The sequence below is a fragment of the Carcharodon carcharias genome, chromosome 30 (genome assembly GCF_017639515.1).
Source record: "Carcharodon carcharias isolate sCarCar2 chromosome 30, sCarCar2.pri, whole genome shotgun sequence".
Taxonomy (NCBI): Eukaryota; Metazoa; Chordata; class Chondrichthyes; order Lamniformes; family Lamnidae; genus Carcharodon; species Carcharodon carcharias.
Window position 1 is genome coordinate 12136550 of NC_054496.1, and position 144179 is coordinate 12280728.

Here is a 144179-nt window from a genome sequence, read left to right on the forward strand (position 1 = left end):
ACTTCTTGAAATCAACCATAAAGCTGCCATTTGCAGCTTTAATGTAACTTTATGATGGCATCATCAATAAGTAACAAGATGATGCAAAAAACTTTCATGCTTTTGGGCATTGGGACCTAATATTAACTGTTTACAGAGACCTACATGTTACCTGATGGGCTGGTAGGAAGCAACTAGGACAGCAGGAGCCTGTGTATCATTTGGGCACGATTTCATCTATAATACTGTATAAATAGAGCATGCTCCCCATCATGTGAATGGCGCAACTGTGAAGTGCATCTTTGGAAATGGGTACTTTCAAGAAAGGATCGCAGCAAAGAGCTGTATTTCTATCCTCCTCCCTGCGGGTAACCAAGTATGCTCCAGATAAAGTGACAGCAGCCCTTTGTAAGCTGCTGGGTCAAGAAATCCTCTCCCTGCAAATTCAATGCTCCCTCCAGTGCATCAAGTATGAAATATTTAATTATTCTAACAAACCATATTATTGTACAAGGCTAGTTCACCTGCACACATTTGCATGTAGCCCAATAGTGTTCCAGATTTAGCTTTGCTTCACCATTTCTTTCTTATAGGAGATCCCTCGGAGATATTTGCTTTCAATACTGCAGGCAGGGCCCATGTTTTGACGAAGGTTTCCACTGAACCAGTAAAAGAAAGAAAGAGACTTTCATTTCTATGGCGCCTTTCACAATCGCTGGACATCTCAAAGTGATTTCCAGTAAATGAGGTACTTCTGAAGTGTAATCACCATTGCCATGTAGGGAAAGTGGCAGCCAATTACCCTGTCTTTCCCTATCAGATGCTGATCAATCTGCTAGATGTGTATTTCAGTTTTGATTTGAAAATCTACAAATGCCTGTCTGTTGAAATGAGCTTAAATCAATTAAATAGAATTAGAATAAGAAATGGGCAAAAGGAAATGACACAGTGAAAGGTGACAAGAAATCTAATTATTACTCATACATTAAGACATGCAAGGAAATGGAGGATGAAATTTCAGCTTTAAACTCATCCCATTTTGGAATATAAACCTATTCTACACTGTCACTCCACTGAAGGATTACACAGGTTCCAAACAGAATAATAAAGCGTCTGGTTACCGCTGTGGACAAAAGTAAAATCCAATTGGGGGCCTGACCCTTTAACAATTCATTTCTATAGCCTTTATGTTACTGCCTCTTTACGTGCTCTGTTTTGTGCTTTTTTTTTTGCTCAGTTTCTGTCCTTGTGTGTTCTATTTTTCGCTTCTTCTGCTTGTTTTTTCTCAGTTGTTCAGTGCCTGTTATCTCATTTTAAAACATTATCATGCTCTCATCTCTGCTGTGCCATGCTGCTCACACACTAACCCTTCTGGCTTACCTCATTCTTACATAGCTTACATGACCAACACACTGTCTGGTTGGCAAGAACTAACCTGTCACTCCCACAGCCAAAGTAACAAGCTGCCAGTGCAGATCCTACAGCCAACAATCAATCAATTTTGGCTGCTTTGACCAGTGATTGGTTTGAGGAATTTGCATATGAGTTTTTAGTGATCATCCTACTCAAAGCTGAACATTTCCCAACAAGTACGAACGGCTGAATTTTGTTGACTTTAGGGCACTCACACTGGATTGGTATGGGGGCAGGAAGAGAAAGAGCCATGGTCTAAGGAACAGAGACGATAACACAAGGTGCTTTTATTCTCCTATTCAGCACATAATAAACAAAGTCTTCTCCAAATGTATCCATTAGAATCCTGCTCCATAATGTGAAGAGCCATATAAACTTCTGAGAAATCTTAGTTGGTAAGGCATGTTTTCTTCCATTTGCATATGTTGGTGACAAAATCTGTCTGGTGATAAAGCAGATTTTCCCACTCTCGATTCATGCCAACCTTCTCGTCAAAGATTCCTCAGTGAGATCTGATTGATTATGAATAATAATTCACGATACCAGCACGTTTTGCTTTAACTCGAGTGTTACGAACCAATGGTTGGCCGCTGTTCATTCCTGTCCATTGCCACAGATCCTGATCAAAATGTTGTTCCCCCTTCTCCTCACCCATTCTCTTCTCTAGAAGGTGCTGCCATTGCTACACCCATCACAATTGACTTAAATTGCTTTCTATTTATACATGTGAAGAATGATCAAGAACCAAAGGATAATCTGGAGTATCTCACGTTTCCTGGACTGAGTGATGTACTGAATGTACTGAGACTAAGGGTTCGAGGAGGAGGAAGTGTCAGATTGGTTGAAAATGTTTACTAGAAACTAGTAATGCCCCTGTTGTGTATTTATCTTTTTTAAAATAATGAACAAACCTGACTATTTAATATTAAAGTTATTCAGCACTATTACTGAGTGATGGACAGGTAGGTGACAGGAGTAACTCAGTGATGAATGACTATTGCCACAAAATCTTGCAGTTCCCAGTTAATGATAATTTTCCTCAAATCCATTCTTCAGAATGCACAGAACTGGAGATCAACTGAATAGGTGGACACGACACTTAAGCATATATTAAACAATAACTTACTATTTTCATTTCTTAAAAAAAAAAGTATCTTTTGCAAACCTACAGGATCACAGTTAAACAGTGCAGATATGTTGCACTAACACATCCAGGAATGTCATTTCAGAAAACATTTAGTTTTCAATCCATATTTATCATCACCTTTTAAAATAACACACAAGAGGGAGGGGGAGAGTGGAGAAAAAGAAAATCACACCAGAAGCATCATGTGAGAATGTCCAGCTTTGCATAGAAGCGTGACAAAGTACACAATACAGGTGAGCCTTTCAGGCAACATAGAGACTGGGCTGTAAGCATAGGCAGCAACGGCACAGGCTGCTGTGGATGACACCACAAGGGCTCAAGGAGGAAACTCTCAGTGTCAAATTGGATGAACGTATTTAATAGGAACTGATAATACCTTTATCATAATTAATGTGCAAACCTTTGCCCCCAATCTTTAGTAAAATGGCAAAAAACTGGTGCAGATTCAAAGTTGAGGTGTGGCACAAGTACTTATGAGAAAGATTGTTTACTCGTTTCTGTTTAAGTTAAATAATTCAAAAAATAATGGAAATACTCAGTAAATCAGACAGCATAAGCAAAGCCGGAGCTGACTGGACTGCAAATGAGTGCAGCGTGTGCCATGCATGCTTTACTTACCTCAAAGTAAAGCCAAGGGGAGTCAGAGAGCTCTTCCCAGATCCACAGTAAAATCATAGACTGCAACAGTTCAAGAAGACATCTCACCACCACCTTCTCAAGGGCAACTGGGGATGGGGAATAAATCCTGACCTTACAAGTGATGTCCCTATGTCAAGAATGAATAAAAATTCTTTGAAGAAAGATTGCTCTGTAGACAGAAATTTCAATGAGTTCTGCACGGATTGATGCGACACAGGACCTTGGGAGATTTTGGGTAGAATTTTCTTTATGCGCTTCTGAATCCCACCATCAGGCTCAAATGAGAGTCAGAAACCTGCACTGTGTTGGAAACAGTCACTCAATGTGATTTTCCTTGGAGTGGCCAATTAATGGCCAAAGGACAGTCTTGCCATCCAATTAAAGGACAGCAGGCAAGCTCTCAAAGCTGAAGGGCCTATAGGTCCTTCCAACCTGAAAGCAGCAGGAGGCAGGTAAGTGAGGGAGAGGCCACTTCAAAATGGAGGCACTCTCCTTTCCAATTTTTTCAAACCTAAATTAAAAATTTAGGCCTTTGCAACCAAGCCACCCTTGTGAGGAGGGAACCCCTCTACAGAGTGACTTGTGGCTGCTGCTGTATCAAGGCTGGCAGGGAGGGCCTTCACGCCTGCTGGTAGTGCAGTTAAAACTGTCCCCTGCAGCTTGTGGAGATTTGGAGGTCAAATGGAAAAATCCAGTTGAACGCCATTAACAGGCCTTAATAGGACTTTAATTGGATCACCCACCCCCTTGCCTGCCATCCGGCCTCTGGAAAAATGGACTGGGAGCAGAATGGGGAGCTGGGAAACCAGCACACAGGCCAGGGGCATGAAATTCCATGCCCACCCATCTCCACTGCACTCCAGGCCCCAGTGGGGCTAAGAATCCATCTCTTTGGTGTTCCAGGGTAGCTGCTGACAGGAGGCAAGGCACTTCTGCACAGAGAGAGAGTTGGCAGATCAGATGGGGTGTCAAACTCGGCCACTGCCTCACCCAAACTAGTAACTGATAACAACTCGTTAATGAATTGGCCAAAGGAGGCCTTATGAGCAGGACAACACTGGTCTGGAGCTGTGTGCAGTATGGAGAGAGAGAGGGAGAGAGAGCCAGGAAAGAGGAAGGGGAAAGATACTTTAAAAAAGAGGAAATATTCCCTTCAAACAAATGGAAGTGCATGACGATGGCAACATTCCGTCAGAAAAAGCAAATGTCTTCTCCAAGATTTGCTGCAAACTTGCAATATTCTCCAACTCCAAAACTGAATACAAATCCTTTATATTGCTGCTCAGCACATTGTGTGTCCAGTGCAGATCAACTGGGTGAAATCATGGGCCGACAGTGAAGGTTGGCAAAATGCTTCCACAGGCCCAGTCATTTGAAATTACACTGAACAATACAGGATGGCTGGGTTTTCCCCCAATTACCAGCGTTCATTATTTGCAGCATGTAATTAAACCTTGTCAAGAAAGCATGCCTTGTTTGTCAGTCTTCCAGTTTGCCACTTGCAGTCGATTAGAAGGCTGCTCTCCCCCAGCTTCACACTGATTCAAAGTTCTCCTGGTAGAGTTCAGGGACATTCCAGTACCCAGGCTTCCATTAGATGGACTTCTATCATTTCATCCGACTTATGGTCATAAACAGCACCGTCATTTTGGACAAAGTCAGTCACTAAGCAAACTAGAATCCTACAGCATAGAAGGTGGCCGTTTGGCCCATTGTGTCTGTGTTGGCTCTCTGACAGAGCCATCTAATTAATCCCAGTCCTCTTCTTCTCTACAGCCCTGCTGTTTTCTCCCCTCCAAGTACTTATCCAATTCTCTTTTGAAAGTTACTATTGAATAAAAAATTGTAACAATTAAGTTGCACTCATCAAAAGGCACAGTAGAATTCTCCTGCAACAATTCAACTTTTTGCTACTTGTATTGTCTGCTGCTACAGTGCAACTCAGTGCACAACCGTTCTATCATTACATCTCCATACTAGCATTTATATACAAAGTTAATGTAAGCTCAATGCTTAGTCCAGCGATGGGAATACATTGCAAAGAGCAATTTATCAGTGAGATGCAACAAAGAAGATGTTTAGAAAGACAGTAGGTTGGTGTCCCACCCAGGCTTTCTGGTCCTTTCCACTACATCCCACTCTGCCAGTTTCAAGTGATCTGTTTGAAAGGCTGTTCTCCTGACACATTTCAAAGTGACGTTATAAAAGGTAGATTTCACTGTACCAACAGACAATGATGGTCATGCAGCACACCACTGGCATATGGCATCATGAGAAACCCATTGCACCAAACAAACAAAATGATGGCTAAGTGGCAATTAAATCTTTCAAGAACCAATGTGGTAACTGCACCTGACCTGCCTCCATCTTTTCACTGATATCAAGAGCTGGCACCATGCAGATTATTGGCAAATAACAAAGATTTTCATTATGGCGGCCAATTATAACCAGTCTGAGCGGGCTAAAATCCAATCAGAGAATATGATACTTGCAGAGCAACAGAGGGGTTGGTCCATAAGACGTAGGAGCAGAAGTAGGCCATTCGGCCCATTGAGTCCGCCCTGTCATTCAATGAGATCATGGCCGATCTGATAATCCTCAACTCCACTTTCCTGCCTTTTCCCCATACCCCTTAATTCCCTTACTGATTAAAAATGTGTCTATCTCAGCCTTGAATATACTTGACAACCCAGCCTCTACAGCCCTCTGCGATAAAGAATTCCACAAACAGGCAGCTAGGGATTGGCTTGGGAATTTCTCTCTTACAATGCAATAGTTTCAATAGGGATCAAAAGGTCTGATAGCTCTGGGAGTTGCCAGGAGTTACTATCTCTTTGTACCTGAAATGCAGTGTGTGTGATTTTGCGAGGGCCCAGAAAACACTGATCACATGGTTTTCATAAAAGGGCACCTGTTTGCTACATACTGTGGAGCCCTCGTCATCTGAAGCCGATAGGAATAATCATCTGAATCACTGGGCAGAATTTTATCCCAGCAGGAGCTGAGGGTCCCGCCGACTTTTGAATGGCTTGCCACATTTTACAGCCCCACCCCCGCCGCAAAATTCCGCCCAATGTCTCCAGTTTTGAACAGTCAACAAGTCAGGCAACGAAAATAGCCTCAAAAGCAGGCCAGGAGAATGCCATAATACAACTATAGTGTATGAACACAAACACTCCGTGTTGGAATGGAGGGCAAGAACTGCTTTAAGCACATTAACTTTCCTACGCTACAGCCAGTAACAGATGCATGGGTCCCTGTAAGAACACGTGCAGTGCCGATTCTGAAATAATTCAGAATACTTTCTAAGATTGCAAAGTGTTGATAAGGGTTAATGCTAATCTGCAGCCAACTTACATAACTTCAATAATTTACTAACCTTTTTACAAGAGCACTTCAGAATATTTAGCTATATGACATGACCACATGTAGAAGCAGTTTAAGCGTGTAATGCACTTAGCCAGTATATTTTATACACAAACATGCAGTCACATGATGCCAAAACACTATCATTTTTAAACCTTTCACATTCTTTTGAAATATTTAAATCTCTGTAATTTTTGTTTGCAACTTAACGAGCACCTTGGCAATCAGAATCTGAGATTTTTAAGTTTATTTTTCTCAGTTGCATGGTTTGATTCTTGCGTCATGAACAGTCTAATTTTTAAATGGTTCCTCACTGCTTCACTCGTCTTGTTATTTGCAGGTCTCTTTACACACAACCCTTGCTAAAGCGTCTGATGATTTATTTCTTTCTTTTCGAGAAGAGCCACACTGGCTGTGTCTTGTGAAGTTGCCATGGATACTGGCTTAGTGACCGGTCCCAACAGGGATGTGGAGTTCCCTTGTTGCTCAGCAAGCGTCTTTGCGATGTCCCCTGCCTTCCGTCTTTCCACTGTGACAGGTACCACAGGGATGGCCATTTTCACTGGCCCCAATACACTCTTTGCCACTGTGGCTAAGTGGTTGACAAAGCCCGGCTTGTCTGTGCATGATGACACTACTGCTGGAGATCCTTGCCCAGATCCGTACGCTGTAGAGGTGGGTGGCTTCTTTATTTTAATTTCCAGGACTCCTTTACCCTCTAAAGATGTCTCAAAAGCTCCTTTGTAACAATTAACTGGGGCACTTTTATCTACAGCGTCAGGTCTTTTGGCTGGATACAGGAGGCAATCCTGAGGCAAAACCTCATGAGTGCTGATATTCTTCTTCTCACTTTTGCATGGCTCTTCAACATTATCTTCAATATTATCTTTGGTCTCACACGCCATGCTCTTCTTGTGGCTATCTTTTCCATCACCGCTTCCTGCAGGCTTTGTTGGTTCGAGCTTGGCGGGCATTTCTATTGCTTTCCCCTTCTCCTTAGGGCCTGGCTGGGAGCTAGCCACTGGAGATGCAACTCTTGGTCCTGACCTCTGATCTGGCAACTTCACGGTGCCGTTGTGTGGCGTTAGATTGCAGGTACCTTCCTGGCTCTGGGAGTCAGATCCTAATGGCTCAGTTTGCACTCCTTGGTGTCTCCTGTTTGCAGGATCAATGGAGCTTGTCTTCTTGGGTTCCATAAGGTGATTTTTCTCTAGAGGTTCTAAAATGCAGCTTATTTGGACTGATTGTGTAACATTGACATTAAGGCTGGTTGCTATGGGTCCTGGAGACATTTTCAATTTGGAAGGCGTTGGTAAAGTATCAGGTCTTGAGATTTGTGATAATCCAGAACACTTGTCCATGCGTGTTGTTGAAACAGAGGAAGAAGGTGCACCAGTCTTTCCTCTTATGGTGCCAAAAGGTGCATCCTTATCTATGCTTTGATCCGAGGACATAGATTTTTTGGCTGCTCCTGTTTCTGAAGATGGATCAGAGATCTGGGGCTTTGATGCAACAGTCTTTCCACTTGACTGCTTCAATGATGAAGAAAGAGAACCATTTCTTCCTTGGTCTTCAGCCAGATTTTTGGTAACATCATTAGCCCCACCAGAGCTACAGTGAGAGGTAAATGTAGAACAGGTTCTTGTTGCTTCTTCTTGATCTACATTGACCCCTTCCATTGGCTTTTCCTCATGATCACTGATCTTAACTTCTAATTCCTGAACTGGGTCGAGTCCTTCTCCCCTTTCTTGCCTGATTGTTGAGAATATATCTCTATCAATTAGCGGAGATTCCTGTCTACCCAGTTTCCTTACGGCCATCTGTCGGAAAGTCCCCACTTCACTGCCATCAGCCTTTGATCCCAGGACTTCTCCCTCCAATTCCATCAGGCTCTGAAGACTAGTATCAGTATGAAGGCCCTCTTTCCGGAAGTCTGAATGGGATGCCTCAAGACTGTGCTTGCGAATTGCCAGCTTCTTCTCAGAAGAGAGTGGGACAGATAGTTTCTCCGCAGACTGCACCCTCTTGAGTAAAGGAGACCTGGGTGGCTCTGCACTCTTGGGTCGTGGTCTCACCACCGGGGGCGATGAGTGTAACTTGATGTGGAAGGTCTGGGTTGTGTTGGAGCTGCCCACAGTGTGGGCAGGCAGAGGGAAGGAAGGATGCTGAGGAGAAGGGTGAGTTGGTGATGGAGTATGAGCTAGAGGGGACAATGGGATGTTTCCTGCCGACTTGCACCGTGCTGATCTGTACTGGCGTTGGAGCTTTGGGGACAGACCGTGAAGGCTGCTGGGCCGGATGTGATGTGGGGTGGCCGGGGAATTTGGTACACTTGAGCCAGGAGAGCTACTTTGAGATGAGTTTCCCCCTCCTCCTGTGTGGAAGCAGACAAATATATTAAACTCAAAATATGGACATACACATTTGAAATCAATTCATTCTTACCAAAACTTGAGGGGAAATTACATAAGTGAATGAGGGAGAAAGGAATAGAGGGAAATGTTGACAGGGTGAGATGAAGAGGTGTGTGAGGAGGCTTGTGTGGAGCATAAGCACTGCATGGACGATTTGGGCTGAATGGTTTCTCCTGTGCTATAATTCTACACTCCATCTAATTGCTCTCACAATGTATTTCGGCTGTAGGGGATACAGGGGGAGTGTACTGGAAAGGCAGCAGATTTTTGGCCCCTAACAGCCCTGCTCCGGACATCAAACTGCTGACAATGAACTCATCAGGAAATCAGTTATTATCCTCTTCAATAGATAGACAAAGAAGCAAATGAAAATTATTTTGTAGATCCCTTTTCATCTTAAAAAAAAAGTTTAAAACACTGTCAGCCCCCATTGTGCAGAATTGGTTACATCGAGCAGTAATACCTAAATAGCCAGAGTCTGGCGTTGGTCTGTAGCTCTGCGTGGGTGAACGAGCGGAGAGACTGTGTGTGGGCGAGCCAGGTAAACTGTCGCTGGATGAGAGTGAGCGGTTCAAGGACGAGAGACTGCGGCTCGTGTGCAGCAGGTTGGACTGTTTGGTTATCTTTCGAAACAAAGAGCTTCGCTTCTTACCACTGGAGAGGAAGGGGAGAAAGAGAAAAAAAAAGAGTTTGAATCATCCAGAGTTAGTTAGTGAACCATTAATCCACAAATACCCTTCCCACTGATTACAGTTCAGAGCAGTCAACAGCATCAACAGCAAAGGAGGATTATAGGATTATGAAGGGAAGGCAGTATATCTTTCCAACATGGTCCTTGTACTTTGACCCTTTGAGAGCACATCATGTCAGAATTAAACTAAATAGTTTAAGGATATGCAATTTACTACTTATGTAACAAAAGTCGCTGCATATCAGGTTAATTCATGATTTGTCAAGCACTTGATATTTCTAATGTGGTGTGGTACTACAGTAATGGGAACTTTGCCATGTTTGAATTTCAGGTTCTGATCTGATCAGCAGTAATGCAATAACACTCCAACACTATAGAGAAATTAATAGATGGACAAAGTAGCAAGGGTTTTAAAAGCTTCCAAAATGAAAACCGCTTTGTAGATTCTTTGTCGTCTTAAAAAAACAACTGAATTGCTCATTTTATTTCACCCTGTTAAGTGCATCGATTGAGGTACACTGTTAAGAATGTCCCATTGTGCGTGATGGACAGGAATAGTACATCCCAGTACCAATCTATCCCCTTACCTCTCCTGTCCTTCCTTTCCTGTGCTTTTCTTATTCCTCCTCGCCATTTTGGCTTTGTAGCTGGATCTCCTGGCTGGCCCGATCTTGATGGAAGTGTTCTCAAATGGTGTCGTGGTTACAGTCACTTTGTTTCCGCTCTGTAGAGAGAACAGGACAAGGTCAAGGCAAGAACTAACTTCAATACTAAATCTCTTTGTCAACTCTTCAGGCTTACTCTGAACCATTGGATAAAGACAAAACCTGAAGAAGCGGAAATCCCACCCCTCCCCAGTTCCGAAGTTTCTCCATACCATGAAATGATCCTGCTCCCAGGCCCCACCCAGCGTAACTATCCTCAGGGAGGTTCTCCAGGGCAGCTCTGGGAGTCAACCTGTGTGTGTGTAATTTTCACATAGCGGAGATTGGAAAACTCACCATGTGGGGATTGGAGGGCGAGAACCCGCATCCTACCAATTTGCCTCTGAAGCCATGTGTACTACTTAGAGAGATTGGGATGGATTCAGGGCCCCAGGCAGCTTGGACTAGCAATATAATAAACTGTGTAAAAAAATTCCTATTTTCTGTGCAAAATCTCCCATTTTTTAAAATTACTTGAAGCATATATATTGCGTCTTCAACATAGTAACATGTTCCATGACATTTCATGGGAGCATTGCCAAATAAAATTTGACACCAAACCACTTAACAGATAAATAAGGACAGTTAAAGACCCCAAAATCTTGGTGAAAATTTAAGGAGATTCTTAAAGGAGGAAAGAGAGCTGGAGTGGTGAAAAGGTTTAGAGAGGGAATTCCAGAGTTTAGGGCCCCAGCATCTGAAGACATGACCACCAATGGTGAACCACTTAAAAGTGGGGTGCACAAGAGGCTGGAATTGGAGAAGTGCAAAGATCTGAGGTTTGTAGGGCTGGAGGATAGGGAGAGTGAAGTCATGGATGGATTTGAAAACGATGAGAATTTTAAAATTGAGATGTTACTCCATTTAAATCTTCCCTTTACTCGAATATAACCATGCTGAATGGGGCTGAGTGAGTGAGGTCGCCAATTAGTGCCAACCCTACAAGGCTGAATGCATTTGGATGACACATTATGACTGGGGGTTCATCTCACGTAAGGATCCTAGCAACGAGGAGAGAGCGGGTTTTTCTCCATCAGATTGGAATGCATTGAAATCCAGGAGGAACCTGCTACATAGCCTAACCATCATGAATTAAATGCAGCACATAGTAATGAGAACTAGGTGTAAAATATATATGAGAATTACAGAATGTAGAGCAGAGAAACAGGCCTATTGGCCCAACTAGTCTATGCTGGTGTTTATGATCCACAGAGCGCCTACCCTACTTCATCTAACCCATCAATCTGTCCTTTTATTCCTTTCTCCTTCCTTATCTATCTTTCCCTTAAATGCACCTGTTACTATTCCTTGTTTAGCGAGTTCCACATTGTCACCACCGTCTGGGCAAAGAAGTTTCCCTGAATTTCCTGTTGGATTTATTGGTGACCATCTTATATTGTTGAGATGAAGTGTAAAACCAAGGGCTCATATACCCTCTAGGTGGATTCAAAAGATTCCGTGGCAGTATTATGAAGAAGAGCAGGGGAGTTACTCCTGGTGTCCAAGGCAATATTTATCTCTCAATAAACTTCACAAAAGAAAATTATCTGGCCAATATTATTTGGCTGTTTGTGGGGGCTCACTGTGTACAATTGGTTGCTATGTTTCCTACAATACAACGTGAGTACATTTCAAAAAGTACAACTATTTACAACTATTTTTTTCTCTTTCCTCCTATTTTTAAATTTATTTTGATCTATTGTTTCATCCCCACCTTTTACCCCATTTCGATCCCTTCCCCCCTCCACCCCACCCATACTAGGGCCATCTGCCACTAGCTTGCTTCCCTTAATGTCCCCATTAGCACATCCTTTAGATAATATCACCACCGTCAACACCCCTTTCTCCTTTTGTCTATGACATCTTTGGCAATCTCTTCTTGGCTTCCACCTATCACTGGCCCCCCTATCGAGCTCTCCTGTCCCACCCCCTTCTACCAGCTTATATTTCATCTCATTTCTATATGTCTTAGTTCTGATGAAGGGTCATAAGGACTCGAAATGTCAACTGTATCCCTCTCCGCCAATGCTGTCAGACCTGCTGAGTTCTTCCAGGTATTTTTGTTTTTGTTCAAAAAGTACTTCATTGACTTGTAAAGTACTTTGGGATTGACTGAAGTCGCTATATAATGCAAGTTTTTCCTTTTCTTTCTTTATTTATAACTACTAGTTTTGTTCTCACTCACAAGTGGAAAAATCTTCCCTAGGAGCAGAATTTTACTGTCCCGTTTCAGTGGGGCTAGGGCCATAAAATGTGGCAAGCAGTTCAAAAGCCCATTGACTTCGGTGAGACCATAAAATCCCGCTGGCGTAAACCCCATATTAACCCTGTTGAATCTGAGTGGGCAAGAGGAGGACACTGAGACAGGCAGTCAGCTACACCTAGAGGATTGGGTGAGGAAAGGACCCCAAGAAAGGCAGCCAGGAGGCCCTAGAAAAGCAGGCAAGAAGGAGGACCCCGAGACAGGCTGTCAGCAGAACCCAGAAAAAAGGGTGAGGAGGAGGACCCCAAGACAGACAGTTAGCAGCACCTAGAGGAGCACATGAGCAGAGGACCTTGAAACAGGCAGTCAGCAGAATCTAGAAAAGGGGGTGAGAAGGAGGACCCCCAGACTGGCAGTGAGCAGCACCTAGGGGACCAGGTGAGTAAAGACATTACTTAAATTACTTAGGAAAAGAATTATTAAATGTTATAAAGATGGCAGGGCAGGTGATGTGTGGGGGCTGCAGAACATGAGCGCTTATGGACACCAGTGTGATCTTGGGCAACCACATCTGCAAATGTCTGAGGCTGGAGGAAATTTGGTTCAGTCATTGAGCTGGAGGCTGAGCTACAGATGATGCATCAGAGAGGGAGAAAAGTACCCAGCCACTTTATTCTAGGAGGCAGTCATTCCCCTCAGGATGGGGGGTCTTCTGATTTGGTCGATGGTCAGGGACAGGAGGGTGTGACTGTGAGTGAGGCAGGTAAAGGGATTGAGAAGGTAGGAGTGGAGGAGCCTCAGCCTTTGCAATTGTCCAACAGAATTGAGGTCCTTGCAGCCTGTACAGATGAAAGTGGGGGCTGCAGGATTGATGAACGTTTTGACCATGGCACCATGGTATTGGAGGCCATTCAAGCAGGGGGCATAAACAGGAATGTAGCGACAGTCAGGGACAGTATAGTAAGGGGGATAGGTGCAGTTCTCTACAGCTGAGAGCAAGAGTTCAAGGGGCTGTGTTGCCTACTTGGTGCCAGGGTTCGGGACACCTGCTCTGAGCTGGAGAGGGACTTAGAGTGGGGGGGGTGGGTGGAGGATTCAGTTGTCGTGGTCCACGTGGTAGCAATGACATAGATAGGACTAGGGAAGAGGTTCTGCTTGGAGAGTAGCAGCACCTACAGTCTAAATTAGAAAGCGAAACCTCAAAGGTAATAATCTGTGGATTATTACCTGAGCCACAAGCAGGTTGGCATAGTGTAAATAGGATTAGAGAGATAAATGCGTGGCTCAAAGGTTGTTGTCAGAGAAATGGATTTCTTTTCATGGGGCACTGGAACCAGTACTCGGGTAATTGGGATCTGTACCGTTGGGACGGACTTCACCTGAACCAGTTTGATCTTCCGATCTAAGATCCTCTCTCACTAACAATCTGATCTCATGCTTTCTTTTCGGTTTTGCCTATCTTTCCTAAATATTGAATACCATTGAATATTCAGTTCCCACCCTTGGTCACCCAGCATCCACATCTCTGTAATGGCAATTAGATCATATCTGTTTACTTCTATTTGTGCTGTCAATTCATCCACCTTGTTGCAAATGCTGCATGCATTCAGATAGAGTGCCTTTAATTCTCTATTTTTATTATTTTCGCAACATCTAGCCTTATCTGCTAGCACAATCTTAGAGTTGTATGCTCTGTCCCTTGCTGCCAGCCTCTGATTATCATTTCCCTTAAATGGGAACCAGTATTCTGACAAGTCATATAACTAAGGCAGTAGAGATTTAGATACTCAATAGTGAGGGTGAGGGATCATGAGACGGAAGATGTGATAAATTAAAGAGAGAAAAGAGGGCAAGAGAACAAGCCAGTTTTAAGGGAAATAATAGGGAAAATAGGGAAGTTATGTTTCAGTTATACAGGGAATTGGTGAGACCACATCTGGAGTACTGTGTACAGTACTGGTCTCCTTATTTAAGGAAGGATGTAAATGTAAATACATTGGAAGCAGTTCAGAGAAGGTTTACTAAACTAATACCTGAATTGGATAAGCTGTCTTATGAGGAAAGGTTGGAGAGACTAGGCTTGTATCTGCTGGAGTTTAGAAGAGTAAGAGGTGACTTGATTGAAATATATAAAATCCTGAGGGATTTTGACAGGACGGATGTGGAAAGGATGTTTCCTCTTGTGGCAGAATCTAGAACTAGGGGTCACTGTTTAAAAATTAGGGGTCGCCCATTTAGGACAGAGATGAGGAGAAACTTATTCTCTCAGAGGGTGGTGAGTTTTTGGAACTTTCTTCCTCAAAAAGCAGTGGAAGCAGAGTCTTAGAATATTTTTAAAGCAGAGGTAGATAGATTCTTGATAAGCAAGGGGGTGAAAGGCTATCAGGGGGTAGACAGGAATGTGGAGTTGAAGTTAATCAGATCAGCCATGATCTTACTGAATGGCAGAGCAGGCTTGAGGGGTCAAATGGCCTACTCCTGCTCCTAATTCGTATGTTTGTAGGATACAAAAAACCTCATTGAAATATTAGAGACCAAGGGACTAGTGAGATTGTAGACCTGAAAGAAATTAGATTGAGTAAAAAAGTAATACTGGAAAAATTAATGGGACTGGAAATTGATAAATCCCCTGGGCCTGATGATCTGCATCCCAGAGATTTGAAAGAGGTGGCTGTAGTGATAGTGGATGAATTGGTGGTCATCTTCCAAAATTCTATAGATTCTTGAACGTTTCCTGCAGGTTGGAAGGTAACAAATGTAACCCCACTATTTAAGAAAGGAGGAAGAGAGAAAACATGGAACTATGGATCTGTTAGCCTGACATCAGTAGTGGAGCAAATGCTAAAATCTGTTATAAAGGATGTGATAACTAGACACTTAAAAAAAATTGTAGGATTGGGCTGAGTCAACATGGATTTATGAAACAGAAATCATGTTTGACAAACCTGTTGGAGTTTTTTGAAGAGATAATTAGCACAATAGGGGGAACCAGTGGATCAGAAGGCTTTCGATAAGGTTCTACACAAGAGGTTAGTAAGCAAAATTAGAGCACATGGGACTGGGGGTAATAAACTGACATGGATTGAGGATTAGTTAACAGACAGATAACAGAGACTAAAAATAAACAGATCATTCTCAGGCTGGCAGACTGTGACTAATGGGGTACCGCAAGGATCAGTGCTTGGGCCTCAGCTATTGCAATCTATATCAATGATTTGGATGTGGGGATCAATTGTAATATTTCCAAGTTTGCTGATGACATTAAACTAGTTGGGAATGTGAGTTGTGAGGAGGATGCTAAGAGGCTTCAAGCAGACTTAGACAAGCTGAATAAGTGGGCAAGAACATGGCAGATGGAATATAATGTGGAAAAATATGAAGTTATCCACTTTGGTAGGAAAAACTGAAATACAAAGTATTTCTTGAATGTTGAGAGATTGGGAAGTGTTGATGTCCAAAGGGACCTGGGTGTCCTTATTCACAAGTCACTGAAAACTAACATGCGGATGCAACAAGCAGCTAGAAAGGCAAAATGTATGTTGGCCTTTGTTACAAGAGGATTTGAGTACAGCAGTAAAGAAGACTTGCTGCAATTGTATAGAACCTTGTTGAGACTGCACCTGGACTATTGTGTACAATTTTGTTCTCCTTACCTAAGGAAGGATATACCTGCCATAGAGGAGTGCAACAAAGACTGATCCCTGGAGTATTGGGATTGTCCTAAGAGGAGAAATTGAGGAAACTGAGCCTGTATTCTGTAGAGTTTAGAAGAATGAGAAGTGATCTCATTGAGACATACAAAATTCTTACAGTGCTTGACAGGGTAGATGTGGGAAGGTTGTTTCCCCTGGCTGGTTGGGAGGTCTAGAACCAGGAGACACAGTCTCAGACTAAGGGGCAGGCCATTTAACATCTGAGATGAGGAGGAATCCCTTCACTCAGAGGGTGGTGAATCTTTGGAATTCTCTACCCCAGAGGGCTGTGGAGGCTCAGTCATTGAGTATGTTCAAGACAGAAATTGATAGATTTCTAATTATTAAAGATATCAGGGGATATGGGGATAGTGCAGGAAAATGGCACTGAAATAGAAGATCAGCCATGATCTAGTTGAATGCCAGAGCAGGCTCGAGTGGCCGAATGGTCTACTCCTGCTCCTATTTCCTGTGTTCCTATTTGAAACATTCTTGTGAAACAGACTGCAGTCACAGACCAATTGTAGGATTGAAAAAATAATGGTGTCTTGGCATGGATCTGCCTATATGACTAGGTTAGTTTTGACATTGAGTTACACAGATATTAACCATTGTGTATTAAAACAGCAAGTTACCTTAAGTATGAGTTCCACAACTTCTGTATGGACTAGTCCATGGACAGGCTCGCCATTAACATGGGTTATAAGGTCACCAGCACAAAGTCCAGCCTCGTGAGAAGGTCCTCCATCTTCTACATGCTGCAACGTGGAAAAGGGATTGTTAAAATTTCACCCCACTCTCAGACAGTCCACAGTGGCAGCTTGAGCTGTTTTGCTTTCCATGGTTTGTATTTTGAAGGTGCTTACTGAACATTTGTACTCATAAAGTGGGCTTTGCAGGAACATACAATAATAGCATTAGTTCACAGAATCACATAGCACAGAAGGAGGCCATGTGGCCCATCACGCCTGTGCTGGCTCTTTGGTAGAGTTTTGCAATTAGTCCCACTGTCCTACTCATCCCCATAGTCCTGCAGTTCTGAAGTAGAAAATGGAGACAGTATTCTAATTCAGCCAGGTATGTAAGTCTGTAGTCAACTTTTTTACTGTATTAAGATAGGTTTGGTAGCGATTTGTTGCCTGCCTGTTAATATTGTGTCTATCTGAGTCCGCATGGACTTTGATTAATAAGGTGTCACACTGCATCTCATGGGCCAATTAGAAGCCAGAATAACTGTGTTAGTTGTACACATTAAAAGGATATCTGCCAGTTTTGCAATAACATAGGTGTTCCAGCTGTCCAAAAGCAAAGGTAGTGGACACTGTCAATGAGAAGGATCCACTATGCTATGGTGCATGGAGCAGTGTTGTGGGGTTTGAGAGCTTGGAGGCTTTCGAAAAGTATACTGCCTTTTACTGGCTGGGCTGACAGGTCCAGAGTTTGGTATGGAAATTGGGAGAATCCCAGGAATTGTGGGCAGTGCCTTGTGAAGAAAAGGGTCAAAAGGGTTTCCCATTGTCTCAGCCAGTATAATACCCATTCACATTGCTCTGCTTACTGTTAAACATTTCCTCTGTATGATATTCAATGCAATGAGAATAGGGTTATGTTAGACAGGAATTTTTACCCTGTTTCACGTAAACATAAATCCCTCAAAGTGCAATTGGATTGAGAATTGAAACAGAATGCTCAGGAAGGTAACATTTAAGCAATAAAAAAAAATTCAGATTGGAAAGGCAAATTTTCCCCGTATAGAAATATCTCAATATATTGTATTTGACCCATTTCTGATGGCTCTTGCCCCAATTAAAACTTCCCTCATGATAAGTGACTAGAACAAAACCCCTGTGAGAGATTTCATGGTATAGACAGCACAGGAACAGGCTTTTTTAGCCCAACTCAGAATCAATAAACCATAGAATGGTTACAGCACAGAAAGAGGCCATTCAGCCAGCCAAGTCTGTACTGGCTCTTTGCAAAAGGATTTCACTTAAAGCCACTCCCCCACCTTCTCCCTATAGCCCTGCACATTCTTCCTTTTCCGATAATAATCCTATTCCCCTTTGAATGCCTCAATTGAAGCTGCCTCCACCTCACTGTTAGGCAGTGCATTCCAGATCCTAACCATTCACTGCGTGCATAAGTTTTTCCTCATGTCGCCTTTGTTTCTTTTGCCAATTACCTTAAATCTATTCCCTCTGGTTCTCGATCCTTCCACCAATGGAAACAGTTTCTCCCTAACTTCTTTGTCAAAACAACTCAGGATTTTAAATACCTCTATCAAAACTCCTCTCAACTTTCTCTACTCCAAAGAGAACAGTCCCAACATCTCCAATCTATCTATGTATCTGAAGTTCCTCATCCCTGAAACCATTCTTGTGAATCTTCTGCACTTTCTCTAATGCCTTCACATCCTTTCTAAAGTGTGCGCTCAGAGCTGGATGCAATAATCCAGTTGAGGCCAAACCAGTGTTTTATACCTGTTTAACATAATTTCCTTGCTTTTGCACTCTATGCCCCAATTAATGAAGCTTAGGATACTTGGGGTGGGGGGAGGGTGAGGGGGTGGGTGGAGGAAGTTATCTTATAAGGAAAGTTTGGACAGACTGGGCCTGTATCCATTGAAGTTGAGAAGATTGAGAGGTGATCTTACTGAAACATATAAGATCCTGAGGGGACTTGACAGAGTAGATGCTGAAAGGGTGTTTCCCCTTGTGGGAAAGACGAGAACTAGGGGATATAGTTTAAGAATAAGGGGTCTCCTATTTAAGATGGAGATGGGAAGAAAAGTTTTCTCTCAGAGGGTTGTGAATCCTTGGAGCTCTCTCCCCAGAGACTGGTGGAGGCAGGGTCATTGAATATTTTTAAGGCAGACGGAGATAGATTCTTGACTAACAAGAGAGTCAAAAGTTACTGGGGGTAGGCAGAATGGGGAGTTGGGGCCGCAATCAGATCAATCATGATCTAATTGAATAGCGGAGCAGGCTCGAGGGGCCGAATGGCCTACTCCTACTCCTAATTCATATGTTCGTATGGTATTGTATGCTTTATTCACAGCTTTCTCACTGTCATGCCATCTTGAATGATTTATGCATATATACACCCAGGTCCCTCTCCTCCTACACTCCCTTTAGAATTGTACCCTTCATTTTATATTGTCTTTCCATTTCTACCAAAAGGAATCACTTCACACTTCTCTGTGTTAAATTTGCCATTTGGACCCCATTCCACCAACTTGTCTATGTCCTTTTGAAGTTTTACACTATCATTCTCACAGTTGACAATACTTCTAATGTTCATATCATCTACAAATTTTGAAATTGTGCCCTGTACACCAAGGTCTAGGTCGTTTATATATATCAGAAAGAACACAGCTCCCCAACACCCGCCCATGGGGAACTCCACTATACTCCATAAACCTTCTCCCAGTCCGCAAAACATCCATTAATCGCTACTCTCTGTTTCCTGTCACTCAACAAATTTTATATCTTTGGGTGGGATTTTCTGGTCTCAACACTAGCGGGCATCATTGCTGGTCTCAACACTAGCGGGCATCATTGCTGGTGGGACAGGAAAATTTGAAGAGTGGTTAAAAGTCAATGGCTCTCCAAGTTTTCCCATCCCACAAACGATAGGGTGCAACGATGTCCGCCGATGTCGGGGCTGGAAAATCCCAGCCTACGTTGCGACTGTCCCTTTTGTTTCATGAGCTTTAACTTCCCACACAAATTTGCTGCACTTTATCAAATGCCTTCAAGTCCATGTACGCCACATGAACAGCATTAACACTCATCAACCCTCTCTGTTACCTCATCAAACACTCAAGCAAGTTAGTCAAACATGATTTGCCCCTAACACATCTGTGTCAGCTTTTCCTTCATTAACCTGCATTTGCCCAAGTGACTATGAATTTTGTCATCAATAAATCATTTCTAGAAGCCTCCTCACCACTGAGGTTAAACTGACTGGCCTGTAGTTGCTAAGCTTATCTTAACACTTTTGTTTTGAACAAGGGTGTAACATTTTGCAATTCTCTAGTTCTCTGGCACCATCCCTGAGTCTAAGGAAGGTTGGGAAATTATGGCCAGTGCCTCCGCAATTTCCACTCTCACTTCCCTCAGTATCCTTGGATGCATCCCATCTGGTCCCTAGTGCCTTGAAGTAGACAGCCTATCCTAAGGAGGAGTCCTGATCAATTTTCAACCCTTCAATTGTCTGAACTACCTCTTCTTTCACCATGACCTGAATAGAATCTTGTTCCTTGGTTAAAAACAGATGCAAAGTATTCAGTTAGTACCTCAGTGTGCTCCCTCCTCCATGCATAAATCCCCTTTTTGGTCCTTATTGACCCTACTCTTTTTACCACCCTTTCACTATTCATATGCCTTTGGAAGACTTTTGGATTATATTTTATGTTACCTGCCAGTCTCTTTTCACACTCTCTCTTTGCTTCTCTTATTTGTTTCTTCACTTTCCCTCTGAACCTTCTATATTCAGCCTAGTTCTCAGTTGTATAATCTAGCCAACATCTGTCATAAGCACATTTTTTCCTCTTCATCTTAATCTCTATCACTTTTTAATCCAGGGGGCTCTGGATTTGTTTGCCCCACCTTTCCTTTTCCTGGGAATATACCTTGACTGTGCCCAAACTATCTTTTCTTTAATAGCAGCCCATTGTTTAGTTAGAGTTTTGTCTGTCAACCTTTGATTCCAATTTATCTGGATCAGATCTATTATTACCCCAAAGAAGTTGGCTTTGCATCAGTTAATTATCCTTACGCCCGATTGCTCCTTGTCCTTTTCCATAGCCAACGTACACTTTTGTTTCACTTTGCCCAACTAATTCCCAAGAACCAGGTCCAACAGTGCCTCCTTTCTCCTTTCCTGGTTTGTGCTAGTGTTCATATTCCACCTGGGTCCTCTCCCATTCCATCCACCTCATCTCAGCCTTTCAGCAAATCTTTCTATCCCTTTTTCTCTCACGTATTTGTCTAGTTAACGAAGCCAGAAGCTCTGGGTTCAAGTCCCACCCCAGGAACTGATTGACTAGGAAACTGCGTTCATATCATGGACAAAAAGGTTGACTGTCAACCTGAAAATCCTTCAACACATGCCAAAGGCAGGCGGTAAGAGTGGGAAAGAGTCCTTATTGACCATGTGATGGAAAGAACGTTGGAACCTCTACCATCACTGTCCATAGCTCCAGCCTACAACATGCATGTAAAAGTGCATGTTGCCACAGCAACTCAAGCTCCCTGAGTGAATACACCACCACCACTTTTCTCGTTTCCTCTTGGAAGTATCTTGCCTCAACCAATCCCTGTGGTGATGGCAAACAGAGGCAAATGATGGTCCCTCTTGACTGTTGGTCAATCTACCCAATGGTACTTACCCAGACCATGTGGTGGACACTATACACGTCGCTGTCTCCCATGTAGACCCGGATGGCACGAAGTGTGAAGCCGTACTTCTTTCCTGAGCGGAGTATGGTGATTGGTGACCTCAGGCTCGTGACTGCAGGTGAGAAGTCCCGGCTGGGCGAGGAGTCCCGTGAGGACGGATTAGACGACAGCGATCGCGGCGACATGGGGCTGGCGAGAGGTGAACTGGTGTGCTGATCTACTGGATATACAAAGGAGAGGCACAGTGGGATTGGCTGAGAGGCATAAGACATTGAGCGCATCACTGGAGTACCTTCACAGCTATGAACCATATGACAGGCTGGATTATCCACGCATGATTTCAACAGCAACAATTTGCATTTATAAGGCACCTTTAACTTAGTGAAATGTCCCAAGGTGCATCACAGAAGTGTTAATGGCGAAACTGAAAGCTAGAAAATAGCCTGGGAGCCAGTCCACTGGCTGTCTGGTTTTGGCTATCACCACATTTCAGATTTCTGTAAGGCTGGACAGTGCATGTTGACAGGCTATTTAACTGTGGGCGCCATCAAACCTAAACCTGGTCCACTGTCCACTTGATGCTCATGTGCAATTCACAGTTTGCTCAATAGCAAGCTGAACAAGGAACCCAGACAGATATATTCCCCTTCGCTAACCCAGAGGCAGGAATACCAGTCACAGCACCTCCATGGTGCCCAGATTAACTACACCATAGTGGATAAGTTAACCTCACCCGCTCATTGGGAAACACAAGGGATTGGGTTTTACATTCTGCCTGATATTACTCTATATTAGTTCCTTGAGAAAAATCACAGAATTAAATGAAACTTTAAATGAGGAATTAGGTACTTAATTAGTTCCATTTATGGTCTGGAGATCTGAAATAAAAACAGAAAGCGCTGGAAAAAGTCCACAGGTCTGGTAGCATCTGTGGAGAGAGAGGCAGACTTAATGTTTTGAGTCTGTACGACTCTTCTTCCGAAGACGAGTCATATTGAACTCAAAAAGTTACCTCTGTTTCTCACTCCACAGATGCTGCCAGACTTGCTGCATTTTTCCAGCACTTTGTTTTTATTTCTGAAGTCTGAAACATCTGCTTATCTCATTCCATGATATCCTGAATATAATCCAGAAAGTTTTCCTAGGCTCAGAGAGATCCCTAATACACCCTGAATGCTTTCTAGAGCTCACGTGGATAAAGGGGAACCGGTGGATGTACTATACTTAGATTTCCAGAAGGCATTTGATAAAGTGCCATGTCAAAGGTTATTGCAGAAAATAAAATTTCATGGTATAGGGGTAACATATTGGCATGGATAGAAGATTGGCTGGCTAACAGGAAGTAGAGAATAGGCATAAATGGGTCTTTTTCAGGTTGGCAACATACAATGAGTGGTGTGCCAGAGGAATCAGTGCTGGGACCTCAACTGTTTACAATTTATATAAATAGTTTGGATGAAGGGATGGATGGGACGGGTGCCAAATTTGATGATGACACAAAGATAGGTAGGAAAGTAAGTTGTGAAGAGGACCATGAGGAGGCTACAAAAAGATATAGATAGATATAAGTGAGTGGGCAAAGATCCGGCAAATGGAGCATAATGTGGGAAAATGTGAAATTGTCCATTTTGGCAGGAAGAATAAAAGAGAAGCATATTACCTAAATGGTGAGAGATTGCTCTGAGGTGCAGAGGGATCTGGGTGTCCTAGTGCATGAAACACAAAAGGCTAGTATGCAGGTACAGCAAGTAATTAGGAGAACTAATAGAATGTTATAATTTATTGTGAGGGGAATTGAATACAAAAGTAGGTTGTGCTTCAGTTGTACAGGGCACTAGTGAGACCACATTTGGAGTACTGTGTATAGTATTATTCACCTTATTTAAGGGAGGATGTAAATGCGTTGGAAGCAGTTCAGAGAAGGTTTACCAGACTAATGCCAGGAATGGGCAGGTTGTCTTATGAGGAAAGGTAGGACAGGCTGGGCTTGTGTCCACTGGAATTTAGAAGAGTAAGAGGTGACTTGATTGAAACATATAAGATACTGAAGGGTCTTGACAGGGTGGAAGTGGAGAGGATGTTTCTTGTGGGAGAATCTAGAACTAGGGGTCACTATTTAAAAATAAGCTTTGCCCATTTAAAACAGAGATGAGGTGAATTTTTTTCACTTAAAGGGTCGTGAGTCTTTGGAACTCTCTTCCTGAAAAGGTGGTGGAAGCAGTCTTTGAATATTTTTAAGGCAGAGGTGGATAGATTCTTGGTAAGCAAGGGGGTGATAGGTTATCGGGGGAGGGGGGGCGGGTAGGTGGAATGCAGATTTCAGGTTACTATCTGATCAGCCATGATCTTGTTAAATGGCAAAGCAGACTCAAGGGGCTGAATAGCCTACTCCTGCTCCTTGTTCGTATGCCATTGTGGAGGGATGCTTAGCTTTTTTTATTCTTTCATGGGATATGGGTGTCAGATTTGTTGCCCATCCCTAAATGCTACAACTGAGTGGCTTGCTAGGCCATTTCTGAGTCAAACACATTAAGGTGGTTCTGGAGTCACATGTAGGCCAGACCAGGTAAGGACGGCAGGTTTCCTTCCCTCACGGACACATTAGTGAACCAGATGGGATTTTACAACAATCAGTGACAGTTTCAAGGTCACCATTCCAGAATGATGAATTAATTGAACTCAAATTCCACCAGCTGCTATGGTGGGATTTCAATCTGTGTCCCCTGCGGGTTAGCCTGGGCCTCTGGATTACTAGTCCAGTAACATTACCACTATGCCACTGTCTCCCCACTTCATACCTGCAGGGATCATGACTGAGAGGGCAGTGGCTGATGCTGACTTGATGACCTTGTTCACAGGCCGGGAGGCGCGCTTCTCGGCTGAGTCCCCAGACAGTTGCTGGTGTCGCGCTCTGCGGACCGCCAGGTCACTTGTTGCCTTTGTAGAAGAGGAATCCGTTTCCTTGGAAACGGTACTTAGGGACTCACTTAACCTCACCGGCCTACCAGCTGAAATAAAATTGAAAACATTTAGCAGGAAGGCATGCAAAGGTTTATTTAGATTCTAACATTTATATTTCTTTCTAGAGTCTATGACTGATCAGCATCTATCTTCATTGACACAGAACAGCAGCATTGATAATATTGACCTGGCTCTCCCAACCCATGGCTTGGGGACCCCAACATTCAGGGTCTGCATGGCTGCAGGTTGTCAACTGAGCTGACGTTCAATGATGTTCCCATTCATTCTGTTCCTCTCTAGCGAAGGAAGGGAATAAATGTCATGAGGAAGGTAAGAAACATTTAAAAGGGGGATGCACTGTTCTTTCAGAGGTGTGAGTGCACAGGTGTGATTGGTTGAAATAGTAGCCATGTGATTTTTGTTTTATGCCTACCCGAAAGGGCAGTCAGCGTCTTGGTTTACTGTCTCATGCAAAAGATGTTACTAATGTAGGGAAGTGTTTGGTCTGCACTCAGTAACTGCCTGAGGTGAAATCAGGGACTCGCTATGCGGGGAATTGAAGACCCCAAGACCAGCACCCCTTCACACCACATTGCAACATTCCAGGGCCTCCTCAGAGTGAATAACATCAGTTGGGAGTGTGAGCTTTGTTGAAAAGCTCGTGAATTTATAGTAATACTGGTGATTGCGAGGTCTGGCTGTGAAAGATCCAAAATAGGATTGGCTAACCCTTATTGGTCAATATGTAGCCCTTTGACATCAGAGGCCTAGGTTCAAATCCAATCCAGACTGAGGGGACAGAAATCTCTTTCCTCTCTGTCTCATCGCTGGAGATGAGGACCCCCATATATGAAACGAGTTTCAGCCAAGTCAGATTGCAGGTCTAAAACACAAAACGCTAATGGGTAATAAATTGACAATCACACTCAGGGAAGTAACAGGGATGAATTGTGTGGGAAATGGAAATGGCAAACTGGTGCAGTAGAGAGGGTGGTTTCTGTTAAGATCCATTATTGGGGCAAAGTAGAGGAAGCTTTTGTTTGCATCTATAGCAGTGCTATATCTGACCTGATAGCACTTGATGCTCAGTTGGGCACCAGCATAAAATCTATTTCATAGTAATGAGATGGATCACTACACTATTGTAACTACTAGTAAATAGAAATGTTAAAATGAACTTTTCCTGAAGGACTACTCCAAACTCTTCCAGGATCTGAGCTTGTCCAATAGCTCTGATGACAAAAGAAAAAGGTTAGGGTTCTTTTCTCTAGGAAAGAGGTGGACCTAAAAGAGGTATTTAAAATTTCAAAGGGATTTGATAGGGTAGGCATAGAGAAGATGCTTCTCTAGTAAAGTAAGTAAAAAAATCAGAGGCTTTAATATTAAACAATCACCAATAAATCCAATTGGGAATTCAGAAGGAAACTTCTTTATCCAGAGAGTGGTTAGAATGTGGAACTTGTTACCACAAGGAGTAGTTGAGGTGAATACTATAGATTCATTTAAGGGGAAGCTAGATAAACACATTAGAGGGAAAGGAATAGAAGGATATGCTGATAGGTTTAGATGGAGGGGTGGGAGGAGGCTCATGTGGAGCACAAACACCAGCATGGAAAGTTGGGCTGAATAGCCTATTTCTGTGCTGGTCATTCTATGTAATTCTATGTACCACTCTAAAATCAAGCAGAAAATGCCACCGGACCAGCATTAACCATTGCACTGACTGTCCATAAGAGAGCATGCATCCCATACCTGGGAATGTCGGACTGTTACCGGTATTTCCCGCAGTGACGGCACTCTGTCCTTCTGTATCTCTCTGCCGTGGCTCTGACTGGCTGGCCTGATCCTGGACTGGCGTCACCGTCTGCACTTCCTGGTGTTTGTGCGTCACCTCCGTGTCATCCTCGAGAGGCGTGGCAAACTTGTGAGTGTCCATGAGCGCGGAGAACCTGCGACGGACGGTGAGAGGCGGGCTGGAGTCACTCTCACCGTAAGAGGACTCGGAGGCGGAGAGGCGCTTCCTGACAACGGCGAAGATCAGAGAAAAGGGGAGGAAGTTTCAGAGAAAACGCAAACCTCAGCACCCCACGGCTGTGTGGCGATCACCTTCCCATTCTCCCACATGGTCATCCCAAACAATTTCCTAACTCACCCGCTTTAAAACGAAAGCTAAATATTGCGATGCATGTCAGGCCGCTGCCCAGTGAACCAGAGAATGAGCCATTAGGAGAGGTTGGACAAAGTACTTACTCAAAGAATTGGCTTTTAAGCAGCATTTTAAAGGGGGAGAGGGAGAGGAAGAGGTTTGGGGAAGAAATCCCAGAGTTTAGGGAACAGGCAGCTGAAGGCACAGCTGCCAATAGCGTGTTATGGAAGTTGGTAATGTACAAAAGGCTAGAGTTGGAGAAGCTTTGAAATCTCGGAGGGTGGCAGGGCAGGAAGATGTTACAAAGGTAGTGAGAGATTTGGTTGTGGCGAAAAGAATTTTAGCAAGGATTAAAGGAGGGGCATGAGTGCATTGGCTAGCACACTTGAAGCTGAGATTTAAGAGGAGGGGAAATGTCAATACAGCAACATAGCTGCCCTACGTACATCTCTGGTGAGCTTGTCCTCCAGCTCTTGTCCCGGGTGCCGATGGAGCTCAGGCCCTCCATCTTCTCACTCTTTTCCTCCTTATGCTTGTTTAGGTTGCGTCGGGTGACCACTGGGGCTTTCTGCTCCTCATGCTGCGTGAGACGTTCCATACTGCTGTAAACCTGCACACAACACAACCCAGCGTTAGCACAACCATCACTCGCCGCCTCCGGCCACGCATGCAGATGGTGAGGTACAGGAAGGGTACTGGCACCTATCCAACTGTACCCCAACAGCTTCAGCTGAGAAAACTGGAGAGGGAGAAAAGGGATTTCTAAACCCACTGGAATGATCATCTCTAAAGCAGGTTATTTGGTCATTATAACAATGCTCTTTGTGGGAGTTTGCTGTGTGCAAATTAGCTGCCACCTTTCCAATATTATAACAGTAACTAGACCTCAGAAGTACTTTATTGGCTGTAATGCATTTCGGGTCATGCTGAGGCCATGAAAGGCACACTATAAATGCAAGTCCCTAAAGACTGCATTTCAGGAAAGTGTATTTCCCTGGTTCCTTATTTTCTGAAACTTCAATGGTCAGAATGTCACAACGCCAAAATATGAGCCTTTAATGTAACAAAACATCCCAGGGTGCTTCATAGGGGAGATGTTAGGACAGGTGATCAAAAGCTTGGTTAAGAAGCTAAATTAAAGAGCGTATTTAAGGAGGAGAGTCAGAGAGGCAGAATGGTTTATTTAGGAAGTGAATTCCACCACTCAGGATCTAGGCAGCTGAAAGCATGCCCACCAACATGGAAAAATTAAAGCTGGAGATTTGCAAGAGGCCAAATTGGAGGAGTGCAGATCTCTCAGAGGTTGTGGGGTGGAGGAGATTACAGAGATAGGGAGGGACGAGGCCAAGGAGGCATTTGGAAACAATTTGACAATTTTAAAATTGAGACACTGGTGGGCTTGGAACCAATGAAGGTCAGTGAGCACAAGGATGCTGGGTGAATGGGTCTTGGCGTGAATGTAGATACGATAGAGTTTTAAAGGATCTTGAGGTTTATGGAGGGCTGCAGATGTAGAGTTTTCCAACGTGCCAGCATGGATGTGTCCGGAGTGCTGAAGTGGAATATCGTTCCTTTATTTCCATGTGAGGGTGTGAGGATCAGATCGGAGAGCGATGGTTTTCCCCTCCACTCTGTGCCGTTGTAATACTGGAGACCTGTAGGTGTCACTGTGTGCTCTCGAAACCCCATAGAGGGAAACTGGAGAAAGAATGGACGGTAAAGTATGGAGGATAGAATGATGGTCAGTGCACTCAGCCTGTTAACCTTCTCTTTCTTATGCAGCATGTACAACTACCATCTGAGCTTTTTTGAAAGGAAAGTTTAGGAGAGTACCTCTTATTCAAAATATTCCTCATTTTACACATTTGGGAAAAAATGATTGGAAATATACATTTTACAGAACCAACATTATCTTATTTTTTCAGCCATTTTTTGTATCTTTCTTTCTGGAGGAGATCCAGTGACCTCTTGGACAGGAAAGGTTGTTTTACATGTTGCCAGGCTCTTGTCTTGTCTGAGGTTGAACCTTCATTGAAATCAATGAGTGGAGTAGTTTCGGGAGCCAGTCTATAAAGTGCTAACCAGACCTATTACAGCTGTGACAATGTCACACACCCACTGCTTTGAAATCCTGGCCACAACAACAATCGGGTTTAAGGGAAGGGCAGAGCGATTTATGTTCTCAGAAGTACCTTAATAAATCGAGGTGAGCAGGAGGAAAACCGTCGAATTTCCACTGGCTCATCTTCGTTGGTGTCATCCTCGTCATAAGAATTGACATGGTGATATCGATCAGAGCGGGCTGCACAGAGAGAGTAGCACCATTTCAGATTTACAGTGAAGGAGTGAAATCCTACTCCTCCCTCCCCCTGCCACCACCCCAAACCTTGCCCAATGCTCTTCCTGATTGTGGTTTTCCTGGACTACAATCTGCCCACCAGCCCCCTAACACTAGCCCCCAGACTGCCTCAATTGCTGCTACCCAGACAGATGCTAGGGGGTCAGTTAATAGTTGGTACAGATTGTCCTCCGAACCTCCCTTCCCCCTTGAGAAAGGCTCATCTCCTGTGCTCTACATCTCTTCAAGCAGCAAGGCCAAGATCAGGCACTCAGTGGAGCAATCAATCAATGGGTGCAGTCTCTTCTACTCTGCTGGGCACTATGGAATCTCATAACTTTGAGTCCCATACAACTGAGTTTTTATAAAGGGACCCTAAATCCCAGTCACCGACAGTCATGCCGTATTCCCAACTAAAGGCCTCGCTTAGTAGAAAAACACTTGCTGTCAAAGTAACTGGTGTCTTCTTCTGACTCCAGATGGGGAATGAATTCCGCCTTCTGGCGCAGCAAGCTGTTCCAGTCCAGGTCTTTGAAGAAACCATGTTGCTTAACTTCATAGGTGCCTCCTACAGAGAGAAGAGAATCGAGATTAGGATAACGCAAGCTTTGAAATGTCCAAGAGGTTTTGACATTTAGATATGGTAGAGTTTCGGGGGCCTCAAAGTTTATGGAGGGCTGCTGCTGCAGTTTCCTAATGGGCTAGCATGGATGTGTCAGGAGCGCTGGTGTGAAATATCGTTCCTTCATTTCCATATATAATGGGTATGAGAATCAGAAAAATCAGAAAGAATAGGAAACTAATCATGCATGGCAATGGCTACCATTCTAGAATCACTAATAGTGCCCTGATTGTGGGACATCTGCAGATCCAGGATGACTTGAAGCAACAACAACAGTGATAATTCCTACGGGACCCCTTTCAAAATCTAGCCAAATCCAAATACAACAGAGCATATGCTGGGTCAACCAGAATTAATATTGAATGCACCCTGAGTAGACTGAAGCAAAGATTCAGCTTACATGCACACATTAAGTGGGGATATTAGGGCCACTTTATGAATTGGTACTCCCAGCTGATTCAGACAACGTGCTCCAGAACTTAGAGTATTTTTTACGTACGTATGGATGCAATCTTGTATAAGGCCTTTAGCTTCAAACTCGAGAGAGAACTGTCATCAGCTTATTGAGGTCACAAACATAAATGGTTTTTCAATTTTGTTTGTCGATGGGAGGCCACTAACAACTTCAAAAGCAGGGCACTAACCTCCTCCCCTGGAGTGTAGCATTTCTCCGACATTAAACATCTAGTAGCTTTTACCTCATTAAGATAATAGTCACTGCCAGATAAATGTGCCACTGATTTTGCTGAAATGCTCGAGTCAGGGCTATGCTTCCATCTCAATTGCCATTAACGTAAAAATTGCCAATTTGAACTTTTTTGTGCCTCAGCCTCCTTAATAACATCTCAGCAATTCAGACTTAACAGCACGCACTTAACACAATCTACATTGCAACAAAAGTGATTAGATTTCAAAATTGTGCTGAGCTCGTCCATGAAAGTTGGCAGTGGATGGACCTGATTTAATGTGCCGAGCATTACAAAGAGGACAATTATCAAAATGTATAATGCTTGCATCAGAAATATTATGAAATAACAGTGAACAGTGAGTGGAAACTGCCTGAAATGGGAGTGAATGGAAGAGTTTGGCTCATTAGCTCAGTATACAACCACAGTGAATAGAAGAGATTGACCCATTAGCCCACTATACAACCACAATGAATGGAAAAGCTTGCGCTTGTCTGGGACAGGAGCCAAACAAGACAGAGTTTGGTCCACTGATGCTGTGTACAAATGGAACGGTTGGCAAATACCTTGACTTTGGAACATTGGCATTTATGCAGTGGGATGAATTGGAAAGAATTTGAAGCATTGGCATTGCCTTCAGAGAAAATTAATGGGAAAGATACATTACATCAACATTGTGTATAACAGAAGTTAATTAAAAAGGGTCTGAAATGTAACTGGACCAGCCTTATGGCTGTGGCTACAAAAGTAGGTCAGATTGGGATTTCTCAGGCAAGTAACTCACTACCTAATGTCCCCAAGCCTATCCAGCATCTACAAGGTACAAGTCAGGAGTGTGGTGGAATACTGTCCACTCACTTCAAAAACACTCAAGAAGCTCAACATCATTCAGGACAAAGCAATTAAACACTTACTCCCTCCACCAATGACGCAAGTGGCAGCTGTGTGTACCATCAACAAGGTGCACTGCAACTGCGTCTCATTTGACTCCCATTCCATACAATCACAAAGTCCAAAACCTTTTCCATTCACTGTGGTTGTATAGTGTGCTAATGAGTCAAACCCTTGCATTCACTCCCATTTCAGGCAACTCACTGTTCACTATCATTTCACTGCAGCAACCCGCCAAGGTTCCTTCAACAGCTCCTTTAAACAAGTGACATCTACCACCTAGAAGGACCAGGGCGGTAGATACATGGGAACATCATTCCTGCAAGTTCCCCTCCAAGCCACACACAATCCTGGCTTGGAGCTATATCGCTGTTCTTTCACTGTCTCTAGGTCAAAATCCTGGAACTCCCTCCCGAACAGCAAAGTGGCTGTACCTACGCCATGTGGACAGTTCAAGAAGGCAGCTCACCATCACATTCTCAAGGGCAGTTAGGATGAGCAATGAGAAACATCACTGGAACCCTCAAGTCAGCCCCCAACCTGGCTACCCATACTGGCATACATCGCTCCCCCTTCCCACCAATCTGCTGCAATGCAGCAACCCTCCATGAAGCTCTGAATCAAGGAAAACAAACGCCTCCACATCCATCAGAACCTCACTAACATCCCTCACCTCTGCTTGAAGTCACATAAGCCCTTTTGGACCCCTGCACACAACCTCAAAGAATGTGATTTCAATCTTGAAGAAGCTTGGAAAATGAATGCTCCTCACAAGAAGTCACAAACAAACACCTCATGAAAGATCTGACACAGAAGGTCCCTGGTTTCGACCTACCGCAAAGCTCATGGACTTCCCTAAACCGTATCCGTACAAACCATGGCAGATGTGGATACCTGATGTACAAATGGAAAATTAAAAACTCTCCTGTGTGCAACGGTGGTCACCCAGAACAGATCATGGAACACATAATGACTCAATACCCGACTCATAAATACGAAGAGGTATTACAGCGATACACAACCCCACTCCTGATGTAATATCCTGGCTTGATCATCTTGATGTAAAATTATAGTTGTTGCTCTATATCCAGCCATAAGAATGAAGAAGAGGAATCAGCAATGAATTCTGGTCTTGCCAGTGACATCCATATCCCAGAAATTTTTAAAAATGGTATTTTACAATGGCAATCTCTTTCTTGTTGAACACACCAAAAAAATGTTTTTAATAAGTTATTTTAAGAACATTATAGGACAGACATTTTACTAATGTATCAACATTCAGTTGAGGGCTAATTGGACGAAAGTTCAGGTTTATGTCCTGACTACAAACCTACATAGGCTTTAGGCTAAATTATGTTTAAAATATGCCTTGAATTGTCAGTTTTATCAGTGAGAGGTCAGAGTGCCTGTGTACAAGTGGTGAATCAACAGTGTGTCACCCCATTCCTTTATGAAATGTTAATGAGTATTTCAGTATACATCAGGGTAAAAGTCTTTCTACATTAAAACAGTGACTACATTTCAAAAGTACTTTGATGGCTGTAAAGTGCTTTGGAACATCCTGAGGTTATGAAAGACCCTATATAAACACAAGTTCTTTCTGATGTTAAAGTAATGCAGAGAGCAATTTGGAATGGTCATGTTAAGCGCCTGTGCAAGAATAACTAGTAGTCTTCATTTCCAAATTGGATTTCCAACTAAGGATAACGACAGACCCAAGAGGCAGAAGAATAACGAGAGCAAGGAAAGGTCCTATCCAATACAATGACCTCACCCGAGGTGCAATTGCCTACCTGTCCCCAGCCTGTCCAATGGGTTTGGCTGCAGGAGGCTGGAAATGAGGTGTTGAGCATCCGCTGGGAGAGCCTCATCACCATCAGGCCACATAATATCATCTGGAAACAAAAGGCAACATAAGAAACTGGAAACATATGGGGTTTGCCACTAATGGTCCTTCATACTTTTTGTTAAAACTTTGTTGACTATTTCCTTCAAATCCCAATTGCAGCCTCTCATCTGAATAAAATGCCGGGGCTCTACTTTCTATTCAACAGTTGTCCTTTTCTGCAACGAGTGGTTTGTCTGGAACTTTAGTTAACACAACGGTAGAGGTATCATAGACCTTGCCTTTTGTTCTTACCTCCCCTCACCCACACTTTCCCTGCCTCCTACATCTCTATTTTTTTTCCAATTCTGATGGAAGGTCATCAACCTCAAATGTTAACTCCTGTTTCTCCACAGATACTGCCAAACCTACTGAGTATTTCCAGCACTTTCTCTTTTATTTCAGATTTTCAACATCTACGGTTATTTTACTTCAGGATTCCTCTTTTCCAGGATTTTCTAAAGCAAAGAGTAACGGCTTCTCGATGGTGTTCAATGTATCATGTCACAAGTTTTTTGTCCTGCTAACCAGCTGTAGGAGTGGTTCAGGCTCCGAATGATCTTCACAAGCTTTGACCTGAGAGCTAACTGTTGAAAAGTACCTGGAGCATTACCCTTTCAAATGGGCAATACCTTGACTCTAAGCTGCTTTACAAGTCACCAGGGACTTGGCACAATGGATTCTGATGTAATTAGCCTTTGAGCCTTGGTGACAATGCTTGGAACCGATCTTTAGTTTGTGAAATAAATTTGGGAATGAGTTTATTGGGATCAGGTGTCACAAGAAACCCCTATAGCAGGACCTTCAAAACAACACGGCTTATTTACTGATAGACCCAGTAACTCTTCTTTCAAATATAAAATGTTAAAACCTGGATAGTTAGGTCAGGAAAAATTAACACATTTACAGACAGGCATTTTATCTTTACACCTTAGAGCAGGAATGTCCAAATATTTTTGCCTTCATGCCCGCAGACATACAGTGGCCAATTATAAAAGTTAGATTCATGTTCCCTTTGATTTGTACACATCCCTGGGCCATAAGACATTTTGGTATTCTGATTTGGGATTTATTCATTATTGAGGCAACAATGCCAAGAACAATCCAATCCAAATCTTCCACCCATCAAAATTCAAACCAATTGAGAAACAAGCACAATTAATATGGAGTTGTTTGGACTTCAAGAGCCAGATTATAGCCAGGGTCCGTAGGTTGTTTGACCATAGTTTGAACATTGCTGCCCTAGAGCATAAAACGTAACATGAACACCAACATCGAGTGGGTCACACCATCCAGCTGGATTCCAAACCTACCACTGATGACTTGGCCAAACAATTCCTCAGGAGTGTCACCAAAGAAGGGGACGCACCCCACCAGGAATTCATATAGTATAATGCCCATTGCCCACCAGTCGACTGGCTTCCCATATCCCTGTCGCACGATTACCTCGGGGGCAATGTACTCAGGAGTTCCACAAACCTGCAACAAACAATGTCAGGATATCTTGAAGTCAGCTACTTTGCACTTCTCATGCATCATCCCCAACCCCCGCCTCGCCTCACCCTACATTGGCAACTGTGCTTTCAGCCATAAGGTCCACTCTCTGAAGTTCTTTCTCTAAACCCCCTCCGCCTTTGGTTAGAAAAAAGAGATAGCTTAAGTAAGTCATATGTGTATTTGGGTGTGTTAGGAATAAGGTATATCTTTAAGTTTAAATTCAATTTTTTAAAATCTATTTGTGGGTTAAAAGATCTAGTGCAGAATTTTGCCCTCGGTGGGAGTGGGTGGGGGCAGTCGGGAATCCGATCACCGCCCACGATCGTGGCCTGACCGCGATTTCACGCTGGCGTGCCAATTAAGGCCCACCCAAAGTGAAACACGGCTCGTCACTGGCCGGGAAGGGCCGAGCAGGGGTGGGGGCTTGTCGGCCACCAGGTCCAACAGCGACCAGACGGCCTGTTTAAAAACGGCCCAGGCAGCCCCAGACTGGCTGCCAGGGAAGGGCGTCTTGTCGGCCATTGCAAGGATGGACTCAAGTGCAGCAACAAATGCCAGGCAAGAGGGCAGGTCGGGTGGCCACTCAGCCACCCAATTTTCTGACCAGTGCCTCGCTGCCCTCTTGGAGGAGGCGGCTGCCAGAAGGGACACCCTTGCCTCCAGAGGTGGGAAGAGGCGGCCACCACACCTCACAAAGATGGTATGGGAGGGGGTAGCAGCCCGGATGAGCAGCTATGAGGTGGTGCGGCACACCTAGGTGCAGTGCCGGAAACGCTTCAATGACCTGCTTTGCTTAGGAAGGGTGAGTACCGTGTTGGCATGGGTAAGCGTGTTCAATTGTTTTGGGCCGGCCGTCCCCCGGTGGACCTCAGGGGTGCCAGAGTCTGAGTGCCAACTGTCAATCACGCCGGTGCTGGCCAAAGGGGTGAGCCCTGGCTGCTTGGACTGAGTGCCTTGCGCCTCGAGGACCACGACTCGGATGCACCCTGCGAGGTGCTCCCCAGCTGAGGTTGGCCAGGCTGCAATGGCGCTCCGGGTAGAGAGTGGACTAATCAATGCTCCTCTGTCCTTTCAGCAGAAGACATCCCATAACAATATTGAGGGGTTGCGGACTGGTGGAGGACCCCCACATCTCCTCATCCTCTCCCGAGGCCTTGGAGCTCGAGGGGCACACTGCACCTCGGTTAAGTGGCCGCGGTGAGGCTGGGGTGTCAGACAAAGGTAAGAGTACAATGCGCTGAGGTGAGAATTGCAGCTTGTGCAACCATTCTAGTGTAGTCTCTTCATTGATGTGAGCCTCGAACCTGGAGTCTCCATTGATAATTGAAAGACAAGGGCACCATGATGCAGATCTCCATTGTCTCACCAGGATGCCTGGCATGCACAGACAGTGTGATGACTTTAACTAATGACATGTCCTTCTTCTCCCTTTTAGGCTTGCAAAAGGCGTTTGTTCTCTGGGCCCTGAAGGGCCACCCCCGACCCCAGAGGACCACCATGCTCCCCAAGCACCTACGTCACACCCACTCTCTGAACCAGGCACCAGCGCAGATACCAGCACCTCGGTGGGCATTAGTTCAGCAACTAATATCTCGGTGCATATTGGTGACGGCACTTCACACTCGCTTGAGGAGCAGGCGGAGGCAGAGAGTGCCCAGGGCACCGGCAGGTGGAGGACTGCTGGGGACCAGGACGATGCTCAGTCGAAGACTGATGATGAGCCTCTGGAGTCGTCCATTAGGCAGCAGATGCTGGACGTCCAGTGGTGTGTGTGGGAGGATCTTGTGGAGATCCAAGAGGGTAGATGTGCCTTGGTCTCTGTTGTGGAGGAGTCCCTGCGGAGCTTGAGCACTATGTTGACTCTCATGGCCGAGCGCAATGCCTCCTCCATGGAGTGAGTGGCAACTCTCATGGAGAGGCTACTTCAGGAACAGAATCAGGGGTTCCTGGGGTTGTGCTCAGACCTGCAAGCCCTCACACAGGCACTAACTTCAGCTGGTCAGTGACCATGTGTGAGATGGATGGGGCATCCAGAATCCAAGTTAGGTACCCATCCATTAATGGCAAGCAGGGAAGTCCACAGTGACTTCACGTTGGTGCACAAGCTGCCTGTCATCTCTGTGGGCCCCTCTCAGGGTCCTCTGGATGATGGCAGCAGCTCCTCCGCCCCTCTGCCAGTGACCGTGGCATCTAATGAGGCTGCAACAACTGGAGTGATGCCAGCCATGGTACTGGCCACTCCCTCCCAGGCGGGGCCAGCACGGGCTCCACTAGCCAGAGGATGACCGCTAAAGTCATCAAGGCCAACAGGACAGCACAGTCAGCAGGTTGTCTCCAATGCCAGTTCCAGTGAGGGGGGAGCTCCTAGACATAGCACCCATGACATAAGTTTACAGCGCCTTAGGCACAAGAGGAACAGTTCACGGGTGGTCTTTTGTTCCCCCATTTTGTTTTTCTTTTTTAATGGTGTGACTACCAACACCGGTTTTCTTCCGTTCAAGACTATGTGAGTTCCAACATAAAACTACATTTGCTTTTGTGTTATTGGCCTGAGTATGCTTCATTTATTTTGTAGCCACAGGATAGGGCAGTACTAATGCTGGACGTGGGTGGCTCGAAACTTTATTGCACAGGTACTGAGTGTATCCTGGGGACAAAGTTCTCTTCATCACGCTCCTCTTTTGATTCACTACTGGATTCATCCTTTGTGGCCTGTGCAGCTGCATTAAGATCCTCTTCCTCCAGTGGGTTCCCCCTTGCCAGTGCCAGATTGTGGAGAGCGCAGAATGCAACCACTATCAGTGACACCCACTCTGGAGGTATTGCAGTGCGCCCCCTGAATGGTCCAGGCATTGGAAGCGCATCCTGAGAAGACCTATGGTCCTCTCTGTCACCGCCCTAGTGGAGATATGGCTCCTGTTGTACTGCTGCTCTGCCCTTGTTCATGGGTGGCAGAGAGGCGTCATGAGCCGCCTTTTCAAGAGATAGCGCTTGTCACCCAGCAGCCATCCATCCAGTCAGGCTAGAGCAGTGAAGAGCCCCGGCACCTGGAAGTGTCTGAGGATCTATGCGCCATGGGAGCTGCCAGGGTACCTTGCACAGACTTGCAGAACCTGTATCCCGTGGTCACACAGCTATCTGCACGTTCATGAAGTGGAATCCCTTCTTGTTGACGAAGGCATCCAGCTGACCCGCTTGGCACCTTGATGGCCACATGTGTGTAGTAGATGGCACCCTGGACGCGGAGAAACCCAGCAATCACTGCAAAGCCTCTGGCTCACTCAGCCTGGCTGGCCTCGTCCATACGGAAATGAAGAAAAGTCAATACCCACCTGAACAGAGCATCTGTCACCAGCTTGATGCAACTGTGGACAGCTGATTGGGAGACTCCACAAAGATGCCCCACCGAGCCCTGGAAAGAGACGGAGGCATAGAGGTTGGAGGCCACTGTGACCTTCAGGGTCACTGGCATGGGGTGTCCACCCACACAGTCGGAGCTGATCTCAGACCCGATCATCTGACAACTGGAGGTCATGGTCTCCCTTGAGAGGCGGAGCCTCCTTCGGCATTGCACTCCGGACATATTGAGGTAGCTGCATCGCCACCTGTAAATCCTGGCAGCAGGATAGTGGCGTCTTCCGCAGCCCCTTCCACCCTGGACTTCCTGTTGGCCCTGTGCCCCTTGTGCCTGCGTCTCTCCTCCAACAGGTCCCTCCCCTGGAAGCTGCACTGGGACACATGGCCTCCTCTCCCTTCTGCCTCTCTGTTCCTCAGAGGAGGAGGTGCCGCAAGCGGAGAGCACAATCCCCATTACCAGGGTAAGGGTAGGCTGTCTGATACCTGGAAGGGTTTACACAGTCCGAATCCTCCGGGGGCCTGGAAGACACCAATGAGTCCAGAAATGGAACCTAGAAATGCTAAGAATGAAGTCCCAATTGGAAATTAAGCTGTCAAGTACCAATATGCTACCAGTGGCAAATTATCTCCAAAACTCTCATCGCACACATTGACAATGCTGCTGATCTTTCTTATCCCGCCCATGGGTGAGGTTTTGCAAATTGCGGTCTGCCAGTTTTGTTTGTGCGACGATTGAAAAGTTGCATTCGCAACATTAAATCGCTGTCAGTTGGGTTGTCAAGGACCTTGACAGGCCTGTTAATTAATGATGGGTGCGGCTCTGACTCCTGCGTGTGCCTGCTGAGTGAAATATCACGCGTCATTTTACGCTCGAGTGGGTCGGGCATGCGGCTGCCTGCTCAGTGAAAAATTCTGCCCCTAGTTTCACTTTTGAGTGGAAACAGCAGCTCTAAAGCTCTGTTTGTATACCTGAATTTTTAGTGAGATTTTTATGATTCTTGAGGGAGAGTTAAAGCTAACAAGAAGTAGAGAAAAAACTGTGCTGTTGCCTAATAACAGGGGTCCAGAGAGGGACCCTCCCCCCAACCAGACATAGCCACACACACACACAAACACAGATAACGCCACAGACACACACGCAGATAGACACAGACACAGAGCAGTTTGTGTTCAGTTGAAAGCAGTTTGAGTTCAGCTGCCAGAGAGACTGGACATAGCAAGTCCCAAACTGAAGTTGAAGCCACGATTCCAGAGAGACTGGATACTGGGAGAGGGAACTGCAGAGAGAGCAGGTTTCTGAAAAGAACTTAAAGGTCCCAAGGCCAAGGAGTGAGACAGAAAGGAAGGGTCCCAAAAGGATAGTCTAGTTCAAAGGACAAGGACAAACATCTGGAAAACTTTCTGTTCTGTGGAAGTAAAAGAAAGCAGGGAGCAGAGAGGAGGGCTCCAAGCTTCGGGCTTAAAGAGAAGAAAGCTGCAAGAAGCAGATTTAAACCGAGAGGCCAGAAGGTCCAAAGAAACAGCTGAAGGTCTGTAACTCTTTACTATGAGCATTTGAGAGTGGGTGTGTGGGAGGAGAGCTTGAAACTCTGGAGATGGACCCTTGCAGAAAATGTCTATGAGAAAGTATCAAGTATTGTTTGGGAGATGATTCCAAAGCGAGTTCATGGAGAATGGAGATTAGATGGAGTTCAGTGAGACTGGTCAGTGTTGCAAGCTTTGGGGGGAGTGGGGGGGAGAGTTGAGGAGAGATCCATATCATCCATCTGGGGTGGCATCTGTCCCTTGGTTTACTTGCTGTGAGCATTAGAGTATAAAATAGCTTTTGTAACTTGTGTTATCCTTACAAATCTGTATATATCTGTAAATGTATAGTTGTGGGTGAAGGAGTATTGTAATATAGTTCATCTTTTCTTGTTTAATAAATGTTTAATTCTTTTGTTAAAAGTCCATCAGCTGACTTCTGTGACTCTGTTCAGTAGCCACTCTCCATGTATCTAAACAAAAAATAAAAGATAGGATCGATCAAGCCAGTTTTCACCCTGGGTTTTAACTTGTCCAGTAGTAACATCAGCTGGGATCATAACATTTTCCACCTCACTCTCCTCCATTAAGACCCTCCTTACTCAGTTGGCCAAGCTTTTGGTTACATTTCCTAATCTCTCCTATAGCTTAGTGTCCTTTTTTCTCACATGTTTGTGAAGCGCCTTGGGACGTGGTTCTACACCAAAAGCAACTTGGAATTCCTTTTAGTAGACAAACAATACAATTGAAGGTTCTACTAGGATATCAGCTAAAATAGTGTATTTAATTCCTGGATTATTGCTTTCTCAATATGCATTAATTCCAAGCACTTCCTCAGCTTCTAAGATAAATACCTGTGAGTTCATCTACTATGCAGCTAACATAGAAAGATCAGAGTATTTTCTAAATGGTGAAAAGCTAGGAACTGCGGAGGAGTGGAGAGATTTACAGGTCCAGGTACAGAAATAGAAAGAAAGATGTGCATTTACATAGTGTTTTGTACGACCACCAGATGTCTAAAAGTGCTTCACAGCCAATTAAATGCTTTTGTAATGTAAGAAACATGGCAGCCAATTTGCACACAACAAACTGCCACAAAAAGCAATGTGATAATAACTTGTTTTTTTGTGGTGTTGATTGGGGAACAAATATTGTCCAGGACAGCAGGGATAACTCCCCTGCTCTTCTCTGAAATAGTGCGATGGGATTACACCCACCCCAGCAGGCATCTGAAGAACAGTACCTCTGACAGCACAACACCCCTTCTATACTGTACTAGAGCGCTGGCCTTAGTTTTTGTGCTCAAGGACTGGAGTGGGACTTGAACCGAGAACCTCGCGACTCAGAGGTGACAATGCCACCAACTAATTCACAGCCGATGCTGCAAAAAGTTAAATCAGTATGGACAGGTACAAAAAATAATTTTAAAATAATTGAGAAAGCTAATGGGACAACAACATGTTGTTTGGGAACTTAACACCTAGTGATCAGTCTGTTATTCACTAAGAAAAACATGTGAAAGATCTGTATAAAGTGTAGATAATCTTTTGGTAATACTGTAACCTAATTAATTACCTAATTGTAGCGTGACGCTGTTTTCCATTGCCTCATTTTCCAATTTTAGCATCTAGTTAATAAATAAACCAGTCACCATTGTACAAATATTGTTTTGCATTGTAGACAGCAGAATCAGAAAATTAGGAGTTTCATTGGGAAATTTCAGTCAAGGGCCAAGCCCCATAGTGTAGGACATCACCCAGATTGAAAGAATAGGAACAGGACAGCGAATGAGGCAAATCAGGAAATAGGATTTAGGTGACACCACGGTTAGGGTTTGAAGGCCTTTATGACAAAGGGGGTCTTAAAAGAGCTAAGAAGATCCATAGGTTTCAAATCATGGAACAGAAAGAAAGAACTTGCATTTATATAATGCCTTTCACAACCTTGGGACATCCCAAAGCACTTTACAGCCAATGAAGTGCATTTGAAGTCTGGTTACTATTGTAAAGTAGGAAATGCGGCACCCTGTTTGTGCACAGCAAGCCCCCACAACAGCAATGAGATAAACATGAACTGTTTTGGGTGTTGATTGAGGAATAAATGTTGGCCAGCACACTGGAGAGAATTCCCTTCGCACTTGTTCAAAATAGAGCCATGAGATCCTTTAGATCCACCGGAGGGGCCAGCAGCACATCATGCAAAGGCAGCACTTCCAACAGTGCAGCACTCCCTCAGTACTATATTGGGAGTGTCATCCCAGATTCTGTGCCAAAGTCTTTGGGATGTGAACCAACACCCCTCTGATTTAGAGGTGTTAGTGCTATCCACTGAGCCACAGCTGATACCAAAGTAGCACAGAATTAGAGTGGGACATGGGGTAATAAGATTTGATTTCAACGTAGTGAGGATCCAGGCGATTAAGTATAGATTACAAATCAGCCTATATCTTGAACAGGACATTTAAGTTGGAGGACAGGAAAAAATGTAGAGGACTGGATAAGGGCACACTGATCTATCGGGCCAGTTCCAAAGTTTGCATCTTTAATAGATATAGCTGTGGTGCAGAGCCCAGTAGGTTATATGCTAGAATAGGAGACACAGCGAATAATTTTAACTTAACTCGTGGGGTAAAAATTCCACAGGATTGGGGGAAAATCTAGCTTTACACCCGCTGGCTTTGAAAGGGATTAAAATCAGCTGGGTTATAAAACCAGTGCAATACCTGATGCCATCAGTTTCCCTATGAATGCATTAGATTACAATTGCCCCCACAGATATAAGACAATAGCTGATTGGCAAAGAAATCACTCATGGAGAAGCCATAAGTGACAAAGAAGATAGGAAAACACGAAAAAGTTATTTAGCCCATCTATCTCATCATCTGTGGGTGTGCCTATACCACACAGACTGCAGCAGTTCAAGAAGGCAGCACACCACCACCTTCTCAAGGGCAGTTAGGGGTGGGCAACAAATGCTGGCCTAGCCAGCGACCCTCATATCCAATGAAATATTTTTAAAAGTATTATTGAGCTCTTCTTCCAAGAATGCACCTGAAATATTTTTAATGATTTTTCAAACCTGTATTCTCTTTTCACTGAATCTAAAATCTGTCTAAATCAATTTTTTCAATGTGTCTGCGGAGATAGTTATACTGCTGATTGCTTCCCAAGACCCGCTCACACAGAGCCAGCACCAGATTTATGGAGGATTTGTGTTGGTCGGTGGTTAAAATATAATTAAGATGGGAAGCATGGGAGCTGAAAAAGTGCAAGTCTTGATCATGGATTTATTACTGCTCAAGTGTGTTGTAAAAAAATGAGACAGCTGTAGATATTCACCGGATCAATTCAGCATGAATCTGAGGGGCAGGTTTTGTTAGAAAATTAGACCAGGGAGAAGATGAGCACTGAGTGGTACAATGTTTTAAAGAAAGAAAGGACTTTCATTTATATTGCACCACTCTCAACCTCAGGATATCCCAAGCACTTTCCAGCCAATGAAGTACTTCTGAAGGGCAATTACTGTTGTAATGTAGAAAACACAGCAGCCAATTTGCACACAGCAAACTCCCACAAACAACAATGTGATAATGACCCCAGATAATCTACTTTTGTGATGTTGGCTCAGGGATAATTATTGGCCAAAGATCGTTCTGGGAAATCTTCCATGTCCACCCGAGAGGACAGGTGGGGCCTCATTAATTTAAATCTTAATTGAAGATGCCACCACTGACACTGCAGTACTATCTCCGTACCTCACTGGAAGTGTCAGCCTAGACTTTGTGCTCCATTCATTGGAGTGCGTCCTTATTTTTTCACCTCTCAGATTTGGCTTGAATCTGGTCCTGGTTCACTGATGGCTTAGAAGTTCTTATTCATATAGTTTTGTACAATCAAATCCCAGTTCCCATCACAGAGCTTCCAAAGTTTGAGACAAATTCACAACAGATTATTACTGCTAGAAAGTTCACAGGCTTAGCCTGTTAAATATTGGAAGATTTTGTACAGATACTCTCTTCTGAAGTTCTGATCAATGAAAGAAATTGTTGGTGTTGACTAGAGGGAATTGGCCATGATATATCTGAGTTGAAATGCTCTCAGTGGAAAGTATCTTTCTTTCTGTAACACTAAAATCCCTCATCTTGATTCAGGCAAAGAAATAAAAATGAGCATTTAAGGTACTGACCTGCTTGTCTAGGAACTCCCGGGCATCCTTTTCAATGTGACCTTCATAGAGGTTTGTGGTGAGGCTCATGAGACCAATCTTTGAGAGGCCGAAGTCTGTTAACTTAATGTGACCCATCGATGTTATCAAGAGACTGTAAAGCAAGAACAACAGAGCAAGTTAGTGATTTAACAAAATAGAGGGATAGCCCAACAAGCAGGCTGGTAGCAGATGGATCAGTGTCTTATTGAGTTCTGGTCATGAGTTGAATGCATTGGAAGCTCATGACGGTTTTTGGGAAAACGAAATGATCATGAAGCATGTTCATTTTGCTTCTTTCCTTACCTCGAAAATACTGTTGGACAGCAAGTATCCAGTAGGTTACTCAATGGGCACATGGTTAGGGTTGCCTACTCTGGTTGGATGCATTCCTGGAGGTTTCATTACATGATTTCTCTCCTCCAATTTCCCTGCCTAGATGAACTGCCTTCCCCCCCAATCTTCACAGCCTTTATAACCAACGATCAAAAGTGTGCAAAAGCAAATGAGATAAACGATTTTTTTAATGCCTCAATGATTTTTCTCCTGTTGTTGCTCGTAGCAGTGTCTTGGATATTAATTTTCAATCCAGGCAAGTGATGGTTCTTCATACACATTGAATATTTCCTGCTTAATACTTAGCTCATCAATTTAAACAATTCCAGGATAACATTGGTCTCAACATAAACTTCACTGTGACAGGAAAAGGTGATTTGAACTTACTTGTCTGGCTTTAGATCCCGATGGACGATGCCATAATTATGTAGATATTCCAAAGCCAGGACAGTTTCAGCAAAATACATCTGGGCCAAGTCCACTGGCAATGCCCCAATGTTCTTCAGTAATGTTGCACAGTCACCTCCTGCAAAAAATGAAATTATGAGGATTAATTTATGAGGACAGGTTGCGTAGACTGTTTCCCTTGAGTACAGAAGATTATGGGGTGATCTAATTGAGGTTTTTAAGGTAATTAAGGGGCACGTACTTAGGAGAGAGAAATAAGAACATCTGGTAGTGACTGGTAAAACCAAGGGCAGCAGAGCAAGAGGGAGGCGAAGGAGGAAATAGACTGAGCTTAAGAAGCAGAACAGGCACAAGATTTTAAGAATAACAATAAGATGTTGACCATGATCAAAGACCGTGAAAGTTGGAGAGCTATGATCGCCGACATTGCAAACAAGGCACCTGAAGAAGAAAGGGGATATTGATCAGGTAGAATCAATGTGCCCCTCTCAAATGGATGTAAAAGATCCCATGGTACTATTTTGAGAAAGCAAGGGAACTATGCCCAGTGTCCTGGTCAATATGTATCCCTCAATCAACATTGTTAAAAAACAAATGATCTTGTCATTATTTCCTCTGGTGACGCTGAGCATGCCACAGATGCATCTGTCCATGACAGTATGGGTAGAAGTGACCACCGCTTGGTCATTGTGGAGACAAAGTCCCACCTTCACATTGAGGATACCCTCCATCATGTTGTGTGGCATTACCACTGTGCTAAATGGGATAGATTTCAAACAGATCTAGCAACTCAAGACTGGACATCCATGAGGCGCTGTGAACCATCAGCAGCAGCGGGATCATATACAACCACAATCTGTAACCTCATGGCCTGGCATATCCCCCACTCCATCATTACCATCAAGCCAGGGAATCAATGGTTCAATGAAGAGTGCGGAGGGAATGCCAGGAGACCAGGCATACCTAAAAATGAGGTGTCAACCTGGTGAAGCCAAAACACAGGACTACTTGCATGCCAAAAAGCATAAGCAGCAAGTGATAGATAGGGTTAAGCAATCCCACAACCAACGGATCAGATCTAAGCTCTGCAGTGCTGCCACATCCAGTGAATGATGGTGGACTATTAAACAACTCACTGGAGGAGGAGGCTCCACAAATATTCCCATCTTCAATTATGGAGGAGCTTAGCACATCAGTGCAAAAGATAAGGCTGAAACATTTGCTACAATCTTCAGCGAGAAGATTATGACAAGTGGAAGTTCCATCTCGGCCTCCTCTGGAGGTACCCAGCATTACAGATGCTAGTCTTCAGCCAATTCGATTCACTCCACGTGATATCAAGAAACAGCTGAAGCCACTGAATAGTGAAAAGGCTATGGGCCTTGACAACATTCTGGCAAAAGTACTGAAGACTTGTGTTCCAGAACTGATCGCGCCCCTAACCAAGCTGTTCCAGTACAGCTACAACACTAGCATCTACCCAGCTATGTGGAAAATTGCCCAGGTATGTCCTGTACACAAAAAGCAGGACAAAATCCAACCCAGCCTACTCTCCATCAAGGTGATGGAAGAGGTCATCAACAGTGCTATCAAGTGGCACTTGCTTCACAATAGCCTGCTCACTGTCACCCAGTTTGGGTTCCGCCAGGGCCACTCAGCTCTTGACCTCATGACAGCCTTGGTTCAAACATGGACAAAAGAGCTGAACTCCCAAGGTGAGGTGAGAGTAACTGCCCTTGACATCAAGGCAGCATTTGACCGAGTGTGGCATTAAGGAGCCCTAGCAAAATTGGAGTCAATGGGAATCAGGGGAAAACTCTGCGCTGGTTGGAGTCATACCTAGCAGAATGGAAGATGGTTGTGGTTGTTGGAGGTCAATCATCTCAGCTGTAGGACATCACTGTAGGAGTTCCTCAGGATTGTGTGCTAAGCCCAACCGTCTTCAGCTGCTTCATCAGTTACCTCCGTTCCATCATAAGGTCAGAAGTGGGGATGTTCGCTGAAGATTGCACAATGTTCAGCAGCATTCACAATCCTCAGATACTGAAGCAGTCCATGCCCAAATGCAGCAAGACCTGGATAACATCCAGGTTTGGGCTAACAAGTGGCAAATAACATTCAGCCACACAAGTGCCAGGCAATGACCATCTCCAACAAGAGAGAATCCAACCATGGCCCCTTGACATTCAATGGCATTACCATCACTGAATCTCCCACTTTCAACATCCTGGGGGTTACCATTGACCAGAAACTGAACTGGATTAGCCGTATAAATACTGTGGCTACAGGAGCAGGTCAGAGGCTAGGAATCCTGCTGTGTGTAACTCACCTCCTAACTCCCCAAAGCCTGTCCACCATCTACAAGGCACAATGTCAGGAGTGTGATGGAATACTCCCCACTTGCCTGGATGAGTGCAGCTCCCACAACACTCGAAGCTTGACATCATCCAGGACAAAGCAGTCCACTTGATTGGCACCACATCCACAAACATTCACTCCTTCCACCACTGACACACGTAGCTGCTGTGTGTACCATCTACAAGATGTATTGCAGGAATTCACCAAGGCTCCTTCGACAGCACCTTCCAAACCCACGACCACTACCTTCTAGAAGTACAAGGGCAGCAAATAGATGGGAACACCATTACCTGGAAATTCCCTTCCAAGCCACTCACCATCCTGACTTGGAACTATATCACTGTTCCTTCACTGTCGCTGAGTCAAAATCCTGGAACTCCCTCTCTAACAGCACTGTGGGTGTACCTACGCCACATGGACTGCAGCGGTTCAAGAAGGCAGCTCACCCACCACCTTCTCAAGGGCAACTAGGGATGGACAATAAATACTGGCTCAGCCAGCGAAGCCCACATCGCATGAATGAAATGACTTTTTAAAAATTTCCTCTGGTAGGGGAGTCTAGAACCTTAAAATTAAAGCCAGGCTGCTCAGGGGTGATGTCAGGAAGCGCTTCTTCACACAAAGGGTAGTAGAAATCTAGAACTCTTCCCCCCACAAAAACTGTTGAGGTTGTGGGTCAATGGAATGATTGATAGATTTTTGTTAGGTGGGGAATATGGAATAAAGTAGGGTAGACAGAGTTAAGATAACAATGATCTCACTGACTGACCGAAAAAGTTTGAGGGACCAAATGGCCTGTTCTTATGTGACAGACATAGTACTTCAGCATCATCCTAACAGTGTGGGACATGATGTGGTGCAACACATGAAAGTTTGTGCCACAAGTTTGCATTGAAAAACCCCAGAGGCATGATAATGATATTAATATTTAGTAACGTCGTAGTTTACATCATCAATGCCTCACACTAATTACATGAACTGCTCGATTACATATGCAAAATGACCACAGTAAAATTCTTACTACTCACACAACCCATAAGATTTCTCTTACAAAGTGCATGGGATGGGGAGGTTAGGCGGGGTGGGGGATGGTTTAGTTTATTATCCAGCCTAGGCTGAAGACCAGGGCATTGTGTGTGAGTAAAATCCATCACCCTATTTTCATACATTTATCATGGGTCCATATGCCCCAACATGGTGCAGAATCTTTGCTTTGAGGGCAGGAAACAGGAGCCGGGACTGTTTCCAGGTTGCAAACCCACCCCTGGGGAAAGCAGTCATTCCTTGGGATGTAGACTAGGATGCCCCTTTAATTGGCATGGAGACAGGTTCCCTGTCCGATTAAGAGTGGAAAGCAGACTCTCGAAGCAGGAGGGTCAATCAGAGGCCTTCCAGCTCGAGGATGAGTAACTGAGAGGGTGCTTCAACATGGACATGCCCTCTCACCAATTTTTTTTAAAAGCTTTAAATTAAAAACACATGAAAAGCAGCCAGGCTATATTGTTGGGTGAAGAAGGTGAAAGAGTTAGGGAGAAAAGTCCAAGGACAACAGCCAGTAACGGCACCCTAGGCAAGTGGGGAGGGCCAGTGGGGGTCTTCCTGGCAACCTGGCCTGCTGCTGGGTGCCCCGGTCATGTCAGGAAACTGGAAGCTGACTGGAAAACCCCACTTGGCCTCCTTTAGCTATCGTTAACAAGCCTCTTACTGAGCCTAATTAGCTCTTGCAGTCTTGCCAGACCCTGAACCCACCTCCCTCAAAATGGTCAACGGCAGGAATGGTATCAGGAAATTTGCACATCTGCCTGCGCCGGTGTCTTTGGACCTCTGTCAGCCTCCATTCCAGGCCTCAATTAGTAGCAGCAAGTGATGGAAATTGGTCACTAAACCAACAAATAATTATTTTTTGGATCGTGGCAGCTATCAGTAACTAAGGCCGGGATTTTCTGGCCCCACCACCATGGGGGAGGCTGCGGGCCAGCCAAAAGTCCACTGGCTTTCAGAGGGACTGGAAGATCCCAGCGGTGGGTGGGGCTGGAAAATCCCAGCCTAAGTCTTCAATTTTCTTGTGCACAGCAGGTTCTGTAACCAGCTTGTTAATTCCAACTACAAGGAACTGAAACAGTATTTTTCAGCGATTGCACAATTAATTTATGTTCTGAAATGCAACTGGATCGATGATAAAAGAGACGACATTTATTTGGCCCTGTTCATAACCTCTGGATGTCCTAAAGCGCTTTGATGTGACAATGATGTGACAAAGGAAACTCGGCATCCAATTTTCACACAGCGAGCTTCCAAAAATGGCAATGTGATAATGATAATGTAATCTGTTTTCTTTTTAAGGTGATGTTGCTTGAGCAAATTAAATTTTGACCAGGACGATAGGGAGAACTCCCCTGCTCTTTGAAATATTTCCAAAGTAGGATTGCACTTATGTTTGACTGAAAGCACCAAGCACAAATCAGGACATCATTGTGTGCTGTCGCCATCTTTACACTGTGGGAGGAATTTTATGGCCCTGTCGCAGCTGGCACTGGGCTGTAAAACGTGGCAGAGCCCTTCAAAAGTCCATTGATTTTGGCGGGACCGGAAAATCCGGCCAGTGGGAGGTGCCAGAAACTTCTGCTGTGTGACTGATTAGGGTTGGTGCACTTCATGTTTAGATATTTGCCTAGATGGGACTGGGACCCGATTCCAACTGCATGGTCAGTGTTTGAACCTGGAAGGCAAGCCATACATGGATCCATTTGTTTAGAAGGTCCCCAGGTGATAAGGATATTCAACTCATCTTAGTTAATGCACCCAAAAAAAACTATAGCCCCTCCCCCACCACAGTGGCCAAGTGCCTTTTAAGTGATTCCAGGTTCACTTATGTGTAAAGTCCTCACTTCCACCCACTCCCATGAGGAGTATTTACCTACTTATTATAATTACAGTCATTCAAAATATATTTCCGTGCACGTTCTCCCCCTTTAGGGGATGCGATGGTGGGTTGGCACTGTAGTAACTCACCTTCGACATACTCCATTACCATGCAGAGATGTCGCCTGGTCTCAAAGGAGCAGAACATACTGACAACGAATGGATTCTCTGCAAAGGTGAGGATGTCACGCTCCACAAACGCCTGCTGAATCTGGTTTCGGAGAATCAGGTTCTGTTTGTTTATCTTCTTCATGGCAAATCGCTGCCTTGTCTCTCTGTGCCTCACCAAGTAAACAGCACTGGAACAAAACAAGCACCCATTCACTTTAATAGTTTCTACTGGGAGTCAATTTTTTTAGGTTTGCATAAGCATAAATTGAAGTGTTATTAAATTAAATTAGTGGCACAGTTCTCAAAAGTGTGCAGGGACAGAGGGACCTCAGGGTTCATGTGCACCGATATGTCACATTTTGCAGGAGTAGTTAGCGAAGTATATGGGATCTTGGGTTTCGTAAATAGAGGTATTGAGTGCGAAAGCGGGGCCTGAACCTTTATAAAACTGTTGCTAGGCTACGATTAGCCTATTGCACCCAGCTTTAGAAGGATGTGAGGGTCATTGAGAGGGTGCAGAGGGGAATTACAAGAATGGTTCCAGGGATGAGGGATTTTAGCTACAAGGTTACGTTGTGGAAGGTGGGGTTGTTCTCCTTGGAGCAGAGAAGATTGAGGGGAGATTTGATAGAGGTGTACAGGATTATGACAAATTTAGATAAGGTAAGCAAAGAAAAGGTGTTCCCATTAGCTGATGGTACAAGGGTTAGGGACACAGATTTAAAGTTTGCAGAGGAGATGCAGGGAGGAAAGTGAGGAAGAACTACTTGACACAGTGAGTGATAATGACCCTAAACTCGCTGCCTATGATGGTGATGGAAGTGGAAAGGGTCAATGATTTCAAACCGAAATTGGATAGCACTTGAGGGAAATAAACTTGCAAGGGCTATGGGGATAAAGCAAGGGACGGGACTGATTAGGTTACAGAGAACCAGCATGGCTTCAAAGGGCCTAATGACCTCTTTCAGTGCCATAATGACTTCATAACTTGTTTCTGCCAGTGCCCATATGCTGTCCACTCATATCAGCCAAAGAACTGGTTCATCCAAATGCAGAGTACACTGCCACTAGTCCATTTAGGAGTGAAATCAGGAAGCACTTTTCTACACATGTAGCGGAAATTTGGAACTGGCTCTCCACTAAAGTCTGTGGATGCTGGGGGGTCAATTGACATTTCCAAGGCTGCGATCAATAGATTTTTGTCAGGTACTGTTATCAAGGGATATGGAACAAAGGTGGACAAATGGAGTTGAGGCACAAATTAGCTATGATCTGATTGAATAGCAGGTCTGGCCTGGGGGTGCTGAATGGCCTCCTGCTTTTCCTATGGTGTCTACAAAAGTTCACAGTGATCCTGATTGTTGATCAATTCTCATTGATCTCGCAGTCTGCAACTTAATCACCCAGCTTGAGCTAGACTTGGCAACGGATTGTTGAATCCTTGCATACAGTATTCCCATTCCTTTCCGGAATAACTTTGGAAGCTATCCACTCATAATACAAAGTATAATCCTCAAATCATTAAAGTGAAGACTCTTGTACCATCTGTTCCAACTCCACAAAAACCAAGTCCCATATGTAAAAGAGCAGCATGCAGATACACTGCTGTGCTTCATCCTCCCATCTGTCTAAAAAGAGATTCCAACTCAATACAGAGTTACCAACCCTCCAGGGTCTCTAGGATTTCAAATTAATCTGGAATTTGCTGCAAGCAAATCTGGGAGAAATTTTCTAGGTGGTGAAACTATTGTGTATTGTCTTGATTAAACATTTTTTGTTTATCTCATAATAAAAATATTGGAGATGGGAAGGTGTCCAGGAATATGGCAACTAGAGTTGGCAACCGTACTCCCATCACCCAACCTCTATAATCATTTATTTCTTACCCAATTATAAGATCTTTCTCAAGAAGTTAACTATAATAAAGCAACATCCACACCTTTCAAATGAATAAAGTATCCACATTCCCACTCACCCGTATGCCCCATTGCTTATTAGTTTAATGGTGTCAAAGTCTTCTTCAGATGGTGCCTTTGTGGGCTTACCAGAAGTTCCACGGTCCTGGGCCAAACCAAACATGTCAGTTAGAGTGGAATTTCCAACAACAACTTGCATTTATATGTGCTTCATAGAGCCGTAATCACAATATTTGACATCAGGCCAAAGGAAGAGGAGAGACCTTGCTGAAACAGGTAGGCTTTAAGGAAGAAGGGGGGCAAAGTGGAGAGGTCGAGGAGCTGAGACAGCTGAAGGCGCAGCCACTGATGGTGGGGTGAAGGGAGAGTGAGGGAGGGGGAAATACACCAGGGGCCAGACTTAGGAATGAGCTAATTTGTAGAGCAGGAGCAAAGGACATACAGAGATTTAAACATGATACTGAGAACTTTCAAACTGAGATGTTAATTGGGAGCTGATGCAGGGCACTGACAGTCGAGCAGGACTTGAATCAGGATAGAATACAAGCAGCAGGGTTTTGGATCAGTTAAAGTTTAGGGAGACTTTAGGGTGGGAAGCTGCCTAGGAGAGCATTGGAATTACCAAATGTGGAGGTGACAGAGACATAGCATCAGTCTTACTCTGTAATTCACTGTGTAACATCAGGGGTGGAGCAGTATTCTGAGTGTGTGACCGGCCTTCCTCACCCCTACTCTGTAACTAGCTGCATGATATATGACCACCTGAATCCTAGCTTATCTTCAGCAGTGAATTAAAACAAAGCCATTCTGTTCACGTACTCTAATCTAGGAGTCTGATGGAAAGGGAAAATGTGCAGCCAGCATTAAGAAAAATTATACTTGTTAAAATTTAAAATCTATACTGAAGACTGATTAACATTCCTGGGTGTAAAGCAGTTTTCCTCTATGTATCAGGTGCCCCCTGGACAAGTTCATCATCACCGTCCCTCCAGACTGACTCAAATCCTTTCACAATGAATCTAAAAGTGCATTTCTATTACATTTGTGTGACATTTCCATTTACAGCATCAGCCACCCTTGTCACTGCACTGAACAGACAGCTGCTTTCAGCTATGGTCTCTCTTCAGCTGGAAAATGAGTTGAGACTGTCCAGGCTTTAAACAGTCTTTCATCCAGCATGGTCTGGGGTATATTTGTGCGCAAGGAGTGGAGGTGAGAAGGAGACTTTCTAAGACAGTGGTAGAGAAAGAGAGAGGCAGAGAAAGAAGTATAGAGACAGCAAGGGAGAGGGAAGGAATACATACACAACAAAAGACAGAGAGAGACAAAGCACCTCACATACAATCAGTTCAACAACATGGCAGTTATGACAAATATCTCACAGCCATGTAATCAAGCAGCCCGAAGGTCAAGGTCACCTAAGACTCAAGTCCGCCAATGACACATGTAAAGTTTTGCTAAGGTTAACAGATGGACCATATATACATTCTTAAGGCACTCAACTCTGAACTTTTTTAGGTAATTAGACATAGTCCACAACGGACCATAGTCATCTCTCTCCATTAGAGAGACATTTGGTTATAGATAACTTGAAGGGCACCACTTTGCAAGCATGGGGGCGAAGCCTCCATGAATTACCATGAACTCTGGAATTTAATCCAAACATGAAAGCCAAATCCTGCGGACTTTGGAAATCTGAAATAAAAACAGAAAATGATAGAAATACTCAAAAAGGTCTGGCCACATCTGTGGAGAGAAAAACAGAGTTAACGTTTCAAGTTGATGACCTTACGTCAGAACTGATGAAAGGCCATCGACCTGAACTGTTAACTTTCTTTCTCTCTCCACAGATGTTGCCAGACCTGCTGAACATGAACCATCTGACCACATCACACATTGACAACATAGAGTTGTACATCTCAGCTCAGAGAGTTGAAGGAGGAAGCAAGAGAAGAACCCTTTCAAAGATTAAAGACAAACATAGAAAAAGAAACACAAATATAATTCTAGCTGAAGTGACTCACATCTATCAAGTCGACCAGTTCTTGGGCATTGAGGCTTGGACTGTCGTAGGTGTCCAGATGGGCCATTTCTGCTTGCAAGAATGCAGAATAAGTAATGTAGCATTTCAGTTTTAACAGGCCTCTTAAACAGGCCAGACATTAAAAACCTTATTTCCTAACACAATGTTATTTCAGCTGTTATTTCAACGTTATTTCCTCTGCCATTTCTGCCAACTTCAGCATGATGCCACCACCAAACACATTTTCCCTTCACCACCACCACCCCCCCACCACTGTTGGCACTCCATAGGGACCATTCCCTCTGGGAATGTTATCGTAATTGCAAAGTTGTTGAACTGATTGTATGTGAGGTGCTTTGTCTCTCTCTGTCTTTCGTTGTGTATTGTATTCCTTCCCTCTCCCTTGCTGTCTCTATGCTTCTTTCTCTGCCTCTAGTCCACTCCTCCATCACCCCCAACACCTTATTTCCCTTCCACGGCACCTTCTTATGCAATCGCAGAAGGTGCAACACCTACCCCTTTACCTCCTCACCATCCAAGGGCCCAAACACTCCTTTCAGTTGAAGCAGCATTTCATTTGCACCTCCTTCAATTTGGTCTACTGCATTCGCTGCTCCCAATGTGGTCTCCTCTACATTGGAGAGATCAAACGCAGACTGGGTGACCGCTTTGAGGAACACCTTCAGTCTGTCCGCAAACATGACCCAGGCCTTCCTGTTGCTTGCTATTTCAACACCCCACCCTGCTCTCATGCCCACATGTCCGTCCTTGGCCTGCTGCATTGTTCCAGTGAAGCCCAACGCAAAGTGGAGGAACAGCACCTCATCTTCCGACCAGGCACTTTACAGCCTTCCGGACTTAACATTAAGTTCAACAACTTCAGACCATGAACTCTCTCCTCCATCCTCACCCCCTTTTTATCCCCTTTTTTCAATATTCATTTTCATTTTTATTTTTTATCCACTTATTTTTATTTTTATTTATTTTCATTTTTATTCATTGTTTTATCCCCACCTCTTATCCTATTTTCAATCTTTTTTCCCACCACTGTCCCCCTCCCCCAACCCCACCCTCACAGGGCCATCTGTCACTTGTTCATGTTGTTCTTTCCAGAGTGCTTACCCTTGTCCTGCTATTATCACATTCTGCTTTCTGACGGTAATGCCACCATCAGCACCTCCTTTAGCCAGTATCGCTACCATTAACACCCCTTTGTCCTTTTGTCCATGACATCTTTGTCAATCTCTCCTTTGCCTCCACCTATCGCTGACCTTTTATCCAGCTTCACCTGCCCCACCGCACACCTCCCCCCCTCCCCCTTCCTTTAGACAGTATAAATTTAATCGCATCTTCACTTCTCTTTAGCTCTGAAGAAGTCATATGGACTCGAAACGTTAACTCTTTTTGTTTCCTCGCCACAGATGCTGTCAGACCTGCTGAGTTGTTCCAACGTTTTCTGTTTTTGTTACTTCAGCTGTGGTGTGCGACGACTGACAGCTGGATACTGGAATAGAATATGGCTATGGGAAACTGTCTCAATACGCAAGGTGACAATTGTGTGCATTAATCAGATTGCGGCCTCATGTCCAATCACCTCACCTGTGTCATGAGACTATGTTAATCTATAGCACTGTTGCTTTAGGATAACATTTGGCTCTCTAAAGTTTGAGTTGATTGTTTAGAATGTACCATCAAGCTAGTGATTAGAGCCCAATTGACATCCAAATCAGATAAGGCCAATTTGATTAATTCTTTGCTGTGGTTAACTTTAAAATGAAGTCTTCTAATGTTTATAGTTATTTTTGTCCTTCCTTTCCCATTCCTCCCACCCAACTCTGTTACCCTGTCATGGGGTTCTTTTGCAAACCACTTGCAAAACTTTGTCAAGATGATCTAAGTGGCCGGCAGGAAGCCATGTTTAAGCTTTAGGCTGCCACGTTTAATCTGGCCTGTTTAAGAAGCCTGATTTTGCATCGAAGCACGAGAGGGCAGGGCGAGGACAAGAGGAAAGTGTGCGCACAAGAGGGCAGTGCATGGGTGCGAGGGCAGTGCATGCATGAGAGGACAACGTGTGCATGAAAGGATGGGGTTTTGCGCTTGGTGCGTAACAAGGCGCATCTCCTCAAGGGGCCAGTAATCACAGAGGGGCACTGTACTCTCTGAATTCACTCCCTCATACCAGAGAATCCTGTGGCTCACGTCTCACCACCTACTACATGGCATAGTGGCGATTGTAAATGATGTTACCAGTCCAGACCCCTAGCAGAACAAAGGACCAACTCACATTTATACCTCAACAACACGAGGCCTTCCAATTATGTCTCACCTACAGATGGAGACAGCAAACTAAAAGTTATCTACCCCTGGAAGCTCAGTGAAAAAATGCATCTCCCATTGCAGTGCTGGAATATACAGACTGGAAAGCCTGCTCTGTGGCAGGTTAGCTGCCCTCACCATGGATTAATGGGGCCAGTACAATGGGCTTGGATTCTCCCAAGTAGGGAAAGGAATAAATGTCAGGTCTCTCACTCTTGGCTGCATTTTAGTGATTACTGCAGGTAATTGCGCTTTTCCGAGTGTCCGTTGAGAATTGGACAGGTCTTAGTTATGAAGCCTCCTGCAGTTGAATAGTTTGCCAATTGCACTGGCCTGGGGCCTCAATTGTCACAAGCACAACATTGAAGATGTGACCACAACATGAAGGCCAACTGTGTGCCCTGCATTCACATCTAGCAAGGATCCACCTCGTCACAACAGTCTTGGACTTTCTGTGCTCCAGTGTACGGGCTCATACGTGATGAAGGGCCACTGGTTTCAGTGGAATTGTGCCCCAGTGAGAGGCAGAGATAAACATGCAGCACAGAAGGAGGCCATTTGACCCGCTATCCAATTCATCCCACTTCACTTTCCCTTCCCGAGAGCCCCACTGGTTTTCCTCTTCCAAGTATTTATTCAATTTCCTTTTGAAAGTTACTGTTGAATCTGCTTCCACCGCTCTCTCAGGCACACATTCCTGACTACAACAACTCACTGTGCACAAATATCTCTCATCTGGTTCTTTTGCAAATTATTTAAAATCTGTGTTCTCTGGCTCCTGGCCCTTTTGCCAATGAAAATAGTTTCCCCGGCTCTAGTCTATCAAAGCCCCTCTGTCAATGATGCTTAGACTTAAAAAGAACAATATCTCCCAATGAGATGTTCATCTCCCAACAGCCAGTTGATGAAGGGTAGTACTGCAGCCAATCTTTACTCACTCTTAAATTTATTTACAGAGTTATGCATTACAAGCATACACCTCCTAACACAACCACACCACAGTTTCAATAAATATCTCTTTATATCTACTCAAGTGAAACCTGTAAATGCTTACCTTCTGCTTACATTTAAACACAATTAGTAAGCCCTTTTAGGATTCCTCTTGAGAGATAAATGTACATTTTCTCTTGATTATTTCCTGATTTGGAAGTGCTGAAGGTTGGTAACATTGAACAGTGCTCAATATTTAACCTGCACAACACAATCGAGGGTAAAATCAAAAACGAAGTGCCCTTACCTTCCAGGGGGTCGCGGGTGAGTCCCAGTTGGCTGATGATGTAACGCGGGATGTCAATTTTAACCCCATGGCCCTCCTTCGCGTGGTCTTCAGCTGCTTCCAGTAGATGGTAAAATTCCTCTGGATTGAACTCCTAAATGAAGTGGGAAGGAAATAAGGAATGTCTTTGAGTGGGTTTAATGCAGCACTGGTGACTTGATGAGTTCTTCAAAATCAGTTAAACCATGAACTTCCTTGGAGCTGTGCCATTTATGCATATAAGTGGCCTTTACTTTTTTGCTGAATCACAAGGTTCTGGGTTCAAGTCCCACTACAGGACTAGAGCTCAAAAAATCTATGCTGACACTCCAGTGCAGTTCTGAGGAAGTGCTGCACTGTCTTTTGGATGAAATGTTAAACTGAGGCCCCATCTGTCTGCTTGATTGGATGTAAAAGATCCCATGACACTATCTCAAAGGTAAGCATGGGAGTTATCCCTGGTGTCCTGGCCAATATGTATCCCTCAATCAACATCACAAAAAACAGATTAACTGATCATTATCACATTGCTGTTTGTGGAAGTTTGCAGAGTGGAAATTAACTGCTGTGTTTCCTACACTACAACAGTGAGTATTTCATTAGCTATAAGATGCTTTGAGATGTCAGATGGCCATGCATTCAACTGCCTGGGCCCTGAGCTCTGGAATTCCCTCCATAAACCTCTTTATCTCACTCTCCTCCTTTAAGATGATCCTTAAAACCTACCCCTTTGCCTAACCTAACGGCACTTAGCTTAATACCTCCTCATGTGACTTGATGTGGGATGTTTCACCAAGGTAAAGGCACTATATAAGTGCAGGTTAAATGATGATGAATGGAAGATTTCCTACTGCAAACAGCCAGTATCCATCAGATTAGGTATAAAGGCTGCTTTCAGAATAACAACACAATTCAGCCCCAAACCTGAAAGAAACATTTCCCAGTTTCCCCCAAGCGACATCTCCATCAACATCCTTGAGGCTCCTGTGAGTGATGCCAATAAGCCGAGAGTGAATTAGGGCTGTCATTTGCTCTACATATGAACTTTATGCTTGGGTATGCAAAACCCCAGCGTTATTTAACCAATTGCTTCTTCACAAAAACGTTCTAACATACTGATGTGTCCAACTCAAGATCAAGGTGACTTTCTGTGTTGGGGGAGCTGGAAGAAACAGGAGATTGTTAGGTCAACTGTACCTTGAAGTTAATAACCTAAAACACAGATGAGTCCTTTGGAGCAGGGCAATGCAGTCATTCATTCCTATTGAAAGTATTCCCCAGCACTAGATTGGCAGCAATGAGCTTGTACCCACACTCATGCCCCAGCTGTGAGATCATGCGTGAACGAGTACGTTATGAATACAGTGATTAGGTCAGGTCAGGATTATTGTTTAATGGATTGCTGAGTCCCAAGCTAGCTGTGTTTTGAAACTCAATACTGGGAAAGGGGGAGGGAAAAAGGAGGTGGGCTGGGGGAGCTTGAAACTCACTTGCCCATGTCAGATTCTAATTAACTGAATGAGTTCAAGGTAACCCACAGGTTATGGAAACGGATGGGTTCTTTCAGCACTGAAAGCTCTCTGCCCCCATTATTAAATTAAACAAGTGAGCTGAATGTAAATCAGTGCTGTACTGCTTAATAATCCAGAACACAGGTTTCAAATTCCACCCTAGCATTTTGAAAGCATTTTGCAGATCTATGGGGAAAGGGCAGGGGGAATGGAACTAAGTCGCTTTCAAAGAACCAGCACAGGCACGATGGGCTGAATGCCTCCTTCTGTCCTTTATCACCCTACCATTCTAATAAGCATCAGCTATCACAGTTAGAACTGGTGTTTAGTTGTGCAAGGTTCTGTGTAGGATGCACTCTCAAACACAAACCATCCTACTCACTCCAGTTGCTCAATTTCATTCTCTTGGAAGGAATATGGACCAGCATCCAGGGCTATGTGTCCCAGCTGAATATCAGCGGTAAGGCTGAGGTATAGTGTGGACAATGTTTCATTGCTATCCACCTGCCCCAAGCGTAATCACTTCCTCTCCCTCCAAATGATCTAGCAAGCACATGTGGCCTGCATCATTTGTTTTGTTGATAGAGGAGGGGGAGAGTATAGACTTAGTTTTGATGATTTTAGAAACAAGCAAGATCATGAGAATTGAAATTTCCCCATTCCATATACTCACTAAAATCCAGAGAAAGGCCATAACATTAGAGCAAGCAAGACGCTCTTATTCCCTTAAATTTAAAGACATTTTTACCTCATCAAATCAAAAGGTAAAGACTCTGGACATACAGCTCATTTAGAAAGGTCCAAACCTTTGCTCGGCCTCTTACACTTCCCCAATTTCCTTTGCTTCACCATTAGCGGCTGTGCCTTCAGTTTGGGGCATAAGCTCTAGAAATCCCTCCCCAGATCTCTCCACTTCTTTCTTCTCCTTTGAGAGGCTCTTTGACCACCTTCATTTGCTTGCTGTCAATTCCTATCTCATTTGAGACATTTTACTACATTGAGGGCATTGTATAAATGCAATTGTTGACATTAATCTTGAATTAACTGCACCTAGCATTGGGAAAAAGCCCTTGGTAAAATGGATCAACACTCAGTGTTTATAATTGAAAATCAAGCTAAAAGACCTACAAGTGAAGACTTACATGTAACCTATTTGTGATTTTCATGTGATCTACATGTAGGCTACATGACTTAGGTGTGCTATGGTTCACCTGATCGTGGGCAAACATCTGTAGAGCTAGTCCAGAGTAAAGCCAAAGGTTTCACCTTGTTGTGATGTCTGCGGATCTTATTTCAATCACTGGTTATAATATCATTGGGAACTGGAGCATTTGCATTGGGTTTGTACAAAACAAAATGGTTTACCAGGCACTCTAGTAACCGCGCCGGCCGTGCAATGATGATCAGGAGCTTCTTCACCAGCTGTGTCACAAAAGCGACCTCTGAACTCTCGGACCGTTCATGTGCCTGGAAGGAGTTAGAGACATTGCTTGTAACAAAATAGACTATAACATTTCAGTCTCTGCGAGGGTGGTGGAAGTGATCAAACATAAACAACTGAAAGAACAAAAGCGCACCACTTGGTAATTACTGACGCTAATTCAGCTCCCTGGTACCAGGAAAGTCACTCCAGTCAGTTCACCCAATAACATTCCCAGAATTGACTGATAGGCAAAAAAAAATAGCCAAATAGAATGAAATAGTAAAATGGATTTAAAGCTAATTCAATTGTCTACCATTTTGTTTGAAGTTTTGGGAAGAGATAATTATCTTCCGAGTATGTTTTTTTTGAAAAGGGTATTTTTGGCATTGGTAAGTGGAAATCATTGGATAGCTCTTTCAAAGAGCCATCACAGACACGATGGGATGACTGGCCTTCTTCTATGGAATAAGATTCTGTGAACCAGGTGAGGCATGAATTAAAGGTACAGGCACCTTGAGGGATGTGTGCTGTAAATATTAGGTAGGTCTTTGTTCAAAAGCTTTTTTTAAGTTTTCGTGAACCCCTGCATCCTGTTTCCATGATCACACCCAATGCTGCTTTAGGCTTGATGACAGGAATGGTCTGAGCCTATTGACTCGGTTGCTCCTCACTATGTAGACGACCGAACTCTAATGCCTCGCTGTAGACTATGGCTGACATAAGGAACTTGGTGAAAGGAGAAATGGACATGTCTCCCCACCAGTATATTCAAAGTTATTGATACTTTTAATTTTAATTTAGTCAAAACATGAAAAAGGATAATTATCAATTAAATGACCAAGCACCTTCCACATACAAAGGCCTTTCAGGGACTTTATCATTTACTTTCATGACAGAGAATTCTGTATATGTATTTCCTGATGCTCAATGGTTATTAAATAAATGCATGAGCAATTATCAATGCCACATTGGAACAGAACTAGGCTATTCAGTCCCTTGGGTTTCCTCCGTCATTCAATTAGATTATGGCTGAACCACACTGTTCATCTCTCCCTGATCTCCCTCACCTCGACCATCCCACTCCACAAGCACCAGAGCCATTGTGTCAGCTTGGCTCAGTTGGTGGCACTCCCATTTCTGACTCAAGTTGTGAGTTCAAGCCTCGCTCCTAAACTGAAGCCGTAATCTAGGGTGAAGTATGTTATGGAGCCAATATCTTAATCTTGCAAAGACTGCCCTTCAAACAAGAATAAAATCATAGGAGCAAGAGTAGGCTCATTGAGCCTGGTCTGCCACATGGCTGATCTGATTGTGGCCTTAACTCTACTTTCCTGAATGCCTACACCCACCCCCTTCTATTCCCCCCCCAGCCCCCATAACCCTTTACTCCCTTGTCAATCAAAAATCTGTCCAAGCCTTGAATATATTCAATGATCCAGCCTCCAATGTTCTCTGTGGAAGAGAATTCCAAAGACTAACAACCCTCTGGGAGAAGAAATTCCTGCTCATCTCCATTTCAAATGGGAGGGCCCTTATTTTTAAACTGTGCCTCCTTGTTCTAGATTCCCCAGAGGGGGAACATCCTCTGAGCACCTACTTCGTCAAGACCTTTCAGAATCTTACAATTCAGTTCTTTCAATAAGATCATTTCTCATTCTTCTAAACTCCAATGAATATTGGCCAAACCTGCTCAATCTTTCCTCAGAAAACAACCCCTTAATCCCAGGAATAAATCTCCTGAAACTGCTCTGAACCTGCTTCCAATGCAAGTATATTTGTCCTTAAATGAGGAGACCAAAACTGTAAACAGTGCTGTAGGTGTGGTCTCGCCAATGCAAGGCTTCCCTACTTTTATATTCCATCACCCTTGCAACAAAGGCCATTTGCCTTCCTACATGCTGTACTTGCATGCTAACATTTTGTGATTCATGTATAAGGACAGATCCAGAAGTTAGATATCTTATGGGACTATTCAAGGAAGCGCTGGGAATTATCCTGGCAAGTAAGTCTACACCAACTCATCATCTCTGAAAACACCAGGCCATTCATCTCATTGCTATTGTTGTGAACTAAATGGCTGTTGTGTTTTCCTACATGACAACAATGACTTCACTTCAATGTAATTCATTGTCCTTTGGGACATTTTTGAAAAATGGGTTAAGGTGATAAATAAACCTTTCTTTGCTCTTTATGTAATGTGTGATCATCTTAGTCAAATTGCATGTTTACATTTGCTTCATCAATGTCTCTCAGTTAAATACCCTGGATCTTGTCTTTCCTCAAAGAGTCATTATGCTACTGAGGGAGGCCAGTCGTCCCACTGAGTCCATGCTGGCTCACAAAGAGCAATCCAGTCAGTCTCAATCCCTCTATGCCCATAGCCCTTGCTTGTTTATTTCCCTCAAATGGCCATTCACTTTCCTCTTGAAACCATTCATTGTCTCCACTTCCACCATCCTTGAGGGCAGCGAGGTCCAGGTCATTACCACTAACTGCGTAAAAAGGTTCTTCCTCGTATCCCTCCTCCAGTTCTTGTCCAAACCTTAAATTTGCGTCCCTAGTTCTTGTAATATTAGATGATGGGAACTGCTTTTCTTTGTCTACTTTATCCAAGGGCGATGGAGTATAAAATCTCTATCAAATTTCCTCTCAATCTCCCTTGCTCCAAGGAGAACAGCCCAACTTTCTCCAACCTAGCCTTGTAGCAAAAATCCCCTGTCCATGGAAGCATTCTGCTAAATTTCCTCTATGCTCTCTCAAAGATCCTCACATCCTTCCTAATATTTGGTGAACAGAACTGTTTTGGGTTCTGCTGTAGAGAATAAAGGGGTGTGTTAGTAGCCAGATGCTTTCAAGATGAAGGAATATTGTAGGTAGAAGAAAGAGGTAGGTGGCATAGTGGTATTGTCACTGGACTAGTATTCCAGAGTCTCAGAGTCTCAGGGTAATGCCCAGGGGACTTGGGTTCAAATCCCACCCTGGCAGATGCTGAAATTTGATGATGACCATGAAACCATTGTCATTTAAAAACCCATCTGGTTCGCTAATGTCCTATAGGGAAGCAAATCTGCTGTCCTTACCTACATGTGACCCCAGACCAACAGCAATGCGTTTGACTCTTAAATGAATAAGGGCAATACATGCTGGCCTAGCCAGGAACACACACATCCCATGAATGCATAAATTAAAAAAATGATTTCCCATCTTTAAGAACTTTTCCTGAGCTACTTCTACAAGAAATTGGCAACATTAACGAAACAATGGCCTCTCACTTGGCAACCTGTTCATCGAAGGGAGACATTTAACCAATAACATTCCCACGTAATTTACAACATGTGGGCTGACTCACATCCTGCAGCAGCTTCTCCAGGCTCTCCTGCAGCTCGTAGAAGTACCGTGAAGTGATGAGCCCTTCATGTGACTTATCCAGGCAGTCCCTGGACATCTCGATAATCTGGTGGTGGATGAAGCTGAGGACCCCATCAGCCAAGGGGAGTACATTCTCTGGAGCGTTGACTGTGAAGAACTCCTGTAGCCTCTCCTCCATCTGCGCAGTGGCCTAGAGAGAGAGAATTGCATGCAAAATTGGCCTCTGTTTAAAAAGACATTCAATTGCCTCGGAAGTTAAAAGCTTACTGTGGGGGCTCACGTGATTCTAATGTAGGTGTTAGGTTTTCAAGCAGGGGGTTCAAATCCCCCACTGTCAAGAAATTCCTGCTTCAGTGTCCCTGAGCAATCTTCTCAAGTCAGCCAGAGGACCAGGAGCTCTGAAGGAAACTCTTCAGTCAGCCCCAAACTGCTGGTATTCCGGTGCAAAGAGTTGTCCATGACTCAGTGTGGCACATTCCCAGGCCCAGGACTACTTGCTGAGGGATGCACTAAAGCTTGGCGCAGCTGCCACAAAGACGGAATGGGGAAAGGAGTCTGTCCAAGGCCCTTCAGCCATAGTACACTGAGGGGCTGGAAACGCCAAAAAACCCTCGAGCTGCATGTTTGACATCTAATGAGTGTGGTAAATATTAACTTCAATAGTAAATGTAGAGAGTAACATACAGTATTGTAAGAAACTGATTTGTTTTGCATCTTATGTAATGCCAACTTTGAACAGTCACTTTTATAAATTTTATGAGTAAAGTATATTTTTGGGAAAAATCTCAAGGTGCTCCAGCCTTTTCAGCTGCTAGCAGATGTCCTGTGCAAAAAGAAAAGTCCATTTATACATTTGTGGTCCTATGCTGGAGAGAGAGAGTGAGCTGGGCACTCTTTCCTTGGTCAGCCCTGATTAAGAATTGGTTTTGGGCAAGTTAAATCTTATTGATATGCCACTCTCTTTCATTCTGACTGTGTTTCTGGTTTTCAGTGCTTCAAAGACACACATAATAATATTCAAAATAAAAGTGGAAATTTTAATCACAAGTGGCTTCCTTTAGGCTCAAGTGATGCCAGCAGCCAGTGTCTGTCCAGGAGGCTAGGATGGGTTGGGCTGTCACCAGCTCCGAGCGCCTCCACACCCAATGCACATTCCCCACTCAGCACAGTCTGTCATTCCCTCGAGCTTGTTCTGCCACTCAATCATATTGTGACTAATCTGTACCTTAAATCCATTTGCTCATCTTTGATCCATACCCATTCTGGGTAGAGTGCCCACTGATGTAAATTCATGAATTTCTGTATTAGTCGCTTTGTAAATGTTAACTATCAGCTATACCCCACATTCTCTAATCCATGTGCCTCTGAAATAGAACACAAATTATTGCTGCTCTTGAACAGCAGGGTGGGCTGGTGGGGTTGGGTGGGGGGCTGTGGATGCGTTAGGAAGATTTAGCTTGAGTGCTTCTCTCTCCATTTATGGAAGCACATGTTCTCTACTTGCTGAGGGCATTATGAAAATGTGGCAATTGCCATCCCCTGAATAGAACGGATGTCACAGGGGTGAAAGTCAATTTTGACAGAGGTATAAACTGGCGGGGGGGGGTTCTCTGGTGGGATGGCTGATTCCCCCATCGCCTGCATTTCATCTGTCATCTAATCCCCCCATCCTCCACAACCCCATGTCAAGCAAGCCTGGTCTAACCGCACTTGCAAATGCCAAAATCAAGTGCCTATATCACTAAAAAAATTAAACTATGTTAGACTTTCTGTCAATAGTTTCACATTCCTTTTGCACAACTCTTCCTTCACTCAAAGAGAAATGTAATGGCCAATCCAATCTCAAGACATGCAATCATATAATGAGTACAAGGAGGCATGCAAGAGCAGGAGTGGGTGACATATCCATTCAGAATTTAGTACGTTCTGTTGTGTTAGTCACACAGCTTCATCAAAGGCCTTGTTATTAGCCCCCCTTACTATGGGCATGAGCAGGTTGAGGCAGTTTGAGTGGTGGGGTGTTGGTGTAAAAAAATCTTAAAACAGGGAAGAGGTTCTCAACTCACTTTGTACATACTTCCCACCATATTCATGGAAGTGGGTCTCCTGACATTCGAGGGTCCTGGAGTGGGAGGACACGTTATTAATATATTCAAATCAGAATCACAGAGTCCGACTGGGGCTCTGATTTAAATGTAACCATTGCTTCTCCTCTGGTGTCCCAGAGTTTGGGAGCCTTGGCAGTGACAGGGAAATGGGAGCTGAATGCTCCACAAAGTAAGTGCATTTTACAATACTCCTGTGGGCCAGGAAGGGCTGGCGTGTTCACCTGCTCCCACCCAATCCCCTCATGGAAGTCTTATGCTTCCATTTCTGCCAAGCCTCTCTCTGCCCCCAATCCATCCTAGCCCCATCACCTATCTGTGCACTCTCCCCATATCAGGACCAAAATGTCTCTCAGTGTTAAAATACCATAATAAGATGCATCAATCCTCTCTTCCTAAATGGCTGTGAACAGCAACTGCAGTGACATTGAGAATAAATATAGTCTTTAATAGCAAGTGATACAAATCTTTTTTTTTTTGTCAAATGATTTATGTTTCTCATCTGAGGCAGGTATCAAGTTCCATCGATCACTTGTACAAGCAAAGACTTGCAGTCTGCTGGAGAGGGAATTAGAGAATTCACACCAATAATTCAGATTAAAGTACGAACATATGAATTAGGAGCAGGAGTAGGCCACTCAGCCCCTCGAGCCTGCTCTGCCATTCAATAAGATCTGATGCTGATCTAAATGTAGCCTCAATACACGTTCCTGCCAACCCCTAATAACCTTTCACCCCCTTGTTAATCAAGAATCTATCCAGTTCTGCATTTAACATATTCAAAGACTCTGCTTTCACCGCCTTTTGAGGAACAGAGTTCCAAAGACTCACTGCCCTGAGAGAAAAAATTTCTCCTCATCTCTGTCTTATATGAGTGACCCCTTATTTTTAAGCAGTGACCCCTAGTTCTAGATTCTCCAACAAGAGGAAACATCCTTTCCACATCAACCCTGTCAAGACCCCTCAGAATCTTAAAGATTTCAATTACTCTTACTCTTCTAAATTCCAGTGGATACAAGCCTAACCTGTCCAGCCTTTTCTCATAAGACAACCCACCTATTCCTGGTATTAGCCTAGTGAACCTTCTCTGTACTGCTTCTAATGCATTTACATCTTTCTTTAAATAAGGAGACTAATACTGTTTACAATACTCCAGATGTGATCTTAACAGTGCCCTGTACAACTGAAGCATAACCTCTCTACTTTTGTAGTCAATTCCCCTCATAATAAATGATAAATTCTATTAGCTTTCCTAATTGTCTGCTCTACCTGAATACTACCCTTTAGTGATTCATACACTAGGACACCCAGAACCCTCAGAATCTCAGAGCTCTGCAATATCTCACCAGTTAGCTAATAAGCTTCTTTTTTATTCTTCCTATCAAAATGAACGATTTCACATTTGCCCACATTATACTCCATTAGCTAAATCTTTGACCACTCACTTAACCTATCTATGTCACTTTGTAGCCTCTTTACACCCTCTTCACAATTTACTTTCCTACCTATCTTTGTGTCACCAGCAAGTTTAGCCACCATTCCTTCAGGTCCTTCATCCAAGTCATTTATATAAATTGTAAAAAAGTTGAGGTCCCAGCACTGATCCCTGTGGCACACCACTTGTCACATTCCTGCCAACCAGAAAAAGACTCATTTATGCCAACAACTGTCTGCTTCCTGTTACCTAGCCAATCTTCTATCATGCCAATATGTTACTCCCTACAGCATGAGCTTTTACTTTCTGAAATAAACTTTGATATGGCACTTTATCGAATGCCTTCTGGGAATCTAAGTACAGTACAGACACCAGTTCCTCTTTATCCATAGCACCTTCAAAGAACTCCAATAAATTGGTTAAACATGATTTCTCTTTTACAAAACCATGTTGACTCTGCCTGATTGCCTTGAATTTTTCAAAGTGCCCTGCAATAACATTTTTAATAATAGCTTCTAACATTTTCCCTATGATAGATGTTATGCTAACTGGCCTGTAATTTCCCACTTTCTGTCTCCCTCACTTTTTGAACAAAGGAGTTGCATTTGTTATTTTCCAATCTAATGCAACCTTCCATGAATCCAGGGAATTTTGGAAAATTAAAAATAATGCATCAACTATCTCACTAGCCACTTCTTTCAAGACTTTAGGGTGAAGTCCATCCGGACCTGGGGATTTGTCAGCCCGCAGTCCCAACACTTTGCTTAATTTCGCTTCCCTGGTGATTGTAATTTTCCAAAGTTCCTCCCTCCATTCCATTTCTTGATTTACAGCTATTTCCAGGATGCTACTTGTGTCCTCTATAGTGAAGAATGAAGCAAAATACCTGTTTAACTCATCCGCCATCTCCCTACTTTCCATTATCAATTCCTCTTCTTATTTAAATATCTTTAGAAACTCTTACTATCCATCTTTATATTACAAGCTAGCTTTCTCTCATACTCTAATTTTTCCTTCCTTATTAATCTTTTTGTCATTCTTTGCTGTTCTTTATATTCTTTCCAATCATCTGACCTGCCAGCCACCTTTGCATAATGATATGCTTTTTCTTTAAGTTTGATACTGTCTTTAACTTTTTTAGTTAACCACAAATGGTGGGCCCTCCCAGTGGAATTTTTCTTTCTCATTGAAATGTATCTACACTGTGTATTCTGAAATATCCCCTTAAATGTCTGCCACTGAATCTCTATTGACCTATCCCTTAATCTCATTTGCCAGTTCACTTTAGTTAGTTCTGCTTTCATACCCTCACAATTGCCATTATTTAAGTTTAAAATACTAGTTTTGGACACACTCGTTTCTCCCTCAAAATGAATGTAAAATTCGATCACATTATGATCACTGATACCTAGGGGTGCCTTCACTATGAGGTTATCAATTAATTCTATCTCGTTGCTCAATACCAGGTCTAGTATAGCCTGCTCTCTGGTTGGCTCCAGAACACGTTGTTCTAAGAAACTGTCCCAAAAACATTTTATGAACTCATCTGTCTTTGCCCATCTGATTTTTCCAGTCTATACGTAGATTAAAATCCCCCATGATTATTGCTGGACCTTTCCGGAAAGCTCCCATTATCTCTTCTTTTATACTCTGTCCTACCATGTAGTAACAATTAAGGGGCCTGTACACAACTCCCACAAGTGACTTCTTGCCTTTATCACTGCCCATCAGAACCAAAACCGCTTCTACATCCTGGTTTCCTGAACTTAGGTCATCCCTCTCTAATTTGCTAATACCATAATTAATTAACAGAGCCACCTCTCCACCTTTTCCTATCTTCCTTTCCTTCTAGATACAGTAATGAACATGAACAACCTCAGCAGTTTACTAAGAAAATGAACATGAGTACATTAGCAGATCCACCTCACTAATTCACACCAGGGCAGATACTGGATAGATTCACACGAATAACTGCAAGGCATCAATTTTTTTTTAATTCACTTGTATGGGATGTGGGTGTCGCTGGCTCAGCCAGCATTTATTGATCATCCCTAATTGTCCTGGAGAAGGTGGTGGTGAGCTGCCAGGAAGGGAGTTCCAGGATTTTGACCCAGAAACAGTGAAGGAATGGCGATAAATTTCCAAATCAGGATGGTGAGCGGCTTGGAGAGGAACTTACAGGGTGTGGTGTTCCCATGCATCTGTTGCTCTTGTCCTTCTAGATAGTAGTGGTCGTGGGTTTGGAAGGTGCTGTCTAAGGAGCCTTGGTGAGTTTCTGCAGCGATCCTGTAGATAGTACATACTGCTGCCACTGTTCGTCGAGGGAGGGAGTGAATCTTTGTGGAAAAGGTGCCAATCAAGTGGATTACTTTGTCCTGGATGGTGTCGAGCTTCTTGAGTGTTGCTGAAACTGCACTCATCCAGGCAAGTGGAGAGTATTACATCACACTCATGACTTGTGCCTTGTAGATGGTGGACACGCTTTGGGGAGTCAGGAAGTGAGTTACTTGCTGCAGGATCCCTAGCCTCTGACTTGCTCTTATAGCCACAGTACTTATGTGGCTGGTCCTGTTCAATTTCTGGTCAATAGTAACCCCCAAGATGTTGACAGTGGGGGATTCATCAATGGTAATGCCAATAAATGGCAAGGGATGATGGTTAGACTCTCTCTTGTTGGAGCTGGTCATTGCCTTCCACTTGTGTGGCACAAATGTTGCTTGTCACTTGTCCAGGTCTTGCTGCATTTGGACACGGGCTGCTTCAATGTCTGAGGAGCTGTGAATGGTGCTGAACATTGTGCAATCATCAGTGAACATTCTCACTTCTGACCGTATGATGGAAGGAAGGTCATTGATGAAGCAGCTGAAGATTGTTGGGCCTAGGATACTACCCTGAGGAACTCCTGCAGTGATATCCTGGAACTGAGATGATTGACTCCCCAACAACCACAACCATCTCCCTTTGTGCTAGGTATGACTCCAACCAGTGGAGAGTTTTCCCCCTGATTCCCATTGACTCCAGTTTCACTACTGCTCCTTGATGCCACAATCGTTTAAATGTGGCCTTCACGTCAGGGGCAGTCACTCTCATCTCACCTCTGGAGTTCAGCTCTTTGGTCCATGTTTGAACCAAGGCTGTAATGAGGTCAGGAGCTGTGTTGCCCTGGCGGAACCCAAACTGAGCATCAGTGAGCAGGTTATTGCTAAGCAAGTGCCGCTTGATAGCACGTTGATGACCACTTCCATCAATTTACTGATGATCGAGGGTAGACTGATAGAGCGGTAATATACTCCGGGTAGAGTAATATGCTCTGCATTCCATGCCCTTGATGGTATCCACAACAGGAGGAATACTGACTGTGACTTGGATACTTATGGGACAGCAATGCTCAGCGAAAGTTAAATGATGATGCTGTTCGATATATAATACTTGGGGACAAAATGATTCAAGCTTCATATAGAAGACTGATAGCTAACTCCCCCAGCACCTCAGTCCCGACACTGAAAGCCAAGTTCTTCAGTGCATATTGTCACTGGTGCAATGTCAAAAATGACAGTTGCAAGCCTGACTCTTCATTCTTATTAGCGCAATAGGTAAAACGGACCCAAGCTCAATCCTTACCTTTGGGAACCTTTCTTTGTAGACATGGTTCATCATCACTATTTCATTGTCATAGCAGGAAGGAGAGCGGCCAGGGCTGCAACAGATCAAATGCTACAAGTTAGTCCATGTCCATCAAACCCATTCATAAGAGTCATTTCTGGCACTGACTTCAAGTGACCCTACTCTCACCCTCCTGCGGGTGTTACATCTTACTACCTCAAGCTGGTAAATAGTGAACAACTGTTTGTGCTGGTTAGCTTTTCAGTAACTAGTGGGTATTGGGATTCAGTGTTATCACTAGAAGTTCAAAGAGTGGGGGGATACTAATTCACACTGAGGGTTATTAGAGCATGGGTCATTATCATGAGTGACCACTGAGTCATAGGCTAGAATATCATTTAAAAGGAATCAGCCTCCGTGTCAAAGAAAAACCTCCAAATGAATATCCTAAATTGGCCACCTCAACCGTCTTGTCCTGTTGGCCCAAAGTTCCCATTATGGGAACACAGAAACATCATCATCACCCCAGCCCTATCCTAAAGGAACTAACTTTCATGTTTTTTCTCAATTTTACAACAGACTTTAATGTAGCTCAGTCGGTAGCACTCTCATCTCTCAGTCAGAGCATCACTGGTTCAAGTTCCACTCAAGAGGCTGAGCACAAGTCTACACTGACACTCCAGCACTCTGTTGAGGGAGTGCTGCACTGTCAGAAGTGCTATACTCTCCCATGGACTTAAAATATCCCAAAGAGGAACAGGGGAGTTCTCCCTGGTGTGCTGGCCGATCGTTACCCTTAAACCAACATCATGAAAAAAATAGATTGGACAGTTCATTATCACAGTGCTGTTTGTGGGACCTTACTGTGTGCTGTCTACAAGTGACTACACTCCAAAAAAGTATGTCATTGGCTGTAAAGTGCTATGCGGTGTCTTGAGGCCATGAAGGGCATTATATAAAGGCAAGCCTTTTAAAAGATTTTCCATGGGATGTGAGCGTCACTGGTTAGGCCAGCACTTGTTGCCAATCCTAAATGCCCTTGAGAAGGCGGTGGTGAGCTGCCTTGTTGAATTGCTGCAGTCCATGTGATGCAGGTACACTCCCAGTCCTGTTAGAAAGGGAATTCCAGGATTTTGATCCCCTGACAGGGAAGGGATGGTGATATAGTTCCAAGTCAGGATGGTGTGTGGCTTGAAGTGGAACTTTCCTTTACTGGATCTGGACACCTCTACAGTGGGCCAGGCAAGTCTAGCACCTTTCTTTTCAGGGCTTCACCTGGTCTATCAGAGCTTCTTGACTGCTCGAGTCGAGTCACCAACGTCATCGCCATGACATTCTGCCCACTCAGATTCCAGTTTTACATTTGTTATTTCCCAGAACTTGAGTTGATGGTGCAATCTGTTAATCAGGAGATAACACCTTGGCAATGAGCAGCAGAGCTTCCTGGCCACAGTGCTGAAATATTCATTCACACTGTGTGGGGTATGGGGGGGCACTTAATTGGCTTGTGTGACAGATCTGCATGGAACATGGATGCAATCCATTAGCAAGTACATTTTCTGGGAAGCTAGGCTGACAGTGACTAAAGCAATGTAAAACTCAAATACAACAGAGGGCATGAAGTGAGTAAAGATTGAGTTCAGGCAGCAGAGCCCTCCATTCATTCTATCACCCAACAGTAAAGATTAAATCTTATCTGCATGTTACAACACTCTTACGCCTATAGGATCCAGGTTCAAAATCTGCCCAGACTGAGGGGATGAAATGGGTCAATTTTCCTGTTCCTGTATAGGTTGGATCTCCTGATGGTCGGTGAATGCAGGAATATTTGGAGGTTTTGGAGGACTGCATCTCCCAGATGGAACCTCTGCAACTTTCCATCCTTTTCAATGAATGGATGGAAAACCAGTTTCCTGCAGGTTAGTACAGTCCTCCCTGCCCAGTGTTCCTCTAATGGCTGCACCCAGGAAACCCAAAACACGTGGGCCTAAGAACAGGAAAATGTAGCTCAACATCTGTCCACTCTGCCAGCTATGAGGATCCTAAATTTTGATGGTCTCAACAAAGTTCCTAGTTGTTTAGGGGCCCACAGTACAAAGGTAGCCACTATAAACACTAAATTAGCAGTCTTGTTCAGAGAGTCCCAAATCATTAGATATGGGAAATTCTTAGAAAATTACAACAGGTCTCACAATTTAGAGAAGGAAAGCTTTATCTGCCTCTTTATCTGAAAACAAGAAAGCTTGATACTGAGTGAATAATGTGAACATTCTACAACACCTCCATCTCTGGTCTGGATACCCACAAGAATTGATGGAAAGATCTTAACTATAGAGGAAGACAGAGCAGCAGATTCTCACACGGAGGGTGAGTTTTGACTTTGGGTGATATTGGATCAGTTAGGCTGACACTCCAGTGCTGTACTGAGGGAGTGCTGTACTGTCACAGATGCTATTTTTCAAATGAGATGCTAAATAGACAAAGGATCCTGTGGTGCAATTTTGAAGAGAGCTTGCATTCTGGCCAATATTTATCTCTCAACCATTAACTTAAAGTAGATTGTCTGATCATGATCTCATTGCTGTTTGTGGGAGCTTACTTTGCATAAGTTGGTTGCTGCGTTTCCTTATGTACAACAGTGGCTACACTTCAAGAAGTACCTCATTGGCTTTAAAGAACTTTGGGACAACCTTGGGTTGTGAAAGGTGATATAGAAATGCAAGTCTTTCTTTTTAGTACATCTTTCCCAAATTTCATTTCTATTGGTCAATGAGCAAGGTTTAAGGGGCGACTGACCCAACGGTGCTTAATTTACACTCATGGTCAAAATGACGCACTCTTCATTGCTGGAGATTCCAAAATGGTGGATCCGAGTACTGACCTGAGGCTCCGAGAGCGCGGGCGCACTGCTGGTGAGCGTCGGCCCCCGTCATCATCAGTGATACTCTCGGTGCTGCCAAAGTGTTTGGACAGGAAATGCAGCTCATCCACTGTGGGCTGGAAGGGCAACTGGTGAAGTTTCTCCTGTGACGAGCATGATGACTGCAGGGTTTGAAAGTTAACAACAAAACACAGGTGTGAAAGGAGATAAGCCATGCTCCAGAAATCTAAAATTAGCAAAATGTACCTTCCTTCTTCCCCCAAGGCGTTGGCTCATGCTGACCTCGTGTTCACAAGCCACTCGCACCTTCTATCACTGCATTCATTGTCTAACCGTCATGTTTAAGTCTTAACGTTGAAACTCAGATGCACACTCCTTCGCTCCCCCCATCCAGGATAGGGACAGGAGGATGCCATTCAACCCCTCAAGCCTGTTCCACCATTCAATCGATCGTGGTTCATCTGTACCTCAAGTCCGATAGCTCACCTTAGCTCAAATCCCTTAACAGCTTTATCTTACAAAAATCCAACTAGCTACAGCCTCTTTGGTTTGGGGTGGGGGTGGGGGGTTATTCCAGGTTTCTCCTGCCCTTTGTGCGAAGAGGTGCTTCCTGATTTCCCATCTGGCATTGCCTAGCTCTTTAAATCTTGTAAGATTATGTCCTCTCATTCTTGATTTCCCCTGCAGAAGGAATGCTTTCTCTATATCTATCCTATTGGAAAACTTTTTTTTTTAACATTTTAAACACCTCAAGCAAAATGCTAATCAATTCCCTAAACTCGAGGCCATGTTTGTGCAACCTTCCACAATCATTTAACCCTCTGAGCCCTGGTTCATTCAGAGTATTAAATAGTGAGAAACTAGGAATTAAAGGGTTTGGAACATCCAAGTACACAAATCATTTAAAACAGGTGCAAAAAGCTTTCAAAATGGCTGATGGAGCGTTGGCCTTAACCTGAAGCGGGAGGTTGGATTACGAAGACAGGAAGTTATGCTCAATTGTATAGAGTTTTGGGTCAGATCCCATCTGGAGTGTGGTGTTCAGTTTTGGGGCATGTTACCTCAGTAAGGGTATATTGGCCTTGGAGGGTATGCAGTGCACATTTACCAGGAAGATATTAGGGTTTAGGCCACTGGAGTTTAATTATTGTTGAATAAATGGATAATGGTTGTGAGTTCTAGCTGAATGCCAGAAGTTCCCAGCTTTTCTCTTTTCTTACCAAGGCTGCCTTGCATCTGAAGTGTGATATCTGCAATATAATATCTACCATATGCTGACACATCATTTTAATGTAATATTTTTAATGCAGATGTCACACCACAGACATCTCAATCAGCTACTGGAAAATGGGGAGTACTGTGGGCTATGCTAGCAGTCATAATCTTGCCCTTCACCATCTCTGTAGCCTCCTACAGCCCTCCGAGACAGAGTGCTCCTCCAATTCCCGCCTCTTGAGCATCCCTGATTTTCATTGCTCCACCATTGGTAGCTGTGCCTTCAGCTGCCTGGGCCTTAAGGTCTGGAATTCCCTCCTTAAACCTCTCTGCCTCTTCTTCTCCTTTCAGATTCTGCTTAAAACCGACCTGTTTGACCAAGCTGCTGGTCACCTGTCCTTAACCTCTCATGTGTCTCAGAATCGATTTTATTTTGATTAAGCCCCTGTGAAGCACCTTGGGATGTTTTACTATGTTAAAGGTGTTAAATGAATGCAAGTTGCTGCTGTTGTTACTGAGTGAAAGCCGCATATTACAGGGGCTGGGCCACAGAGAACAACACAGCAATGGGAGCAACCACCACTGGCCCTTAATGAACGTTCAAAGGTTAAAGTGAAAGAGACACCACTTACAGACACAGTGGAGCTGGGAGTGTTAGTCCCATACCCCGAGGATGGCAGTGAGGCGAGGGACCATCGACGTCCATCTGCCCTGGAAACACAATAGGAAGCATTTTAAACAAAGTATGCATGGTCCCTTTTAGCCTTAAAGCAGTAGCACCCTTTAACCCTTTTAGTAGCTAAACTGTATTGATAGCTATTCAATTGCTTGCTGCCAGTCTGGCCAAATTTATGGTTTTCCAAGGATCAATAGACTTAAAAGCAGCAGATCTGCTCATCCTAATTTAACAGGGCTTTTCGGTCGGGAAATGGTGTTTTGTTTCATTCTAATCTCCTGGTGGTCAATGCCTCCGCACTGAGATAGTATTCCTCTAATGCAATCGAAGCAAAGTAGGTGGTCGGGAGGGGGAATATTTTCAGTCTTCTGTTGTGCACAAGCAACAACTTCAAATCCCAACATGTTTCTTTAAAGGCTTTGGGAACATCCAGTCAGAATCTCCACACTGGAGTGAAAACTGAAACGATTGAAGGAGATTCTAGGCTTGCAGTTCATTCTGGGATGTGAACATCCATGAGACCATTAGCCCTTCCATTATTTCTCTTCATCCTATGACTTCAAATTGCAGAGTTTTCACGTTTTATTGCACTAAGTTGTGCTAATTTATTCTGCTAATTTCATGGGGGACACACAGAGCCACAGCCTCTCTAAATGAGAAAAAAGGAACTAAATCAATGTTTCACTTCTCACTCTATGCCTGAAAGGGACTGAATTTTGGCATTTAAAAGGGTACTGTCTCAAACACACATAATCAGTATGGGATAAGAATTACTCCAGTGACTGTCTGCATACACCTTCAGTGTGCTGGTGAAAGCGGTGCTTGTTTGTCATTTGTGACGGAATGGAAAACCTTTCTGGAATGTGATTTTGCAATTTCCCTTGGAGCAGTTGATTCCCCACGTTACAGAGTTGCTGCACACAGTGGAGTGGAGAAATTCTTGCCCCTGTGCGAGTGGGGGACCTACATCCCCGAACATTGGGAAGAAAAGCCAATCAGCAACACAATCCAGTCATTGTAAAACATAGCGTTGAATGCAACAATGATCCTGATTCTTTACCCCCCCCCCCCCCCCCCCATGTTATGGAATTGATAATCCTTTTCCTTTTGGCACCATGCCCGAAGAGGACATTGGTAACCATAGACTTCCATTGGATTGGTCCATGATTATGCTTAGCAAAGTACTGAAGTGGTTTGCCATTTCCATCTGCCATCTGGCTAACTAGGAAACTCTCCCACTCATCATCAGGCACATTGGAATGATTTAAAGCTGATAATCCACCAATTTGGCCACATTATGAATACACCTTCCTTGACCATCAAGTCCTGAAGTGGGACTTGAACCCAGAGTTTCTGGCCCAGAGGAAAGGACACCACCCAGTGCACCATAAGGCCTCCAGGAATTAATGATAAACCTGTATGTTCACCTGGGAGCCCCATTGTTGCCTCCTTTGGGGAAAGCCTGCCAGAACTAAGTGTCAAACAGGCACAGCAGCGGGCCTTCCCCAGGATCACGGACCCCGGGAGCAGAAGTATATGCCCCCACCCCCAGACTCCCACAAGAGCTTCCAGCCAATCAGAAGAGAGGCCTCGGATCGACATGGGACCCCAGCCATGGTGAGTGAGGGTGGGATGTGGGTCACGGGGCGGGGTTCGTGGGATGGTAGAGGAGGGTGGTCGGCAACAAGTGCCAGGGGACTGCTCTCAGCAGCACCCACCCACCGCCACCACCACCACCACCACCCCCCCCCCACCCCCCACATCATCGCTTCTCGATACCGGTGCCTCGATCATGCAGAGTGCCTTTGGAACGAGGGAACTCTCCCTCCTGCTTCCCAGGAGCCCAAACGCAAACCCGACATGGCTTCCCGCGTGGCGACTATCTGGCCCACTGCTGGCGTTAATTACCCTGCTCGGGGGCCCGAATTGGTAGCAGGATAGGAAGGCTGCCCACGACTTAATTGGGGCAGGAGGCCCTCACCTGCCACCCTCCTGCCCAATTCAATGCCCCTCCCGCCTCCAAACTCATATCGGGGGAGGGCATTAAAATCCAACCGATGATTTGAAGTCTCGATTCGGGAGAGGGAAAGGTAAATCGATTTGCTTTTTATCTGGGTCCTAAAGTTTCTTCCCCCTTCCCTGAAGAGTTCCGTGGTGTTCCAACTGGCACTGGTTGCCGCTTCCTGGGCATCACAGCTGAACCTGATTCTGTTTGCCTGCTCACTATCCTCACACATGCACTTCAAGTGGCAGCTGTGGCTCTGTGGGTAGTGCTCTCGCCTCTGAGTCAGAACGTTGTGGGTTTCAGGTCCCGCGCTACAAACTTCAGAATAGCATCCCAGCTGACACTCCCAGTACAGCACTGAAGAAGTGCTGCACTGCCGGAGGTGCCGTCTTTCGGGTGAGGCATTAAACCGAGGCCCTGTCTGCTCTGTCAGGTAAATGATCCCATGGCACTACTTTGAAGAAGCTCGTCCTAGCCAATACTTATTACTCACCCCTAAAAGAGATTATCAAGACATTTTCATTGCCCTCCGAGTGATAATGGGCTGATGTGGTTCGAACATTATGTCAGTGACTAACACTTTAAATATACTTCATTGTCTGGAAGGTGCTCTCTGACATCCTGAAAGACAAGTCTTTCCTTATTTGTGCAGGGCTGTTGATTTGAGCTGGTTTAGTTGCCAATTCGCTAATCTTAAAAGCACAGTACATGGAAAGTTGACATGCATCACACACACAGATGCACACACACACACACACACACACACTGACGCGCACACACATACACAGACGCACACACACACATACAGACGCACACACACACATACAGACGCACACACACACTTACAGACGCACACACACACATACAGACGCACACACACACACATACAGACGCACACACACACACATACAGGCGCACACACACACGCATGAGAAATTAACTGAAGGGAAGGCTGGTCACGCAACACCAACAGAGAGAACCAGTTGACCACATGTTCCACGAGGCTGCCATCTTCAGCCAATCCACAGAGCTGAGCACAGCATCAGACCTAACACAACCACAACACAGACTGGAGTTACCTGTCAGTGCGATGGCCATGGCTGCAAGGAAAGAAACAGGTTAAAGCAACAACAGGTTGAGAAGCGAGACTGGAAAAAAAGGCACTGAGCAAAAACACTGATGACCCCCACCATGCACTCGTCCTAGTCACAGGCTAGCTTCCTGAGGTTAATTACCATATAGTTCACTGCATAAATACCTTGGTTTGGAGTGCAACCATCAAAATACAAATTATAACAGTGCTCAACAGTTTTGATATTCTCCTGAAGGTATTAATCTCAACAACTGCGGCCCTGAATTGTGCCTCAATGTCCTTGCGCTGTAGAGGGGGAGTGAGAGGGTGGAGGGGTTTGGGGGAATCAGCCAGTATGCCAGTTATTTGATCACACTCCAGAACCCTGATTAATAATGCATTGGCGCAGGTGTTAATTGAAATTTGAATGTGATGCTCCTGCAGTTGAATAATCTGCACCCACAATCTACAATCACACACCTAGAATTATCCACTGGAGTAAGATACCAGAGCTATTATCTTTACAACCAAACTGCATGAGGACCAGTGAGCTGACAGAAATGTAAATGTAAATAGATTCATAGTGGCTGTGGACAGGGCGTTAATGAAATATTAATTTCTCACCAAACGCCACCTCCTTTTAAGTTGAATTAAAACAAACTATTATAATTTAGCAAAAAATAATCCACACATATCGTGGATCTCAGGAAACTAGTACAAAATCCAGGCTGACACTCCTAAAGCAGGACTGAGGGAGTGCTACCCTGTTTGAGGTGCTGGCTTTAAGGATAAGACATTAAAGCAAGGCCCTGTTTGCCCCCTCAGGTGAAAGATCCCAAAGAACTATTCTGATAAAGTACAATGGAGTCCTCTCTGGTGTCCTGGGCCAATGTTTATCCTTCAGTCAATATCTAAGAACAGATGAAGCTGGTCATTTGTCCCATTGCTGTTTGCGAGAGCTTGCTGTGCACAAATTGACTGCCATGTGTCCTACATTACAACAGTGACTACATTTCAAAAAGTACTTCATTGGCTGAAAAGCACTTTGGAACACCCTGAGGTTGTGAAGTCACTACAGAAAATGCAAGTCTTTCTTTCTTGTGAAGCATTTGAGTGTGCTATACCACATATAGCTCAATGATTACAGCCTGCAGTTCAACTTCACTGTACTTATCTGTACCACCCTCACAGTCACACACAAACATAAATTTCAATTAGCCATTTACTCTTACCCTCGCCCAACACACACACACGGAACAACCTGGTTGCAAGTACAAATGATAAGGATCCACTGACAAGGATCAATCTGTTAACTGTCAGAGTTTTGGGAAGTTTAATTAGTTTCTTGAGACCAACCGTCCTACATTTAAGTTCCCCAAGCCCTCACAAACATGACTCGATGTTCCATATTTTATTAATTCTGTCATATTGGATGTCTGCGAAAGCACAGTTGTCATTTACCCCTCTTGAGTATCACAGTGCAGCATCAAGACCTGCCTGCAGTGGGCAATTTGCATTCATGCTAACCTGCTCAGTAAAATGATCAGAAGGAGGGATTTGACCCAATTTCTTTTGCTTCGAGTGCATGCCGAGGTCCCTTGTTCAGATGGAGACTAGGGCACACAGTCAAACATAAACACCATTCTACTGATTGATTAGGCTTTAACTGTAGCCTGAAGTAAAATGGCACTGTTATTTATTGTGTCTTTGTGATCCTGAAAATAAAAATGCATAAACATTTCAGAGGACAATAAATGAACAGAGTGTCATCCTAGCCACCACTCAATCCAGCTGTTTTGTCATGAATGCCTATGTTACCTCCAGATTCATCTATTCCAATGTCTTCCCAGCCAGCTTCCCATCTTGTACCCTCCATAAATGTGAGGTCATCCAAAACTCTGCTGCCCATATCCTAGCTCACACTAAGTCCTGTTCACCAACCCTATGCTCGCTGACCTACATAGGCTCCCTGTCTACCAACATCCCAAATTTAAAATTCTCATCCTTGTGTTCAAATCCCTCCAATGACCTCATCTTTCTCCATCTCCGTATCCTTCGCTAAACCTCCGAGGTCTAAGCGCTCCTCCAATTCTGGCCTCTTGCACATCAGTCCTTCAGTACTCCACCCACTGGAGGCTGTGCTTTCAAATGTCTTGGCCCTAAGCTCTGGAATTTCCTCTAAAAACCTCTCCACCTCTCTCTTTTCTCTTTTAAGGCACTCCTTAAAAATCTACCTTTGCTCAAGCTTTTGGTCACCTGGTCCTAATATCTCCTGATGTAGCTCAGTCAAAATTTTGTTTGATAATGTTCCTGTGAAGCACCTTGGAAAGTTTAGCCACATTAAGGGCACTATTGTAAATGAAAGTTGTTGTTGTTTCCTTGCCCTTAACTGAGAGAAACAATTGAACTTTCACCCCCTGGAATAACTTTCACCTCCCTTACCTTCGAGAAGTCACGAATGAAAAGTGCGCCGGGGCGTTGGGAGAGAAGTTCCGAGGACTGTCCAAGGGGCTGCTGCCTGAACAAAGGAACAAGACAACCAAAAAGTTAATGGGAGCTTCCTCAAACTATCAAGATGAATCCTTTATTACATGACTGGAAAAACATTGGCGTCAAAACAAGGCCCCCAGATATTAAATGAGCGCTAAGCTGTCAAATTTGATGAAGGGTCAGCTCTCGTGTAAGTCCAGACCGCTGCTAAATTGGGTCGGTCAATTTTTAAAGTGTCTGCCTATCCAACTATACTGGAGGGTTATCATTGAGCCAGGGCAGCCATTTGGCCAATCGAGTCCATGCCAGCACAGGGGGTATCCCAGTGAGAGCCAGCGCTTTTGACAGGGACTGGGAGAAAAGACTGAGACAATCGAAGTCAAACTCACCGGGCTCTGCCCAGCTCTTAGTTACTCCTCCGCAAAACAAGACTGAATTCCTTGGCATACAAAAGAAAAACCAGTGCGAATGAATAAGCTTAGAGAAAAAGCATAGAGCTCACGTCAAGGTCAACATGCAAGTGTGGGCACCTGATGAGCAGCAGAGTGCCAGACACACGCAAGCACCAGAAGAGGGTGACTTTAATCAGCAGATTACACACTTTCCACCTCAAACACATTTTCCTCATTATGGTGCCTGGGATGAAGACTATATTAGCAGTGTTGAATCACACAGCAGCAACCAACTGCCAGGCTTGTAGAGAAGATTTAAAGCAGAGATTTTTTTTTTAAAACTCTAACTGTGGATAATAAGTCATTTCTTTCGCTTCCAGTAGCGTACGTTTCGAGCAGGCAACCATGGTTGCTTTGGACACCATGGTTGCTTCTCCTCAGGGCCATGATGGAGCCTGGGGTTACAGTTTCACTAGTTTAATGCTGCATATCACAGACCAGGTGATCCTAGCTTCAGACCCCAAGTTCTCCGCGGACAAAATTCTCAGCAATCCCTGGGTTAGGGAGACGTGGGGAGGCGTGTGGGATTGGTTGGGGGATGGGTGGAGGAACGTTATGGGTACAGTGGAAATCAGCCAAGGTTACCTCTCTTGACCATAAGGTCAGGACCCTCAGCTGGTAATTAGGCCCTTGTGAACATGCAGCGAGGACAAGGTGAGGTTTGTTTGTGATATCTTCTCACAGTCCTGGTTAACACATGGAGAATGATCACGGACCTACTTAACCATTAACAGTGGGGTTCACTTCCGTCGGGAATCGAGATGAGAAAGCTGGAGGAAATTAAATAAATTACTTCGTAGTTGATTCCTTAAACAAATACATTTCCTGCCATCACTGACAGTTTCTAGGGCTGGGACTGAAACGCTACAACCAGAGGGCACAGATTTAAGGTAATTATGAAAAGAGCATGATGAAAGATGAGGAGAATTTTTTTCTGCAGCGAGTTGTGATCTGGAAGCCACAATCTGAAAGGGCGGTGGAAACAGATTCAGTAGTAACTTTCAAAAGGGATTTGGACAAATACTTCAAGGGGAGAAAATTGCAGAGCTCTGGTAAAGAGCCGAGGAGTTGAACTAATTGGATTGCCATTTCCTAGAGCAAGTACAGGCACGATGGGCCAAATGGCCTCCTTCTCTGCTGTCAGATTGTATCCAAAACCTAAACTCAACTTTAGGCAGCACCAGAAAGTAACCTGTACCTGCCTTAACCTCATACCGCTGGTTATCCTACATGTCCCCAAGGTGCCCAATCTTCCCATGACCAACCAGAAAGCAAACAGACTCTTCAATACCCATTAGATGATTCTTAACAAAAATCTTCAAAGACAATTTTAAAAAATACTCACTAAGCTGAATTTAGTGTTGGCTGTGAGAGTGGGGGTGATGACGGGGGAGGGGCGGTGGGAGAATCAGGCAGGTGTACCCGCTTCTGATTCCCGGTGTTGGGAAATGGACCCGATATGGGAATTCCCCCTCCACCCCTCCCCCTGGGACCCCCCACTGGCAGCAGAATGTCAATTAGGCTCATTACCGAACCAATTAAAGGCAATTATCCAAGCGGAATTTAATGGTGGCTCAGGGATTTATTGGGACTCGCATGGGTTTCCCATGCCTCTGAAGGCCAACCAGCAAGTCCTATTGGGTTTGCCTGTAGCCTCATGGGGGAGGGGGAAAACTGGGGGTGGAGGTGGGGGGGGGTGTGGGTGGTGGGGGTGGGAAAGAGGGGAAACAGGGAGGGGGGGGCTTTCTCATTGACAGACACCTGTTGAAGAAAGCATCAGAAAGGGGGGAGCGCTGAAAGCCCATCACTCTACCCTCGCATCCCACTCCCACCTTCCCCACGCCCTCCAACCTTGCTGGGGACCTCCATCCCACTCACATTCACACTTCAGGGATGTCTGGCGAAGACCTTGGAGCATTACCAGCAGCAAACAACTCTGATAGCGCCTCTGATTGGCCGGCAGCCCTCCAGGGCGGGACTCCCACCCTTGATTGGTTGGAAGACCTGGCGCTGACCAGTTATAAGACCATAAGACATAGGAGCAGAAATTAGGCCATTTGGCCCATTGACTCTGCTCCACCAGTCAATCATGGCTGATAGGTTTCTCAACACCATTCTCCCGCCTTCTCCCCGTAACCTTTGATCCCCTTACCAATCAAGAACCTATCTATCTCGGTCTTAAATATACTCAATGACCTGGCTTCCACAGCCTTCTGTGGCAATGAATTCCATAGATTCGCCACTCTCTGGCTAAAGAAGTTTCTCCTCATCTCTGTTCTAAAAGGTCTTCCCTTTACTCTGAGGCTGTGCCCTCAGGTCCTAGTCTCTCCTACTAATGGAAACATCTTCCCCACATCCACTCTATCCAGGCCTTTCAGTATTCTGTAAGTTTCAATCAGATCCCCCTTCATCCTTCTAAACTCCATCGAGTATAGACCCAGAATCCTCAAACGTTCCTCATATGTTAAGCCTTTCATTCCTGGGATCGTTCTCGTGAACCTCCTCTGGATCCTCTCCAGGGCCAGAACATCCTTCCTGAGATACGGGGTCCAAAATTACTCACAATATTCTAAATGTGGTCTGACCAGAGCCTTATAAAGCCTCAGCAGCACATCCCTGCTTTTATATTCTAGTCCTCTCGAAATAAATGCCAACATTGCATTTGCCTTCCTAACTACCGACTCAACCTGCAAGTTAACCTTAAGATAATCCTGGACTAGGACTCCAGATTTCTGAATTCTCTCCCCATTTAGAAATAGTCTATGCCTGTATTCTTCCTACCAAAGTGCATGACCTCACACTTCCCCACATTGTATTCCATCTGCCACTTCTTTGCCCATTCTCCTAACCTGTCCAAATCCTTCTGCAGCCTCCCTGCCTCCTCAATACTACCTGTCCCTCCACCTATCTTTGTATCATCTGCAAACTTAGCCAGGATGCCCTCAGTTCCTTCATCTAGATCATTAATGTATAAAGTGAAAAGTTGTGGTCCCAACACTGACCCCTGCGGAACTCCACTAGTCACTGGCTGCCATCCTGAGAAGGACCCCCTTATTCCCACTCTCTGCCTCCTGCCAGACAGTCAATCTTCTATCCATGCTAGTGCCTCTAACACCATGGGCTCTTATCTTACTGAGCAGCCTCCTGTGCGGCACTTTGTCAAAGGCCTTCTGGAAGTCCAAGTAGATAACATCCATTGGCTCTCCTTTGTCTGACCTACTCGTTACCTCCTCAAAGAATTCTAACAGATTTGTCAGGCATGACCTCTCCTTGATGAAACCATGCTGACTTTGCCCAATTTTACCATGCACTTCCAAGTATTCTGAAATCTCATCCTTAATAATGGACTCTAAAATCTTACCAACGACTGAGGTCAGGCTAATCGGCCTGTAATTTCCCGTCTTTTGCCTCACTCCCTTCTTAAACAGGGGGGTTACATTAGCGATTTTCCAGTCCTCTGGGACCCACCCTGACTCCAGTGATTCCTGAAAGATCACCACTAACACCTCCACTATCTCTTCAGCTATCTCCTTCAGAACCCTGGGGTGTAATCCATCTGGCCCAGGTGATTTATCCACCTTCAGACCTTTCAGTTTTCCAAGCACCTTCTCCTTGGTAATGGCCACCATACTCACCTCTGCCCCCCCGACTCTCTTGAACTTTGGGGATGTTACTCGTGTCTTCCACTGTGAAGACTGACGCAAAGTACCTATTCAGTTCCTCTGCCATTTCTTTGTTCCCCACTACTACTTCTCCAGCGACATTTTCCAGCAGCCTCTCTCTTACCCTTTATATATCTAAAAAAACTCTTGCAATCTTCTTTTATATTACTGGCTAGTTTACCCTCATATTTAATCTTCTCCCTCCTTATTTCTTTTTTAGTTGTCCTCTGTTGGTCTTTGTAGGCTTCCCAATCCCCTGGTTTCCCACGGCTCTTCGCCGCATTGTATGCTTTCTCTTTAGCTTTTATGCTGTCCCTGACTTCCCTTGTCAGCCATGGTTGCCTCGTCCTCCCTTTAGTATGCTTCTTCTTCCTAGGGATGTATTTTTGCTGTGTCTCCCAAATTACTCCCAGAAACTCCTGCCATTGCTGTTCCACTGTCTTTCCTGTGAGGCTCATCTCCCAGTCAATTCTGGCCAGCTCCTCCCTCATGCCTCTGTAGTTGCCTTTATTCAACTGTAATACCGTTACATCTGATTCCAGCTTTTCCCTCTCAAATTGCAGGGTAAATTCTATCATATTATGGTCACTTCCTCCTAAGGGTTCCTTCACCTTAAGCTCCCTTATCAAATCTGCCTCATTACACATCACTAAATCTAGAATTGCCTGTTCCCTAGTGGCTCCACCACAAGCTGCTCCAAAAAGCCATCTCGTAGACATTCCACAAATTCCTTTTCTTGGGATCCACTACCAACCTGATTTTCCCAGTCTAGCTGCATATTGAAATCCCCCATGATCACTGTAACCTTGCCTTTCTTACACGCCTTTTCTATCTCCTGGTGTATCTTGTGCCCCACATCCTGACTACTGTTCGGAGGCCTGTACATAACTCCCATTATGCGTTTTTTACCTTTGTGGTTCCTCAACTCTACCCACACAGATTCTACATCATCTGACCCTATGTTATTTATTGCTATCGATTTAATTTCATTTCTTACGAACAAAGCAACCCCACCCCCTCTGCCAACCTGCCTATCTTTTCGATAGGATGTATATCCTTGGATATTTAGCTCCCAGTCCTGATCCCCTTGCAGCCATGTCTCCATGCTGCAGCTCCCAGTCCTGATCCCCTTGCAGCCATGTCTCCATGATGCAGCTTCCAGTCCTGATCCCCTTGCAGCCATGTCTCCGTGATGCCCACCACATCATACCTGCCAATTTCAATCTGCGCCACAAGCTCATTTACCTTATTTCGTATACTGCGTGCATTCAGATACAACACCTTCAGTCCTGTATTTCCCGTCCCCTTTCTCATTGTCGTCCCTTTATCTGATGTGCTTGAAGTTAGATTCCTAGCCCTTTCCAAACACTCTGTCCTATTTTGTGTTCTGGAGACTTTAATAGCCTCTCCTGGGCTCTCCTTTCTTTTCAGGTTTTTCATAATTTTCCATGAAGTTGAATCCACCAACCCCCCACCCCACCCCTCCACCCCCCCACCCCCACACGCTAACCTGCTACTTTGTTTCCCATTAGTCATACTTCTTGGAGTTTTACCCTTCTATCCCCACATCCCCCCACTTTCTAGTTTAAAGTCCTGTTGACCGCCCTATTTACCCTTTTCGCTAGAACATTGGTCCCAGATCGGTTCAGATGGAGACCGTCCCAACAGATACAGATCCCTCCTGTTCCAATACTGATGCCAGTGCCCCACGAAATGGAACCCCTCTTTCCTGCACCACTCCTTTAGCCACGTGTTTACTTCCCTTATTCTCACGTCCCTATGCCAATTTGCACGTGGCTTGGGTAGTAACCCGGAGATTATAACCCTTGAGGACCTGTCTTTAATTTAGTTCCTAGTTCCTGATAATCCCCAAACAGGTCCTATTTCCTAGTCTTACCTATGTAATTTGTCCCGACGTGGACCACAACAACTGGATCCTCCCCCTCCCTCTCCAATATCCTTTCAAGCCGATCAGAGATGTCCCTCACCCTGGCACCGGGCAGGCAACATACCATGCGGGACTCTCGATCCAGTTACAAAGGAAGCTATCAATTCCCCTAATTATAGAATCCCCTACAACTACCACTTGTCTTTTTGCTCCCCCCTCTTGAATGGCCTCCTTTGCCACGGTGCCGTGGTCAGCTGGCTCATCCTCCCTACAGCCCTTACATACGCCCTGTGTCAGGCCTCCTGGACAGAAGTGACAAGGAGCTCCCACTAGCTCTCCAACTGATGGGGAGCAGGGGAGGTAGGGACTCTCTGGAACTAAACCCAGCCCATTACTTTTTAATGCCCCTTTGATCCTTCTCCTGATTTTGCACACAACAGTATCCTGGAGATTAACCTTCAACTCCTGGAGACTCCAGGGCAATCCTGGCGGGTTGGCAACCCAATTGTGAACTAGGGCCATGGAGGGTTTGAGGATTTTATAATATTATGTTAAAACTTAATAATACTGGAAATAAAAGTGAAAACTTTCATTCATGCGCCCTTCTTCAGGCTCAGATTACAGGTTGAAATTTCTCACATCACTCAGAGTATTCCTCCCTGCCCCACTGTGGTGAGGGGTGAGCAGTGAGGAGATGATGTCTTACCTAGGTGGCCCGGAAGTGGTGAATGAGGTCGTGGGAGAGTTGGTGAAGTGCTCGTCAGAATCAAGCTTTTCCTGTTGCTGGTTCGACAACTGCACAAAATATAAAAACAGAGCAAGAACATAGCCATTACTGCCAGGGTTCACAGTCAGGGACATACGCACACTTGTAGACCAGATGACTAGCAACATTAGGAACAGGAGTAGGCCACTCAATCTCTTGAAGCCTGCTCTGCCATTTGAGTAAGATTGTGATCTGCTCCTCAACTCCATCTGCCCGCCTTACATTTATAATGCTTCAATACCCGTACCTAGCAAAAGCCTATCAATCTCAAGTCTCCAGTAATGAACTTTAGCCACCTTAGGTATCAGCCTTGGCTCAGTGGATAAACCCCTTGCCTCAGGGTCAGAAGATCGTGGGTTCACATCCCATTCCAGGAATTGAACACACAATCAAAGTTGACATTCCAATGCAGAGCTGATTGCACGGTTGGAGGTACTGTCTTTCAGACTGAGCACATGTCTACCCTCTCAGGTGGTCATAAGAGATCCAGTGGAACTACATTGAAGAGCGGGGGAGTTCTCCCCGGTGTCCAGGCCAATACTTATCCATCACTAAAACAGTCATGATCCTATTGCTGCTTGTGGGAGTTTGCTGTGCCCAAGTTGGCTGCACTGGTCCCTACATTACAAAAATTCAACACTTCAGAAACACTTTGGGATACTGTGAAAGTTGCTACATTAATGCAAGCCTTTCTTTGCACCTGCTAAATGAGAAGGCTCAGCATCATCTTTTCAAGGGCAGTTAGGGATGGGCAATAAATGCTGGTCTGGCCAATGATGCCCACATCCCATGAAAAGAATTTTTTAAAAAATCTCATTGCAGAAATCCATTGCAAGGAAGATTTGGGTGTCAGGTCTATCGCCGGGTTGAGGCTCCTTGGAGCAAGGTAAATCTGGGAAACTGGCCTCCTGTGTAAACGCTGGGTCTCTGATACAGGGGTGCTCAATATATTCTAGTTTGCCATCACATCACACTCCCAAAATAGGGACAAAAGACCCAGTAATTACGAACGCTTCTTCGGCCAGAGAAAGATGTCATCTTAATCATATATCACTAAACTATAAGCCTTTCTCCTAACTTCAGAGTGTAACATCTACCCTTAGTGTTGCTCAGTTAATTAGAATCTCAGTGAACAGCTCCAAGCACCTTAGTGAGATCGAAGACCATTCACTAGAACAAACAACCCTCCCGAACACACAGCAAATAATAACCTCTGTCACTCTCTTTCTTCAAGAAGACAAATTAATATCTAGCGGATAATGATTATCACAGCATTGTGTCATGAACACCTTTGAGCTAGAAGGGTTTATTAAAGAGAATTAACTTGGAAAGCAGCTCATTAAGTATCAGCTGCAATCCCCCTGACTGTCAATCACAAACCCACCAATCCTTTACTGCCTTTTGGAGGGAGTATAATTTTTACTTGTTTAGTCATGGCTGCATATATTGGCCAATGATAGGTTGTTACTTCAAAAAGCCTTCAGCTAGACAAAGCTCTGGTTAGAGCCCACCTGGAGGACTGTGTGCAGTTCTGAGCATCACATCTTAGGAAGGGTATATTGACCATGGAGGGAATGCTATGTGGATTTACCAGAATGATACCTGGACTCCAAGCGTTAAATTACAAAGGGCAATTATACAAACCAGGGGTGCATTCCCTGAAATTTAGAAAGTTAAAGGGTAATTTGATTGAAGTTTTCAGGATATTAAGGGGAACAGAAAGGGTAGAAAGAGAGAAGATATTCCTGCTGGTTGAGGAGCTTAGGACATGGGGGCAGAGTCTAAAAACTATAGCTAGACCTTTCAGGAGTGAAATTAGGAAGTATTTCTACACACAAAGGGAGGTAGAAGTTTGGAACTCTCTACCACAAATAGCAATTGATGCTAGAACAATTATTAATTTGAAAGCTGAGATTAATAAATTAAAGATATCAAGGGATGTTGGGAAGAGGCGGGTATATGAAGTTATGTCGCATGATCTTATTGGATGATGGAATAGGCTTAAGGGGCTAAACGGCCTCCTCCTGATCCTGTGTACCTAAGTTCCTAAGGCAAAGTTAGTGCTCATTATGACGAGGCACTGGGAACTCTGAAAGGGCTACTGTGCTCATCATAGGAGCCAAAGAGGTAAGAATCTGTGGCTTGTGATCCCATGATTCATCCTGGGTTGCAATTGACATGAAAGTACAGGATTAGAGGAGGGAACAGGACAACTCACTGCTCATTGGGCTGGTCAGCAGCCAAAACCCCATGGCTGCCTCTCGGCTGCTTGTCTGCTCCAAGTTATGTGGAAAATGCTGGTGCCCACCATTAACTGGAATGGGGAATGTCTACCCCACACCCTGACTCAACTCAACATCCCCCCAAGACTCCATTTCTCTGCCCACTTTGACCCTTGTATGTAAAGAGGCCATTAATAAAACTTGCGTAGAAACAATTCAGCCCATCTAACACTGGGGCTCAGTTGTATTTGTCTGTCACCTCAGACTACCTCATCTGGCATTCGGGTGTGTCTTATCTGACAACTGCAGAAACTTGTCTGATTCAATGTTCAAGACTCCATTTTTATTACAGGTCATTTAATGGGCTGTTGAAGCCAGACCACACAGCCCCACACATACCAACAACCCCCACCCCCTCCACCCCCACTAGCTCTGTTTCTTACAGAGCCAAGCAGGAATTTCCTCCTCATGTTTGGACCCTTAGCCTGGGTCCTGACCCAGTGTCAGCATCAAGCACTCCCAAGAGAAATACAGGGAAACATGGCAGGCTAAACAACAATTCAAACTTATTTACACAAATACAAAACACTAGAGAGGCTTAAAAGAAAAGGTCTCATTAGCCCATTTGATCTCGTTCCTTCAGAACATCAGACGCACCACTTGCCCATTACAGTATCTGTTACTTAACTTAGATAAATCTGATCCAGTACAAGTTGTTCAGTGAAGTGTTGCAATGTTTTTCTATTTTAAAGGCACTGAGGTTGTACCATAGCATTAATTATATATAGCACAGAAGGCCACGCAGCCCATTGTGCTTATGCTAGCTCTTTAACTGGTCCCACTCCTTTGCACCTCACTCCTGCAATTTTTCCCCCTTCCAGGTTCTAGAGTATTCACTTAAAGACCCAATTGCTCTTTCAGTTTTGCCACAGCTCTCCCATAAGCAAAGCTGCAGAACACATAAGGACAATTGTTCCTGGGGTTACTTCATGTGAACTAATCTTCGGAGATGAAAGGAGATCTAAGGATCTCATGAAACATCCCAAGGTGAAATCAGTAGCTAACTGACAGGACATTGGGTCAATCAGGATCATGTTTGAGTCCACAGACTTAATCAGTACAAAACAACTGGATCTACCATATATCTCCTTTCAACAGCCACTCAACTCTCTGATGACTCCCTGACCCACTGCTAGAACACATTAGTTTCATGTATCTCCCACAGCGAGAGGTCTTCTACAATCATTTATTCCTCAAGTTTTGAGAGTCCTTTGCAAAGTAACAAACATCTGGCCTTGTCTACTTCTTGCTGTTAGTTCATCTGTGAAGTGTGTTGCTGCTTTAATCAGATATGGAAGTTACTCACTTCAGTTCCAGAGCTGTCAATTTTGAACAAATCTGAAAGATTTTTCAGTTGAGAGAGCCCGGCATTATGAGACAAAACAGTGTTAGAGGTGAGGAGGTTAAACTGACAGCACCAGAACCCTTAGACATTATAATCATTGTTACTAAGCCAGAATTATGGAGTCAGAGGAACAGAGGGTTATTAGCATTGGCCTAGAGGGAGTGCAACAAAGATTCACTAGACCGGTTCCTGGGATGTGGGGATTGCCGTATGAGAACAGATTGAGTAGACTAGGCCTATATTCTCTGAAGTTTAGAAAATTGACAGGTGGTCTAATTGAAATACGCAAAATTATTAAGGAGCTTGGCAGAGTAGGTGCATCTCTCTGGCTGGGGAATCCAGAATACAGGGTCAGGATAAGGATTCAGCCATTTAGGAATGAGAGGAGGAGAAATTTATACACTCAAATGGATGTGAACCTTTGGAATTCTCTACCCCAGAGAGCTTTGTGCATGCACAGCCATTGTGTATATTCAACTCAAAGTCAATATGTATTTTGTAACTAAGTTATTAATGGATGTGGGGATAGTGCGGGAATGTGGAGTTGAGGTGGAAGATTAGACATGATCATACTGACTGGCAGAACACGTCTGAAGGGGCAAATAGCCTACTCCAGTTCCGATATCATATGGTACCATTACTGTTAGCGGGTGGGGGATGAAAAGGAAAGAAGGAAGCGGGACCCAAAGGAATGGCAAAAGAAAGGCTTGTATTTACATAGCACCTTTCATAACCTCAGGATGTCTGATAAGATTTTAATTCTAATGAAGTACTTTTATGCTGTAGCTATTGTTGTTGTAACTTGGGATATGCAGCAGCCAATTCGCATACAGCAATGAAATAATAAGCAGATAATTTGCCTTGTGATGTTAGTTGAGAGATAAATATTGGCCAGGACACTGGGGAGCATCGCTTGCTCTTCTTCACAACAGTGACAAGAGATCTTTTATGTCCACTGTAAGGGAAAATGGGAACCTTGGTTTAGTATCTCATCAAAAGACATACAGTGCAATATTCCCTCAAAATTGCACTGGGATTATCAATCTAGATCTTGTACCCAAACTCCTGGCAGCGAGACATGACCAGTGTCGGCAACCCTCATGGGCAGTTGCCCCAAATTCCACACTACATGGCCAGGAGCTGGAATACTAGCAGAATCACTTTGGCAATATACTTACAACTGCTGTTTACAAACACTCAGCAAAGTGCCATCACTTCACCAAAGTGATGCCGCCCTCTAATCCCAACCATTTACACAATTAAGGATTTGAAAAAGTGACAATAGGGCCATTAAACTACAGCTATTCAGTGTCCAGTTAAACAGAGATTAGCCTCATTACTGCAAATGACACACATCAAGCTCCCATCCACACCAGGGTGTGGGGGTGGGGGTGGAGGTGGGAGTGGGGAGAAGGGGAGGCAATGGTAATGATGAGAACTCTCAATGCTGTGAACAATCCCTGCCTTTAAGTGGCCATTAAACTTTGCCCTTAATGGGCAATATGCTTAAACTCAGTGAGCCCTACAGACAAGGAAGGACTAGAAAAGATGCATATTATTTACAACAATTATGCCAGAACTGAGAGTTATACCTATAAGAAAAGATTGAGCCAGGCTGGTAATGCTTCCATCAGGAAAGCCCAGATTCTTCATTTACAAAGAACCAGCCAGACTCCCATGGTACAGTTTATAGGCAAGAGTTAAATAAAGTAATTCTGATCCCGTATTTGTCAGATAAAAGCAAAAAACTGCGGATGCTGGAAATCCAAAACAAAAATAAAAATACCTGGAAAAACTCAGCAGGTCTGGCAGCATCTGCAGAGAGGAACACAGTTAACGTTTCGAGTCCATATGACTCTTCAACACAACTAAGTAAAAATAGAAGCGAGGTGAAATATAAAACAAAAACAGAATTACCTGGAAAAACTCAGCAGGTCTGGCAGCATCGGCGGAGAAGAAAAGAGTTGACGTTTCGAGTCCTCATGACCCTTCGACAGAACTTGAGTTCGAGTCCAAGAAAGAGTTGAAATATAAGCAGGTTTAAGGGGGGAGGTGGGGGGTGGGACTGGATAGAGGACCAGTGATAGGTGGAGATAGCCAAAAGATGTCATAGACAAAAGGACAAAGAGGTGTTGAAGGCGGCGATATTATCTAAGGAATGTGCTAATTAAGGGTAGAAAGCAGGACAAGCAAGGTACAGATAGCCCTAGTGGGAGTGGGGTGGGGTGAAGGAATCGAAAAAGGCTAAAAGGTACAGATAAAACAATGGATGGAAATACATTTAAAAATAATGGAACTAGGTGGGAAAAGAAAAATCTATATAAATTATTGGAAAAAAAGGGGGGGGATCGGAAAGGTGGGGGGGTGTATGGAGGAGAGAGTTCATGATCTAAAATTGTTGAACTCAATATTCAGTCCGGAAGGCTGTAAAGTCCCTAGTTGGAAGATGAGGTGCTGTTCCTCCAGTTTGCGTTGAGCTTCACTGGAGCAATGCAGCAGGCCAAGGACGGACATGTGGGCATGAGAGCAGGGTGGAGTGTTAAAATGGCACGCCTGTAATTGTCTGCTCTTCTCACCCTCTAATTCCTTTGACCTCCTTCACTCTGCAACTCTCTGTAATTATTCATGTCTCTCCTCTCTCTGCTTCATTCACCCTCTAATTATTTGTGCGTGTGTTTCCTACTCGCTTGTTCATTACTGGGGTACTTGCAATCTTTTCCCAAAGCAAGTCTACATTTAAAAAAGATAAAAACTTGCATTTATATAATACCTTTCATGACCACAAGACACTCTAAAGCACTTTACACCCAATTTAGTACTTTGTCACCGTTGTAATGTAGGAAAAGCAACAGCCAATTTGCACAAAGTTTCCACAAACAGCTTTGAAATAATGACCAAATTAATGTTGACTGTGGAATAAATATTGGCCAGGGCACTGCTGGAATTTCCTCTGCTTATTTCTTGGAATAGTGGCATGGGGTCTTTTACCTGAGCGGTTGGTTTAAAGCCTCACCGAAAGATGATACCTCAGGCAGTGCGGCACTCCCTCAGTCCTGCACTGAAGTGTTGGTCTAGGGCAGGATTTTCTGGCCCCGCCTGCCGCCAGGATTGTCTGTCCCGGCAAAAGTCATGGGCCGCCGCATCTCCCGCGATGGGGCCGGAAAGTCCCGGCCCTAGTTTTTGTGCTGAAGTCTCTGGAGTGGGGATTTGGAGTTACAATCTTGCGGCTGAGAGGCGAGAGGGCTACCCACTGAGCCAGGGAAGTCAATACAGTTTTTAGTTATCCTTCTCTTTTCACCTAAACCAAGAGATTGAACCGCTATACCGTGAAAGAAAGTATTATAAAATGTTCAGGATCCGGCAGGATATTAAAGGACATCACGTATCAAGTAGCTCTGGGCACAATCTGATTGTCAGTCACCCTTTCACATCTTTCACTCTCTATCGAGCTCTCTGACTCATTCCAACTTCCTTGAAATCAAAGATAAACGTATTCGCTTTGATGCGTTTGTGTGACTTCTTCATGTCCCATGTCAACCTGAGCTGCATGAAAATTAAATGAAGCCGTTTACTGTCTTCTCAAAGCACCTGTTTGAAAATCCGGTACAGGCTAGAGAGGGCAACCTGTTGATCAAACAGGCAGAGCTGTCGATCATCATTGAATTCAGTTAAGCTTTTCAGGGTCTGTGTGTTGCAATAACAATAACTTACATTTATATAGCACCTTTAAACATCCTAAGTTGCTTCACAGGAAGGCGAGGTTCAAACAAAATTTGACAGTGAGCCACATATATTAGGGTAGATGACCAAAAGCTTGGTCAGAGAAATAGGTTTTATAGGTGGGGGTTGGGGGGTCTTGTGGCGCAGTGGGTAGTGTCCCTGCCCTTGAGCCAGAAGCTCCGGATTCGAGTCCCAACCCAGGACCGGATGGTCAAGGAAGGTGTGTTTGCATCGGGGTCAAACAGGTTGCATTTCAACTTGTAAATCCTTCCAACACACACAAAAGGCCGGTGGTAAGTGTGGGAGAGATTCCCGGTTAGCCATGTGATGGAAAGAAACAGGAGCCTCTACCATCACTATCTATAGCTCCAGGCTGCAACATGTGAAAACATATGTTGCCACAGCAACTCAGGCTCCTTGTGAGGGGCCAGTTGTTTGGATGGCCAGCATGGATCAGATGGGTGCCAACAGCATGGAGTTCAATCCCTGTTCCTGCTAGAGTTGGTTTAGCACCTGCTTCCTGGCCCTACCTGTGGTCATATGTGGTAGAGGTCATGGTGCTATGGGTTGGATCAGCCTTTGGCCAGAGAACTGAGGAAGAAGATGGGAGATGATTCCTGATTTAAATTAAAGCTTGGGGCTTTAATTGTGGGCTTTAATGGACAAAACACATGATAGGTACAAATTTCATAGTTGCTTGGCACAATATTGGAGCGCAGTGGCTCAGTAAAGCCCAGAGTAAGCCTCAGCTTTCAGTGTCCCATAGATACAGCAGCTGGGCCTAATGCACTGCAGTAACACAGACATTGCAAACCAGGCTACTGGTGTCTCCACGTTCAGTTTCTCTGACCAGACAGCAAATCACAGACATTGTGTGTAACTTGTGTTTTTTTTTTAATTCATTCTCAGAACGTGGGCATCACTGGCAGTTATTATCCAATGCTTGATGCCCTTGAGAAGGTGGTGGTAGACCTTCAGCTTGAACCATTGCAATCATGCTGTCAAGGACTCCCCCAGTGCTGGATAGGGTCTGAAATCAAGGATCTTAACTCAGCGACGATGAAGGAACGACAGTATATTTCCAAGTTGGGATGGTGCATGGCTTGGTGGGCAACTTGGAGGATGCGGGCAAGTGAAGGAGCCTTGGCGAGTTGCTGTACTACATCCTGCAGAGAGTACATTCTGCATCCAGTGGTAGAGGCTGTGGGATGTTTACAGTGGTCTACAGGGTGTCACTTGATAATGATGTCCGCAAAACAGTTATCTGCTACAGGCAAAAATGTTTTCGGATGTTAGAATGGTTTTAGTAGGTCAGAGGCTGGGAACTCTGCAGCGAGTAACTCACCTCCTGACTCCCCAAGACTGTCCACCATCTACAAAGTCAGATTGTGATGGAATACTCCCCACTTGCCTGGATGAGTGCAGCTCCAGCAACATTCAAGAAGCTCAACACCATCCAAGACAAAACATCCACCACCTAAAACAACCATTCTCTTCACCACAGATGCACAGTGACAGCAGTGTGTACCATCTACAAGATGCACTACAGCAATTTACCAAGACTCCTTAAACAGCACCTTCCAAACCCATGCCTCTACCGCCTAGAAGGACAAGGGCAACGAATGTTTGGGAACACTACCACCTGCAAGTTCCCTCCCAGCCGCACAACATCCTGACTTGGAACTATATCACCATTCCTTCACTGTCGCTGGGTCAAAACTCCCTTCCTAATAGCATACCTACACCACATGGACTGCAGCGGTTCAAGAAGGCAGCTCACCAACACCTTAAGCTACAATTATCAGCTCGGAGTCCCTCTTCAAAAGCTGTATGTAAATCGAGCAGGCGGCTCAGCTCGTGAACTTTTTCAGGCCAACTTCCTTAACAAATCAACAGAAGTAAATATAAAAAAAAAAGAGACCATGGGAAGCATAAAGTACCTTAGCAACGTGTCATAGCAACAGTGGTTCTCAGATCATATTACAGTGCCATTTTGGGTTATGTCATTATAATTTCCATTTTATCCATATCCATGCCAACCCCTGAGGTTAACTCTGTGGCTCCCTGTAATTGATAGTCAACGAGGATTTAGGCGGTGTATTTTACTCGTTAAAAAACTTTGGTCAGGTAACGTGTCAGCAGGTATACGTTGCCCATTTTAGTGTCGGTAACCATCCAAGGTTGTCCAGGAATTGAACAATGATCTCCAGAACACCATGGTGAGCAATCTTGGAGAAAAGGCACTGGGCATTAAGCAGATTATGTGCTTCTTTAAAAAAATCTTTGAACACTTTCTCTTCCCAACTAGAGAAAAACAATTGAGTACAGGAGTAAAGATGTCTTGCTGCAATTGTATAGGGCCTTGCTGAGACTGCACCTGGAGTACTGTGTACAGTTTTGGTCTCCTTATCTAAAGAAGGATATACTTGTCATAGAGGGAGTGCAGCGAAGGTTCACCAGACTAATTTCTGGGATGGCAGGATTGTCCTATGAGGAGACATTGAGGAGACTGGGCCTGTATTCTCTAGGGTTTAGAAGAATGAGAGGTGATCTCATTGAAACATACGGAATTCTTACAGGGCTCAACAGGGCAGATGCAGCAAGTATGTTTCCCCTGGCTGGGGCAGTCTAGAACCAGGGACACAACCTCAGAATAAAGGATAAACCATTTAGGACTGAGATGGGGAGGAATGTCTTCACCTTTGGAATTCTCTACCCCAGAGGGCTGTGGATGCTCAGTCATTGAGTATGTTCAAGACAGAGATCAATAGATTTCTGAACAGTAAAGACATCAAGGGATATGGGGATAGTGCAGGAAAATGGCATTGAGGTAGAAGTTCATCCATCACCTAACTGAATAGTGGAGCAGGCTCAAAAGTCAAATGGCCTACTCATGCCTACTCATATTCATACCCATGCTCCTATACCTAATGTTCCCATGTTCTTAATTGGAGATGCGGGGGACAAAAGGACTGTGTGACTGCAATAGAGAAATCGGTAATGAAGAGCTGGATGGCTTCTCAAGTGATTCAGGAAAGCAGGGGCATTGCAAGGCTGATAATGTTGGTCAATTAATTGGCGGTGGTGGAACAATGGGAGATCAGATAATAAAATGTCCAGGAATATATCCAATCAGCCTTTTTTAAAAATTTGTTCTTGGAATGTGAGTCACTGGCAAGGTCAACATTCGTTGCGCATCCCTAAATGCCCTTGAATTGGAGCCACATATAGGCCAGACCAGATAAGGTAGATCTTAACCCCTGAAGGACATTCGTGAACCAAATAAATTTTATGACAATCCAGTAATTTCACAATCACTACTAATGAGATTAGCATTTTATTCCAGCTTTACTAACAGAATTTAAATTCCCTAGGTGCAATGGTGGAATTTGAACTCTTTTTACCAGAGCATTGGCCCAGGCTACCATTCCCTGGGCAATCAACCCTACACTCAGGTACAAAAGCCTGGGGCCCACATCACCCTTTAGGGGTGTTAACGCAGCCCTAAGCTGCAGGCCAGCACAAAGGGGAAAGAGCAACAAAGAACCTTCCTGTGTTATGACTAAGGAGCCTCGTTCCCCCAATCTTTGTTTTCAATGGGTCGTGAAGGGATACCTTAGCTTCTCCTCATCTTTGGCTCATTGTTTTCTCTCTCTTACCCAGAAGGGAAATGTAGGTGTTTCACAGACAATAAGAAGCCCTCTAAGAGTACCTACTGCCCAAAACTCTGGGCTGCCTCAGCTTTGGAATTCTCGGTGCACGAGGTGCCGTGTGCAGCAGACACTAAGAAAATCTGCTGAGCTCCCATTCTGGGATGAAAATCAATAGATCCATCCCTGGGCGAGCAGAGTGGCTGAACAGTGCCTCCCTGTGGCAGCCCTGGAAAGGGCCCACTTTTATTATCTGATTCCCTCCACCCATGCACCTCAATTCTGGTCTAGATTTGGGCTCTAGGTTCTGGGAGAAGAAAATTTCTTTCACTAGGAAACCAGTTGAACCACGACACTGCGGGAATCTGGCAGTGGGGCTTGGTGAGGCGTGGAGTGTGGAAAGGATCAGCTGCCAGGTTCTACTCCATTCTTCAACCTGCAGTTGGGTTGCCAACTTTGGTTGGGTGCAATCCTGGAGGTTTCATCACATGATCTCACACCTCGAACCACCACACTCCACAAATTCCCACCATTGGTTGAATTGGACAAATCTCAGCCATTTCCCCCACCAAGTCCAATATCTTACAAAGAATAAATGTTGACTGTTTAAAGAAAATAAAAGCTTTTTTTTTTGATTGCGCCTATGATTTTCTTACGGTTGTTGCTCACTGCAGAAGACTAAACTTCAATTCCTGGATACTCCAGGACAACCCCGGAGGGTTGGCAACCCTAAATCAGCAGACATAAGCCCAGAATTTATAGTTCATAGCATCAGTGAAGCACATTCATTTGTTATTTCAATATCTTCCATTTGGTTGGCCACTAACCCATCAAGATGGAAATAAATGGTTTACAGACTGGGTCAAAATGGTGGGCAGACATCGCAGTCTCATAGGAACATGTTAAGTATTTGTCTATTTATATCAGGGCAGGGAATGTCTGGATTATATGGTCATTCAGAGAAATCTGAAGCTCTTAGGGTTTCAACTGAAGCAAAATGGCAAGCGAAGGGATTGTAACAGCTCTAAACTGGGGCAATTTGGGGCCATCAGCAGCAACAAAGTTATATTTCACCACAATCTTTAACCTAATGCTGGTATATCCCTCAATCTACTATTACCACCAGCCCAAGGGACTAACCCTGGTTCAATGAGGAGTACAGAAGTAACAGCACCAGGCATACCTAAAAATGAAATGCCAGACTGGCGAAGCTACAACACAGGACTACATACTAAAGAGCAGAAGCAGCATGTTGTAGACAGAGCTCAGCGATCCCGCAACCAATGGATTAGATCACAGTTATGCAGTTCTGCCACATCTAGTTATGAATGTTGGTAGGCAATTGAATAATTAACTGGAGAAGGCTCCACAAATATATCCACAATGGTGGCAGAGCCCAGCATGTGAGTGTAAAAGATAAGGCTGAAGCCTTCGCAACCAGAAGTGCTGAGTTGATGATCCATCTCAGCTTCCTCGTGAGGTCCTCAATGTCACAGATACCAGTCTTCAGCCAATTTGATTCACTTCACATGAGATCAAGAAACAGCTGAGCACATTGAATACAACAAAGCTATGCGTCCTGACAACATCCCAGCAGTATTACTGAAAACTTGTGCTCTGGAACTAGTTGTGCCCCTAGCCAAGCTGTTCCAGGACAGCTAGAACAATAGCTGATAAAGTGGAAAGTTTTCCACTTTTGTCCTGTCCACTAAAAGTGAGGAAAATCCAACCTGGCCAATTACTGCCACATCTACTCTCAATCATCAGCAAAGTGATGGAAGGTATCATCGACAGTGATGTCAAACGAACTTACAGATCAATAATCTGCTCACTGATGCTCAATTTGAAGGTAGCATTCTAGGTCTAACTATCTTCAAATGTTTCATCAATAATCTTCCCTCATAAGGTCAGAAGTGGGGATATTCACTGATAATTACACAGTGCTCAGTTCCATTCATGACTCTTCAGATGCTGAAGCAGTCTGTGTTCACATGCAGCGAGAGCTGGACAGCATTTAGGCTTGGGCAGATAAACGGCAAATAACATTCACACCACACAACTTGCTGAATCCCCTGCCATCAACAATGGAGCTTACCATTGACAAGAAACTTAACAAGACTAACCATATAAATGATGTGGCTACTAAAGCAGGTCAGAGGCTAGTAATTTTGTGGTAACTCACCTCCTGATTCCCCAAACCGTCTACTAGGCACAAATCAAGAGTGTGATAGGATACTCTCCACTTTCCTTGGTAAGTGCAGCTCTAACAATACCCAAGATGCTCAACACCATCCAGGACAAAGCAGCCCACTTGCTAGGCACCCCTTTCACCACTTAAAACATGTACTGCATGCACCACTGGCACACAATGGCAGCAATGCAAGACTTCTTCAACTTCACTTCCCAAACACACGACGTCTACCATCTAGAAGGACAAGAGCAGCAGATACATGGGAACACCACCACCTGCAAGTTCCCCTCTAAGTCACTCACCATCCTGACTTGAAAATATATCGTCATTCCGACACAGTTGCTAGGTTAAAATCCTGGAACTCCCTCCCTAACAGCGCTGTGGGTGTACCTACGCCACAGGGACGGCAGTGGTTCAAGAAGGGTGCTCACCACCACCTTCTCAAGAGCAATTAGGGATGGGCAATAAATGCTGGCCTTGACAGCAATGCCCACATCCTGTGAATGAATTAAAAAAAAAAATCTTTCTTTTTGTGCAGGATGATGAGTTAGCTTATTCCAGCAGTTCGCAATAACCTCGGAAGGACACAGCTATGTTGAAGGCTCCAGAGATTTAGTGAGTCTTTCATTCAGTTAGTCCTTGAAGCACTAACTTCATTACTAACCTGTCAGAACCGTTTAAACTCTAGAACTTGTTAAAAACTGCAACATCAAAGGAGCTTTAAAAAAAAAAACCCTTAAGCTGTGGGCATTATTAGCAAGGCCGGCATTTATTGCCCATCCCATGTTGCCCTTGAGAAGGTGGTAGTGGGCCACCTTCTTGAATCCCTGCATGTGGTGAAGATGCCACTTCAGAGAGCAGTTAATTGTCAACCATTCTGGTGCAGGACTGGAGTCACATATAGGTCAGAGCAGATAAGGAAGGCAAGTTTCCTTCCCTAAAGCACATCAGGGAACCGGTTGGGTTTCTATGACAACCTGACATCTTCTGGTGCACGAGAGGCCCAAAAGTTAGGTCATAAAATTTACCTGCATGTGCCCTGTTTTGGCCCATGATCAGGGTCCAGGCAGGTTTGGCCTAGGGGAGAGGTGGGGGGATGGAGTGGTGGCAGTGGAGGGGTTGGGGGGAACCATCGCTGTCCTCCCATTTAGACCTTACACTAAAATTACGGTTGTACACATCATTTACACCCAAACTGCACAGTTAAAATAAGAACCCCCATTCCTTCCTACATCATCAAATTGAAAGAGGGGAACAAGACCAGGGCATGACAGCAAAGCAGTGGGTAGTCGCTGCCCAAGTTGTCTATTTAATTGTCATTGGTGCCCAAGAGTATTGTGCCTCAGGATTGCTGGAGTACCATTTAAGGGCCAGCATTGGGCAGAGGTGAGGGAGCTTTACTCTGAACCTCTATCAACCTGTTGTACCTGACCTTGGAGTTCTGGGATGGTCCAAAATGGAGTAATGCATTTCCTGTCCCTGACCCCAAATAAGCTCTAAAATGGAATCGTCTCACTTTTTACTGAGTGGATGGGCTGGGGTTTTTATTTTGTCTAGAACCAGGAGCAGAGAGACTTCACGAGCAATCAGGGTTTCAAGACCTATCTTTTTTTTTACAAAATATGTTCTCTCCAGCCACTCCCCACCGCGGAGGTACTCATTGTATCTGCTCATCTCGGTGTGGCCACCCATCATACCTGACCCTGTATCTAACAAAGGTGCAGCACTAAAGTCAGCATGGGCCCTGACTAAAATTGGAAAGTCTTGTGTACTCATTTGTGGAAACTGACATTTCACGTTAAGGAGGTAGAATGAAGCATTAACCCTTGCACCACCGTCGCACTGTTCAAACACTGGAACAATTTGAAGCTGCTAATCCAGTGAAGGCACGTTCACATCCCACAACTCATTCATGAGCGTGGAAGTGCAATAGGGAGCCACTGTCTCTCAGTGGAACAGCCAATCACATTGTCTCTTTCACAATACTCTCTAGACTTCATTTTAAGAAGAGCATCAAATGTGTCTCATGACACATTTTACCAGAATTTTACCTGTTGATGGTGGGTTGAGAGGCGGGAAGGCACAGGGGGAGCGGACCCGATCTATTCCCATTGCTATATCATTTGCCAGCGGTGGGAAAGCTGGCATGTGGGCTGCCTACCAGCAGTCCAATCGAGCCACTCAAGTAGCTAAGTAAGGGCCTCTTCTGCCTATGCTGGCATATTATCCAGCCAGATGGCCCACCATCATGTGGGGAGACTGTCCAGTGAAACTCGGCGGCACTGTCTGTCCTCAGTGACCACCCCCCTCCACCACCTCCCAACCCTGATAGCCAGACTGGCCCGAGCGCCTCCAGACCCCACTTACCTATCTTCAAAGGTGCCCGATCATCAATGCGCCCTCATCCTCGAGGTGCAGCCCCAGCAATGGCCACTGCTAATGGTGGCGCTACCGAGGCTGAACTGCCAGCCCTCTGAGCCAGCAGCTCTTGAGTCGGGGTAGGTCAGCCATCCTATACAGGGATTGCAGCCCTGACAGTGACCACTTAACTGGATGCCGTCGGGAATATGCTGTGCTCAAAGCTGGCTCATCCTCCATCTTCGACCCTGGTAATGGGACTTCAGTCTCCATCATAAAATTCACGGGAGCTCAATTTTCATAAAAGCTGACACATTTTTCGGAGCAGAAAAGGTTTTGTAACGCCAGTCCGCCCATCCCTTTATTTAACAAGTCAGCTCCACTTTCGGAGAACATTCTCACCACAGTCCTCAATCCCAGTTCCCCTTGAACCCACTTACCTGGAGCTTGCCAGCCTAGATTTTGTGCTCGGGTCTCTGGAGTGTAGCTTGAACCCATCTGAATCAGGGATGGGAGTGCTGCCAACTGACTCAAGGATGGCACTGTGCTGCAGCCCTTTTTAAGGAAGGATATACTTGCACTGGAGGCGGTAAGGCAAAGGTTCACTATTTTAGTCCCTGGGATGAGGGGGTTGCCCTATGATCAGATGCTGAGTAAAACAGGCCTATATTATCTGCAGTCAAGAAGAATGAGAGGTGATCTCATAGAAACATACAAGATTCTGAAGGGGTTTGACAGGGTGGACGCTGAGAGATTGTTTCTGCTGGTCAGGGAGTCTAAAACACGGGGGACGGGGGGCACAGTCTCAGGATAAGGGGCTGAGATGAGGAGAAATTTCTTCACTCAAAGGGCTGCGAATCTTTGGAATTCTCTACCCCAGGGAGTTGCGGATGCTCCATTGTTGAGACACATTTAAGGCTGGGATAAGAGAGATTTTTGGTCTCTCAGGGAATCAAGGGCTATGGGGAGCGGGCAGGAAAATGGAGTTGAAGCCCAACATCAGCCACGATTGTATTGAATGGCAGAGCAGGCTCGACGGGCACATGGTCTACTCCTGCTCCTATCTCTTGTGTCCGTCAATCAGAAGCTGGGCGAGTTCCAGAATGAGAAGCAGCCACTTCCAGTTATACAGGGTAAGTTGGGGCGGTTGGAATAGAGTAATTTAGAGGAGACCGTATTCTCCCAGAACCTGGCTCGACTACCTTAGGAATTTTTCGAGACTGGCGTCAGTTTTTTGACTATATCTTTTATGCCTTACCCAGGAGATGGTGCACCGGGGGGGCGTGGAAGGGGTGAATAAAAATCCTGTGTGACTGCATCAAGTCTATATAGGTCAAGTTTTTCATGTCAAATGCTCTTTCTCCATCCCTTGTGGCATACCTCAGCGGGGATGTTCTCTCGGGCCTTGGCCAGTCTGTCCCAATGATTCATCCGCCTGCTGTTATGATGAAATTAAAATATCTGCTCACCTTCCCACTGCTGATTGTGAGTCACTGCCCCTAGGGTCAGCGAGTTTGTGGGTCATCTCAACTAAATGGTAACAATTAACAGTTTTAGGAATTGAAACGGAATCGAGGGACCTAAAACATTCCACATGGGCGAGAGGTGGTGGTGGGGGGGGTGTGAGGGAAAGGCATTGGGTCAGGGGATGGGGACACTGAACAAGAATTTGCAACTTTAAACCCCACTAACAATATTTCCAAGACAGCAGACAACAATGTCTGAAGAGAGACAAGCTTCATATAAGATAATGGTCGCATTTGAGTGCCTCTGACATGTATGTATTGATGTATAGTATTAAAGGCTGGAATTTTACTACTCCCTACCCCCTACCTGCCCCATCACCCCACCGGGAGAGGGCTGGAAAATGGGGAGAAGGTGCATAAAATCAGGTGGGATGGCGGGCAGAACCATGCCCATCGCTTACCCGTCTCCTCTGGCGCGTTGCCAGTGGGGTGTGGAGGGAGAACGGCCAACACCTTGTGGCAAGGCTGAAAAGCCAAGGGCTGGCAGCAGTGCGGTTTCCCTCGTGTTCGGGCATCCCAAGTCCCTCCCCCAGTCTCAGGCCTACTCGAACCTGCCCCCTGCATAAAATCCAGCCCAAAGTGTAAATTCCGAGCTATAATGAATAAGGTTAAACATTTGATCCCACGTTTGAGATAGAGAAATGATATCTGACCGGAATGAGTCGGGTTGTGAGATTGAGTTCGACAAGTTTTTAAGACACTGCGGGAATCAAGGGACAAGGCAGGAGTATGGAATTGAGGCAGAAAATCAGCCATGAACCAACTGGATGCTTCTGGGGACTGAATGGCTTCCTCCTGCTCTGATTCCTTATGTTATGAGACCACCGCGTACCCCTCCCTGGTGCCTGAGCCCAGTGATTTGTTACAAATTTCCATTTTCAGTGCCTTGTGCAAATTGGCCACATTCAAACCCCTAGTTTCAGAGTTTGTGAGATGTACCACATCACATGGTTTTCCACTTCTGCCTCAGTCACTCATCCCACACCCCTCCCCCCCCACCCACCCACACACACACCCCTCCCCCCCCCACCCACCCACACACACACCCCCCCCAACCCCCACCCACCCACACACACACCCCTCCCCCCCACCCACCCACACACACACCCCTCCCCCCCCACCCATCCACCCACACACACACCCCTCCCCCCCCCACCCACCCACACACACACCCCCCCCAACCCCCACCCACCCACACACACACCCCTCCCCCCCCACCCACCCACACACACCCCTCCCCCCCACCCACCCACCCACACACACACCCCTCCCCCCCACCCACCAACACACACACCCCCCCCAACCCCCCACCCACCCACACACACACCCCCTCCCCCCCACCCACCCACCCACACACACACCCCTCCCCCCCACCCACCAACACACACACACCCCCCCCAACCCCCCACCCACCCACACACACCCCCTCCCCCCACCCACCCACACACACCCCCTCCCCCCACCCACCCACACACACACCCCTCCCCCCCCACCCACCCACACACACCCCTCCCAACCCCCACCCACCCACCCACACACACACCCCTCCCCCCCCCACCCACACACACACACACCCCCCCCAACCCCCCACCCACCCACACACACACCCCTCCCAACCCCCCACCCACACACACACCCCCCCCAACCCCCCACCCACCCACCCACACACCCCTCCCCCCCACCCACCCACACACACACCCCTCCCAACCCCCCACCCACCCACACACACACCCCTCCCAAACCCCCACCCACCCACACACACACCCCTCCCAACCCCCCACCCACCCACACACACACCCCTCCCAAACCCCCACCCACCCACCCACACACACACCCCTCCCAACCCCCCACCCACCCACACACACACCCCTCCCAAACCCCCACCCACCCACCCACACACACACCCCTCCCAACCCCCCACCCACCCACACACACACCCCTCCCAAACCCCCACCCACCCACCCACACACACACCCCTCCCAACCCCCCACCCACCCACACACACACCCCTCCCAACCCCCCACCCACCCACACACACACCCCTCCCAACCCCCCACCCACCCACACACACACCCCTCCCAACCCCCCACCCACACACACACCCCTCCCAACCCCCCACCCACCCACACACACACCCCTCCCAACCCCCCACCCACCCACCCACCCCTCCCCCCCCACCCACACACCCCCCCCAACCCCTCACCCACACACCCACCCACACACCCCCCCAACTCCCCACCCACCCACACACACACCCCTCCCCCCCCACCCACCCACCCACCCACACACCCCCCCAACCCCCCACCCACCCACACACCCCCCCAACCCCCCACCCACCCACACACACACCCCTCCCCCCCACCCACCCACACACACACCCCACCCCCCCACCCACACACCCCCCCCACCCACCCACACACACACCCCCCCCCCACCCCCACCCACCCACACACACACCCCTCCCCCCCCACCCCACCCACACACACACCCCTCCCCCCCCCACCCACCCACACACACACCCCTCCCCCCCACACACACACACACACACCCCTCCCCCCCACCACCCACCCACACACACACCCCCCCAATCCCCCACCCACCCACACACACCCCCAATCCCCCACCCACCCACACACACACCGCCCCCCAACCCCCCACCGTATTAACAACCTGTATATGGGATAACTTACATTTTTAATTCTTGCCAGCTTGTGCATTGATTCAGCAAAGGAGGAATATTTGATTCTGCTTTTCCAGAACAATCTCAGATATAATCTGCCTTTTAATTGTCTTTTTTTCTCTGGTTTGGTTACCTTTATCCCCACAGTGCTTCCCCTTCCTCCGTTCTTGATTAGTTGGAAAATTGTAGGAAATGCCCTAAAAACTGGGAACTCTGCATTGAACAGCGATGTAGAGAAGAGAAATCCAATTCTTACAAGCCTCACATGGAAAGGAAAATGGGAATGTTTCCACTAGGAAGGTCATTCAATGCTCAAGCTGCACACAATCATCCAATGACACATAAATACAGAATCAATTGTCTTCTGAACTCTTAAAAATGTTTTATCTTGCTGTTAGTTAACAGTCAGATACAAATTCCAAATTACTGACTAAATAAACACAAAGGCAAGCCTGAAATGATATGATTGTGATCGTGTGTGTGTGTGTGTGCATGCGCTAAAATATATGCTCGTGTATGTCCTTTAATGCCCTTTTGGGAAGGAAATCTGCCATCCTTACCCTGTCTGGTCTACATGTGGCTGCAGACCCACAGCAATGTGGTTGACTCTTAACTGCCCTCTGAAATGTTCTCATAAGCCACTCAGTTCAAGGGCAATCAGGGATGGGCAACAAATGCTGGTCTTGCCAATGACACCCACACCCCATGAAAGAATAAAGAAAAAAAGTGCGTGTTTGTGTCTTTATTTTCTATATATCTGTGCTCCATGGGCTTGGAGGGGAACTTGCAGACGGTGGTGTTCCTATGAGTTTGCTGCCCCAGTTCTTTTAGTTATTAGAGGTCACAGATTTGGAAGGTGATGCTAAAGGAGCCTTGGTGAGTTGCTGCAGTGTATCTAGTAGATAGTATACACTGCTGCCACTGTGCACTGGTGTGGGGGGGAGTGAATGTTCAAGGTGGTGGATGGGGTGCCAGTCAAGTGAACTGCTTTGTCCTGGGTGGTGTCAAGCTTCTTGAGTGTTGTTGGAGCCACACTCATCTAGGCATGTGGAGAGTATTCCATCACACTCTTGACCTGTGCCTTGTAGATGGTAGAAAGGGTGTGTGTGTGCATCTATTGACGGCATTTAATGGAAGCGACAGAGGTCTCGCCCGCCATCAGGTCACCCACATTGCCTCCTTCTTTAGGGAAGGCCCACCAAATTAAGGGCCAGGCACTTAGGTGCCCAATGGCAGGCCTTTGCCAAGATTAGGGACCCCCAAGGGCAGAAATCCCATCCTCCGCCCCCACTGAGAGCTGCTAGCCGATCAGAGACTGGCAGCTACTCATTGCAGGCTGGGAGTGGTGACATGTGCCAGCCAGGCATCTAGGGAGAGGCCTAGGAATGCTGAGGGACCCAGGCCACAAGTGAATGACTGCCACCCTCACTATCATCCTAGGAGGCCACAAGCAAAACGACAGAGTTTGCTTTTCAGAAAGGAGTCCCTGTCCAAATCCAGCAAGACCTGGACAATATCCAGGCTTGGGCTGACAAGTGGCAAGTAACATTCACGCCACACAAATGCCAGGCAATGACCATCTCCAACAGGAGACAATCTAACCATTGCCCCTTGACATTCAATGGCATTACCATCACTGAATCCCTCACTATCAACATCCTGGGGGTTACCATTGACCAGAAACTGAACTGGACCAGCCATATAAATATTGTGGCTACAAGAGACGTAACTCACCTCCTGACTCCCCATCTACAAGGCACAAATCAGGAGTGTGATGGAATACTCTCCACTTGCCTGGATAAGTGCAGCTCCCACAACACTCAAGAAGCTCGACACCATCCAGGACAAAGCAGCCCATTTGATTGGCACCCCATCCATAAGCATTCACTCCCTCCACCGCCAATGCACAATAGCAGCAATGTGTACCATCTACAAGGTGCACGCAGGAATTCACCAAGGCTCCTTAGACAGCACCTTCCAAACCCATGACCTCTAGCATCTGGAAGGACAAGGGCAGCAGACACATGGGAACACCGCCACCTGGAAGTTCCCCTCCAAGTCACTCACCATCCTGACTTGGAAATATATCGGCTGTTCCTTCACTGTCACTGGGTCAAAATCCTGGAACTCCCTCCCTAACAGCACTGTGGGTGTACCTACACCACATGGACTGCAGTGGTTCAAGAAGGCAGCTCACCACCACCTTCTCAAGGGCAACTAGGGATGGGCAATGAATGCTGGCCCAGCCAGTGAAGCCCACATCCCGTGAATGAATTTTTAAAAATTCCCGCATGGCAACTGCCCCGCCCTCCACTGGTTAAATACCAGTGGCATTGGGATGAGGCCCTTAAGTGGGCATTAACTTCAAACTTAACGGCCTCAATTGGCGGGCGGGGGTAGTGGAGGAGGGGCTGCAGGCCGTACATGAACCTTCCCACCCCAGACTTAATCGGGACAGAGACGGGAAGGTGGTGGGGTCCCGCCCAGCATCCTGCCACCCAATGAAATGCGCCCCACCCCCAAACCTGTCTAGGGGGGTGGGCATTAAATTCCGTCATAAGTGACCGTAGCTTGATATGGGAGTGTCTATGTTGTATGTGCGGGCGTGTATACATGGGAGTGTGTGTATATATGTGTATGTGTGTGTGTATGTGTATATGTGTATGTGTGTGGTGTTAGTGAAGCAGCGTATAACAGAAGAGACTCAGCACTCAAAGGGGGGTCAAAGTGAAACAATAGAATCCATCTCAGCATTTGCTGAGCTTCTCTTCTGTCCTGATAATAACAGTCACACCCTCCAGCGATTACAGTTCCAGGCAGAGCTGTTTAACTTCACAATTGCAGCCACAATCTCGCAATCCCTCAGTTCTTTGCAGCACAAAAGCAGACATCTGGCACCTTTTACTGTTTTGCCAAGGTGAACCACTTAGAACACTGAGTGCTTATGGCTGCGTGCATTGCTGCTTTTAACAGCCCAGCATCTTTCCAGCAAGAGTGGGAGGGGGAAATTAATCCCTCCTTCATTTCAATATTTGTGCATGAACCACAGCCCATTTCCCCCTCCAAACATCCATCTTTTACAATCCCACCCTATTTACAAATTGCACCACCACCCAGAAACAAGCAAACATGTTGTGCACGCACACACACACACACACACACACACACACACACACAGACAGACGCACACACACACACACACACAGACGCGCACACACACACACACACACACACACACACACACACACATGCACAGAAGACAGGGTTTGACCTTCCCTTATACAGTCTCCCTTGTTTCTTAACCACACAAGAGCATTCCCTTTTCTTTGTTAAATTGAGGCAGGCTCCCAGTTACCTTTTGGACCGTCGGAACATGCTGCTGTCAAGAAAGTACGGCATAGAAAAATTAGACAGCACTGTCCAGAGAGAGTCAGACATGGTCCCGCAGAGCTGACATTGTGATGGTGGCGTTAGTTGGTCTACAGCACCGTCTAGCCACTGAGGAAAAAGCTGTACTAATTCCCTCGATGGGTTTGGCAGATTATTCCACCGGCTTGGGAAGGGGAGGATGTTCTCTGCGTGTGTGAGTGTGTGTCTCTGTGTATATACGTGTGTGTGAATCTATTGCCACCAGCAGTCTGAGATTGGAAGAGCTGGCACCTTTTCCCCCTCCTCCCCCCATTTCTGCTTCGTCAAGAATCTGCACCGGAGCTTATTCACATCAGTCAGTCACCAGCTTGCCCCTGTCATGTGGGAGGGTTCAGGGGGAGATGGTTTTTATTCATAAAGCAGTGATCTTTTATCCTGGTTTCAGCTGGAAACTCCAGACCAAGTCTCCAGAGACTCAGAGGACCGGAAAAAATAATGAGAGGAAAGGGAGAAACGCTGGAAAAATGAAAGGGAGAGAAAAAAAAAGCGACAGAGACAAAGAGAGAAGGGAGAAAGGGACAGAGGTAGGGTGAAAAGAATAGAGGATTGAGCAGCAATATGGACAGGGAGTGAGACAGACTTGAACAAGTGTGGTAACAGGAAAAGACACAGAGGGAGAGATAGAGAAACACTGAAAGAGAGAGATGGACAGAGGGAGAGAGAGAGATGCACAGAGAGGGACACAAGGTGAGAGAGATCGAGAGGTGCAGAGACAGGGAGAGTCAAAGGAGGACAGGGATTCAGACAGAGATTGACACGCACTCACTCACACTAAGTCAGACAGAAAACACAGAACAAGGAGGGGTTGGGAGTAAGGGGCAGGAACAAAGAGATGCAGGGACAGATACAGTCAGAGAGAAAGACAGAGTGACAGACTCAGAGAGAAAGAGAGAGAGAGAGAGCAAAGCAGTGAGAGAGAGAGACAGTGAGAGAGAGAGACACAGTGAGAAAGAGGCAGTGAGAGAGAGAAACACACAGTGAGAAAGAGACAGTGAGAGAGAGACAATGAGAGAGAGACAATGAGAGAGAGAGACAGTGAGAAAGAGAAAGTGAGAGAGAGACAGTGAGAGAGAGACAGTGAGAGAGAGACAGTGAGAGGGAGAGACAGTGAGAAAGAGGCAGTGAGAGAGAGAGACAGTGAGAAAGAGGCAGTGAGAGAGAGACAGTGAGAGAGAGAGAGAGAGACAGTGAGAAAGAGGCAGTGAGAGAGAGAGAGAGAGAGAGACAGTGAGAAAGAGGCAGTGAGAGAGAGACAGTGAGAGAGAGAGACACAGTGAGAAAGAGACAGTGAGAGAGAGAGACAGTGAGAGAGAGGCAGTGAGAGAGAGGCAGTGAGAGAGAGGCAGTGAGAGAGTGAGAGAGTGAGAGAGAGACAGTGAGAGAGAGACAGTGAGAGAGAGACAGTGAGAGAGACACAGTGAGAGAGACACAGTGAGAGAGAGACAGTGAGAGAGAGACAGTGAGAGAGAGAGACAGAGAGACAGTGAGAGAGAGAGAGAGAGAGATTGTGAGGGAAAGGGTGGAGATGTCTCCGAGTGCAGTAATGGGCGTGAAAAAAGTTATTTTACCCACCGGCTCGTGGGTTTTTGTGCTGTATTGTCCCCTTTCCGAAGCAAAATAATACATTCACGGGAAACACTCCAGATCGCTGGGGGGTGCGGGGCTTGGATTTGCCCCCCCATGCCGTGACCTCAATTCTTCCTTACTCCGGGCACCATATTTAAAAGCACACCAGGGCACAGCCTGCTTCATGTCTACGGAGCAGAACTCCAGGTGACAGATGGCCCTGAAAGCAAAGAAGATGGAAGCCCCTAAATTTAGTGACGCCTCTCTGGGGCACATGCTGGATGCAGTGGAAGGCCCCCAGAGGGTCCTCTAACCCCGCTCTGGCCATAGCAGCTCCACCAGCGTCACCATCTGGCCTGGCCTCAGTCAGTGCCACCGGAGCCCAGAGGTCAGCCATCCTGTGCAGGAAGAGGATGAATGCTCCATCTGTTCCGCCAGGGTAAGTCAATCACTCTCAACTCATACACTCTCAAACCCAACACACATCCACAGGGATCTCACACCTCAAGGGTCTGGAGCTCCTGTCCTCATCCTGTCCATGGTTCCGCTCACCACACAAACATTCCACGCAGTGCCATGCATCTTGCTCACACTCTCTCCATCTGTTTTCATGCTGGAGAAGCTGGCTCACAACAGCAGGGAGAGGTCCCAGACCCGGGATGGGTGGGGGTGGAGTGACCCACATTAGGCCCCTCACGCACTTGGAGTAACGTGTCATTGCGCTGACTGGTGAGGACATGGACCCTGCCTGCGGTGACAGTGAGGTCATCGGCAAACACCCATGAGAGGATCCTGTGCCACATCATCCCTCTCTCAACACGGCTGTGAGTGCTCTCTTTCCTGCTTTTGACTCTGCTGCCATGCACTAATTATCTCTACATTGGTTCACAGGGAGCGCTGCCAGTCCCTCAGCTCCATCCAGGTCCTCACCTCCAGCCAAGAGGACACCTCCTCCATTGAAGAGCTGGAAATAAGCAGCCTGGAAGAGCTGTCACAACGCTTACCCACACCCTCCGCCAGCGCAGAGACACACACCTCGGTGGGTCCGAAATCTAGAACAGACTTGGGTTCACAATCTGGTGGTCACTGCACGGACATGTGTCCTTAGCAGGAGGCAGGTTCAGTCGAGCTTCCCGGCACTCGGAGGGCTGCCGGGGAAGAGGTATCTGTGAGGTCCAAGTCAGATGATGAGTCTCTGGATTCGGCCTTCCAACTCGTTGTGAAGAGTCAGCAGAAAGTGGGGGAACATCACACAGAGGGTGTTGAAAGCCCTCAACTGAGTGGCACGCAAGTCGGATGAGTGCGTCCACCTGCTCTCTGATGAAGTGGTGCCCACATGTGCGCGCATGGAGATCTCCATGGGAAAGGTGCTGCCTGCTGGGGTTCTCTTTCAGTTGTCCATCAGAGCTGACCTGTATCTCCACCCATCGATCGCCCATGCAGCATGAGGCTCCTCTTTTAATTTTGACAACCATAGTAGTAGTGGAGTATATCGTCAACTTCCCCAACCTTTCTCCTCCCCCTGTCACCCATGTCCTTTCCCCATCACTGTCGACCCCCCGGCAACACCTTCCACCTCCCCACCATCACCTGCCAACTCGAACCCTTGTCTTTCCAGGATGTCCAGGTGAACGTGCACGTTCCCTACCTTCCTGAGAATCCCACCCCAACCACACGGATCTCCCCGACCTCCTCCTTCCCAACCCCAGGATCCGTGTCTGCCTCCGAGTCCCCCAACCATACTCGTCATCCCTTCTAGCGCTACAGAGGCAACCTCCCACCCTACCAGCTCCCTCTGCCCCCTCTCACGCTCACCACTCCCTCCTACCAAACCCACCCTCAGTTTGCTCCCCAGGAAGTAGTCATTGACTCCACAGACACCTCCCTTGCACATTCACCTGGACATCCCCCCCCTGCCTTTTACTCCCTCCTCCACCCTTACTCCCTCCTCACTCCGGAATCCTTCTCTCCCCAAGAAGTCCCTTCCTTACACCTTCCTCTCTCCCTTACATTTACCTCGCCACTTGTTGCATTCTCCCATGTTATACCTTCCTCCCCCTGTACTCACTCATTCCCTCTCCCAACCTCACACCCCCCAAACCAACATCTTTGTTCCCCCCCCACTCCCGACCTCACCCCCGCCCAGGTACACCTTCCTCTCCCACTCATGACTAGACCTTCCTCTCCACCCCTCCCCCAAACTCAACGATCATTCATAGTGGCCCCTGGCCGAGACTGTGATGTTCCGAAGCAGACTCAAGACATCAGCGGAGACCTCCCACATTCTGTGAGCTGCTTCGTGGCAGAGCCATGTCCATGAGAATCCACCCAGCACACAATGCACGTGTTCCTCCAGGGTCTGGTAGCTGGAGAGCTCCACCATCATCTTCTCCTCGGTTGACCGCTATCTGAGCGAGGCCCTAACAGTGAGTCCCGATTTCTGCATGTCACACTTGTCCAGGTGTATCCTGAGCCGGTGTGTTTTCCCGCTAGTAAATCGGGCGTGGGGGGGTGGTAATGATTCCGGTCAGGCCTTCCATTGCATCCCATTACTGGGACGCAAATCGGGTTCACGCCAGCCTCCAGTGGGATTCACAGTCCTGGACATCATCAGATGATCCCACTGTACTTTCACTCCGGAGTGAAACCAATTTCTGCCCCTCATGTCGAATTGCGACCCCTGCCCGCCATGACACCTGGCAGCCAATGGGACCGGACGATTTCCCCCCAAAGATTTGGGAAGAGACAATCAGAAGGAAGGACAGAGCTAGGGCAAGAGTAGGCCATTCACCCCTGAAGTCTAAGGTCAGGGTCAGAGAGTTAGGGAGAAAGCTAGATACTCAGAGAGAGGCAAGCTCAGAGAGCCAGACAAAGTAATAGTGATACAGAGGCAGATATTGAAAGACGGACACAATAAACACAAAGAGGAATTAGCATTAGAGACAGACAGTGATAAAGCCAGACAGATTGACTCAGTGAGAGATACACAGGGGAAGAATGATACGCCAAAACAAAAATGGCAGATTACTAAAAGAGAGTGCAGTCTGAGAAGGGCCGAAAGCAAAACAGTGACTGAAACAAGGAAACAGAAAAGGCCTGAAAGGCTCTCAAAGAGTTGGTAAGAGAAAAAAAAAATGAAAAACGCAAAAAGGAATTGATTTTAAAATGTTTCTGTACGGAAGTGTCTGTCGAACCCTCGATCACACGGAGTCACCACTCTCTCTTTTTACAAGAAGAATACAGTGTTAGAGAGCTGTGCTTCCCACTCTGCCAGCTCACTGGATTTGCTTACGCTTAACCTGTCACTACCCTGCAGATGTCAGGTCCTTGATCTGACTGCTCTGTGCACCAAGCCATACAGCCCTGATCTGCACACCAACAACCTCCATATATATAGCCATTTAATATAGTACAAGGCAAGGTCCCATGATGCTTTACAACAGTGATTATCAAACAGTATTTGACACTGAGCCGCATAAGGAACAGATAAGGGCAGATGACCCAAAGCTTGATCAAAGAGGTAGGTTTTAAGGAGGGTCTTAAAGGAGGGCAGTGAAGCAGGGAAGTGTAGAGAGAGAATTCCAGAGCTTCAGGTTGAGGTGGCCGAAGGCATGGCAACCAATGATGGAGCGGTTAAAATCAGGGATACTCAAGAGGCTCTAACAGGCGGTGCACAGACATGTTGGAGACTATCAGGGAAAGAATAGGGCCCATAAGGGACCAAGGGGGAAGTCTATGGGTGGAGCCAGATGACATCGCTAGAGTGTTGAATGAATACTTCACATCCGTCTTCACCCAAGAGAATGAGGATGAAGGTATCGAACTCGGGGAAAGAGACTGCAAGATTCTTCAGCAAGTTGATATAGGGAGTGACAAGGTATTAGAGGTGTTGGCAGGCTTAAAAGTGGACAAATCTCCAGGTCCGGATAGTTTGTGTCCCAGACTGCTGAGGGAGGCAAGGGAGGAGATCATAGGGGCTCTGACCCAAATTTCTAATTCCTCTCAGGGCACAGAGGAGGCGCCAGAGGACTGGAGAACAGCTAATGTGGTTCTGCTATTTAAGAAGGGTTGTAGAGATAAGCCAGGGAACTAAAGGCCAGTGAGTCTCATGTCAGTGGTAGGGAAACTATTGGAGAAAATTCTGAAGGAGAGAATCTATCTCCATTTGGAGAGGCAACGTTTGATCAGGGATAGTCAGCATGGCTTTGTCAGAGGGAGGTCATGCCTAACAAATGTGATTGAATGTTTTGAGGAGGTGACCAGGTGTGTAGATGAGGGTTGTGCAGTTGATGTAGTTTATATGGATTTCAGCAAAGCCTTTGACAAGGTCCCACATGGTAGACTTATAAAGAAGGCAAATGCACACGGGATACAGGGTAATTTGATGAGATGGATTCAAAATTGGCTTAGTTGTAGGAGAAAGAGGGTGATGACAGAAGGATGCTTTAGTGACTGGAAGCCAGTGTCCAGTGGCATACCACAGGGATCTGTGCTGGGTCCCCTATTATTTGTCATTTATATAAATGACATAGATGACTATGTGGGTGGGGGAGGATTAGTAAGTTTGTGGATGACACAAAGATTTGCCGGGTGGTTAACAGTAAGGTTGAGTGTCTCGGGCTACAGGAAGATATAGACGGGATGGTCAAATGGGCAGATAAGTGACAGATGTAAGTTAACCCTGAAAAGTGTAAGGTGACACACTTTGGAAGGAGTAATTTGACAAGGAAGTATTGAATGAACGGCATGGCACTAGGAAGTTCTGATGAACAAAGGGACCTTGGCGTGTGTGTCCATAGATCTCCGAAGGCGGAGGGGCATGTTAGTGGGGTGGTGAAAAAGGCATAAGGGACACTTGCCTTTATCAATCGACGCATAGATTACAAAATTGGGGAGGTCATGTTGGAGTTGTATAGAACCTTGGTGAGGCCACAGCTGGAGTACTGAGTGCAGTTCTGGTGATTGCACTGGAGGGGGTGCAGAGGAGATTCACCAGGATGTTGCCTGGGGTGAAACATGTAAGTTATGAAGAGACGTTAGATAGACTTGGGTTGTTTTTTTTGGAGCAGAGAAGACTGAGGGGCGACCTGATCAAGGTGTACAAGATTATATGGGGCGTGGACAGGGTGGACAGGGAGCAGCTGTTCCTCTTAGTTGAAGGGTCGGTCACAAGGGGACATAAGTTCAAAGTGAGGGGCAGGAGGTTTAGGGGGGATGTGAGGAAAAACTTTTTTACCCAGAGGGTGGTGACGGTCTGGAATGTGTTGCCTGGGAGGGTGGTGGAGGCGGGTTGCCTCACATCCTTTAAAAAGTACCTGGATGAGCACTTGGCACATCATAACATTCAAGGCTATGGACCAAGTGCTGGTAAATGGGATTAGGTAGGTAGGTCAGGTGTTTCTCACATGTCAGTGCATACTCGATGGGCTGAAGGGCCTCTTCTGCACTGTGTGATTCTGTGATTCTGTGAGATACTGTGCCCAATGACCGAAATATCGCCCGAGTGCACAGTGACGTCGGGACGCTCACCCAACTTCATCACACGCTATTCTACACTCGGGTGTGTCGTGCGCATGTTCCTCAGGCACAGCGAAAAATCCTGCCCAAGAATTCAAAAATGTTAACCCAGAATCAGTCAATCTCTTCAGGAGAGAGGAGGGCGAGGGGGTAAAAGCAAACTGAAATTCTTCCCTCACATTTACTGTTTGAGAGATTGTGGCTACACACCTTTCTCCAGGTATCCTGGAGAATAATCCATGTAACATCGTCTGAGATTCTTAGAACTGGTCCCTGGCTTGTTCATACTGCTTTATCAATATTCATGGTTGGGACAAATCCATAATTTCAAAAGGCCATTATTTTAAGCTTCTCATTTGCATATGGTAGCATTGCTGATGCCCAGTGTGTCAATGAGACAGGATGTGGTTGGCTGGTATGAATGATTTATCTCTCTACCCTGTCACTTCATTTATTGATTCATTCTTTTCGAAGTCATTATCTTTTGAAAATATCTATTGATTAGGGAACATTCCAGAACTTTGCTGAATCCGTCTGCTGTAAAATGTCAAGAAAGCTGAGTCCCCACCTGGGAGACCTGGAGTTATGGGGTGCTAGTGTGGGGTGGGGTGTGGTGGTGGGGAGTGCAGTTAAAAGGAGAGCAATAACATTGGGTGCAGTGGGAGTGTAGGGGGAGGGAGTGTAGGGGGAGGGTGTGTCAAAAGGAGTAGTGTAGGGAGACTGAATTTCAGAGAAGGGAGTGTAGGGGAGCGAGTATAGGGGAGGGAGTGTCAGAAGAGGAAGTTTAGGGGGAGGGTGTTTCAGAAGAGGGAGTGTATGGGGAGGGTGTGTCAAAAGAGGGAGTGTAGGGAGACTGAATTTCAGAGAAGGGAGTGTAGGGGGACAGAGTGTCAGAAGAGGGAGTGTAGGGAGACAGAATGTCAGGGAGGGGAATGTGGGGGGGTGGGGAGTGTCAGAAGAGGGAGTGCAGGGAGACTGAATTTCAGGGGAGTGTAGGGGTAAGAGTATAGGGGGAGGGAGTGCCAGAAGATGGAGTGTAGAATCACGGAATTTCAAAGGAGGGAGTGGAGGGGGAGGGAGTATTAGAAGGGAGTGGAGGGGGAGGGAGTGTAGGGAGACAGAATTTCAGAGAAGGGAGTGTGGGGGGTGTAGTGTAGGGAGTCGGAATTTCAGAGAAGGGAGTGTAGGGGGAAGGAGTGTTAGAAGAGGGGGTGTCGGGGGATACGGGTCAGGGGGTTACAAGGGTCGGGGGTTACAAGGGTCAGGTGAGGGTCAGGGTCGGGCGCAGAGCACAGTACCAGGAAAGGTCAGGGATGTGGAGGCCCTCTGATTTAACGTTCTTTGAGATTTGACTGATGATAAGGCCAACACAGCTCCTCTAATAAAAATCGAGTCCCTGGTGTTTATTTAAACAAAAAGCCAGCTAGCTCCATCTCTACCCAGAGGTGTCTGTCAACTCAGTGGGTAGCACTGTCGCCTCTGTGTCAGAAGGTTGCGGGTTCCAGTCCCACTCCAGAGACTTGATGGCATAATCTAGGCTGATATGAGTGCAGTAACGAGGGAGTGCTGCACTTTCGAAGGTGCTGTTTTCAGATGAGACGTTAAACCCAGGGCCTCTCAGCTGGACTTTATGGATCTCTTGGCACTTTGAAGAAGAGCTGCAGAGTTATTGCCAGTGTCCTGGGCAATATTTATCCTTCAAACCACAACACAATAAAAAAAAGGTGCCTAGTTGTTATCACGTTGCTGTTTGTGGGAGCCTCCAAAGCCTAGAGTGGCTGCTGCAGTTACTACACTTCAAAAAGCACTTTGTAACATGAAAGTGGTGAAAGGGGCTATATAAATGTAAGTTCTTTCTTTTTTTTGGGAGGAGGGAGAAAGTTCTCTCTCACACTCATTTTCTGCTTCACTCTGTCCCCAGTAGGATGGAAATCCCGACCCCGAGAGCTGCTGGCCAATCAGAGCCCGGCAGCTCTCCAGTGCTGGCAGTGCCACCGGGGTTGGTGGCTGCCGCTGGTGATTCAGTGAGACCTTCACCAGGGATCATCACTGATGGGGACAGGCGAGCGTGAGCAGGTTGGGATCGTGAGGATGGGGAGAGTTGTGGGGGGGGGCGTGGGTCACCGTCCAAGTGCAGGGAGAGGGGGTCGATGCAAGGGCTGGGGAGGGCGGGCTCTCAGTGGCCAACATCTTCTCAATGCTGGGTCCCTCAGTCGAGCACTTTGAAAGAGGTATTTCCCCACCCCCCCCCCCATCCCTTTGGAGACTGCTGGCAAACATGACAGGGTCGGCTGGGCAGCCTTCAGGAGGCATGGGAGACCCATGTGAGTTAGGGAGAATTCGTGGAGAAAGCTACCACTAAGTCCCAGTGATTTAGTCTAAATGACCTTTAAGTGGATCAATAATGAGCCTAATTAGCCAGCGGGCATGTTCTGAGTCTGCCCTTTCCTGCTGCTGACTAAATAGGGGTTAGTTTTACTGCCAGTGGGAATAGGCCGCACGGTCTCCCCCATGATTATGTTGGTCTGCCCATTACCTAACCTGCTCTCGCAGGCTTAATTACATCCTGGCCTGTGCTTCTCTCTCTCTCTCTCTCTCTCTCCCCTACGTCTGTCTCTCTCAATCACTTTCCCTTGTTTCTTTTCGGTCTCTTTGTCTTCTTCCGGAAAGCTGATCTCTATCCAGAATTACTGATGGACAGCAAGCAGTTTCAGTTCCCGGACAACTCTGCAGGGCACAGCGTTGTCAGAGACTGAATGCTTAATTCATGGAGTATGGGCCTGTGCACTATACCAATAGCATCAAGGTTGACTATATACTTATAATGGGCTCAGATTACTGGGGTGTCTTACAGCATGAGGCAAGGCCTACAAACTCAGAGAAAAGCCTAGATCATCACACATCCTTCCAGCACTGTCATCAACTGGCTTTCCCCCCATCCCTCCCAAAAAAAATCCAGAATTATCAATTTCTGCTAATGTCTGTGGATCGTGAATTCGAGCCCCACTCCAGAAACTTAAGCTCAAAATCCGGGCCGACACTTTAAGCACGCAGGAAGTGCTGCACTGTCAGCGGTGCTGCGTTTTGCACGAGACATTAAACCGCCTCTCAGGTGGACAGAAAAGATCTCACCGCACATTTTTTTTTTTTGAGGAAGAGCAGGGGAGTTGTCCCCGGTGTCCTGGCCAAAACTTATCCCTCAGTTAACATTAAAAAAAAAACAGATGATTTGGCATTAATGATTACATCGCTGCTGAAAGAGTTGGTTGTGCGCAGATTGGTTGCCACATTCTATAACTTACAGCAGTGACTACACTTCAAAAGTACTTCATTGGCTGAAAAGCGCTTTGGCACATCTTAAGTTCCTGAAAGGCGCTATATAAATATGTCTTTCTTTTTCTTCCTGTGATTGTGCCAATAAGCACGAGTAAATCATGCTAGTTATCTCCAAGTCAAGAGTACTTGGTGCTTATTCAGCCTGAACTGGAGCAGGTATCTGAATTCTGAAGTCCAGGTCTTGAAGGATTCAGTTGCTGTAGAATATGGCAAGAAAGCAGGAACCTCGTAATTCCATCCTGGAACTACATTCTCAATGCAGTTACATACTTACAGGACTAAATTGCCCATAGGCCCTTGATGAAAAGTGTTTCTTTATTTATAAGATCAGATGGACGTGCCCTTCAGAGGCATCAATTGGCCGGAGTCCACAACAATAAAAATGGGAATGTTGACTTCACAATTTCTAATGGTGTGTGACAGAAAAATGTGACCAAAAATTGTGGCAAGACAAAGCAAACAGGAAATGTGCCCTTCATAAATTACTTTAAATTATATAGAGATAAAGCCAGGACTCGGCCTCTATATATTATATGCCAGGAGGGCCCATTATATAAAATACCCCAGGACCAGGTTATATAAAATAACCAAGGACCGGGCCGCTGTATAAAATAACCAGGGACCGGGTCCCTGTATAAAATAACCAGGGACCGGGTCCCTGCATAAAATAACCAGGGACTGGGTCCCTGCATAAACTAACCAGGGACCGGGCCACTGTATAAAATAACTAGGGACCGGGCCAATGTATAAAATAACCAGGGACCGGGCCGCTGTATAAAATAACCAGGGACCGAGTCGCTGTATAGAATAACCAGGGACCAGGTCACTATATTTAGTACCCAGGGACCTGTATTATTAGGGTGTTCGGGACTGTAAGGGCGAATGTGGGACTGGAGAACCAGTACCGCCCTTATCATGATGTAGAGTCACATGGGGGTAATAGAGTGTAGTAGTGAGTCTGGTAAAGTCGGCATGAAGATTGCACCTATTCAGGACTTTATCCTGTATAAATGTTACTAATAAACAGTTATTGTTCAAACATACAAGCCTCCAGACAACTTCATGAGGCAACATACAATCTTACAACATGGTGGGAGCAGGTGAAGGACCCCAAAATCTCAGAGACTGAAGTAAAGAAACTGCATTTTGACCTGAGGGAAGTGCGTCTAACTTGAAGAGCTCGAATAAACAGCTGGAGATCACCTAAGAAGCTCCATGACAGGTATTGGAGGCTGAAGGGCAGAAGGAAGATCCCCTGTGCAACGTAAAAGAACTGCGCCAGAGCACGTGGAGGTTCTATGCGAGACCTGATTGAAAGCAGAGTCAAAGGATCTTACCAGATTGCAAAAGGGTGAGCAAACTCCAAAAACAGGCTGAAATAAGCTTTTAAATTCAGCGCAACAATCAGGCAGCACGAGCAGACCAATTGTTTTAATGAGCGTGGTTTGAAGAACGTTGCAGCTTTAAGAACGATCCAGAGCCGGCGCCATAACACATGCCGGCCGCCTGCGAAAGGATAAAGAGATTTTGAAGAGAAGCAAACAAAGAAGAGTGAAAAAAAAAATCGGCTTCAATTAAATTCCCCCAGCTCAGGAAAGCAACTAGCTGGGCCAAAACGATTCAGTCAGAAAATTTTCTGCAGAATCGCTGGAGTTTAAAATGGCTCCGTAACCACCAGGGGAGCCCGCCAAATCCTGACAAGGGCGGGAAGATAAAAGGAGGAACATCGTGGCACCATTTGAAAAAAATACTGTACTCCCCTGTGCTGAAAGCAGCCATGGATAGCAAATCAGCACTGCCAAACCAATGAAGGCAGGCGGAAGGGCCAGACTATGTACAAATTTGGGCGTTATGGAGAAGATTTTTTAAATATGATAGCGTCAGGCTTGAATAGGAAAACAGAGGCTGAACAAGTGAATGCACTATTATATTCAGTAGGTCCAATAGCCAACAACATAATTGCCAGACAAGGAATAAACGAATCACCCAATAACTTTGAAGAGGTCATTACACCGACTTTAATCTAACATTTTGGAAGGAGCAAAATTTAATAAGAGAGTCCAAAAGACCAGGGAACCCGTAGACTCTTTCATAAATGAGTTCCACAGATTGGCTGAAGGCTGTGACTATGGTGACCTCAAGTCGGAGCTCATAAGAGACTGAATGTTAGTGGGAGTGGCCTAGGATATTCTTTCTGATGCACCCCAACCTAAAAAAGGTCTGACTTGGGGAAAAAAGCATCCAAGTCATCAGACAAACGAAAGTCCGCCAGCGAAACCAATCCATTTTGCTTAGTGAAGTTAAACCATGGTACAGGCCAACTCCAGCAGTCCAGCTGCTAAAGCCACAAAAGGGTATGGAGACTCCAGAGCAAGGAAAGCAATAACCAAGAGAAACACAAGATGGTGACAGAACGTGTCAGTGCTGTGGCACCAAAAGACCTCACAGGCGCAAACAGTGTCCAGCAATCCTCACTGCAACCGCCTGGCACACACTTTGGAGAGATTTGTAAGTCCAAAACCTCGAGAGCTGCGGAGGATCCCAAACGAGTCCTTCAGGGAGAGGAGCCACACCAAGTAGCTGGCAGAAATTGAAGATCCAAGATTCACATTTTGGAATGCTGACCTATCTGCACCTCACGAATTTCAAATTAGACACAGGAGCCAGTGCGACAGTCCTGTCGGATAAGGAACCGTAGCTCGTGAAACAATGTCTGAAGCCAGTGATATGGGCCAGGAGGCATCAAGTTCCAGGTTAAAATTAGGTTACAAGCAATGCTCCAATATAAAAATTAACAAGTACAGGGGATGTTATATGTGCTTCACAACCAAGAACATAAGAACTAGGAGCAGCAGTAGGCAATTCAGTCCCTCGAGCCTGCCTCACCGTTCATTACAATCATGGCTGATCTCATTTCAGCCTCAACTCCAATTTCCCGCCCTCTTCCCATAACCTTTCAACCCGTTACTAATTAAAAATCTGTCCATCTCCTCCTTAAATTTATTCAGCGTCCTGGCATCCACTAGACTCTGAGGTAGTGAATTCCACAGATTCACGACCCGTCGAGAAAAGTAATTCCTCCTCATCTCTGATTTAAATCTATCACCCCTTAGCCTAAAACTATGGCCTCTCATTCTAGAATGCCCCAGAAGGGGAAACATCCACTCCCCGTCTACTTTGTCTATCCCCTTTAGCATCTTATATACCTCAATTAGATCTCCTCTCATCCTTCTAAACTCTAGCGAGTATAGGCCTAAACTGCTCAATCTCTCCTCATAAGACAAGCCCAGCATCTCTGGAATCAATCTAGTGAACCTCCTCTGAACCGCCTCCAGTGCAACTACATCCTTCATCAAGTGAGGGGACCAAAACTGTACACGGTACTCCACGTGCAGTCTCACCAATGTCTTGTACAGTTGCAACAACACTTCCCTATTTTTACATTCTTTCCTTTAGCAATAAATGCCAAAATTCCATTTGCCTTCCTTTTATCTCCTGAGCAGGAAAGCTTGTGTCAACCTCAACATCATCCAAAAGATCAATGAGACTAACCAGCATGGATCTGGCTCCAATTTTAAAAAGGATTTTCCAAAACTTTTCACTGGGCTGGGGCAACTGAAGACTGCACACACCATAACACTGAGAAAGAGGCCAAACCCATGTGCTTATTTACACCACGGAAAATATTGCACCCGCTTAGGATGCAAGTACAACAACAACTTGATGAGATGACCAAGAGGGGGATTATCTCCCCCTGTCACTCGGCTGACAGAATGGTGTTCCGGGATGGTCCCAGTTCCGAAGCTAAATGGGTCCATTCCCATCTGTGTCGACCTGACAAAAAACTCAACGAGGCAGCGGCGAGGGAAATCCACCCGATGTCTTCGGTGGCCGACAGCTTGACCAAACTCTCCAAGAGCACAGTGTTCTCGAAACCTGATGCCAACAGCGGCTTCTGGCAGGTTCTGTTAGACAAGAAAGTTAAGTTGCTGACAACTTTTATCACTCCCATTTGGCAGATTCTGCTTCAATTGTTGGCCCCTGGCATTACCTCGGCGCCCAAGCACATGATGTTGGCCACCTTACAAGGCCTGAAAGAAGTCATCTGCCATGTGGATGATGTCCTTGTCCATGGTACAACTGTCAAGGAACACGATAGTAAAATCACAACTCTCTATGAAGCAGGATTGACTCTGAATGATATGTGCGAGTTCTCTAAGACTTCCATTTGATTCTTAGGTCATATTGTGAGCAGCAAAGGCATCATGGTGGACCCACATAAAAGGAAGGCAATTACTGAGTTTCAAACCCCACCATCCATTCCAGACCTCCAAAGATTCCTGGGCATGGTGAATGAGTTGGTGTAATTTCTGCCCAACCTAGCGCAGATCACAGAGCGACACCTTCTCAGGAAGGCCCAAGCCGTGGTGCTGAGATGCACACCAAGCGCAAGCATTCCATCAGATCAAAGACATGCTCCTCTCATCAGATATCCTGGCTCACTATGACCCATCCCCATCCCTGCCAACTACAATCTCAGCAGATGCCTCGTCAACAGGATTAGGGGCAGTTGGATGGATGCCACCGACCAGTGCATCACGCGAAGCCACAGAGATACAGTATGCAGTTATTGAAAAAGAGGCCCTCACAATAATGTGGGCCTGCGAGAAGTTCTCTGACTGTATTGTTGGGCTGGAGGTGATCATCGGGACAGATCACAAACCATTAGTCTCACTATTGGATGAGAAAAAAAACTCGCCAGGATGCCTCCCCAGAATCCAGAGATTTTACTTGCCTCTCACGCGCTTTGCATACAAGACAATGTACGTCAAAGGGAGGCATTAAACGACTGTGGACACACTGTCCAGGGCCACAACCGACTATCCTGCAACACACAAGGTCAACCTGGTCGATGAGCTCAAATCATATTCCCGGTTCATGACAACACAACTGCCGGTGATCTCCAAAAAGCTTCAACAGATATTCCAGGAGCAGATGCGAGACGGAAAGTGCGTCCGTATCTGACAGTGCTGCTGACAAGTTTGGTCACTGCAGCATCCAGGTGGCGACATTATGAAAATTTACCTGTATTATTGACGAGCATTTCACGGTAATTGATGATCTGCTAGTGTATGGTCAGCGGTTGGTCATTCCTGTCCCACTCTGGATGGAGTTCCTATAGCAAATCCACCAAAGCCACTTAGGCATCACAAGGTGCGGAGCACAAGCCCAGTCCACAGTGTGGTGACCAGGGGGGCATCAAGAGCAATTGAAGGGATGATTTTAAACTGCCTGGTGTGTATGTTGCACAAACCAGTCCAGAGGGAGCCCTTGTCCCCATACAGTTCCCTATCAGACTGAGGGAACGTTTGGGAATGGATCTATTCATATACAATGGCAAGTCCTTACTCCTCATTGTCGACGACTTCTCTCAGTGGATCAAAGTGAAACGCTTGCACACAGCGACGACAAAGTCGGTCATTACGATCCATCACAACCTTTGTGATCCATGGCATCCTGGACCGGGTGGTGTCCTACAATGGCCCACAATTCGTGAATAAATACTTCACTCATTTTGCCAGGAATTAGAGTTCAACACCTCATCAGCTCCCCAAGGCACCCACAATCTAATGGTGAGGTGGAAAGGGGCGTTTGCATTGTAAAACCCTATTAAAGATAAAAAGCTGATTTTCAACAGCACTTTTGACCTGTAGATACACCCCACTGTGATGTGGATCAGCTCCATCAGGGCTGCTGACGGGCAGAAAATTTTGCATCAAACATGAACAAAAAAGCTTAACTCCAGAGTTGAAGTGAGAGTGACGGCCCTTGATATCAATGCAACATTTGACTGAGTGTATCACCAAGGATCCCTAGCAGAACTGGAGTCAATGGGAATCAGGGGAAAACTCTTCACTGGTTGGAACCATACCTAGCACAAAGAAAGATGTTTATGGTTGTTGGAGGTCAACCATCTCAGTTCCAGGACATCACTGCAGGAGTTCCTCAGAGTAGTGTCCTAGGCCCAAGAATCTCAGCTGCTTCATCAATGACCTTCCTTCCATCATAAGATCAGAAGTGGGGATGTTAGCTGATGATGATTGCACAATGTTCAGCACCATTCGCAACTCCTCAGATACTGAAGCAGTCCATGTCCAAATACAGCAAGACCTGGACAATATCCAGGTTTGGGCTGACAAGTGGCAAGCAACATTTGCACCACACAAATGCCAGGCAATGACCATCTCCAACAAGAGACAATCTGACCATCGCCCCTTCAATGGCATTACCATTGCTTAAATACCCATTATCAATATCCTCGAAGATGTTGACCAGAAACTGAACTGGACTAGCCATATAAATACTGTGACTACAAGGGCAGGTCAAAAGCTAGGAATCCTGCAGCGAGTAACTCACCTCCTGACTCTCCAAAGCCTGTCCACCATCTACAAGGCACAAATCAGGAGTGTGATGGAATACTCCTCGCTTGCCTGGATGAGTGCAGCTCCCACAACACTCAAGAAGCTCAACACCATCCAGGACGAAGCAGCCCACTTGATTGGCACCACATTCACAAACATTCACTCACTCCACCACCAACACACATCCACAAGAAGCACTTCAGGAAATCAACAAGCCTCCTTCGACAGCGCCTTCCAAACCCACGACCATAATCATCTGGAAATACAAGGGCACCAGCACCTGGAAGTTTCCGAGACACTCAACAACCTGACTTGGAAATGTATCGCTGTTCCTTCACTGTCACTGGGTCAAAATCCTCACAGCACTGTGGGCGTACCTACACCACATGGACTGCAGTGGTTCAAGGCGGCAGTTCATCACCACCTTCTCAAGGGGAGCTAGAGATGACAATAAAATGCTGGCCTAGGCAGTGGCACCCATAACCCATGAAAGAATGTTTTTAAATACCCAGGGATGGGGTCACTAAATAAAATACCCAGGGATGGGGGTCACTATATAAAATAGCCAGGGATGGAGGTCACTATAGAAAATACCCAGGGATGGGGGTCACTAAATAAAATAGCCAGGGATGGGGGTCACTATAGAAAATAGCCAGGGATGGGGGTCACAACATCAAATAGCCAGGGATGGGGGTCACAACATCAAATAGCCAGGGATGGGGGTCACAACATCAAATAGCCAGGGATGGGGGTCACAACATCAAATACCCAGGGATGGGGGTCACAACATCAAATACCCAGGGATGGGGGACACTACATAAAATATCCAGGGATGGGGGTCACTAAATAAAATACCTAGGGATGGGGGCCACTATATAAAATACCAAGGATGGGGGCCACTATATAAAATACCAAGGATGGGGGCCACTATATAAAATACCCAGGGATGGGGGTCACTATAAAAAATACGCAGGGATGGTGGTCACTATATAAAATCCCCAGGGATGGGGGTCACTAAATCAAATATCATGGAAAGGGGGTCACTAAATCAAATACCATGGGATGGGGGTCACTATATAAAATACCCAGGGATGGGGTCACTATATAAAATAGCCAGGGACCGGGCAACTATATAAAATACCCAGGGATGGGGGTCACTGTATAAAATACCCAGGGATGGGGGTCACTGTATAAAATACCCAGGGATGGGGGTCACTGTATAAAATACCCAGTGGACTGGGTCACTATATAAAATACCGAGGGAAGGGGAGTCACTATATAAAATACACAAGGATGGGGGACACTATATAAAATACCCAGGGATGGGGGTCACTATGTAAAATACCGAGGGATGGGGGTCACTATATAAAATACCCAGGGAAGGGGGGTCACTATATAAAATACCCAGGCATGGGGGTCACTATATAAAATACCCAGGGATAGGGGTCACTATGTAAAATGCACAGGGATGGGGGTCACTATATAAAATACCGAGGGATGGGGGTCACCACGTAAAATAACCAGGGACCCGTTCACTTTATAAAATGCCCAGGGATGGGGGTCACAACATAAAATACCAGTGGACTGGGTCACTATATAAAATGCCCAGGGATGGGGGTCACTATATAAATACCCAGGGAAGGGGGGGTCACTATATAAAATACCCAGGGAAGGAGGTCAATATATAAAATACCCAAGGATGAGGGTCACTATATAAAATACCCAGGGATGGGGGTCACTACATAAAATACCAGTGGACCGGGTTACTATATAAAATGCCCAGGGATGGGGGTCACGAAATAAAATACCCAGTGGACCGGGTCACTATATAAAATACGCAGGGATGGGGGGTCACTATATAAAATACCCAGGGAAGGGGGGGTCACTATATAAAATACCCAGGGAAGGGGGGGGGCACTATATTAAATACCCAGATGGGGGGTCACTATATAAAATACCCAGGGAAGGGGGGGTCACTATATAAAATACCCAGGGAAGGGGGGGGTCACTATATAAAATACCCAGATGGGGGGTCACTATATAAAATACCCAGGGATGGGGAGTCACTGTATGAAATACCCAGGGATAGGGGTCACTATATAAAATACCGAGGGATGGGGGTCACTACATAAAATACCCAGGAACCCGGTCACTATATAAAATGCCCAGGGATGGGGGTCAGTATATAAAATACCCAGTGGACCGGGTCACTTTATAAAATACCCAGGGAAGGGGGGGGGCACTATATAAAATACCCAGATGGGTGGTCACTATATAAAATACCCAGGGATGGGGAGTCACTGTATAAAATACCCAGGGATGGGGGTCACTGTATAAAATACCCAGGGATGGGGGTCACTGTATAAAATACCCAGGGATGGGGGTCACTGTATAAAACACCCAGGGATGGGGGTCACTGTATAAAACAGCCAGGGATGGGGGTCACTGTATAAAACACTCAGGGATGGGGGTCACTGTATAAAACACCCAGGGATGGGGGTCACTGTATAAAACACCCAGGGATGGGGGTCACTGTATATAACACCCAGGGATGGGGGTCACTGTATAAAACACCCAGGGATGTGGGTCACTGTATAAAACACCCAGGGATTGGGGTCACTGTATACAACACCCAGGGATGGGGGTCACTGTATACAACACCCAGGGATGGGGGTCACTGTATAAAACACCCAGGGATGGGGGTCACTATATAAAACACCCAGGTATGGGGGTCACTGTATAAAACACCCAGGGATGGGGGTCACTATATAAAACACCCAGGGATGGGGGTCACTGTATAAAATACCCAGGGATGGTGGTCACGGTATAAAATACCCAGGGATGGGGGCCACTATATAAAATACACAGGGATGGGGATGACTATATACAATACCCAGGCATGGGGTGACTATATAAAATATCCAGGGATGGGGGTCACTATATAAAATAGCCAGGATGGGGGTCACTATATAAAATACCCAGGGATGGGGGCCACTATATAAAATAGCCAGGGATGTGGGTCACTATATAAAATAGCCAGGGATGGGGGTCACTATATTAAATACCCAGGGATGGGGGTCACTATATAAATACCCAGGGATGGGGGTCACTATATAAATACCCAGGGATGGGGGTAACGATATAAAATACCCAGGGATGCGGGTCGCTATATAAAATACCCAGGGATGGGGGTCGCTATATAAAATACCCAGGGATGGGGGTCACTGTATAAAACACCCAGGGATGGGGGTCACTATATAAAACACCCAGGTATGGGGGTCACTACATAAAACACCCAGGGATGGGGGTCACTGTATAAAACACCCAGGGAAGGGGGTCACTGTTTAAAATACCCAGGGATGGTGGTCACGGTATAAAATACCCAGGGATGGGGGCCACTATATATAATACACAGGGATGGGGGTGACTATATACAATACCCAGGCATGGGGTGACTATATAAAATAGCCAGGGATGTGGGTCACTATATAAAATACACAGGGATGGGAGTCACTATATAAAATACCCAGGGATGGGGTCACTATATAAAATACCCAGGGATGGGGGCCACTATATAAAATAGCCAGGGATGGGGGTCACCATATAAAATAACCAGGGATGGGGGTCACTATATAAAATACCCAAGGATGGGGGTCACTATATAATATACCCAGGGAACTGGTCACTATATAAAATACCCAGGGATAGGGGATCACTATATAAAATACCCAGGGATGGGGGTCACTATATAAAATACCCAGGGATGGGGGTCACTATATAAAATACCCAGGGATGTTGGTCACTGTATAAAATACCCAGGGATGGGGGTCACTATATAAAATACCCAGGGATGGGGGTCACTGTATAAAATACCCAGGGATGAGGTCACTGTATAAAATACCCAGGGATCGGGGTCATTATATAAAATACACAGGGATGGGGGTCACTATATAAAATACCCAGGGACCTGGTCACTATATAAAATACCCAGGAATGGGGGTCACTGTATAAAATACCCAGTGATGGTGGTCACTATATAAAATACCAGGGGATGGGGGTCATTATATAAAATACCCAGAGATGGTGGTTATTATATAAAATACCCAGGGATGGGGGACACTATATAAAATACCCAGTGATGGGGGTCAATATATATAATACCCAGGGATGGGGGTCACTGTATAAAATACCCAGGGGTGGGGGTCACTGTATAAAATACCCAGGGATGGGGGGCCACTATATAAAATACCCAGGGATGGGGGCCACTATATAAAATACACAGGGATGAGGGGCCACTATATAAAATACCCAGCGATGGTGGGCCACTATATGAAACACCCAGGGATGGGAGTCACTATATAAAATACCCAGGGAAGGGGGTCACTATATAAAATACCCAGGGAGCTGGTCACTATATAAAATACCCAGGGATGGGGGACACTATATAAAATACCCAGTGATGGGGGTCAATATATATAATACCCAGGGATGGGGGTCACTGTATAAAATACCCAGGGGTGGGGGTCACTGTATAAAATACCCAGGGATGGGGGGCCACTATATAAAATACCCAGGGATGGGGGCCACTATATAAAATACCCAGGGATGGGGGGCCACTATATAAAATACCCAGGGATGGGGGGTCACTATATGAAATACCCAGGGATGGGAGTCACTATATAAAATACCCAGGGAAGGGGGTCACTATTTAAAATACCCAGGGACCTGGTCACTATATAAAATACCCAGGGATGGGGGTCACTATATAAAATACCCAGGAATGAGGGGCCACTATATAAAATATCCAGGGATGGGGGTCACTATATAAAATACCCAGGGATACGGGTCACTATATAAAACACCCAGGTATGGGGGTCACAATATAAAATACCCAGGGATGGGGGTAACTGTATAAAACACCCAGGGATGTGGGTCACTGTATAAAACACCCAGGGATTGGGGTCACTGTATACAACACCCAGGGATGGGGGTCACTGTATACAACACCCAGGGATGGGGGTCACTGTATAAAACACCCAGGGATGGGGGTCACTATATAAAACACCCAGGTATGGGGGTCACTGTATAAAACACCCAGGGATGGGGGTCACTTTATAAAACACCCAGGGATGGGGGTCACTGTATAAAATACCCAGGGATGGTGGTCACGGTATAAAATACCCAGGGATGGGGGCCACTATATAAAATACACAGGGATGGGGATGACTATATACAATACCCAGGCATGGGGTGACTATATAAAATATCCAGGGATGGGGGTCACTATATAAAATAGCCAGGATGGGGGTCACTATACAAAATACCCAGGGATGGGGGCCACTATATAAAATAGCCAGGGATGTGGGTCACTATATAAAATAGCCAGGGATGGGGGTCACTATATTAAATACCCAGGGATGGGGGTCACTATATAAATACCCAGGGATGGGGGTAACGATATAAAATACCCAGGGATGCGGGTCGCTATATAAAATACCCAGGGATGGGGGTCGCTATATAAAATACCCAGGGATGGGAGTCGCTATATAAAATACGCAGGGATGGGAGTCACTATATAAAATACCCAGGGATGGGAGTCACTATATAAAATACCCAAGGATGGGAGTCACTATATAAAATACCCAGGGATGGCTGCCACTATATAAAATAACCAGGGATGGGAGTCACTATATGAAATACCCAGGGACGGGGGTCGCTATAAAAATACCCTGGGATGGGGGTCACTATATAAAATACCCAGTGATGGGGGTCACTATATAAAATACCCAGGAGTGGGGGTCATTGTATAAAATACCCAGTGATGGGGGTCACTGTATAAAACACCCAGGGATGGGGGTCACTATATAAAACACCCAGGGATGGGGGTCACTATATAAAACACCCAGGGATGGGGGTCACTATATAAAACACCCAGGGATGGGGGTCACTATATAAAACACCCAGGGATGGGGGTCACTATATAAAACACCCAGGGATGGGGGTCACTATATAAAACACCCAGGGATGGGGGTCACTATATAAAACACACAGGGATGGGGGTCACTATATAAAACACACAGGGATGGGGGTCACTATATAAAACACACAGGGATGGGGGTCACTACATAAAACACACAGGGATGGGGGTCACTGTATAAAACACCCAGGGATGGGGGTCACTGTATAAAACACCCAGGGATGGTGGGTCACTGTATAAAACACCCAGGGATGGGGGTCACTGTATAAAACACCCAGGGATGGGGGTCATTGTATAAAACACCCAGGGATGGGGGTCACTGTATAAAACACCCAGGGATGGAGGTCACTGTATAAAACACCCAGGGATGGGGGTCACTGTATAAAACACCCAGGGATGAGGTTACTGTATAAAACACCCAGGGATGGGGGTCACTGTATAAAACACCCAGGGATGGGGGTCACTGTATAAAACACCCAGGGATGGGGGTCACTGTATAAAACACCCAGGGATGGGGGTCACTATATAAAATACACAGGGATGGGGGTGACTATATACAATACCCAGGCATGGGGTGACTATATAAAATATCCAGGGATGGGGGTCATTATATAAAATAGCCAGGATGGGTGTCACTATATAAAGTACCCAGGGATGGGCGCCACTATATAAAATAGCCAGGGATGTGGGTCACTATATAAAATACACTGGGATGGGGGTCAATATATAAAATAGCCAGGGATGGGGGCCACTATATAAAATAGCCAGGGATGGGGGCCACTATATAAAATAGCCAGGGATGGGGGCCACTATATAAAATAGCCAGGGATGGGGGTCACAATATAAAATACCCAGGGATGGGGGTCACAATATAAAATACCCAGGGATGGGGGTCACTATATAAAATTCCCAGGGATGGAAGTCACTATATAAAATACCCAAGGATGGGAGTCACTATATAAAATACCCAGGGATGGCTGCCACTATATAAAATAACCAGGGATGGGGGTCATTATATAAAATACCCAGGGATGGGGGTCATTATATAAAATACCCAGGGATGGGCGTCACTATATAAAATACCCAGGGATGGGGGTCACTGTATAAAATACCCAGGGATGGGGGTCACTATATAAAATACCCAGGGATGGGGGTCACTGTATAAAATACCCAGGGATGAGGTCACTGTATAAAATACCCAGGGATCGGGGTCATTATATAAAATACACAGGGATGGGGGCCACTATATAAAATACCCGGGGACCTGGTCACTATATAAAATACCCAGGAATGGGGGTCACTGTATAAAATACCCAGTGATGGTGGTCACTATATAAAATACCAGGGGATGGGGGTCATTATATAAAATACCCAGTGATGGTGGTTATTATATAAAATACCCAGGGATGGGGGTCACTATATAAAATATCCAGGGATGGGGGTCACTATATAAAATACCCAGGGATGGGGGCCACTATATAAAATACCCAGTGATGGGGGTCACTGTATAAAACACCCAGGGATGGGGGTCACTGTATAAAACACCCAGGGATGGAGGTCACTGTATAAAACACCCAGGGATGGGGGTCACTGTATAAAACACCCAGGGATGAGGTTACTGTATAAAACACCCAGGGATGAGGTTACTGTATAAAACACCCAGGGATGGGGGTCACTGTATAAAACACCCAGGTATGGGGGTCACTGTATAAAACACCCAGGGATGGGGGTCACTGTATAAAACACCCAGGGAAGGGGGTCACTGTTTAAAATACCCAGGGATGGTGGTCACGGTATAAAATACCCAGGGATGGGGGCCACTATATATAATACACAGGGATGGGGGTGACTATATACAATACCCAGGCATGGGGTGACTATATAAAATAGCCAGGGATGTGGGTCACTATATAAAATACACAGGGATGGGAGTCACTATATAAAATACCCAGGGATGGGGTCACTATATAAAATACCCAGGGATGGGGGCCACTATATAAAAACACCCAGGGACGGGGGTCACTATATAAAACACCCAGGTATGGGGGTCACTACATAAAACACCCAGGGATGGGGGTCACTGTATAAAACACCCAGGGAAGGGGGTCACTGTTTAAAATACCCAGGGATGGTGGTCACGGTATAAAATACCCAGGGATGGGGGCCACTATATATAATACACAGGGATGGGGGTGACTATATACAATACCCAGGCATGGGGTGACTATATAAAATAGCCAGGGATGTGGGTCACTATATAAAATACACAGGGATGGGAGTCACTATATAAAATACCCAGGGATGGGGTCACTATATAAAATACACAGGGATGGGGGCCACTATATGAAATAGCCAGGGATGGGGGTCACAATATAAAATACCCAGGGATGGGTGTCACTATATAAAATACCCAAGGATGGGGGTCACTATATAATATACCCAGGGAACTGGTCACTATATAAAATACCCAGGGATAGGGTATCACTATATAAAATACCCAGGGATGGGGGTCACTATATAAAATACCCAGGGATGGGGGGTCACTATATAAAATACCCAGGGATGGGGGTCATTATATAAAATACCCAGGGATGGGGGTCATTATATAAAATACCCAGGGATGGGCGTCACTATATAAAATACCCAGGGATGGGGGTCACTGTATAAAATACCCAGGGATGGGGGTCACTGTATAAAATACCCAGGGATGGGGGTCACTGTATAAAATACCCAGGGATGAGGTCACTGTATAAAATACCCAGGGATCGGGGTCATTATATAAAATACACAGGGATGGGGGTCACTATATAAAATACCCGGGGACCTGGTCACTATATAAAATACCCAGGAATGGGGGTCACTGTATAAAATACCCAGTGATGGTGGTCACTATATAAAATACCAGGGGATGGGGGTCATTATATAAAATACCCAGGGATGGGGGTCACTATATAAAATATCCAGGGATGGGGGTCACTATATAAAATACCCAGGGATGAGGTCACTGTATAAAATACCCAGGGATCGGGGTCATTATATAAAATACACAGGGATGGGGGTCACTATATAAAATACCCAGGGACCTGGTCACTATATAAAATACCCAGGAATGGGGGTCACTGTATAAAATACCCAGTGATGGTGGTCACTATATAAATACCAGGGGATGGGGGTCATTATATAAAATACCCAGAGATGGTGGTTATTATATAAAATACCCAGGGATGGGGGACACTATATAAAATACCCAGTGATGGGGGTCAATATATATAATACCCAGGGATGGGGGTCACTGTATAAAATACCCAGGGGTGGGGGTCACTGTATAAAATACCCAGGGATGGGGGGCCACTATATAAAATACCCAGGGATGGGGGCCACTATATAAAATACACAGGGATGAGGGGCCACTATATAAAATACCCAGCGATGTTGGGCCACTATATGAAACACCCAGGGATGGGAGTCACTATATAAAATACCCAGGGAAGGGGGTCACTATATAAAATACCCAGGGAGCTGGTCACTATATAAAATACCCAGGGATGGGGGACACTATATAAAATACCCAGTGATGGGGGTCAATATATATAATACCCAGGGATGGGGGTCACTGTATAAAATACCCAGGGGTGGGGGTCACTGTATAAAATACCCAGGGATGGGGGGCCACTATATAAAATACCCAGGGATGGGGGCCACTATATAAAATACACAGGGATGAGGGGCCACTATATAAAATACCCAGCGATGGTGGGCCACTATATGAAACACCCAGGGATGGGAGTCACTATATAAAATACCCAGGGAAGGGGGTCACTATATAAAATACCCAGGGAGCTGGTCACTATATAAAATACCCAGGGATGGGGGTCACTATATAAAATACACAGGGATGAGGGGCCACTATATAAAATATCCAGGGATGGGGGTCACTATATAAAATACCCAGGGATAGGGGTCACTATATAAAACACCCAGGTATGGGGGTCACTGTATAAAACACCCAGGGATGGGGGTCACTGTATAAAACACCCAGGGATGTGGGTCACTGTATAAAACACCCAGGGATTGGGGTCACTGTATACAACACCCAGGGATGGGGGTCACTGTATACAACACCCAGGGATGGGGGTCACTGTATAAAACACCCAGGGATGGGGGTCACTATATAAAACACCCAGGTATGGGGGTCACTGTATAAAACACCCAGGGATGGGGGTCACTATATAAAACACCCAGGGATGGGGGTCACTGTATAAAATACCCAGGGATGGTGGTCACGGTATAAAATACCCAGGGATGGGGGCCACTATATAAAATACACAGGGATGGGGATGACTATATACAATACCCAGGCATGGGGTGACTATATAAAATATCCAGGGATGGGGGTCACTATATAAAATAGCCAGGATGGGGGTCACTATACAAAATACCCAGGGATGGGGGCCACTATATAAAATAGCCAGGGATGTGGGTCACTATATAAAATAGCCAGGGATGGGGGTCACTATATTAAATACCCAGGGATGGGGGTCACTATATAAATACCCAGGGATGGGGGTAACGATATAAAATACCCAGGGATGCGGGTCGCTATATAAAATACCCAGGGATGGGGGTCGCTATATAAAATACCCAGGGATGGGAGTCGCTATATAAAATACGCAGGGATGGGAGTCACTATATAAAATACCCAGGGATGGGAGTCACTATATAAAATACCCAAGGATGGGAGTCACTATATAAAATACCCAGGGATGGCTGCCACTATATAAAATAACCAGGGATGGGAGTCACTATATGAAATACCCAGGGACGGGGGTCGCTATAAAAATACCCTGGGATGGGGGTCACTATATAAAATACCCAGTGATGGGGGTCACTATATAAAATACCCAGGAGTGGGGGGTCATTGTATAAAATACCCAGTGATGGGGGTCACTGTATAAAACACCCAGGGATGGGGGTCACTATATAAAACACCCAGGGATGGGGGTCACTATATAAAACACCCAGGGATGGGGGTCACTATATAAAACACCCAGGGATGGGGGTCACTATATAAAACACCCAGGGATGGGGGTCACTATATAAAACACCCAGGGATGGGGGTCACTATATAAAACACCCAGGGATGGGGGTCACTATATAAAACACACAGGGATGGGGGTCACTATATAAAACACACAGGGATGGGGGTCACTATATAAAACACACAGGGATGGGGGTCACTACATAAAACACCCAGGGATGGGGGTCACTGTATAAAACACCCAGGGATGGGGGTCACTGTATAAAACACCCAGGGATGGTGGGTCACTGTATAAAACACCCAGGGATGGGGGTCACTGTATAAAACACCCAGGGATGGGGGTCATTGTATAAAACACCCAGGGATGGGGGTCACTGTATAAAACACCCAGGGATGGGGGTCACTATATAAAATACCAAGGGATGGGGGTCACAATATAAAATACCAAGGGATGGGGGTCACTGTATAAAATACCCAGGGATGGGGGTCACAATATAAAATACGCGGGGATGGGGGTCACTATATAAAATACCCAGGGACCTGGTCACTATATAAAATACCCAGGGATGGGGGTTATTATATTAAATACCCAGGGATGGGGGTCATGATATAAAATGCCCAGGGATGGGGGTGGCTATATAAATACCCAGGGATGGGGGTCGCTATATACAATACCCAGGAATGGGAGTCACTATATAAAACACCCAGGGATGGGAGTCACTATATAAAATGCCCAGGGATGGCTGCCACTATATAAAATACCCAGGGATGGGAGTCACTGTATAAAATATTCAGGGATGGGAGTCACTATATAAAATATTCAGGGATGGGGGTCACTATATAAAATACCCAGGGACCGGTTCACTATATGAAATACCCAGGAATGGGGGTCGCTATAAAAATACCCAGGGATGGGGGTCACAATATAAAATACCCAGGGATGGGGGTCACTATATAAAATTCCCAGGGATGGAAGTCACTATATAAAATACCCAAGGATGGGAGTCACTATATAAAATACCCAGGGATGGCTGCCACTATATAAAATAACCAGGGATGGAAGTCACTATATGAAATACCCAGGGACGGGGGTCGCTATAAAAATACCCAGGGATGGGGGTCACTGTATAAAACACCCAGGGATGGGGGTCACTATATAAAACACCCAGGGATGGGGGTCACTATATAAAACACCCAGGGATGGGGGTCACTATATAAAACACCCAGGGATGGGGGTCACTATATAAAACACCCAGGGATGGGGGTCACTATATAAAACACACAGGGATGGGGGTCACTATATAAAACACACAGGGATGGGGGTCACTATATAAAACACACAGGGATGGGGGTCACTATATAAAACACACAGGGATGGGGGTCACTACATAAAACACACAGGGATGGGGGTCACTGTATAAAACACCCAGGGATGGGGGTCACTGTATAAAATACCCAGGGATGGTGGGTCACTGTATAAAACACCCAGGGATGGGGGTCACTGTATAAAACACCCAGGGATGGGGGTCACTGTATAAAACACCCAGGGATGGGGGTCACTGTATAAAACACCCAGGGATGGGGGTCACTGTATAAAACACCCAGGGATGAGGTTACTGTATAAAACACCCAGGGATGGGGGTCACTGTATAAAACACCAGGTATGGGGGGTCACTGTATAAAACACCCAGGGATGGGGGTCACTGTATAAAACACCCAGGGAAGGGGGTCACTGTTTAAAATACCCAGGGATGGTGGTCACGGTATAAAATACCCAGGGATGGGGGCCACTATATATAATACACAGGGACGGGGGTGACTATATACAATACCCAGGCATGGGGTGACTATATAAAATAGCCAGGGATGTGGGTCACTATATAAAATACACAGGGATGGGAGTCACTATATAAAATACCCAGGGATGGGGTCACTATATAAAATACCCAGGGATGGGGGCCACTATATAAAATAGCCAGGGATGGGGGTCACAATATAAAATACCCAGGGATGGGGGTCACTATATAAAATACCCAAGGATGGGGGTCACTATATAATATACCCAGGGAACTGGTCACTATATAAAATACCCAGGGATAGGGGATCACTATATAAAATACCCAAGGATGGGGGTCACTATATAAAATACCCAGGGATGGGGGTCACTATATAAAATACCCAGGGATGGGGGTCATTATATAAAATACCCAGGGATGGGGGTCATTATATAAAATACCCAGGGATGGGGGTCACTGTATAAAATCCCCAGGGATGGGGGTCACTATATAAAATACCCAGGGATGGGGGTCACTGTATAAAATACCCAGGGATGAGGTCACTGTATAAAATACCCAGGGATGGGGGTCACTGTATAAAACACCCAGGGATGGGGGGTCACTGTATAAAACACCCAGGGATGGGGGTCACTGTATAAAACAGCCAGGGATGGGGGTCAGTATAATAAAATACCCAGTGGACCGGGTCACCTTTATAAAATTCCCAGGGATCGGGGGTCAGCTATATAAAATACCCCAGGAAGGGGGGGGTCACAATATAAAATACCCAGGGAAGGGGGGGGGTCACTATAGAAAAATACCCAGATGGTGAGGTCACTTATATAAAATACCCAGGGATGGGGGGGTTCACTATATAAAATACCCAGGGATGTGTGGTTCACTATATTAAATACCCCAGGGAAGAGGGGGGGGGGTTCACTATATAAAAATACCCAGGGATTGGGGAGTCACTGTATAAAAATACCCAGGGATGGGGGTGCACAATAATAAATAGAGCGGGGATGGGGGTCACTATATAAAATACCCAGGGACCTGGTCACTATATAAAATACCCAGTGGATGGGGGTTATATTAAATTACACAGGGATTGGGGTCATGATATAAAATGCCCAGGGATGGGGTCGCTATTAAATTATCCCAGGGATGGGGGTCGCTATATACAAGACCCAGGATGGGGGTCACTATATAAAATACCCAGGATGGGGGCACTATATAAAATAGCCAGGGATGTGGGTCACTATATAAAATAGCCAGGGATGGGGTCACTATATAAAATACCAGGGATGGGGGTCCACTATATAAATAGCCAGGGATGGGGTCACTATATAAATAGCCAGGGATGGGGGTCACTATATAAATACCCAGGATGGGGGTCACGATATAAAATACCCAGGGATGGGGGTCTCTATATAAATACCCAGGATGGGGGGTAACGATATAAAACTACCCAGGGATGCGGGTCACTATATAAAACACCCAGGGATGGGGGTCACTAATAAAACACCCCGGGATGGGGGTCACTGTATAAACACCCAGGGATGGGGGTCACTGTATAAAACACCCAGGGATGGGGGTCACTACTATAAATACACCAGGGATGGGGGTCCACTGTATAAAACACCAGGGATGGGGGTCACTATATAAAATACCCAGGATGGTGGTCACTATATAAAATACCAGGGATGGGGGCACTATATAAAATCCCAGGGATGGGGGTCACTATATAAAATACCCAGGGACCTGGGTGCACTATATAAATAGCCCAGGGATGTGGGTCACTATATAAAATACCCAGGGATGGGGTCACTATATAAAATACCCAGGGATGGGGGTCACTATATAAAATACCCAGGGATGGGGGTCACTATATAAAATAGCCCAGGGATGGGGGTCACTATATAAAATACCAGGGATGGGGGTCACTATATAAAATACCCAAGGGATGGGGGTCACTATATAAAATACCAAGGGAATGGGGTCACTATATAAAGTACCCAGGGTAGGGGGTCACTATATAAAATACCCAGGGATGGGGGTCACTATATAAAATACCCAGGGATGGGGGTCACTATATAAAATACCCAGGGATGGGGTCACTATATAAAATACCCAGGGATGGGGGTCACTATATAAAATACCCAGGGATGGGGGGCCACTATATGAAATACCCAGGGATGGGGGGTCACTATATGAAATACCCAGGGATGGGAGTCACTATATAAAATACCCAGGGATGGGGGTCACTGTATAAAATACCCAGTGATGGTGGTCACTATATAAAATACCAGGGGATGGGGGTCATTATATAAAATACCCAGTGATGGTGGTTATTATATAAAATACCCAGGGATGGGGGTCACTATATAAAATGCCCAGTGATGGGGGTCAATATATATAACACCCAGGGATGGGGGTCACTGTATAAAATACCCAGGGATGGGGGTCACTGTATAAAATACCCAGGGATGGGGGGCAACTATATAAAATACCCAGGGATGGGGGCCACTATATAAAATACCCAGGGATGGGGGGCCACTATATAAATACCCAGCGGATGTTGGGCCACTATATGAAATACCCAGGGATGGGAGTCACTATATAAAATACCCAGGGAAGGGGGTCACTATATAAAATACCCAGGGACCTGGTCACTATATAAAATACCCAGGGACCTGGTCACTATATAAAATACCCAGGGACCTGGTCACTATATAAAATACCCAGGGATGGTGGTCACTATATAAAATACACAGGGATGGGGGTCAATATATATAATACCAGGGATGGGGGTCACTGTATAAAATACCCAGGGGTGGGGGTCACTGTATAAAATACCCAGGGATGGGGGGCCACTATATAAAATACCCAGGGATGGGGGCCACTATATAAAATACACCAGGGATGAGGGGCCCACTATATAAAATACCCAGCGATGGTGGGCCACTATATGAAACACCCAGGGATGGGAGTCACTATATAAAATACCCAGGGAAGGGGGTCACTATATAAATACCCAGGGAGCTGGTCACTATATAAAATACCCAGGGATGGGGGTCACTATATAAAATACACAAGGGATGAGGGGCCACTATATAAAATATCCAGGGATGGGGGTCACTATATAAAATACCCAGGGATAGGGGTCACTATATAAAACACCCAGGTATGGGGGTCACTGTATAAAACACCCAGGGATGGGGGTCACTGTATAAAACACCCAGGGATGTGGGTCACTGTATAAAACACCCAGGGATGGGGTCACTGTATAAACCCCAGGGATGGGGGTCACTGTATAAAATACCCAGGGATGGGGGGTCACTGTATAAAACACCCAGGGATGGGGGTCTCTATATAAAACACCCAGGTATGGGGGTCACTGTATAAAACA

At 45.6% G+C, this 144179-nt stretch overlaps 1 protein-coding gene across 1 annotated transcript; it reads right to left on the reverse strand.

The window, feature by feature from the left end:
* Positions 1-6776: 6776 nt before the first annotated feature.
* On the reverse strand, positions 6777-111148 carry LOC121271166 (microtubule-associated serine/threonine-protein kinase 1-like). The gene is made up of 26 exons (XM_041176927.1): positions 111066-111148; positions 87899-87987; positions 81143-81218; positions 75580-75658; positions 73733-73893; positions 70870-70945; positions 63689-63898; positions 60282-60383; positions 57388-57520; positions 53836-53903; positions 51871-51956; positions 49875-50083; positions 44484-44622; positions 43743-43875; positions 34493-34658; positions 33088-33189; positions 29541-29663; positions 28950-29059; positions 27204-27367; positions 26364-26632; positions 24449-24658; positions 21641-21867; positions 16884-17006; positions 10237-10373; positions 9422-9612; positions 6777-8915 (listed from the first exon to the last, which is right to left on the reverse strand). The coding sequence occupies exons 1-26, from the start codon at positions 111146-111148 to the stop codon at positions 6907-6909; spliced, it is 5475 nt and encodes a 1824-aa protein (XP_041032861.1). The 3' UTR covers positions 6777-6906.
* Positions 111149-144179: the final 33031 nt, after the last annotated feature.

Excerpts from the sequence above, each read along its gene's own strand:
- LOC121271166 (XM_041176927.1), bottom strand. The coding sequence starts at position 111,148 with ATGTCTGACTCTCTCTGGACAGTGCTGTCTAATTTTTCTATGCCGTAC. Across the intron at positions 60,384-63,688 it reads TGGAGAAGCTGCTGCAGGAT|GCACATGAACGGTCCGAGAG; the intron begins GTGAGTCAGCCC and ends AACTCCTTCCAG. Across the intron at positions 57,521-60,281 it reads CGCGGTTACTAGAGTGCCTG|GAGTTCAATCCAGAGGAATT; the intron begins GTAAACCATTTT and ends CACTTCATTTAG.